The sequence below is a fragment of the Diceros bicornis genome, chromosome 29 (genome assembly GCF_020826845.1).
Source record: "Diceros bicornis minor isolate mBicDic1 chromosome 29, mDicBic1.mat.cur, whole genome shotgun sequence".
NCBI lineage: Eukaryota > Metazoa > Chordata > Mammalia > Perissodactyla > Rhinocerotidae > Diceros > Diceros bicornis.
In genome coordinates, this window is record NC_080768.1 from 21,223,175 (window position 1) to 21,358,603 (window position 135,429).

The 135,429-nt window shown below is 38.8% G+C and overlaps 1 protein-coding gene across 6 annotated transcripts; it reads right to left on the reverse strand.

Annotated features, from left to right (window-relative positions):
* Positions 1–4,824: 4,824 nt before the first annotated feature.
* Positions 4,825–69,938, reverse strand: SLC7A2 (solute carrier family 7 member 2). Of its 6 annotated transcripts, none has more exons than XR_009216024.1 (12): positions 27,090–27,541; positions 26,458–26,613; positions 22,846–23,011; positions 21,293–21,426; positions 20,094–20,316; positions 18,116–18,255; positions 14,792–14,894; positions 13,210–13,415; positions 11,972–12,138; positions 11,085–11,193; positions 8,649–8,898; positions 4,825–7,642 (listed from the first exon to the last, which is right to left on the reverse strand). XR_009216024.1 is itself a non-coding variant. In XM_058525080.1 (12 exons), the coding sequence occupies exons 2-12, from the start codon at positions 27,463–27,465 to the stop codon at positions 8,702–8,704; spliced, it is 1,977 nt and encodes a 658-aa protein (XP_058381063.1). In that variant the 5' UTR covers positions 27,466–27,480; positions 69,863–69,938; the 3' UTR covers positions 4,825–8,701. The 6 variants fall into 6 exon arrangements, 5 of the variants coding, with proteins under 5 accessions (XP_058381063.1, XP_058381060.1, XP_058381062.1 ...); XM_058525080.1 differs by adding an exon at positions 69,863–69,938 and having other exon boundaries at positions 4,825–8,898; positions 27,090–27,480; XM_058525077.1 differs by adding an exon at positions 69,340–69,585 and having other exon boundaries at positions 4,825–8,898; positions 27,090–27,480.
* Positions 69,939–135,429: the final 65,491 nt, after the last annotated feature.

The following is a 135,429-nucleotide window of genomic DNA, read 5'->3' on the forward strand; positions in this document are numbered from 1 at the left end:
AAGAGAGAGGCCTCAAAAGAAACCAACCCTGCCAACACCTTAATCTCAGACTTCCAGCCTCCAGAACTGTGGGAAAATATACTTCTGTTGTTTAAGCCACACAGCCTGTGGTACTTCATTATGGTAGCCCTAGAGAACTCATATAATCTGTTAGGATGAGAGCAACAGTTACAAGAAATATAGGAGCTTTCCAAGACATGTAGCTGCTTAATCACAAGGCTTATTATCCTTGAATGAGATAATCTCAAGATGATTCTGAATTTGAAAAATAAAACTGCCAAAATTGTATTTTTTATGGATCGCATTTCACTATAAAAACCCATTCGCTTTGTCTCTAAGACAAAGTAAGAAAGAATTTTATTAGCATCTGTTTGCGTTGGTCTTTTCCATTCTTTCTCCAACAATTACTGTAATATTGGCCAGTTACAATAAGCATTGTCTTACAGCTCTAAGTCAAATACAACTTGAAGCCTGATTTCCTAAGGCATGATTAATTTTTGTGTGTTTGTATCTGGTCACCTTAAAGGACCCTCTTGTTAGTCCAAATGGGTTTCAGTTGATCTCTTGAGTTTTTAGATAAATGATCATATTACCTGCAACACCCACTTTTTCTTTCTATATCAGCTGTTGCCTGTCTGTTCCCTCCACCTCACTCTTACGCTAGCTTTTAGTGTTTATAATCCACTGACCTCCACCCCTGTGAAGCACAGAGTGGTTCAGGGATGGAACACATCAGGGAGTCCAGGCCTCCCGTGAATCATCCCTACTTCCTGATGTGGGAAGAGAGGAGGCTTAAAACACAGAAACAGCCTTTTAAAAATAGTATCCAGGGAACCACTCTCACACCTAGGAGGGCGCAGCATTATCTGAGCGACTGTGTGTTATCACCTTCCTCTGAAGGGCAAGGGCAGCATCCCCTAGCATTGGCTTAACAGACGGAGAGTTGGAGAGAAAGAGGAGAGTAGCAGAAGAAAGAAGAAAAATCAGCAATGGAAGAGCGGGAGAAGCGCGTGTGCTCCTGGGGTGGGAAGCAGGCTGCACTTGTAGACTTGTCTATAAGAGCGTATTTCTTTCAATTTTCTTTAAAAGCACAAGTTGGAGTACAATATGTGTGTGATAGATGATGAGAAGCAGTATCAGCAATCCATTCAGGCTACCAAAGGCTAAAGTGAAATTTCAGTGCTTCCATTATGATTTTCTTGTTTGTGAATTACTGTATATGTAGCATTTTCATTATAAATCTTATTTAATGGTAGTTTTCTACCATTACTTACTATGGTAAGTCTACCATAGTCTGGAAAAATCTCCCTACCCCTCTACTCCCTCTACCTTTTTCCCCCCCTTCAAAGTGGTGAATAGCATCAGAAATTTGTTAGGTAAGCCAAAAAAAAAAAGAAAGAGAAAATCAGCCAATATTTTCAACATCCCCTCCCCATCCCCGATATAAGGACATTTCACTTCTCTAACTAGTCCTCATTAGCTATAGAAATACAATCAAGATGAATTTTTTTTAAATTAACGTTTCAAGGCTTTAGCAGGAGCTAACTTTAGTGCTTTTAAATATAGCACTGAGAATCTCATTCTAGTAGAAGTGCCATACATTTTTGATGCTCCCAAAGCCCCTCGTCAAGAGACATCATAGGATAAGGAAGGATCCCAGAACTTGGTCTACTTAAAACAGACTGGGCAAAAGAAATTACTTTCTTAGCTCCAGGATATAGCGTGCTGTGAAGATGTAGTACCCATTCATTAGTTACAAGAGCCTCTAAACGGCTAGGGGAAGAGGGACAACTCCAAGCTAAAATGTCAAGGACTTAATACCTCCATCCGCTCTTTCCTTTGCTTTTTCTTTGCTTAATGGTGCCCCTCTTTCTACTTCAGCTATCCTGGGCCTATTGGCTTTCTCTTGCTTACTTGCTCAAAATGCTCACTTTTTGAAAAGCGTATTCTATCATTTACAACTTGGTGTCAATTTAAGCCAATATTTCATTTTCAAGAACATTGGCATTTTAAGTCTGATTTCTACCAGGGCAGTGAAACCGTTGGCCCTTGCTTGAAGAAATATCAGGCCTCGGCAGATGGGGGAAGATTCTGGAGACCTGGAGATTCAGCCATGGGGAAACCCCAGAAACCTGAATCTTGACAATGCTGTAGTACTTGTGGGTTAAGGGACCCAGAGCCCAGAACTGAACTTGCTCCCTATCGTAGAGATATGAGCCCACCCTGAACTGTATCGTACTCCTGGGTAGTGCAGTCAGTCTTGTGTTTTCCTCTTCATGTTGACTGCTCCGGTCTTAGCAGAGAGTAATAAGGATTCTTTACTCAGGGTTTATGACATCTGAAATCTCTGGTACTGAAAGTATTTAAGAGTTGGCTACGAATCTTTTACTAGAAAGCTTCAAGTATGGAAATCAGTATTGACCTGAGTTTCTTTCTGGATAGTTTAACCCACACTTTGACCTACTTTAAAAGACAAGTTGAGATAGTGCAATAATGAGTTAGTTTTGTATATCTTTGAGAACTTTTTTAAATATATTTTATGAGATGAAATGAATCACTCTTTCCACTCGGACAGATGGGGACTTAGCACAATCTCTCAGCAATCTATGGGCATTGAGCTCTTAGCCTGAAAAGGCGGCCTATCTGTGGCCTTCTTTAAAAAACACTAAGGAGATGGTGTTCCTATCTCCAGGAGTTCCTGGCTGGACCCACAGCCCAGACATAGCTCATGGGGAATCACTTCCTTTATGTGATCCCAGGTAGCAGAGCAGAGGTGGGCATCAAAACCTAGTAACAATCCTAATTAGGCCAACAATTAGATAAATTAGGTTTCAGGCTTCTACTTGGCAAAAACTTTGCTATTTTAGCTTGATTTTCAATGCTGGCTAAATTGATATTAAAGTTTTTTTAATTCAACGTGGTGTTCCTTCCAATTTACCAGAATCAATAGGAACTAAGTATATATGTAGACATTTCAAAATTAAACAAGCTAATTCAGGAGATTTGCAATTTGAGGTAACTTCAAACTGTCAGAAGTTTGCCTCCTCCCTCCCTTTAGAGGAGGTAAAAAGGTTTTACCTTTAGAGGGTAAAAAGGGTTGACGTTGGTGAATATTCACTATACTGTAAAAAAATTTCTGTTAGTTATACACAGCTGACTACCAATTATTAAGGCTATAATTTGGTCAGGAGAACACTGAGGAGCTTCTTACAGATAAAAGCAAGGTCAAAGAGACTGGTCCATTAAATGGCAGTCAACTGCCACTTCAAAGTGGTAGGATCTCAGACGCGTGGTCCTGGGGTGGCATGCTTTAGGAGCAACTGACATTTTTTGGAATGTGCCATGAGGACTGAGGATACGTGAAGATATCTCTTTTATCTTATAGGATTTGGTATTCATAGGGTAGTCCCTAGGCTGCCAGGTGAGTATTCTTAACAATATAATTGTTTCATTTTAGATCATACAATATTTCTCAGTTTTAAAGTTTCCCAAATAAAAAAGCAGTTTAAATTAGATAAGTGTGAAATGTATGCTTTTGGTATGTGTGATACAAATGCATACTACATTATGACAAGTCATATTAAAATTTATTTAAAAAATACATGGTCACATTAGAAAGCATATTTTACAGTAGTAAAGCAGCAATGGTTTTTATTTATTACAACTGCTAAAAAATAATCCAACTTCATACATAAAAAGGAACACAGACTATCATTCAAAACATTTAAATTCAAAATTACCTACTAAACAAAAAATCTTTACATTCGCACAAGTGCAATGTATCTGTTGGTTTTTACAGACAGAATTTCCGTAGGGTTTTGGGCCCTGTCAACAGTTTCTATAAAGTACAATGACAACAAAATAAAGCAATAAAACAATTGGGCACCCCTAGTGGACTCGTGCCTATCAAGCAGGCACGAGTCTATGACGGCTGAGAAACCTGCCCTGTTGGCAATACAAGGCTCTTTACCACCTGAGCCTTGACCCCTGTACTTTCCACCCCACTACTGTCAGTGCCCACCCAGGGACTGCAGCAGGCTAGACCCTGTGGCGCCAGTTCTAAGCAGCAGCCATCCTTTTCATGAGTCATAGAGGTTCCTTGGTCCTTCTCATTTACCTTGATGTACTCATGAGATATTCAGAACAGAAATTAAGGACCCCAAACTACCTTACTTTCATGTGAAGTCTTTCACTTCATACCCTATCCTGTCATCCCAAGACCACCCCCCAACAGGGGCAGCTACAGATGCTCACACTTTGCAGGCTGCCTGACCCTGGAACCAGCCCCGCGTCCTGATTATGAGCCCCATGGGGCCCCAGTGGTCAGTGAAGGCTCTTGAAGGCCAGAGATTGTGGCAGCGGCTTCAGCCATGGTGAACGTGGCTAAGTATAGTGCTCCCCGCAAACAGGGTTGCCAACTGGATTGAGCCATAACAAAACGCATTTGAAATCAGTAAGACTAAACTGTGTACATATAAACCATAATGAATGTTACAAAAACCAACAACCACAACAATAACAGAACAGGCTTCTCAAAATCCAGAAACCACAAAGCCATTTAAAAATGTTTAAATATAATTATACAAGGAGAAAAAAAGAATCTCAACTAAACAACAAAGTCAAGTAGCCTTACTTTCAAATCTACATGACTAAAAATGGCCTGCGCTAGCATTATTTACTGCATGAACTTTGGTACTTTTCCCCTTGATATTTTAGGACGTGTTAGAGAACATAAGTAGAACATGTACAAAGAAGGCACTATTTTGGCACTAACAAAAAGAACAGCTCGTTCCCCACCACCACCACCACCACCCGCCCCCCCCCGGCAAAAATTCACACTAATCATGTGGATTTTAATACTCCATGATGTATGCTTTAAACACAATCCCTTAAAATTCTGTGGAAATTGTATTTTTGGTGTTAACTAATAGTCACTTGAAGCACATCAGGAAAATCAGGCAGAGAACATCGTGGGCAACATCACAGGAAGGGAGAGTTGGAATCTTGGCACAATTTTATCGTGTGGTTTGTCATCTCAGAATAGGCCCTGATTTAAGAGGAAAGAAGGTAAGACTACTCTGCTCCCTCTGGCATTATCAGTACCGGAGGGCGATGACTTTCCCTTACTCTCTCAGCTAAGCATTCAAATAAGTTTAGAAAATAATTTGGTAAATACAGATTCTAATTCAAAATATTTTAGCAACTATCTGCAAATACCCAGGACTTAGAAAATATTTTGGCTAATATTTAAAATAAAAAAGTTAAAAAAAATCTTTTATTCTGAAAAATTTAAAGAAGAGAGGCTCTTGTCTTTTAAAGGATGATAATTCTGAAACGGATATTTTCCATCAACTATGGCTGATAACAGTAAAGTTTTATACATATCAACATTAATTTTTCTTTAATGTATATAGTCCCAATGACATTTTGGTCTTAGTTTTCTTGATGTTCATCTCTGGGGAAAATATGACTAAGCAAGCATCTGTATTTCAGTATATATCAAAAGCTCTAATATAAGTTTTCTCATAGATAGTTTTTATACTTGAATTTGCATACCTACCGTGTTAAATGTAGGCCAGGCATGGCCTTTACATGGTCATTCACAAAGCATCTTCTCTCTTTTTTAATAGCATAAAATAAAGGTGCTATTGTAAGTTTCTCACTGAAAATGTTAAGAGAACAAATCTAGTGTAAAAAAGAAAACTAATTTACGCTGTTTTTACTCAAACATAACTAAGAGAATATGTACATGTATTTTTTAATTTCTGGAGAGGACTTTGCATAAGTGTGATTGATTACTAGTCAAATCTATACAAAACACTTTGGTAATCCTAGGAAAGTAAAAACAACATTTTGTTCAAAAGGTTATGAATTCAAATATAGGAACAGGGGGGTGGTAAAAGAGCTGATGGTACTGGCTTTTCCTAATAAACACATACCAAGACAGAGATGTCAGAAAAATGTGCCACAGAAACAAGTAAACAGAAATACCCTAATGTCCGCCACCCCTCCTCCATTTCAGATTATAAAGCACCTGTGATGATGTACTAGAGTCTAGTGATTTTGTATTAGAAACATTATAAATATACCTTTCTTTAAGAATCTATCTATAGAAAATATTATACATATAAAATTTTATATTTCAAAATAGCTTAAAACCTAAAAATTTTGTATGAGCATACCTATCAATATAAAACATTATTTTTTCTCCACATCAGTTGGTTTTTTTAATCCACACAACAGTATCATTTCTAAAGCCCCTCATAAACCCAACTGACTTATACACTGATATTTGAAATACATACACATACATATATATATATATACACTCATACATACGAATGCACATTTGAGTCTTCACAGGAAAAAAAGCATGGTTACTGACAAAGCATCTTTTCATAGATATTTGTGTTTGCAAAGTGTTTCAAAGTGGAAAAATAATTTTTAACTAAATTCTGCTCCTAATTAGTGGGCATGATAATTTTAGCTGCCTATCACGTTCTAAACAAATTTTTTGATTCTGTTACAGTAAAAGATTTAAATATTCATGTATGAAATTTCTCATGTTCCCTGCACGAAGGGCCTATTCTATTTGATTACAGAATAAAAGGGGTTCTCGGTGTGCAGCTACAACAGCAAAGATTTATGATTATGCCTACGGTCCTTATGAAAATACATAATAATGACCTCTTGCTTATCCAACTCTACCTCTCCAGTAAAGCATGCAGCTTGAAAGAGATTTGGGGCTTCAGATTTTACCGTATGCACCCTGGCAATCATGGAATGTCAGTACTGAGTTCTATGTCAGGTATGCTCCAACACTAGCAGCCAGAAACCCAGGCTTTCTACCTGTTTATTTGATATTTAATCACAAGAAACTCTTGGTTAGACAAACAACAGCCACTTGCTTTTTAATGGCATCCATAAAACAACTGATCTCTTGGAAGACCTGTCAGAAAACAAATGTTTTCCTTGCCTTTGGATTAAGCTGGTCAACTGGTCTGCTTGATAATATTTATCCTGGAAATGTCACCCATATATATGTGTTTAGCCTCCAGCCTCAGCTAGTGAACCATTTAATTATTTGTAAGAAAAATAATTCATGAGAAGCAAAACACACTGCAGATAAATAGTCCACTATTAGAGAACCCTATAAAATATAGTAATTAGAGACTCTTACATACAAAAACAAATTATTTACTCATATAAAGGTTACTGTGTTTACATAGCTTTAATTGAATTTGGTTAATTTTTTAGACTTAAGTTTTAAATAATCGTGTATTTAACCAAAATATTTCATTCCCCCACCATTGATGGGCTATTGTAGAATACTGGAGCTTGTATTAATAGCTTCAGCATGGTCACTTAAAAATAAATGAAATAAAAAATGGGGGAAGAAAAACATTCCTAAATGTTTCCAAAAGAAACATCGGAGGCAAATTAGATCCAAACCCTTAAATTGGGCCCAATGCCCCTTAATATCTGAATAGGCACTTTAAAATCAGAATGGCAGAATTTTCTCTTCTTGTATCCCTTCATTTTTTCCTCTTTTGCATGGAGTAAAGACAGAATTTGCCTTGGTAGCCCCTCATATCTAGGACAAGACAAAATAATAGTAGAAACAAAGGAGTGGATTCTGTTCCTGACAAGGTTCAAAAAAAAAAAAAGAACTGTGATTAGTTATTAAGTAATGGAAAAAGTATGAATCATTCTACCAATGGTGTGATCTGGAAAATTCTATTGGCTTATTTTAAGTGACTTTTAAAACAAGGATTCTTGGGGTCTACTTACCCAGGCCTGTCTAACTCTGATCTTCACACATATCCTCCTCATTGCCACGGACATGAGCTTTCTGGCCATGGGGACCACCTTCACTTGCTAGCATAGAGTCCCAAGGGGGATCCCCTTACCTCTTTCAAGCCCCTGATTGGGCTCATCAGATGTATCATTCACAGCAGGTGAGGGCTGCATATTTAAGGATCACCGCTCTCAGGGAGGACAGGAGTTCAGAGGGGTGCCATCTGTGATGCAGAATGCCACTCCTACCCTGGGTAGTATGGCAGACGCAAACACTCCTATTGGCTCAAGTTTTAGCCAACTTTCATCCTCATAGAAGAAAAATCAGTACTAAACCCACTGCTGGCATTTCTAAGTTACAGAAAAGGCTCATTTCTTATCCCCTCCTCTTACTCCTGACCAATCACAGACACCAAGATGGGTAACTGCATTTCTAGCAGGTTCTAAATTGACATTAATGAAGCCTCATAAGGAAAAGCAACAGGTATTTCCCCAACCTCACTGGGCATATACAAAACACCTTTCTATTTGGTGATAACCTCCATTTCAGTATGTGCAGTACACGCCACCAATTAATGACAACACCGGAACAATGTAATGCAGTAACAGTACAACATCAACAACTTTGAACATTCACATTCCCCAACAAATACATACACACACACACACACACACTCCCACTATTTTGGGGCTATTCATCACTGAGGAGAGGGCTCAGGAGGTTTCCCCGGGGACATAATTCACCATCTGAGGAGGTGCTGTCCAGGTAAGCAAGCATAAATTACGGTGAACGATGTCTGCAGTGAACCCATGACAAGCGAGCATGATGATGACACCCCATCATGGCTTACTCTATGTAGGATGTGTATGTTACGACTGTGGACCAGCCTTCTTCCTGTAGACGTTAGCATTCACTCGTCTTTTCATGGAATATGAAAGGTAAACTGAGGTTTCTCTGGTGATGGTCATTTGCTTGAATGGCAGATTTTTCTTCTGTTGCTGCATTAATGTTGTCTGAATATGTATCCTCCTCATCTTCTTCATCCCTCGAGTTACCCTCCAGACTGTGTCTAATGCCATAAGCAAAGTAAATCAGGAAACCTTGTAGAGGAAAAAAAAAAATCAATGTTTTAGGTGTGTCAGAAAATGACTGCTTGAATGTGGAATATTTAATGTAGAACTTAATAGGGCTTTTTGCCTTCTTTTTCTGCGCTATGTTAGAAGAATGGAATGCAAGTACAGGATACCCCACAGAAGGATACCTCCTTGATAAATGGTTTCCCAGTAGCATATGCTTCTTCATTTTTAACACCCAATCTTTACAGAATGTATCTTTCTCTCAATAATCATTTTGCAGACAATGTGTACGCAGAAAAAAATTATATTTATTTTCTCAAAACTCAATACTACACTTTAAACAAATGAATATGCGGAATAAAGTCTCAAATTACACCCCAAATACAAGTGGCGGATTATCAGAGCCACAGTCTGATATTTTGGAAAGCATGCCCTGTGTTAACAAAGGGGACCTGGGTATGCCCTACACAGGTTACTGTCACCAGGGAGAGGCCAAATAACTCTGTACAAAGCAACTGTTTATTAACAGCCATGCTGATTGGGGATTAGAAGGAAATGTTTTCAGTATCCTCACAAGATAGTTTATTACTTATATGTAGGCATTTTACTGTGTTTTAATTATATTTTAAAAAATTGGTTGAGAGTCTTGAGTTCATGTGAAATGCATTATAATTTTCCCATTTAAAATAATGGGAAGTAGGCTAGCAATCAGCATTTTGGCATGTCCAATTATTAGGAATGATCCTATTTCCTCTCATTTTCTCAGAGGTTTGAAGATCCAGCCCTCCCGGTCCTCAAATAAAGGTCCTTTCATCATCACCATTTTACAAAGAAACTGAGACACAAAAACAGGGAGGTAAATTGGCCTAGATCACACAGCTAGTAAACGGTAGGGGTGGATTCAAACACAGAAAGGCTGGCTCTGTAGTTCATGTTCTTAACCAAGATCAAGTACATTAAGCCACAGTGAGCTACAATTTGAGGAAAGAAGCGTGGCTTGTGGAAAGGCAGGAAGCATAGAGAAGCTCTCTACCAGAACAGAAAAAGATTCCCTGGGCTCAGGGTAGCAGAGTGAGTTCTACAGTCCTTGTGCCCTGGGGAGCTGGGCTCAGCTTCCTGGTAGCAGCTGGGAGGTGGCAGGACCCCAAAGGAACATGTGTGGTACATCCCTGAGGGTGGAGCCAACAGGCAGCTGATTCCTGTCAGGATCCTGGCCCTGAAGCAACAGAATCACCTACTGGAAATAGCCGCAGGGACAGAAAGAAAGAACAACCTAGTGTAACCTGTGTGGGTGGATACACTTTGACCCAAGGCACCACACACCAATTCCTTGGCACAGTGTAAGATCCCCAAAATATGGGCAAAACTCTAGTGTGGGTGTGGGGGGATGGGCAAAACTGACTGAGGTTAAATCTCCCATCAGCTCAAGTGGGTTGGTTTCTTGAAATTGAAATTTAGTTAATTTATAACCAAAGCCATTTACAAACATACACAAAAGTGAATTAGATTCATTCTTATTAAGCCAATAGGAGGACTGTCAAAAAGCATAAACTCAAACTCCTCAGCCCACCCAACCCAAGGCAGATTCAGCTCTCATTTCTCACCGCTTCACCCTACAGACCTTACACCTCATATTTTTAAGACAGTCGGTACTCAGTGCTTTAGTTACAATAGACTTAAACTCTTGATTTCTAACTCAATTTTCACACAGGAAACTGAAGGGAATCATAATGAAAAACAATGTAGTACAGATATAACTAAGCTCACTCATGTTATTTAATGCTAAATTCCACCCCAAGGCTCTAATAATAAGAAATTTAGGTATCAGGAAAGAAATTTCTTGCCATTAGCTCATTCAAAAATGTCTCCAGAAATCCACTGGTACCCTGGAAAAGACCGGCTTTGGAATCAGACTCTAGGGCTGCCATTTACACATTAGATCCCTTGACTTTTGGGGGCTTCATTTTTCTCAACCATTAAGTTGGAGAAAATAGAACCTACAGGGTTTTACTGGGAGAATTGAATAAAAAAAAGTATCTGAAAACATCTGGAAAAGTAAGCAGTCAGATGTTCTAAGAATTTTGAAAGGAAGAAACTGGAAAAAGCCTTTATTTCCAAGAAGGGGGAGAAGATGCATTTCTCCAATCACAGTGCATGAAATGGGAAAGAGAGAGCCAAAGTTCAGAAAGCAAAAACATTAAAAGACCTACCCAGTGCCATCCAAATGCTAAATCTGATCCAAGTGTCTGCACTCAGCTGGACCATCAAGTAAATGTTCACCAGGATGCTGAAGGCTGGCAAAAATGGTAAGAATGGAACCTAACGGAGAAAAATATCTTCTTAAATATACCCAAATTTTAAGAGCACATTGCCCAAATTATTTCGACATGGTGGCAACTAATTTGGCATATACACTTTCACACTGTGTCAGTAACTTTATATTCTTATGAAAAGGACTGGATAAAAATCATTCTTCTAGAGAATACTAAAAGGAGCACCACATTTTACACTATATACTGCAGCCCAAAGGAACAGGGGATTTATCCAGCTGGCTAACACTTGCATCATCACCAAGATGCAATTGATTTGGGGGTTTAGTTTAGGATTTACTGGTTTAGTTCAGGTGTGAACAGGGCATTCCTCTGGAACTGTGGATACACATGGCCTCTCAGGGGGACACTTTCGGGAAGCTCCCTTCAAGCCAAACCTGCTCTTTGGGATAGGATAATTTCACTTGCACTGGAAGGGCTTATGGTAGGAATAATCTTCCTGAGAGGGTACTGAATTTCTAAAATAAAATATTCTAATTATTATTCTGATACTATAGTTTATTTGACTAGAAATTTGTTTACTATCATATATAATGATATTGTGATAGGAGCACACTCAAGTTTTTGAAAACGGGATTCAACAGCCAATGTAGGGAGAACAGTTAGGACAAAAAGGAACATCTCAAAGAACTGTAACACTCTTGTTGTTCGCTGGTTAACTGCATCCGAAGTGCTTTTTTTTTTTTTTAAAGAAATAACTCACAAAAACTAACGTACAAAAGAAAATGTGCATAATATTTGGGATCTCTAATAGTCATTACACATACCATAAAGGCTACTTTTTGCTCACTCTGGGGCTGCCTCCAAATGGTGAAAACAATGGCCACGCAGAGAACAAGAAACAGCACAAGGAGAGCGAGGCTCCACGCTTCCAGCCTGGCAATAGCCTGGACACCGTAAGTGGTCAAAACACTCAGGCCCAAAATGAGAAATGCTGCAAAGGCAAGATGTACATAAAACAAGATCAGCACACGCACTTCACTCAGATTCCTCAGTTCAAATAGTCTATTTAGATAAGATGTCAAGTTCTTTATATATCTACTTTGCCAAATACTAAGATTCTTCATTTTCATTATGGGAAGAAACGGCTGATCTCACTGATTTAAGAAACACTGCTTGCTCACTCCTGACCGTCTCCTCCTTAGACGTCAACCTCCCTCTTGGCACTGCCGTCTTGCTTTTTCTGCCCATGTGCCATCTGGGTCCTCATTTGCTACTGTCTCAGACTACATCACATGGATCCATGGGACGTTGTCAAAGTAGATATTTCCCTTTTATCAAATGGGAAATGGCAAGTCTGTCCCTGTTCAGCTGTTGTAAATACTGATTGTTAATGTAAACAAATAATATATGATCTGCATCTTTTCTCCCTATTTCAGAGGTGATATCACCCACCAACCCTATCTCTGACCATCAAGTCTTCATTACGGGTCCATTCTATGTGCTCTCAGAGAAACCTGGACTTCCTTTAGCTTGCCTCCCATAATCCTGTTCTGTAAAGCCCAAGGAGAGCCAGGACCATCTCTCTGGATATCCCAGGTGCCCAGCAGAGTTCCTGGCACGTTGATGGTGCTCAATAAATATCACTGAAAATACGAATGATTACGTAACTATGTGCGAGAAATGAGGATTTTCTACATTGCCCCCCAATCTCCTTGGGTCCCGGTTCCATTATTGGCAGGTATACTTGGCCTGATGTTTTCACACAGGGGCTCCCTGATAGCTAATGAAATGCACCAGTTTTGTACTTCTGCCATTTTCACCTTAGAGAATTTCTTCCTTTCTTCTTCAATTATCAAGGCATGATAAATTTATCCTGCTCATATAAAGATGATCTCAAGTCCTAGTAACCCATCATGTGAAAATTTCAGGGCTCAGTGTAGTAGCTAACATATTCTAGGGTACGGTGAGGGCTTTTGTCCTCTTTCACATCGTACTGGCTCCACCTACACTCATCTGCTGGGTCTTTATAACAGACTTTATAAACGTGGTGAAGAGGACTTACCAAGGAATCCGACCAGAAAGCTCACGAGAGAAGCCGACTGTTGTGTAGGCAGAACCGAGGGGCTGAAGACGGTCTGCAGGATGAAGCTCCGTCTTTGCAGCATGGTGACCTGGGGCTCGCTTTTAGAGGCAGCACTGGCACATGGTCTCAGAGCTTCTTTCTCAGTAGAATATTTGGGCTGCTCATAAGATAAGCCAGGCTGGTACCTATCCCCAAATAAACGTCAGTGTCTTTATTCTCAGAGACATTTGGCCCCAAGGAAATGATCACCTAAAACTCTAAGTGAGACATCTTACACTTAGATCACAGCTTGTGCAGAAAATTGTCACTTCTCGTGACTCCAGCCCCAGAGCATGCTGAGCCAGGCCACAAACCTGCTCAGTAAGACATCTGTGGCAATTCTGAGCTTCCTCTGATAGCCACTTCATTAGAAAGTCAGGTATGAGAGGCAGGAGAGAGTTACATTCTGAAGTGAGGCAATTGTGACAATAGGATGATTACTCTGAAAATATCTATGTCCAAAGGAAACGTGGTTCACAAAAACAGCACAGAAACTCTGGTTTTCTACAGCTACAGAGTAACATACAGTCTTCAGTTTGGCATCCAGAGGCCTCATCACACTCTGTCTGTCTGGCCTCCTCTCCCTCAACTTTCCTACGTGAATCCTCTAGTTTAACCTGGCCCAGCTCCTCCAGCCATTCCGTCACCTCCCAACCCCATGTGTGCCATTCTCCTTTATTATTTTATCCTCTTCCTCTACATCCTGCATCAAGATATCAGCCTGCGTCACCTCTTAGTATCCGGCCCAGCCTCCCCAGTGTGGTCTCTTTTCCCTCTGAGCAGCCTTTACTTAAATTTAAGAGTAACAGTTGGCCTAAAGAAGAAATATGCTCACTGAGAAAAAATACACAAAAGTATACAGGAGAAAATTAAAACCAACCACAATACCACTGCTCAGTGTTAATCACTGCTAGCATTTTGGCACAATTTCAGCCAAGCATCAATGCATGCATGTATATATGCAAAAAAATGATTTTTTCGTGTAAATTTACGTTATTATTTAAATAAATTCAGATGCTACATAGAGCTTTGCATCCTGAAACTGATACATTTCTCTATATAAATACCACTTTATTTGCTGTAGAAGAGTCCACTAAATAAACGTATCCTTATTTATTTAACTATTCTATTGACGTTCAGATTAGTTCAGTTTTTCACTATTGTAAATTACCCTTTCCATGAACATCCTCTACATATATGTGTGTGTACCTCTTTGATGAAATCTTCGGTATAAAATCTTAGCAGTTGAATTATTGGGACAAAAAGCATATTTATACATTATGAAAACTTACCATTCACATAGATTAGGCCAACCTGTCATTAATTACCAATTGTATTTGATTCTTTGCTAAGGACCAAGTATGTTTATCACACTTTATATGGATGTTTTTATGTCCATGGCCTCTCAGCCCTGTGAGACTGCTAACTCCTTGAAAGCAAGGATGGTGAGTCCTAACTTTCTTTATTCCCTGGGCCCCACATGACACATACTCTTCAGAACCACCTGGCAAGGACAACTCACCTGAGGATGAGAACACAGGCAGCGACCAGAGAATAGGCCAGAAGAGTGCCGATGGACATCATGTCCACGAGTGCCTTCAGGTCAAAAAGAAATGCCATCACAGCTATTGAAAAAAGAAAAGAACAGTGAAGAAAACGGCCTATGAGACAATTCCATACACTCGATGACTTTCAAGTCAGGGACAACTGACTGACTTTTTGTTTTAGTACCAATGCTAAGTCAAACGAAGTATAGAAAATATATGTCTCACAGCTAATAAGATATTCTTTAGGTCATATAAACAGCTAGTAAAACTTCAAAACCCCTCAGCTATCTATTAAGTACAAAAAACATCTACTTTGATTACCTAAAAAATATTTAGTTGACAGAATGAAAATGTTATCTAACAGAATACTCTCCTTTGATGTTTCAGAAGAAAAACATGGCTAAGAAATATTGGCTGACTCCTTTTTTTTTTTTTTATAATTTTATTTATTTTATTTATTTTTCCCTCAAAGCCCCAGTATAGTTGTATGTCGTAGTTGCACATCCTTCCAGTTGCTGTATGTGGGACGCGGCCTCAGCATGGCCAGAGAAGCAGTGTGTCAGTGCATGCCCAGGATGCGAACCCGGGCCGCCCGCAGCGGAGTGCGCGCACTTAACTGCTAAGCCACGGGGCCGGCCCTGGCTAGCTCCTTTTTTAAAACCGTAAAAAATTCTAACAGAAGAACTTTCATTATAGATGTAATATAATCATTTTTGATTTCCATCTGTACTTTGAGTCATATAATACACAAAATAAAATAATTTCCAATTAAATTATGTTTCTGATATAGGCTAAACTCTACTCTGATTAAAACCACACACTCCAGGAAGACTGACTAGATTTGAGAGCTCAATCTATGGTCCTGTACCCAAATCCCAATAATATTAAGAGACAAAATATACTTTACATATTGAATAGTCAACTTGCACTTAGCAATTGTTTTCTCCATTGAAACATCAAAATAGTGATAATATTAATTTGAATTTACCACATAGTTGTCTCTATCTGAGGAGATAACAGCACATTCCACTTATATGGTGTTCTAGACCTCTCTGTAAGCTTTATATCTTTATATCTCATAATCTTATGAGTCAGGGGAAATTATTTAGGTTCAGTTACATAAAATGGCCAGTATTTGTTTTTGACCAAAAAAGGAGCAATTTCACATGGTTTGACTTAATAGGATTATTATCCTCTTTTAGAGATGGGCTAACTTAGCAAGGTTACAACTATTAGGTAGAAGCAGAGTTCCACCTAAACTAACATCCCTATGCGTCTTCTACAAGCCACACTGTTTCTTTAAATACACCTCACGCCTCACTTTGAAAACTCTCCATTGCTAATATACTGACATATTATATTATTGAAATTCCAATATGTTTTGTAAGAACCACAGATACCTGAAATAAGGTAGCCAACACAGAAGAAAACGATTAATTATCCATACCAGCAATCTAATCTAAGTTAAAACCAAGCAAAGTAAGGTGTGGCAGTGCAAAATAACAAAAATATAATATTTTAGAGCATATTTAAAAAGCCCTCTGTTACAATTGTCTTCTTTTAATTATTAATTTCAATATCTTATTATGCTGCCAAATTAAATTCTTCCTGAAGGAAGAAGAATAATTTTTTAAAAATTCTGAATACAAAAAGTAGAGTATTACTGGGTAAGATTTTACTGGAAAAAGTAAAAGATTTTATGGAATAAATAAAATGTGTGTGAGCCTCTGTCAAGAGTCACACACTATCTTTAATAGCATAATAATGCAATGTCTAATAATCAAACGGACTTCAGATCATCTTGTGCAACCTTCATTTTACAGGGGCAGAGACCTAAGCACTGAGAAAATAAGTGACTTGACCTTCCAATGTATGTCTAATAAAATGCCACATTTATTAGAAAACATTTACAAAATGAATTTGTTTAGGCAACTACTTTCTGACTGAAAAAATTCCATTTCATACATAAATAAGCATAACATTCTTTAATCGAATTTTGCAATAATTCAGAGCCTCAACAAAATGATCATTTTTGCTTTGAATTTCTACTACCAAGATTGTTTACTGTTTTGTCGAGAAAGCCTGCTGAAGTCTTTTCCTTGCTTCCTAACAAGACCATTGAGGCCATTCTCTCGATCTGCAGAATCACTTTGAAAATTTCTGGATGGAATAAGAATCTGGCCAAAGGCTTTTTACATGGATATTAGGATATGCCAAAAAGTAGGCATCTGGAGTTTTTTAATACGACTTAACTGCCAAAACTGTTGAAAGGGAAAAATAGATTCCTAATGAGGTTTAAGAGGATAAAGGTGTTAGTAACTCTTAGAGAGCCACAATGGCCCAGGAAGTGGGGATACCCACCACACTGAGGGCAATGAGTACAACAGTCAATATAAATTATCTTTGACATTTCTTATACTTAATTAAGAATGAGTAAACATTAGCTTTTCAAAAATCCTATGGTCCTTTGGCAATATTCAACTTAAATCCTAAATAAAAAAGAAAATATTAAAACATTATTTTTAATTAATATTTCAAAAGTTAAGTAATCTTTAATTAAAATTTTATGTGTCAATAATATAATTTTATGTGCTAGTTCATCAATCTGAAAAGCATTTGATACCTGACATATGGTGAAAAACCATTACAACCCTTTGCATATTTGTTAGAAGCCCAAAATGTTAAAATAATGAAATAGTAAAAAATCCCAAAGGGTCAGTTAAGAATGAATTTCAGTAGACCACAGCCACCACAATTTTAAGATGTAATCCCAATGCTCATACCTTAATTTATCAGTGATTTTGTTCTTAACTTACATGCACAGCAAGCAGGCCCTCGTTATAAGTCCATGCATGCACATAAAACGTTCAAGTCCAATGTTGAAGAAGCCTATGTTTGTAAAGCTTACCAGAAATGACCCCTGCAGTCAACGTGGCAGCAACTGGTGACTGCCTCTTACTCACTCTGGCAAGAAATCTAAACAGTAAACCATCCCGGGCCATGGCAAACAGAATTCGGGGTAAAGGAAACATAGAGCCCAGAAGACTAGAACAGAAAAATTCATAATCCACATGTGAGTTATTACAAGTATTATTCTAGACAGGTATATACAGGCAAAGACTGGACACACTAAAGTGTAGAACCTATGCCAAAAAAATTCAAAATAGGAAACATTCACAAAAAAGTTATTGACCTTCATGTAAATCAAAACAGAAAACCACCTAACTTTCCATTTTTTTTTCAGACTCCTTGATGAAAAAAGATCCCCCTTTTCTTAATAAAAGTCAACTCTCTCTCACCTGCCACCGCACCCGATGATAAAGTAGCAATTATTGGTGTCTTCGTTTTGGAATTGATTTGAGCTAGACATTTGAAAAGCAACCCATCCTCCGCCATAGCATAGATTACACGAGGCATTGGGAAAATGGATCCAAGAAGACTGAATAAAAAGCAAACACATGCAGTATGGCAAACACATTCATGCAAGATTACATCCCAGAACTAAAATTAAGTAATTATATAAAACTCAGCATCACAGCTGTGATTACTAAGTCTTGTTATTTTTCAAATGTATTATGATTGGGCACTTAAAAATATTTGGCAATGTTTACCATTGCGCTACTTATTATTCTGCTGCAGATATTTGCCCAGCACAATGATCAGACTAAAAACAATACTGCAAGTAACTTGTACATGATTATTACTGAATTAAAACTAAGTAATTAAGACTTAACAAAAAACCAAAACCAATCATATCATTAAGACATTTTTAGTGGCAATAACTTAGAAAATAAAATTCCTAAACTGATATGTAATTAGAGATTAAGTAATTTGATTTCATAGTATAGTGACTTCATTTACTCAATAATTATGTATTTTTTATATTTATTTTACCACTATTTTTCCTGATATAGCCTAATCTTTGGTCTAATTAGTAATAATTCCCAGCATTGTAAGAAAATTTAGAGAGAGGTAAAAAAGAACAACTCACTGTAAATTTAGTACATAGAAGTAGCCACAATTAAAAGTTAGTAACACTGAAGTTTAAGAAAATGATTTTTGCTTTAGATGTTTTGAATTACTTGTGTGTATACTGACTGCACCATTCCATACATAACTTAGTTGTGAAAAGGAACCATTTAAGAGAAAATAGGTAAAACTTTTATTTTAAAAAATCCATCTTCTTTATCTTTCAATAAAGCTGGGTTGAGTCTGGCCATAGATGAATCTTCCTCCATCTCTTCTAAGACCCTGGTGGCATGGTATCTTCACAGTTCAGATTTTTAAAACAATTTGAAACTATTCAGGATAAACCTCAACACTAGCAGATGGCTGAGAAACCAATGGGGGTAACTTCTAACTGCTGCTTAATATTATCTTGAATAGAAAATGAAAGTGATTTTGAGGGGAAAAAAAGCTAAGTTGAGGAATTATATAAAAAGATTTCTTTTTCCAACTTCAGACTTTTAGAAAACTATTTTCACTTCAAAAAATCAGTAATCAGGCAAAGAGATTAATTTTCTCTCTGTAAGAATGTTCTACTGTATAGCATGACATAAAACTAGAATGAAATATCTTATGATCAGGTTAATTTGAGATATGAGTAGCTCAGGAAATCTGAGAAATAAATTCTAAAGTACTAAAACAGGACAGCTATTGAAAATCCGCACACACGAGATTCAACTACCCTTTTTTTCACACAGATATTATATGAATTTCCACCAGTAATCTGAGAATGATAATTTCTATTTCTAGACCAAGTTCACTCCAATCAGTGTTAAGAGAAAAAGTGTCAGTGTTTCACAATAAAAAGCACATTATATTTAACAGTGCCACAGCCTATAGCTTCTGCTCACACAGACTTGATATTACTTTAAAAGACAGCAGAAAATGTCGAGTCTGCACCTAAGGTTTCAATTGTCTACAACTGATGCCAAAGCCAGCAGGGAAATATACGCATCCTAAAGTTTTATAATATATCTATATGAATATGTGTGACACTTATATATGCGTATGTGTGTACCAATGCCATATGTATTTCTCCTGAAGCTTGGACCACGATCATCTTGAAAAACTGATTCAACTGATAAGGGAAAAAGATTTGATCACTTAAGATTTTTATATAGTAATTCTGGGCAAACTATTCAGAAAATATATGGTTGCATAATACATTTCTCCTATTCATATTGTTTTTAAAACATACAAAAGCAATTCTTTAGGCACTGACTAACTTGGCTGTAACCCAAACGGCCCCTGCCCAGAGGGGATGTGATGTACCTTGCTGACAAAGCACAGAGGGAGCCCGCTGCAACGACATATTTGGCAGGACCCCATCCAACATATTCAAATGCTACAGGAAGGGGGCTTTTCTCATCGAGGAGGTAGTATGGCATCATAAGTGTTAAAGCTGCAGAGACCCCAAAATAGGCCATAAAGCAAACAAGCAAAGAAGTCACAATTCCAATAGGAATAGCTCTCTGAGGATTCCGGACTTCTTCACCTAAGGAAATATAAGCAAAAGGTTTGCATGTTTAACAAAACATTAATAAGGAAGGCATTAACTCTTCTCCTCCTCCACAGTAATTCTCCTCTGCTTTTGTCCCTCCTGTTTTCTTAGCTTGATCCACCTACTCTACAAAAAATCTTCTCTCTTCTTGAGGGTACTTTGCTATTACATAAAAATCCAATTTCAGAAAGAAAAACCATGATATACCAGCACTATTAAATGTTTAGGGATAGTCTTAATCCATTTGGAAAAAGATTCATCCACAGAGATTAAATGACTGTCATGACTTCTGTAGGCCCTTAAATATAAAGGCTTCAGATAAACTTCTACCCAACACATCTATTTATATTAAACTCTAGTTTTAATTAAAAAATAGTATACTTTGGATCCTTCTCATAAGATTTGGCCTTTGAAGCACCCAAAACATGATCAATTGTAAGTCCGTGCAATAACAGGAACCCAGAGGAGGGACTTAGAGAGTCATTCCGGCACGATTACTTTGTTGTATAGCATAAAGAGAAAAGAATTACCACAATATATTTTGTCCTACTAAGGAAGAGACCATTTAAGAGCATGATCATTATTTGTTACTCATTATGACAGCATTTCCAGATAGAAGGTTAAGGATAGCAATTAGGACTAACATTTATACAGCATTTGACAGCTTACAAAGTATTTTTCACGTTTATTCTTTCAAAGAATTTTTTCATATGTATATCTTAGGTAATCTTCATAACATCTGAGGGGTAAGCCCTGTCTCCCAATTTTACCAATATGGAAACCAAGGCTCAGAGAGTTTCGTGAAGTTTCTTTTTATCATATACAGCAGGTGTCACAGCTGGGTCTGGAACTAGCCCTTATCACCACAAATCCCACTCTCTTTCCTTGACCCTCTGCTGCCACCCATCGGTACTCATGTGGTATAAGGAACACCTTTTCCTTCTACATAGAGCCAAGACTCTGCTCTTACCAGTTGTTGCAATGCAGTCAAATCCCACAAAGGCATAAAAGCAGGTTGCAGCCCCAGCCAAAGTTCCTGCAAAGCCATAAGGCATAAAGCCACCAGCCCCATAGATACTTGTTCCATTTTCAGAAGGCGGCTCTCTAAGGAGAAGAACAAACATCGGAAAGTCTTTTTCATAGGAAACTGCTTCTTCTGGTGGTTTGTCTCAAGCTACATCCTTGGAAGGCTATTGTGCTCACAGCTGATGTATACAAAACTAAAAGTAAACCGATTCTCTCACCCTGTCCTAGAGAATATGGTGGTATCCTCAACAATGGCACCCTTTCAGGTTACCAACACTCAACTGGAGGCTGACCTTCAGGCTGCATAAGCAGGAGGCCCAGACCCATGCTGGCTGGAACTCACAGCCAGGCAGGATTTTGAGAGCAGAGACTCCAAATATGGGCCACGATCTGAAATAAAGACAAGAAACTTCCTCTTCTCATGGACAGTTGGGCAGACCGCAGATTTTAAAAATTTACCATGAAGACATTTGAAAAGGTGAAATAAAATTCTCTCAGCTTGATTAATAATATTGAAGTTGAATATTTTATTACATGTTAAAAATTGTAGGGGGCTAGCCCAGTGGCGTAGTGGTTAAGTTCGTGCGCTCTGCTTTGGCAGCCCAGGGTTCGTGGGTTCGGATCCTGGGCGCGGAAATATGCACTGCTCATCAAGCCATGCTGTGGAGGCGTCCCACATACAAACTAGAGGAAGATGGACACAGATGTTAGCTCAGGGCTAATCTTCCTCAGCAAAAAGAGGAAGATTGGTAACGGATGTTAACTCAGGGCCAATCTTCTTCACTAAAAAAAGAAAAAATTTTTAAAAAACCAGAGGATACTAATTTTTTTGCCTCATCAGAATGACTACAAACAACATATGTAAAGGAAAACATAGATGTACCTTGCTCCATGTAATAGATATTTTTGTAATCTTATTTTATACACACATAGGAATATTATGCTTAAATCAATCTTAGGATGAAACCTTTTATATGTAATTGTTATTAATTTAGTCTTTGAGACTATCAGGTTTAAAGTGAAATGCATAGACAATTTTGCTTATGCAACCAACAACATTCTCCAAAAAAACAAGGCCTGAAATTGACTACAAGGCTGAAAGAATTGCAACGAAACCAAATGGTGTTCCCAAAGGGAGAATTAAGGGATGCATGACTCAAAAATATTCACTGTTATTTAGAGGTGGCAAACATTTGGGAGAAAAAAACCATTCGTCCAAGGATTAGGATCTCCCCTGCTCTTCCTCTAAACCTGGAGGAGAGCTTGAGGTTGAGAACCAGCAGCTGTATGGCTTCAAACAGTGAGCATACCTATGCATTTATGTTTGGGGGGAGCCTGGGGAGAAGAGTTTTGGAATAAAACAGCCCCTCAGAAAGATCTCACAAGTAAAATGTTTGAGAACCATTGTTCTAGAGGAAAATATAACATCAGACAAAAGCAGGCAAATTAAACAAACAAACAAACAGAACAAGAGGGGAAAAAACCCAAACATTTTACCTGGCATTTGCTGATACATTTTTAAGAAACTCTTCACTAATCTTCCAGTTTGCCACATTTCCTTTCACAAACCCAGCAACCATCACAAAGAGAAGGACTAGAACATTAACAGCCGTGAAGATTTTATTCACCCAAGCAGACTCTTTTACTCCAAAAGATAAAAGACCTATGGAAAAATAAAGGGTATTTGCTTTACGAAAGGCAACGGCATTTTGAGGCAGTTACAAGCTTTAGGATATTATTTCACCGGCATTCATATATTTAACACACATTTATCCCTTTCTATTGCGAGTTCTTACTCACTCGCCTGACTATGAAAGAATGTCTTCTGAATAGAACCGACTTTTTTTCAGAAGGCAAATTGTGCTCATAGCCAGGAGACACCACACTCTCCAAGAAATAAATAAATCTAGTAACTGGCTATTATTACCAGTGGGTAGGTAGAGGTAAAGTAACACTTTTAATGAAATGCTATTCTGAAAAACCATTTCAAGGTTAATGGCTGCAAAATTTGAAAGTAAAAGCTCAATCATATGTCAGACTCATATTTACTAAATATAACGTACATATAACTGTCATGCCAAAAAGATACTTTGTTAAATTGATTCTCATTTTAACAGTTTTATTTTATATTCTGATTGTAAAAGTAATCAATTTCTTAGTCAAGCAATTTGAAGATACAGAAAAAATATGAAGGAAATAAAGGTCAAGTGTAATCTCCACTCCAGAATTCTGTGCGTGCGTGCGTGCACACACACATTTCCATGTCAACAAATACATAACCTCATTTTTAATAGCCATAAACTCTTCCATGATATGGAGACACTATTTTAATCCCTTATTTATAGACAATCAGGTCACTCTTAGTTTCTTACAACTATAAACAGTACTGACATAATCAACCCTTTATAAATATCATTGTACACTTTCTAATTATTTCTCTACAATAATTTTCTATAAGGTAATACTGTATCAAGGGTATGCACTTTTATACAAGGCTTTTGGTTCATATTGTCAAAATATTCTCCAGAAAGTTTGGCCCAATTTAAAATGCCCATTTTTCCTATTAGGCTATTCTTGTTCATATTAATTTATAAGACTTGTTTCTATAATAAATGCTATAAGCTCTCTGTCACGTATCGCATGCTTTTCCTAGTTTATCACTTACTTTTAATCTTAGTGTTGATTTTATATATATAAGAAAGTTTTAGAATATACATTTTTCCTTTTTAGTTTCTACCTTTTGCTCTCATGCTAAATTTTCCCTAATTGTAACTCAAAAACACTCACCTTTGTTTCCTTCTAGTACTTTTATGATTATATTTATGATCATATTTATATCTTTAATCCATCTGGTATAAGATACGAATTATGGACCAAAGAAAGTTTACATTTTACTATTGGGGAAATGGCTGATAAGATGATGGAAATGATGCTAGGATTACGCCACATATTTACTTGCTTCTTCCCCATATCTACACGACCCGTGACCAAATAAGCAAAATTATCCAAATAGAGATGAGAGAAGCTGAATTTCATTCTTCAGAATGAAGAATTATACAATAATATAACTATATTGATGATATAAAGGAAAACTGTATGGTCAATACAATTACTGACTCTGTAACTGTCTGTCAGATTAGGAACCACTATACAAATTGGAAATATACACTATATACTATACTGCTAGACATTTCAGAAAATAACAAAGCCACTGTCACATTTTATAAAAGTTTCCCAATACCCTACGTGCACTATTCTGAGATCCCCATCTCCCACCAGAAGATTAGAGACTAATGAATATTTCGTCTAAATACCACATACACTTCCCCTATCGTTAACAACAGTGTCAGTTGACAAGATTTAGAATAGGAGGTTTTGATCTTCAAAGATTCTAAGAACAAAGTTATCATGTGAGCTTAGCCTATATTTAAAGTAAAGACACGGTGGTCAATGAACACACGACAAATGATGCAAGCCAAGGCCTGAATCTGGCCATGGAATTTAATGATTCTAACTGTGTCATGGCTACATGCTTCTCATCGTTTAGAGATCAAAGCTGAATATTTTAAGTTCACTGAAACCATCCCTAAATAAAATATGATGTAACTAATGTAATGTTAGCTATGCTGTTTAGAAACCAAAAAAAAAACAAACAAAATCTATCACCTGTTGAAAAACAATGGATGCAATTTTTCTTGACATTAGAAGCAAAAGGCCAAATATTTTAGACCTATAAATTTTGCTCATGTTCCTATCCCTAAAATTACATAAAACATTTAATTAACAACTAACATTTTTAAGAGTAAAGCTATTTTTTAAAATTATATAATTTTACAAGTAAAAATTTCATTAGAGAAGGATATTTCTGTCACATCTTTGCAACCAAAGGAGAAAGTAGCTAGAGATAAAGTTGGACAGGAATGCAAGGGGCAGATTATCCAGGGTATATCAAGTAGGAAGTGGGAACAAACAGGGATTTTCTTCTTAGCATAATCTTTGATGGGTTTAAGCAGGAGGGCAGACAGGAATGACAATCAAAATAGAAAGTGTTCAAATAATTAAAACAAATATAGGGAACAGCAGGGATTTCCTATGCCTATAGAATAAAACTGCCTGCCATTTAAGTGCTTACTACGTACCAAGCAAGAAGCCTGTACAAGGTAGACATTGATATCCCCATTTTATGGATGAGCAAACTGAGTCATGGAAAGATTAAGCCACTCAATGTTCCAAAGATAGTCAGTGGCAGAGTAGGACTGAAAACTTGGTCGCTCTGACTCTAATTCCTGTGCTTTCCTAAACAACTATGCTACAATACTAACAAAAATAGGAAAACTCTAGTATCAAGTATGTTTGTCTACAGAATGTCTACATTAAAAAATGACAGGTGGTTTGAATATGCTTTCTTTTCAACCAGATGCCTACATTATATAGATGAAAGCATAAATAGAGAGAGAATTTCTTCTAGAAATAGTAAGCTTGCAAATATCCTTAGTTGTATTGAACAAGATATAGTGCCAAAAATCACACATTCTTATTGAAACTGCATCAACATTCCTGCAAATCTCCAACTAGCATTATGAAACCGATGTGCCTCATCCTATTATTTAGTGCCTTCCAGATGCCACTGACTCAGAAGTGCTGTTTCGGGGCCAGCCCTGTGGCCTAGCGGTTAAGTGCGAGCGCTCCGCTGCTGGCGTCCCCGGTTCGGACCCCGGGCGTGCACCAACGCACCGCTTCTCCAGCCATGCTGAGGCCGCGTCCCACATACAGCAACTAGAAGGGTGTGCAGCTATGACATACAACTATCGACTGGGGCTTTGGGGAAGATAAATAAATAAATAAATAAAATTATTAAAAAAAAAAAAAAAAAGAAGTGCTGTTTCTACCATTCCATACTATTTAGATTTATTTTTTGAAACATACCTACCACATAAGATAAAATGTGATTCTAGCCAGTGATGAGGCCCACAGATCTCCAATAGTAACCTAACTGTATAAATACGCTGCTCAGTCTTGGGCACTCAGGCCCCAAATTCAGTGGTAACCTATTTTCCTTGGACAATCAGTCTGGCTCATCTTAGGGAGACGTATCATTGGTTTTCTCACCTGACAGAAGTAATATAAGGCATACAGCAAAAAAGTCAGGATACTCCGCAAGGCCGGAATAATTCATCTTGAAGTATGTCCTGAAAAACTGACCAATCTGTTTGCTAAGAAGTTCATCAAAAGTGCCACTCCATGCTCTTGCAACACTGGACGTACCTTCCCAAACACAGAACATTCAGAGAATACAAGGTCACTGGGAGAAAATGAACATAACATCATTTGCTACTCTATTCTAGGATGAACATGGGTTAGTTCAGACAGAACTGAAAATTTTAATCACACATAAAATTATCTTGATAATTTTATAATTATACAACAGTAATCAAATGCTCAAGTCCATAATTGTGGAATCAGGGAACTTTACTGGCATTAAAGAACTACAGTTTTTTAAAAAACAGGTTTTCAAACCTGCTAAGAGGCATATTCAGAGATAAAGCAGAATCACCGAATTGTGCAATCAGAAGGAGACATTTTCGAGATGAGAAAAATGAGACATAACAGGGATCAAGTGATTCACTCAAGACCAGACAGTCGCTAACTAACGCGGACCTACAACAGAACCCCAAGGCCTCCGACTTAAGAATGCTACTTCTACTATTCTACACAATTTGATTGATGTTTTTGAAACATACCTATCACATAGGATAAAATGAGATTCCAGCCTGTGATGAAGGCCCACAGCTCTCCAACAGTAACGTACGTGTACAAATACGCGGAGCCAGTCTTGGGAACTCGGGCCCCAAATTCAGCGTAGCAAAGGCCTGCCATCACGGAGGCCAGGGCAGCGATGAGGAAGGAAACCACGATGCTGGGGCCTGAATCCGCTTTGGCAACCTCTCCAGCGAGAACGTAAACCCCAGCACCAAGAGTGCTGCCAACCCCCAAGGCAATGAGGTCCATGACGGACAAGCAGCGGCATAATTTGGAATCTTCCAGACTGTCCAGAGTGACGATTTTTCTCCGGATCAGACATCGGGCAAAAGACAGAGCGGCTCTACAGGGAATCATTCTGAAGAGGGTGACCTGTGGAAGAGAAAGAAGGGAGGAGGTTAGGAGCTGCTCTGGAATCATCATCCGCCCAGTTAGTGACTCAGCTTCTCAGCACAATGGTGGCCCTGTATTCTTTGTTTTAACTTGTCACTAGGGGTGTGGCCCAGAGCAATCAGAAGGAGGCTTTAATAAGCCAAAGCTATGAATTTCTTAGAGTTACATGCCCTTTTATAAGGGACTGAGACAAATGGCTTATTTGGAGAGCAAAGAACTAGGAGCCCTGGGTGATTAACAAGATCTGCCATTTTTGTTGCTACCATTTTCAAAGATAATGTTGATAGAAATATACACCAGGAGATGGCTCATTTGTCCTCACTACAAGGAAGGGGGTAAACTGCCTCATCTTTTCGGTTCTCTGTATTTCTTTTCTTCGATCATTCATTCAACTCATATTTCTTAGGCCTTATTACGTGCCAGGGACTGTGTTAAGAATGTGTCTAGAAGGGTGTGGTACATAGATAAGTTCTCTAGCTTTAGGGAACTAGCAGTCCAGCTATTGTCTAAAAGCAGGTAAATATGCTGTCATTACATATTCAGTTTTATCAGCTTTATCAAATATGTGTGAGTTTCTCTGTTTTCATTTCATTCTGTTTCATTTTAAGGTGGAGGCATTTGCACATTTTGGAATAAAAAAACTCCCCCCAAAACATGCTTGGATTTTTCTAACTAAAAACTGCTATTCGACTATGTTTTAAGTATGAACTTGTAGTAAAACATACATGCTTATTTATATTTACTTGAGATTTCTAAATAAATAAATAAACCCAAAGTCCATGCCAAGTATGATGTGTTCTTTTGTAAATGGAATGAATAATGTAGACAGAAACTGTCTCTCTCGCCATATCCTACAGGCTCAAACAACCTAACACTGAAAAAAATGACCAGGTTATAAAACAAAGTATGGATTTTAGTTTTATGTTAGTAAGGAAAAAAATACATATATTGCATAAGTCTGAAGCAAAATATTAACAGCACTGATCTTTGAGAGGTGGGCTAATTTTTACTCCTACGTATTTCATTAAATTGTATTATATTGCTAATATGTATTTCTAATTATCTCCAATGAATATCTACAACATATGTGCAAAAAAGATAAAAATTAGAGAGCCTACATGGCCTTGTCTACAGAAACATGTAACTCAGCAGACCAGGAAATAACTAAGGAATAGGGAATATAATAGTGTATGCAGCTTATCAGTCAATAAAATTAAATGTATTTAACTTTTAGAAGTTCAGACTCATGTTTGTCACTTCTACTGCACAGTGGTCTACACACCTTGGATGCCATCCTCTCAATCTCATTATATTCATTATCAATAACCTAAACTCATGAGATGACAGCTTGGCATCTTCTCTGAAGAACTTAGCGCTTTCTATCCTATAAAATAAACCCTTCAACATTTTTCTCAACCTTAATCTCTATAAAACAAAATTATTATTAAAAATTATTTTTTTAAAAAATAAATAAGATAAATTTTCTATACTAAATCTAAATGGCTTGTTGCACATAAGGGGAAGAGACATTGCTGGGATATCAATATCCAGTTTCACACTGAACCTAGTAGATAAAGCTAACTCACTGAACATTATTCACCCATCAATATAAAATGCAAGTCCTTGATATTGAAAGCAGCCCATTTGAAGAATATAGAGAAAAATCCTAAAGAAAAATGAAAATGAGCGAAAAGTTCCTGTACAGTAAAAATAAAATTTCACACATCAGTATCTTCCGCGTCACCTGACAGAGTGCCAAGCATGGCACTTCACAAATATTTGTTGAAAAATTTGCAAATACAGATGACATCTCCAATTTTGCCAATATTCTGGCTTCCAAAGTAAAAACCTATCAATACTTCTATAAATCATACGTGTATCAATTTCTACCCCTAAGTAACACTTAAATAGCTATTTCTCATATAACACATCCAGAAGATAAGGTAGGGAAGTGTTCTGCTTAAAAGAGAATCAAGAGGTAAAAAGTTGAAGTTATACAAAAGCCAAATGAGGTGGCGGGAGGGGAATTGAGGCTATTTACTAAATGCTGACTTTCCGTAACATTTAAGTGTTTTTATACAAACAGAAACGTGCAAAGATCAAGAATTAGGGACCAATGCCAACTGAAAAATGCTCAAAAATGAAGATCCACTGAATTTTAGTAATGATTTAAGATCATGTGAAAACAGGACATGTTGTATACAACTTTAGAAAACAATTGACACAAAATAAGGCGCACCTGTTGGTCATTTAACTAAAACCCTCTCTTGATCAAGTAGTTGATTAACTTCAATTTTTATGAAAAAAGACAAATTCTATAACTATTGCATATTTAAGAGAAGGGATCTTGAAGGAAGCTAGGGAAACTAAAGAAATTTTGGAGAGTGATAAGATTGTGGGTGAGCTTTTATCTTTTTCATAATGCTTTTTTCTGGTAAATATGGTGATGATGTTGTTTGTGAAATTTCTTAAAAAAAAAAAAAAAAACAGCATAAGGGAAATAAAAAACAGCATGAAAGGGAATAAGCAAGCCAACCAATAAACAACCTGGTTTGAAAATGTTAAAATAGTAACAGCTTTTGTTATTAACAGTTACCCAAAATGAATAAATGAGTGACCATCATCTCATCAATATAAAAGTGAATTTAATTCACTCCAGATTACATACGAAGCAGAACTGTTTACAGAAATATCTAGCTTTAATCAGATAAGATCTGATTGTTACTGCTTCTGCCTATTAAAAATGGAAAGTATTTTTTGTTCAGTTTTTCTCTGTTGCCCTGAGGAAATAAGACAGAGCTGCCATTGGTCAAGCGTTCATTTGCTTCTGAATAACAGAAAACCATACGTCAGAAACTTTTCTCAGAACCCACAGGTTACGCAATGTCCTTTGCAAACAGTCTCAACTACGCACACCTGATAAAATACTGATTGCAGAAGCCATGACACAAAACCGATTTTGTAGAAATATAATGGGATGGGAGAAAAACAATGTAAAAATATACTGGGTCAATTTAATGAATCATTATTAAACAAATACTTATTAAGTCCTAGCAGGTGTATCCTACAGTATTTAGTCAATAAAGAAAAAAGAATACCGTGCTTTTGTAAAATATGTTTTTGTGCAGACAGACTAATACATGAAAGCAGATTGGCAACAGGGGAACGAGAAAAAAATAAGATATTTGTGTCTAATATGAGTGATATAATTTTATATTTACATTTTTTTGTTATAACTTTTTTAAAAGATATGCTTCTTGTGTGAAATGGTTATGACAACCTTATTCTCATTTCTACAAGGTTCTTTCATTGCTGGAAAAAAATCCACTCATACTTCTGTGTGTGTTGACTCAGGTCGGTATCCACGGTCCGTGCCTGGGCTCTGCCCTGCTGCTCGTCAACAAACAACTATGCAGGGAGAATATGCAGGGATTTTGAAGGTGATTCTATTGGCCTGGAGAGCACAGAATGTTTTTCCAAGAGCAGACAATGGTCCACACCATCATACCCACTGTCAGCTATTGCTACTGTGACCAGGGACTGGTATTTAATATGAAACCTACATACGTGGACAATGGTCTTTGGGAAGAGGTCTATGGAACACTCATACTCATGGCTTTAGCCTTAGAATATAAAAGCTCTAATCAACATTCCTATGAGGTCATAAATGATTCTAGTGATACCAGAAACAGATACATATCTTTCTTCAACAAACAATTATTTTACTAATCCCCAAGACAGGGGCCTCTCTCTTAAGGAGGAAAAACATGCACATATTAGCTTAGATCTGAAAATGTAATTAGCCAAGGGAGAGCTGGAAGAGATGGGCAATGCTCTCTGCTCTGCAGCAGAAAATTTCTGAACGACTTTAATGACCCTGATGATAGAGTTGGACCTTCCTCAGCCCCCTCGCCCCCAACCCTGAGTACAAAAATTTCAAGACACCTAAATCCTTGATGGAGCCCCTATTAATTCTTGCCAAAAAGCTAAATTCTTTCCTCAGCAACTTGCAATTACCTCCTCCTCAAATTTCTTCAATCCAGGTTGTAAACTCAACAGTACAGAATTTCAGGTGAAGTAAATCCCCAGCCCTGATGATATGACAACACCACAGAGCAGATTTCCTTTCAATAACCACAGAAATCTTCCAAAATCTGCTAATTACAGTCAAAAGTCGGTCCTGGATTTTCACTTTGGTTCAAAAGTCTAATTTAGCATTGAGTTGCATAGAAATGAAGCTTTCCCTTCCTCCCCTAAGTAAAGACTACAATTTCAAACTTCATTCTCTGTATCAGGATCACAGGCCCTGACAATAAATCTTCTAGGAGAAAGCTGTGGCAAGTCAGTAGGACACACACCCCAGCAAATCCTCAACAAACTAGCTCATCCGAATTATAACCAAATTTTCCTTCCTCGTTCGAGTTGCTAATTTCGCGGTGAGACATCTGCACTTTCCATTTTTAGACTGACAGGGAAAAAGGAATTAAACCATATAGGACTGGGATCTTTGCCCCACTGTGTGTGTGTGTGTTTTCTCTTGTTTTTTTCTCTGAACTAGACCATTTGTTTTTGCAATCCCCAAACTCAACATCAACTACATTTCTACAACTTGAAAGTTCAAAAACATGTTTTCAAATTATATTACAGGTTAAATAATTTAGTAAAAGGGTGGAAAAGATATGGATATAATACCATGAAATTATTGACTTTTCTCTCATTCTTTTTACTTACTTTTAAGAGATTAATTTCTCAAAAAAAATACATCAAAAGTATAACACAGGCTAAAAGATAATCAGAAATGGTAACTATTCACCTTGGATGGTAAAAAACAAACAACAACAAACCTTTGTATTCAAACCTAAAACCTTTATTTTTCTGGAAAACAAAAATACTTTTTCATATACATTTCACTTATATTTAGTCCAAAATTTACCTTTTCTCCAAATCAAATTTTCTGAACAATATCTTCCTCGAAAGTTTTCTCCAGATAGGTGAGTGCAAATGTAGAAATAAGTAAAAATTAAAGACACACTGAGGCCACTACAAAGTCATGATCATTGTAGCAATGTTTATATTTTCTTTCCTTTTCTATCAACTTGTTATTACCAGGAAGTGAGAATAAAAATGGATTATTTCAAAATTTCTAATACAGAATCCAAACATAGACAAGCATCTTTCCTAAGGACATCCCAGGAACAGCTGAAAGAGAATTCTGGAAAGTATGTACAGGCAGCTGATGCTTCAAAACACGTGAATCCATTTAGCTTTAGTAAAGGCCTAGCTGTCTCATTCAAACAGATGCAGAACAAGAAAAAAAAATTGTGTCCAACTTTCGTTTATAGGGTTGGTGACCCTAAACCAAGTAGTTCTTAAGGAAGTAAAAAAGAAATGAAAAGAAGACAGCAGAGCCCTCAGCACCTCGGTAACCAGAGTGTCTGCCCAGTCAGCACCCCACTTGCACGGTCAAGGATCTCGGTGGCAAGCTTGGGCACCAGGCAGACGTCTGTTCCCAGTAGATCTTACCATACTTCGGCTAATAAATCACTCCGAATGCCAGAGGGTACCAACTGTTCCCTCTCCCCAGGCAGCTACCAAAGGAAACGTCCTCTGCTAGGACCAGTCACCCTATACATGCCATTTGGAACATCAGGAGATACCCTGTCCAAAGTTATTTCACACCCGTCACTACTCTATATGTGCCATACTAATAAAAATGGCTAACATTGATTGAGTGAATACCACGCACCAGGTAAAGATCTAAGCCCTTTTCGTTTCCCCTTTCATGAATCTTCACAATATCCCCACTAGATCAGGACTATTGTGAATCTCAGAGTACAGATGAGGAAGCTGAGGTGTAGAAAGGCTAGCCAATATCACAGTTAGCATGTGGAACCAGGGCTAAACCCAGCAGGGTGACTCTGGAGCCTTTATTCACAGGCGCTATGCTCTACTGCCGCCTGGCCAGAGAGCCCAGTCATTGCCCACTGCCCACACCTCCTTTGAAGAGAGTCTGCTCTCCCCATAGCACTGTCCTCCACCCCCAAGCCGCAGGTAACTGGATCAGAGATAAACACTTGACTCAAGATTAAATATCCAAAGGCTAGGTACGCTCATTCAATTTTCTTGAAATCTGAATAACAAGACAGAATAGGTCAGATGATCCAGTGCTCAGGCTGAAGTCATGCAGACTGGGGGCCAGGTTGACACCGTGCAGAAAACAAGAGGTTGGCAGCAGAAGCAGACCATGGCCATTCAGGACAGCAGAGATGAGAGACCCCGCCATCCCGGCAGTGAGAATTGGAGCAGGCAGCATGGGTCAACTTTTCTCCTCTGGAGGCCCTGCAGTCCTTGCTGATGTTGGGTGTGCAAGAGTCCCCTGCATCCTTTCAAGAAACCTCCTGTTCACTTAAGCTATGTTGATGGTCTCTTTTCCTTGAAACCGGAGGCGCCTGATGAAAGTCAAGATGATATCGCTAGGGCCTGCTCCACCAGGCTCCTCTCCCAATTTCAACCCTTCAAATATTCTGCTACCTCCTACCATTTCTGGTGGGTTTCCTGATAATTCCTCTTCTTTCCAAGAGTAGGTGTCCTGATGGACTATCTTGAATTTGTTTAGATGTTCTTCCAATAAGGTACTCATAGAGTTGAACATGCATTAGGCCTGTCCTTTATACACACCCACAGACATATATACTCTCTACCTGGGAGAGGTAGCTTTGAATAAGGCAGAGAAAATCTTTTCTTCTCAGACACACATACATCTAATCTGGGCTCTTGGTATCCCTATTTCTCCAGTGCCCACTACTGACTGAGGAGTACCCTCTACCTACCCAAGGTCCCAGGAACAGCAAACAAGGGCTCTGTAGTACTTACTAAAGATGTTTAAAACATTTTTTTTCACCAATGAATTGTAGTAGTAAATCAGGAGTAGAGCAATTATTCACCTAATGAAGTGAGGGAGAGCAAAGGAAGCACTGGAAATTTTTATCATAATGGAGAAGGTTAAGAGTTTCCTGAGTTAGAGAAGTCTCTCAATACCGTTGCCTTAAGATTTTAATGTTAGTAGGTTATTTTTTCTTTAAAAAATGCAAATTTCTTACAAGTACTTTCACTCTTTTATTAGCTCCACAAACACTTCAGTGCACACTCCTGGGCACTGAAACAACCATAACAAGGCTGCCATAATCTCTCCTCTCACGGCACTTCCAGTCGAGTGGTGGCACAGACAACAGCCAGTTCAATATTGTAAAGCAAATGCTTGTGCATAAGCGACATGGGGGGCCCACAGGACAGGCTCCTAATTCAGACTCTGACTGGGGTTCAGGTGGTCAGAGAAGCTTTCCTGGAGAAAGCTATGTCTAATCTGAGACCTAAAGGCTGAATTGGATTGAACCATCTGAATGTGCAGCAGGAAGGAGGCTGAGAGGGTAGTGGTAGGAATTATGAGTGTTCTGAGCAGAAGGAATGGCAAGTGCTAAGGAGCATAAAGTAGTTCCACACACACAGGGCTTAGGGGATGGGGGAAACGCTACAGGAAAGTAGGGGTAAGCAGAGGGGCCCCTAGGCCATGCAAAGAGCTTGAACTTGACCCTGAGGGCACTGGACAATCATTGAAGGATTTTAGGCCAGATATACAATTTGAGAACTATTGTTCTGATTGTATTATAGGGAAGGGAGAAAGATCAAGACTGGAGTTAAGGAGAAAGGTAAACACCTCACTGGAATAATCTAGGCCCAAGGGACTGTGACCTGTTCTAGGGTAAAGGCAGCGGAGGGGACTCCAGAGCTGGTTAGGAGGTGAGGGATATAGAAGTTGGTGACTGTGTGGATTTGGGACCCATGGCTGCTGGATGATTTGTGTGCCCTTCATTTAAACAAGGAATAAGAGAGAAGGAGGTTCTTTCTGACTACTCTGATTTTAAGTTACATGTGGGACTGCCAGGTAGTCTCAACAAAACTCAGGCGAGCACAGAAGACAGGAGATCTGAGAATTATCAGCACAGAAATGATACTTAAATGGACAGTATCACCCAGGGAGAGACTGTACATGAGAAAGGAAGGGAACAAAACACCAAAGATACACACATTTAAGGAATGAGAAGAAGAAATAGAGGAGCTGAGAAGGAGAGGCAAGAGTGGTAGAAGAAACCGGAAGTTCTGAGCCAAAAGGGGAGTGAGCTTTTCAGGAAGAAAGGAGTGGGCATTAGAATCAGACAGCACTTGAAATGAAGGAAAAAAGTAGTGATATTGGGATTTCACTAAATCCCAAGGAAGTCTTTGGCAACCTGACAGGAGAGGTGGCTTGGCGGGGGTGTAAGCTGGGTTGCGGTGGGCTGAGAAATGATGAGAGGTGAGAAAAAGACAGCAACAAGTTCAGGTGGCTAAATGACATGAGGGGTCCACGGGGTCGAGGGAGGGCTTTTTATAAAGAAAGAACTTAACGTGTTTAGACACTGATGGGCAAGTGCCAGGGGAGAGAGAGGGGGAGAGAGAGAGAGAGAGAGAGAGAGAGAGACGCTGAAAATACAGAAGGGAGAATGGATATCACAAGGTTCTCTTGAGATGTGGATCTAGAGCTGGGTTGAAGAGTTGGAATCAGGAAGAAGGAGAGATGTCACATCCACACTATGAGGGCAAGAAGGAGGACAGGGTGAGACGGGGCAGACAAATTTGTAGGCTAAGTGATAGATTCCTGAGCTCTTATGCTATCTGAAAGACTAGAATAAAATTCTAACTTTATATGGCATACGGTTTACAGATAATAAAAAAAATGGATGAACAAATAATGTCAGAATGACTTCAGTATAACCTCATAGAAGGAAGGCTTTGCCTTGTTTTTGTTTTTACACTTAAAACTTGCACTCCCATTCTAAACACAAAAAAATACACACATGGTAACTTTAAATATATGCTTCTGGAATACAGTTAACATTTCCACGTCAAGCTCTTTGAACCGTCAGAAAACTACACACAGGAATATCTGGCATGTCGTTTTCATGGAACAAGATATTCTAGATGAAAGGGCTTTCTAGATACTGACGTTTAAATCTCTAAATCTTTGACTAGTGTTGATCAAATCTTGCCACAATTCAGTGAACTTCCTAAGTGTTCCTGAATTTTCTGGTAGCTATTTGCTGTGGTAACAGTCACCCAAGCTGCTCATCTTTATAACAAGGTGATTCATTCAGTATGAATGTTCTCAAGAAATTGTTTAAAAAGACAAACAGAACTGTTTTAAAAACAAACAAATACTCACTATTACCTTAATTCCAGTTTTAATGCACTGTCCACACAAATTAGATCCCACCCAAGGATGCCAAGGAAATCCAGATGACCTGGACAAACCCAGGCTCCTGTTGACAGATAGCCGTTGCTCCAGAGTTTTCTTCCTTATTTCTGGATTAGTAGCTGAATTTCAGATTCAAGATGCTGGAAGTATGTTCATGGACTAGGAGATGTGTTAAAGGACAAGAAAGCTCTTTTTGTCTGAAGGCAAAGAACTGAGAAATACTTTAGAACGTTCTGATTTCCTCTAATCATTTTCTTTCCAACAGAGCCAAGTACTCCTCTGAATTCACCACCCCGCACCCTCCCCCAAAGCCACCTAATTTAATTGTTAGAACTCAACCACTCTTGTTTCAATGCTAGGCAAAATTCCTTCCATCAAACTGTAGTGGAAAAGGAATTCAATGAGAATTCACATTCGTTTTTAGTTCAAGAAATTAAATGGATACTATGCCGAGTGTAATTATGGTTTATGGTTTTGCTGGAAAGTCGTTTCTTGAAAAATGGTCGTTTTTGAAACTATTTTCAATTTTGAAAAGCACATTCTGATTTGGTACTTCTTAAAATACAGAAACAAGTACAGAGATTTTTATCATTAGCATCTTGGCAGATTGTTGAAACACTGCTATTGGCTGAGAGAGGTTTGGAAGTTCATGTTGGCTTCAAATAAATCTGAATAAAACATTACTATTGAGTGCTCAGAGAAAGTAATTAAAACAGTGCCAGTTCGTCATCATCATGATTCAGAGCCTCTAAGATTTAAGAATAGAATATGCAAATTAAGAAGAATTTTAAAAATTAAAATAACTTGAAATGACGAGGTCCTTAAAACTGAAGTCCGACATCTTGTCACACATTTATAGTCTACTAATTATTAATATGCCTAACTATAAACAATTTCTCCAACTCAAGTTTTCACCAGACTTTTTCTTAATTTTTATAATATTGCATAGACTGAATTCAACCTATCAATTGTTTAATGAACCGTCAATTTCTCTAAAATATCAAGCCTTAGAAATTTCAAAAAGGAAAAAGGAAATGGTCTAAATGCAATTTCTAAACAATATTCCAGGGGGCAGGGGGAAACAGGCAGAGGGAGAAAGATAAGTACAACTGGCCATTACCATATAGTATGCTTGTGGGTAAGGGAATCCCAGGATACTACCAGGACACAAAGGCGGACACCCTGTTCACACTCAGGCTGGGGTTGGGGTCTGCAGGAAGGTCTTCCTGGGGGGGAGCCATGACTAATCTGATTCCCTATCCATTCTTCCACTCCAGAATTCATTAAAAAAAAAAAGACGGAATACTGCTTAACTAGTCCTTAGAGCAAAGAATACAAATAAGAAAACCAACTTTGAATTTTTCTAATAACAAAGCAATATCCATAATCTTTAAAACTCATTTGAAATTTTGATAATTCATATAATCAGCCACTTCTTAAAATCAATTATTTAAAAGTTCAACTTATCCTCTTTCTTACTTTATTTAAAAAAATTCCTTTCTCGGAAAAAGACCCTGAATTTTGTATAAATATTTAATAACAACTGAAGTTATTTCCCTAACAAATAGTAACAAATCCTTAAAATAATCATATTAATCTGCAAAATCTTAATCAGAAGTTCTTGGAAACATCGATTTTGATTTTTAATTTTGAATAGCAATAGCTTAAGTTACTATACAATTCAAAATTCAAATTATCTCATAATCTTCTAAAAACTCTACTTGGTAATCATTGATTGATTAAGAGTTTTCTAAACAAATAAAGTATTTAAATAATGTGTGAAGAGTGGGCTCTACAAGGAATACAATTTATAAAAAAGTACAAAGCATGGTAAGACCTACTATTTAAGCAGAAATTTAAATTATATGGACACATATATCTTCTACTCGCAGAGTTGCTCAAATCTCTTTTTAAAAATAATTATATTTAATCTTTTTGTTACTCCAAAATAAAACTATAACTTGGCCTTCTCTAAAACCTCCATAATGACTCTGAATTACAATACAGCAACGGTGCACCTGTAGTATTAAAATAAGAATATAACAAGAAGAAAGATAAATAAACTCCCTTCCTCTTCAGACTCCTGCTGCTGCTCTGCAAAGAGCTGTTTCATCTGACCTTCAGAGTATTCAGCACTGACACGCAGAGAGAGAAATATCTATCTTAGGCTCTGAATTGCAGCTACGTCCAGGAAACTAGCGCTGTTATTTCCTAGCCCTGACTTTAAAAGATGCCTGGGAGAGGAAGCAACTATTGGAAACCATGCTGTGCAGAGATCTGTAAACAAATTCTTTTGTTCAGAGTTTAGTGTTGGTAATTTAATAATGCTTGTAAATGTTTATAAATATCAGTATACTCCTAAGTAACAGAGAATTATGAAATTCACAGAATTTTAGTGCTTTGAATTACTTAGTTACAGTGTATCTAATCTGTGCCTCTGCCAACTGCTCTGACAACTCGAACACTTCAGTGTGGGTTTCAAAACCACCCCTCTGCCGTCTGGCCTCAGCCTACCTTCCTGGCCTTCTATTCTGCTATCCTCCGCATGAATATTGTAGTCTGATTTGTCCGCCGACTACCCCTAGAGCACTGGCCTTCCTGCCCACACACAGGTGAGAAGAGTTATTGGCCTGTGTGTTTCTGGTCACCTCCTTGTCGTCTACGGAGAGTTTGCTTCCCAGGCATTCTGAGCTCCTGCAGAGGCAGCAGGAAGGTTCTTTCTGGCCTTCTCTGTCAGCCCCTGAGCTTTTCTTTGGACTCAAAGAAGAAAAATAAGAACACAATACACCTAGAATAGTTAAAGCCAAGAGGCCAGGCTGGTTTATATAACAAAGGGCCAGGGGGCAGGGGAAAAGCTGTGGCCCAGAGAAAATCCACCCGGCAGAGAGAAGTGGGGAGGAGAGGACAGGGGCGTTTTGAGAAAGGCTGGTGTGGATCTCCTTGGATCTCCTTCACGAGATACAGGTGAAGGTCGAAACTCCTTTTAAATATACTTTTGGCAGCCGGTAGGTGTTTCTTTGAATATGACTCTGCACCCCCGCCCCACCCCCCTGGCCCCCGGAAGAGATTGGGTCCCACGGCACTTGGTTGGATTAACACTTTTGCTCATATGCACTATGCATCCTCCCGCTCCCTCCCCACTGCCAGTGAAGGTAAAATTGTTTGTTTGGCATAAAACAGAATGTACACATTTACATGCCATCACTTCTAAAGAGGATTTATTTGGCTTAACATACATGACTGGCAATTGATCTCTGGAAACAAGTTTGATAGAACAAGCCGAGTAAGGGCAACTGAGAGAACATCAGGACAAGGAAAGAGAGTGTCGTGTGGAAGATCTGAGGTTAAGGATGCTTACTGTACTTACAGCAGAGTGTCAGGAAAGACAAATGCGTCTACATAATTCTGCAAAGATTTTTTTAAATTGAGATATAACTAACATTTAACATTGTATTACAAAGATTTTTAAACGAATTCAGTTATTTAATAATCCCCCAGTGACATTTAATTTTAAAGCCTTTTTAATGCTCTTAATTTTTCATTATAAACTACAAGTAAATGTATTTTAGAAATCTTAATATCACATTTGAAACCCTAGTGGATACTTCTCACAGGGGACCTTAGAGGAAATCATCCCCCACCTCACCTTCACTGCAGAGTCTCTTTCCTCTCTGACAGGTGGCCACCCTCCACGGGCAAGGAGAGGCCTAATTCTCAAGGCAGCCTGTTCTCTCCTTGTGTGGCTCTCATTGGTAGAAGACCTTTTCTTTCGTGGAGCCCTCCTCTAACTCCTACCCATAGCCCTAATTCTGCCCTAAGAACAAATACAGAAACGCCTTCTCATTCAAATAATCCCAAATGGTTATCATCTCAAAACTTCTCTCAGATACATACACTAACTCAAAGTACAACCACCACACTTTGAAAGACACGCGCTTCAAATGACACTCCCAACAAGACAAAGCATTCCAAAGGTGGTCCAGCAAGTAGAGAGTCTACTTTGCTTATTATCTTCCTCCATTCTATATACTTTCATTAATCTTTTTGTTTTGTTTTAATAGCCACCTCCACACAGTGTACAAAGCTCTGCTGGGTCTGGCTTCTCGCTATCTCCTTAGCCCGTCTTCTGCCTCCTCCTCATACCCTTGAGCTACAATGGAGTCCTTTCTCAGAACTCCAAGCCTCTTACTGCCTCCGAGCTTTCTGCGCAGTTGTTTCTTCTTCCTGGAAAGTTACTCCGTCTCCTTTTCGCCTGGATAGTTCCCAGTCATCCTTGACACCCTCCTCCAAGCTAAATTAGGTCACCCTACTACTTGTTCTCACAGCATTCTCTACTTTTATGGCACTTTTTCTTTATCATAATTATAGGCACCTACATAGATGAACATGTTTTACTCCTTGGCATGGGTTGAACTGTGCTCTCCAAAAAGATATGTTGAAGTCCTAAACTCTGGTACCCTGGTTGGTGACCTTATTTGGAAACAGGCTCTTTGCAGGCGTTATCAAATTAAGATGAGGTCAGTAGGCTGAGACCTAATCCAATATGACTGGTGTCCTTATAAGAAGAGGAAAATGCCATGTGAAGACCAGACACACAGGGAGAATGCCATGTGATGACAGACGCAGAAATTGGAGTGATGCAGCTACAAGCCAAGAAACACCCAAGATTGATGGCCACCACCAGAAGCTAAAAGAGGCAAGGATGGATTCTCCCCTACAGGTTTCAGAGGGAGCATGGCCCTGCTGCCACCTTGATTTTGGACTTCGAGTTTCCAGAACTGTGAGACAATAAATTTTTTTATTTTAAGCCACTCAGTTTGTGGTACTTTTTTATGGCAACCCTAGGAAACGAATATACTCCTTTAGACTAAAAGTTTCTTAAAAGCAAGGTCTATATTTTATTCACTTGTTGCATTCCTAGTGTATTCACAGTGATTGAAATATAGACTGGAGGGCAGTAAACATTTGTTCAGTGAATGAATGATACATATTTGTAGTCAACTAAAACCCTCAGGTCTTTTTTCTCAAAGGAATCTATCAAGACTGGTCTTCTTGATTCCATTTTGTTTCACTGATTATTTTAAAACCTAAATTCAGAATTTTAAATTTCATATTATTTGGGATTATGAGAAATACAAGTCCCTCAATCAATGTATTAAGCATCCTACCTATCTTTATGTTACTGAAAATTTAATAAGCATGTCTTCTATCTTAATCCAAGTAAATGATAAAAACTGTTAAACCTGACAGGGCCAAGGATAGAGTACCATGGCATGCCACCAAGAAAGTCCCTCCAAGCTGGTATTGACCCATTAATCAACACTCTGGGTATATCATGCAACCAACTAGAAATCCACATTTCTCTCCAGCTTATCCCAAGGTTATTACAACACAGGGTGTTAAATGCTTTGCTGAAATCCTAACATATTACATATAAACTTCTCAAATCCACCAAATAACCATGTAAAAAGAGGGTGAGTTTGTCAGGCATAACTTGCTCTTGGTGAACTCATGATGCCTTTCAGGAATCAGTCACTTTCTTTTCCAACTACATACCACACAAATTGCTAGAATTTTGCTGGTAAACTGTGTCCAGCTCCCTCATCTGTGGTTTCCAGGATCTACACTGGCCTCCATTTTGAAAAGAAAGGTAACTGCCTCTTTCCTTTCTTCTACTCTCTTTTCTTCTACTTCAGGACATCTCCAACATTACAGAGGTCACTCCACACTCGTATCTATAAATTATTTTAATATCGTGAGATGTAATTCATCCAGGCATGAAACTGTGAACCAGTTTAAAGCAGCTGGGTTCTCCTCACCTATTTGGGCTTCAGGTTTCCTTTCAGTTATTTGTTCCATCCTCCTAGTCAGACAGCCACCCTTCTCGAGACAAAAGCAATACAGGGATTTCGCAGCTCTGCCTTCTCTCGGTCACCTATTGCTACCACACCAGGTTCCCCCTTTCTTGTTCACCTTCCTGGCAAATATTTCATGAAGATTCAACTCAAACATTCCTTTGCTATTTTTCACAGATTCATACCATTCACTTGATTCTTCCATCTTTTAAGGCTGAGCCCCTCAAATGAATTCCCGTGGCGGCCACAACGAACCCTTCTGGGATCTGCTCTTCTTCTTCCTCACTCTGAGCATCCATCAGCTGATTAGGATTTTGACTGACTTGTCTTTTCTCCTTTCCAAACAGTATTACCTTTTAGGGTTACATACAGTCCATGAAGTAACATCCATATCTTCTCTGAGTATTTAAAAATCTGCTCTTTTAAAATCTAGGGTACACGGAATAGGTCTGCTAGCTGGTCATTAGGGAATGTTCTAAGGCACTAGCAAATGATTTCCTATCACCAAGAGACAAACATTTTTATGGCTATCACCAAAAAGTGTAGCTTGTGCAAATTCTTTGAACCTCCTAAACTCTCACTACTCGGCCTCTCTATGTTATTGATCTTATGTCAACAAAGACCAAGTTTGTTTAAGAATCTTTCACAGGAAGGTTTCAACAAATCCCGCTTGCGGGAATGTCCTTGTTTGCAGGCAGCAGAACGTTTCATCATTTACAGCTCTGGCACCGTGGAGTTGCTTAATGTGCTCTGAGCGCGAGCTCACAGGCGCCCAATCGCTTAACCAAGCATGTAGAACTCTACTGTGATAATTTGAAGGTAAATGGCTCATTGTGGAATTAAAATCCAGGCAAACAAATCTTTCCAGACTATCACTTGTGCCTCCCTCAGGACTTACCACGCCCACAGTTCACACATCCAAACCCCTATCTGTGTAGCATCCTTTTTCCAGGACATCTTTCTGTGGGTGTAAAGATAATTAATTGAGGAATCAGATGAAAATGCAACAAATACTAATAATTACAACTACGATTTTTGGCCTTTTTCTGGTTTCCTATTCTAGAGCTTATTGTTTTTTTAAAGAATTCTAAACACTTCCTTTTTCTTCAAATAGAGAAATACTCATAACCAAAATATTCTTTCTAATGGGGCAGACCAAGAGCCTAGCACATCTAAGATACCCAGCGAAGGATATTATTCAATTGAAAAAGTCAAGGCAAATTTCTCTGGTGGGCTGAAAGGATAACTTTAACAACACAAATGTAGGGAAAATATGTGGAAAAATACTACCACATCAGATTAGCAGGGATAGAGTCTAGCTGTGAGTCACCCTTGACTCTTGTCCGATCAATAATTTTTGGTAATTTCTCCACTTCCAAAAGTTAAAGTGCTATCACTATACACAGCAAGTAAGCACAGGGAAACCAGTCATGTATGCTAACAGTTTGTTCCTGGTGGCATATTGTGGCTCTGTATTTTTCCCCACTAAAACAAGCTAGAAAAAAATCAGAGTTAGACATGAAACTTACAACTATGTACAAAAATACTTAAACCAATTATTTTACTCATTCCTGGGGTGGAGGTTGAAGGGGGAGGGGGTAGCAAAATTGCTTTTCGTTCGCCCCTTTACAATGGCAACAACAACAAAATAACAATTATTCCCATCCTTCCAGGCATCAAACAGAAATTTAAGATGGCCCTTATGCAAAAGTAAACATCTTTCAAAAATTCTAATGAGAATCAAGTGTAATTATAATATTACCATCCACATTCATTTGATCCTATAGCTAAGTGATAAAAGCAGACTCCTAAAATTAGCAACCCAGTGTGGGAAGAGCCTGGGGTTTTAGAGGCAGGCAGGTGGGTGTTCACTTGTGAGCCCTCATTTTCTCACTGGTAAAATGAAGGTATCATTCTCATAAGGTTGTTATGAAGGTCAAATGAGATGATACATGTGAAGTGCCCACTACAGAACAGGCACTCAATGGATGGTAGGGCTGTTGTTAATTTACAATATAAACCAAAGATGTGTGTTTTGACACTCACATCTTGGAACACCAAAAGTAATTCATTTATAAAAACTATTTACTTGGGCCGGCCCCATGCCTTAGCAGTTAAGTGCGCACGCTCTGCTGCTGGCGGCCCAGGTTCGGATCCCGGGCACACACCAACGCACCGCTTCTCCAGCCATGCTGGGACTGTGTCCCACATACAGCAACTAGAAGGATGTGCAACTATGACATGCAACTATCTGCTGGGGCTTTGGGGGAAAAAAAAAAGGAGGAGGATTGGCAATAGATGTTAGCTCAGAGCAGGTCTTCCTCAGCAAAAAGAGGAGGATTAGCATGAATGTTAGCTCAGGCTGATCTTCAAAAACAAAAACCATTTACTTTTATTTGTAGATTTGCAGATCCACAGAAATTAAGATTTAGAATGAAGTGGATTGCCAGTCCAGTACTCTAAACTTAAAGGAGAAAACTGAGGCCAGGGACTTTATCCGGGCACACAGACAGCTAAGGAGACTGGCTCAGAACCCAGGTCTCCCAATTCTACCCTGTGCTCCACTGATGATACCATGTGGCTAATCACGCTGAATCCTGTCTCCAACTACTCATGACCATAGTAGGTTCCTTGCGATGCTCTAAGAGGAAGAGATCTACTTCCTAACTAGGTGACCGATGCTGCACCTCTGCTCAGTGGTTCTCCCACTCACTTCCTGAAGGCACTTTAGGGGAAGCCCAGTAAGACCAAAGGGGCAGGCTCCCCTTCCATCCTTGCCCCCTTCCCACTCCTCTACTCCAAGAGATTTTGTATAAACAAGTCGTTTCCTCTTTATCCAAATTTTAGAAGTAGAGGCATTTAAAGGAGAGGAGAAAAATCCTTGATTTTGTGTTTAAGAAACAAAAATTCTCTTTCTTAACATAAAATTCCCTTATCCTCAAACATGAGCATACTGACATTAGAGTCTCTTGAAGGCTCTGCGACAGTCTTTTAAATGTCAGGAGGCTTGAGAAATTAGAGGCTAAATCTTACAAATATATGTAACTGTTAAATCTTGTAGGTATAAGAATATCTTTCCCATATCATAATTGTTTATTTAAACTATAAAGTATACCTACACCATTAATTCTTAGCAAGTACATGAGGATTTCTGTTTCCTAAATATAGTCGGCTGTATACTCTGAAGAGCTTTCCTACAAAAACACAGCTAAATCCTAGATAAATGACAACATAATACGGTAGAGCTCAGCTGAAAATAATGGACATTCCCCAAGGCAAAGAGATAGTGACAGACAGACACACACAGACACACATGGACACATACACATACACACATACAGAAAGAAAGAGACAGACAGACAGAGACAGAGAGGATAAACACAAATGAGTGAGAGGAAAGGACAGCAGATGGTAAGTTAACATGAAGGGAAAATGTCTATGTATGTACAAAGCCTCAGGCCCTCCTCAAGACGAGAGAGCTGAAACCAAGACTGTGCCGGGGCAGGACAAAGGGGCTACTGTAGTCCAGGTCAGTAGCAGTTGCATGCAAATAGTCTCTTAGCTTATTTGTGTATACAAATGCAAGTCCTCTCCAGAGGAAAGCCTACCGTATTTAGGCCTTCAGAATTCCCACTGATTAAATTCAAGATGAGTTCACAATCAAAAACTCCTAAACACACACAATAAAATAAACCATTACATGTAAGAGCCAATGGAAGCAACCAACAGATTTAAACCCTCTAAGACTTTAGATATCGAAAATACCAGACAAGTACAGACAAGCATACGGAATAACTATGTAGGAAAAGTTTAAAGAAATAAAAGATGAAATTTTAAAAATGAATCAAAACAAGAGATGACCAAAATAACCAGGCAGATTTTTAAAAAGAACTAAATAGAACTTATAGAAATGATAAATATAATCAAAGAAATTAAAAACTCAGTGTATGAGTTAAACAACATTTTAGTAAAGAGAGAATTCAGAAACTAAAATGCAATCCAGTAATTACACATAAGTTGTATTTCATGAATTTTACGGTTTTTGTATTATTAGGGAGGAAAGCTGAGGGACTTTTTAAAAGTATGCATGGTAAAACTTCGGAGGTATGCACTTAAAGAATAGAAATAGAGTGCATATCATTCAAATAAGTGGAGGAAACAAATGGAATAAAAATAAGTAAAATGCAAAAATTGCAAGAAATGAGAAAAAATATAAAACAAATTAAGATGATAGAAACATGTCTAAAAGATCTAGAATTATAGTAAATATGATTGACTAACTTTCCAGTTAAAAGTCAAAGAGTATCAGACTGGATTTTAGTCTCTAAGGCCCCAGGTATAGCCTGGATCATTTCCCTCCTCTTGCCTAAGAGGTTGCGTCGCTGCAGCCACTAAAGACACTAGTGTTCAGTCTCAGCAATATTCTGTAGCCTCAGTTCAAAGAACTTCCCAAATACAACTTCCTGAGCGTGGCCACCGGGTGATATCTCCCTAGGGAAGCTGCTTGACAGAAAACTTTAAACTGGGAAACAAAAGCATTAAGAAACTCTTCTTCACATTTGGCTTTGATTTCTTCCTTTTACAAGTGGCTGCATGTGAGCACTGCCTCATTCTGGGCATGGACACAAGTAAAGAGTTGGGCTTTCTTCAAGGCTTTGCCTTGGATTTTCCTCCTTAGCCAAGCATATCCAAGCACCCCATGCTAATGAAAGACTTGCTGTCAGAAAGCTGAAAAGAGGCCACAGCAGTGCTGCTTCTTCCAGTGAAGAGTCCCTCTCTGGGGCTACTGGCACCACCTCTGTGCTGGGTCCCGCCATGGCTGTCTTCACAGCGAGGTCTGGCCCAGGAGCAGGACTCCAGAGGCACTCGATGATGGCAGGCAGAATTCAGTGTGGATAAGACAGCAGAACTCCCTCAGTGTAACTCCTTAACCAAGTTTACACAAACAAACAGGACAGAAACTATGCCTAAAATTAAATATCAAGGAACTATCAAAATCCAAACTAATCTGATGCAAATTCTTCCAATCCTACACTGTCCCCTTGCCATCAATCACAAAAAACAAACATAGGTCATTTATAAGCTTTTTGTGTGTGGGAAAAACACAGTTTTTCCAAATTTTGGCCTGAATTTTTATGAGGATTTCCCTGCATTTTTGTGAAATATAAACATTTCCTTGACCTCCCTCTATCAAAATATACACTTTCATATTTTAAATGTATTTTTCCTAGAAGGCAAGCATCTTAAAAAGTCTCAAGGACTACAAAAAGACCAATAGGAAAAAAAATGTAGTTACTTTGCATATAATTAGCCTAATCAATAATATCAACAAATCAGTGAGAGTAAATATCCTTATGGTACTATGTGTTTTCTTTCAAAATCAAATTATATCTAAAAAATGCTAAGCCTGAAATAGGTTTACAGAAGGTCATTTCAGTAACATTTATTTTAGCTTGAGGTTAAATAGTTAAGTAACTTTAAAGCAAGTAACAGAATTGATTTGCTCTTAAGATACTTTTAAAAATTTTTATATAGCAGTTCTGTGGTCACAAATCAATACTGAAGTATAAAAGAAACTAACATGCTACTCTATTTTATTTTATTTTGAGGAAGATTAGTCCTGAGCTAACATCTGTTGCGAATCCCCTTTTTTTGCTGAGGAAGATTGGCCCTGGGCTAACATCTGTGCCCATCTTCTACTTTATATAGGACGCCACCACAGCACGGCTTGATGAGCGGTGCGTAGGTCCCCGCTCAGGATCTGAACCTGTGAACCCCGGGCCGCCAAAGCAGAGCACCCGAACTTAACCACTACACCACCAGGCCATCCCCACATGCTACTCTATTTTAAAAGATATCCTCTTTCTTGAAGACTTGGAAATTAGCAAATACGAAAATACTAACACTATTGCTCATGGGGATTTCTAATATGCCCAATTACTGCAATGTAAAATTTCCATGAACACTATCCACATTACTGTAACCTCAGTTCATCCCACGTTCCTCACTTCACAGGAGCTGTTACTCCTTGCTGCAATTCAGACACCTCACTGCCAACCAAAATACAAACTCCTCACCTCATTCAAAGCCCCAACTATGACCCAATCTGTATGTCTAGCCTTATCTCCCTTAGGATTAAATCAGTTAATACAAGTGCTTAAAACAGTGCCTGGCACAAAGTAGGTACTCAATAAATGTGAGCTATTAGTACTATTCCTCTCTTTTCCCCTCCCCCCAAATTCCCTTACATTCCCCTTTACTTGGGTCAAAGAAAACTGTGTGCTATTTTGCAAACAGGTCCCATACTCTTGAGAGTCCTCTGCTCATGCTGTTTCCCCATCAAGAATGTCTTCTTAACCACATCTCTACTTGTAGATATCCTTTCACTCTTCTATCAAGGTCCTTTCCAAATCCTACCTTCTCTGTGAAACTTCCTCTTGATCCCCTCAAGTACAAGTGCTCCCTCTTTGGAGAGTCTATGATATCCTGCTGACACCTCCCCAGATGGCATTCGTCACCTGTGCCCTGGACTGGAGCACCATGTCTATTTGGCTTATCACCCCCATCCCCAACATACACGCATTTGATAACCCGGAGGGCAGAAACTGTGCTCTATGTGTCTTCATATAACCCCTTTGGAACTTACCATACACTCTTGAATTGAAAAAGATACTAAAATATTTTTCATTTTTTTAACCATTTTCACATTTTTTAAACAATTTCTGTGTTCAAAGTACTAACTTTTTCATTAAAGAATTAAAGGAGATATATATATATAAAATATACACATATGTATTATTTATTATAGCCAAAAATATCTTCTCATGAACCCCTAACCTTGATATGACTCTGCTTTGAAATACATTTTGATGGAACGTATGCCACAATAAGAAACTTTCTATCTTTGAAGATTCTTTCCTAAAACACATATGCTATTTGTTACACATAACCTATGTTTTAAGATTTAAAACACATCTGTCACTTATCAAAGTCTCAAAATTCTAAAATCATTGCCAAATAGCATTCAAAACTAAATATAATATAGCTTTAATATACGTGTTTCACTATAATAATCACTAATAGTTCCTTCTTACAGAAAACTCTTCTTTTCCCCAATTCATTATCAAGGAATACGATGTTTCAATCTATCAACTGTTCTACTGGTAGACAGTGATGCTGGATCCATTACCAGCTTTCCTAGAAGAAGCAGGGTGCTCTTCTTGGGTCAGTCCAGAAGGCTTTATGAAGACGAGATGGTAGAGAATATTTTAAGCAATCAGAAAGTGTAAGCTTGGCAAACTGAATGTTAACATTTGTTTTAGGAACCTAGCCACCCTTGCTCAGAAGACCTGGAGAAACTCACATCTTCTTTATATAAGCGACCTTGAAGTGAATGCAGGGGACCAAGTGCAGTAGCAGAGGAAAAAGTAAGAGAAATAGCCTGAAGCATTTGAACCAAAGATTAGGGAACCACAAGGCAACAAGCACTTACTTATAAGGCAGGGTCAGAGGCCAAAGCAGAGCCTATTAACTCTACATGCTCACTGCAGGCTGACCTGGAGGGCAGAGCTGGAAGGAACAGGATTCAGGGACAGGCAACTTGCAGTTATCCTGGGAAGAGAAAATGGCAGCAGGAATATAAAAGAGAGAGACTTTCATTGATATTGCTTAAAGAGAATTCAATCATCAATTGCAAATGTAAGAAGAGTTCTGGTAAGCTCCTGCAATGAGAGCTGTTCACAAAATGTACACAAATATTCACCACTATGAATTTTACTGCTGCAACTATTACTGAGAGCTAACATTTATCAAAGGCATACTAGGTTTTAGGAGCTAAGCTAAGTGCATTACATATATTGACCCAACTAAATTACCCAATAACCCTATGAGGTAGGTACTATTACTATCTCTAGTTTACAGAAGAGAAAACAAAAGCTTAGAGAGGTTAAATATTAGCTAGTACATATCAAAGTCAGGGCACAAAATCAAGTCTGTCTGACTCTCCATTAGAAGATATAATATGGGCATTAGCCTTTAGAAGCAATGTCACGAAGTCTTGCAAAGTCTTTTTTGCTAATGGTTGTATTTTGTTACAGCCATTGCAGTTTTTGATTGGTCTGCCCCATCTAAAGAGACAAGTATGAAGTTTACATTTCTTTCAGACTCAGCTTTCCACAGTGAGCACTGGATTGAGGAAACAGTGCTCTGAGGAGCAAAGTGTTAACGACCACATCCCAGAAAGCAAAGCACAGGCAGTTCTCTGCCAATAAATAGTCCAGTTATGGAGTACACATTCTAAACTGAGAAGAAATACTATCCAGAGCGAGCTTTAAGGAAAGAAATTTGTCGCCACAGCTTGGTTAAAAGCCAGTGTTAGCTAATAATTACATCATCTAACTCAATATAGCACGCCGAAGAGAAACTCAGAATTGATGGAGATGCAGGATACTGTTCCTGTAGTTTTGATGTTATGAGAAAGAAAAAGAGAGAGAGAGGGAGGAAAGGAGGGAGGGAGGGAAGGAAGGAAGGAAGGAAGGAAGGAAGGAAGGAAGGAAGGAAGGAAGGAAGGAAGGAAGGATTTGAGACTATCATCTGGGACGAAAAAACAATTCAAAGTGGATTCCATTTTTAAGTAAGACCATTTTACCACCGGCTTGGGGATATGAAAATAAAAAGTAATAATTGGGGTCATTCATTGCTCTCTCATACAATATTTTATTTAATCCTCACAACCACCTCAGGGAAAATGTCCCATCTTCAGCTGACGACACTGATGCTTAGAGATGTTAAGTAACTTGCTTAAAATCACAGAGCTCGATTTGATCCTAAGGTTGTGTGGCTCCAAAGTCCATACCCCACCCCCATCTATGCCACACAACCTAGGAGCAAGGGGAAATGCAGAATTCTAGCTATTCCCAGGCTCTTGGTGGCCCACCTAACACCCAGCTGATGAAAGATAATTTAAAGGTCACCATCAAGATGTTACCAAAAATATATTTGGAAGACTTTAGAATTTTCAAACCTCCTCTCCAATAGATTTTAACCTTTCAAACTCATGAACCACACTATTGTAAGACTGAAAGTGTGATAGTTATTAAAATATAAGCAATGGAGAAAAAATTTTAAGGACTAAGGAAAATAACTAGTCCTTTTAGTTATTTTCCAAAAAATAACTAAATTTTATATTTGTATTAAAAATTCTAACATACATTAAAACTCATTCCTTCTAGCTACAAAAACCTCCAATGATTTGAGCAGGCTTCCTGCAATAAAAAGCTGAAGACTTTTACTGCTTTTACTAAAACATATAACATCTTCTGAAACACTGTCTTTTCATTTCACAATGAATGTGAAAATCTAGTTCATTCCTTAACCATCTGTTGGGTTCTCAAATATCTAATATTCTCAATTCTTCCTAAATTTCTGACTTCAAAACATATTTCAGAACAAATAAAGTCTTTTGGTCTTGCAAATCACATCTTCTGTGTTTTCATTTTGCTTAGATTTTATTTCAAATGTCCTCTGATAATATCAGGGACCTTTCTCTTCTACTACCAAAGTTTTTCTGTGGCCTCGTTTTGTGCCTGGAAATAAATCGGCACAATTCAGTTGAAGTTAACATTATTTTCTTAATCCACAGAAAGAATCTGTTTGAAGGGATGAAAAGGGAGAAACAAGAGAGATACTAGACATATATTTGACACATCATCTGCAGTTTCCATATAGAATTCCCACCTTTACTCCTTAACAGCACAGAGCCTGCTATTCTAACTCTACAGTCCCCTGTTTCAAACTCCTCTTGGGTGTTGGTTGTGGGGCAGGGGCCTGAGCCCCAGTGTAAACCCTCAGAAGGTAAGCTTCACGAGGGCAGGGATGTCATTTGACTGCTTCGTTCACTAGTATATCCCCACTACGTAGAGAGTGTCTGGCACATAGCAGCCACTCAAATATCTCCTGAATGGATGGATGTTTGGCTGTAGCCACCAACTTTTTCTTAAATGCTGACCAAGCAAGTCCAGTAAAGAGTGACCAGGATAGGGTGAGGGGTCTGGAAACCATGTCATCTCTTGAAGAGCAATTAAAAGAAACTGCAGGTGCTGAGGTACAATGAACAGGGATGTAGCTGGGCCCAGGGAGGGAACCCTGCTCTGACTCCAGCCAGTAAGCACTGCGAGTTACCAGCCACATGCCCAGGCAAGTCACTGGAGTCTCAGTCTTCTCAACTTTGAAATAGAACTGCTATAAGGATTAAGCGAACAAGACAAGCATCTAGCAAATAGGAAACAGCTTTAGAAACATAAGTTGGTAGTATTTCTATATTTCACTGTTTTTTACTCTTGGGGAGAAAAAAAGACTTAGAGAAGAGATGATAACTTTCTTCAAATACATGAATAAGATTGTGTAAGAAGACAATGACTCTATCCAGATTATACTACAAGACAAAACTCCAAATAAAGGATATAGTATAAAAAGAGTAAAATACTGACCCAATAAAATTCAGACCTCCCTCATAAAGAGTGTTCCTACCCATAAGAAGCCGCCTACTAATAAAAGTTCAGATTTCTGGGGCTGGCCCGGTGGTGTAGTGGTTAAGTGCGCACGCTCCGCTTCAGTGGCCTGAGGTTCACAGGTTTGGATCACAGGAGCACACCGATGCACCGCTTGTCAAGCCATGCTGTGGCGGCTTCCCATATAAAGTAGAGGAAGATGGATACGGATGTTAGCTCAGGGCTAATCTTCCTCACGCTCACACACAAAAGTTCAGATTTCTGGCATTATTTTAAACAGAGAACAGGTGATTCAGAATGATTCAGAAATTTGCAGAACCAAGTTTAATTAGAAGGGTTTTAGCTAAGGTATGTGCCAACTCAGATTCTATGATTTAATGATATAATTTCTTTTTTGTGGCTGAAAAACTAAGTTTTTCATGATTCTCTGAATACGTATAAACCACTGTCAGATTATAGGTGGACGGTTTACACCAAAGTCCATATTGCCAAAAACCTCTCACCCCACTTAATATCCTCACCTTCCAAAAAAGTAGCAGTCACAGAAGTTCACAGTGACTAGAAAAGTATGTCCTCATAATATTGATGACTTCAGAAAAGTGTCAAGGGGTATTACATCATTTCACATCCACTATTCAGATCACACAAATATTGATTTGGTAAACCTTTCTTAAGTTTAAAGTTTCACTTGATGCAACAAGTTTATTTTGGTGTTAACAACTGTAATTCCTCTTTCTCTCCCCTTTTCCCTGTACTTCTGTAAGGAATATTTAATTCAGACTAGCAGGTAACACCTTTAATGAAAGCTCTACCAATATACCTACATAAAACAATTTTCTACAAGACCAGAAAAGTAAAGTTCTATCAGTTACCCACTTAGCCCAGACAAAGACAAAACCAAATACTGGGAATATTCAGATCACACATGAACAGATTTGTATCTTTCTCATTTCAGTAAAATTTATCAGAGTCTCCATTGTCTTTATCCTCATTACTGTTATACTTCCAAGACTTAAGGTAGTTGTGATCCATGAATTTGAAAAAGCAGAATCTGCTTGGAGATGAGGCTTTAACTGATCATTTTTACAAGACAACATTTTTGGCTGAATGAAACGACGGTGAAGCCAGCCTATGAGATGAATATGGGATCTAAGAAGCAGGGAACGGCCATTCCACCAAGCAAGATTGAGTTTTGCTCCCACTCAGAGTAGCTTTAAGAGAAGAGAGAAACCTGGAAAACTTAAAATTTTTAATCATTCCAGAAACAGATAGCTGGTGGGGGGGGGGGTCAACTCTCATCAACAGCTGCTACATATTTCCCAATCTCTTCCTTTCTATGTGTACTTTTAAGATGGGAAAATATATTTGGGATTGCTTTATATACCAGTGTGTTCTGATATATTTAGGATAAAAATATGGGTTTTCTAGAATGCAGTCTCCTTCCACTTCTACTCTTTTCATGATGTCAGGGACTCTGCTGGGTTCTTTATCTACAGGGCTTATCAGTCACTCCTCCCAACTCCCAAAGTAGGTTTTGGGGCACACAGTATTTTTAGAATTCATTGTTCTCTGGTTCCCCACAGTTCCCCACCATTCCTTACTATTTTGCACTGACCTGTTTCATTCATTCGTATTACATGCCTGGACCCAGGGAACTGGGACCAAACCAGTTGGAGACTCTGTGAGGTCAAGAAAGCCTTACAGGGGCCCGCCCAGTGGCTTATGGGTTAAGTTCATGTGCTCCGCCTCAGCGGCCTGGGGTTCACCAGTTCAGATCCTGGGCGCGGACCCACACATCGCTCATCACACCACGCTGAGGCGGCGTCCCACATAGAAGAACCAGAAGGACCTACAACTAGGATATACAACTATGTATTGGGGCTTTGGGGAGAAAAAAAAGAGGAAGATTGGCAACAGATGTTAGCTCAGGGCCAATCGTCCTCAAAAAAAAAAAAAAAAGCCTTAAGAATGTGCACAGGTGCTTCTGCTTCCAAGCAATCCTATAAGGGTGGAGCATGGATCCTTGTAGGAAAGAATCAAGACTATTATATGTCTTTGATATTCACATGATATTTGTGGGCTGAGATAAGCCTAGGACTTTCTTTTTTGACCTATGCTATTATATAGATGTATATAAAAGGCAACTAGTCCTGAGAATAAAGTGAAAAAATTTTAAATCCTAGAAAATAACCAGGCAAGGTTTTAAACTTCTTTTTGTGTGCATGAACGTAGGGAGCCTTATTTTGTATTTTGGTTTTAGAGCAAGTTTGTAACTATAAAAATGCTTTAAAACCCATTAGGATGGAAATTAAAAAAAAAAAAAAACAGAAAATAATGTGTTGGTGAGAATGTGGAGAAATTAGAAGCCTAGTGCACTGTTGGCAGGAATGTAAAATAGTGCAGCCACTACCAAAAACAGTATGGTAATTCCTCAAAAAATTAAAAATAAAATTACCACATGACCCAGCAATTCTACTTCTGGGTATATATCCAAAAGAATTGAAAGCAGGGACTCAAACAGATATTTGCACACCCATGTTCACAGCAGCATTATTCACAATAGCCAAAAGGTAGAAGCAATGCAAGTGTCCTTCCACAGATGAAAAGATAAAAAAAATGTGGTATACACATACAATGGAATATTATTTAGCCTTAAAAATGAAGGAAATTCTCACACATTACAATACGGATGAACCTTGAAGATATTATGCTAAGTGAAATAAACTAGTCAAAAAAGACAAATACTATATGATTCCACTTACATGAGGTATCTAGAATAGTCAAATTCATAGAATGGCAATTGCTTGGGGTTGGGAGGAGAGGGAAATGGGGAGTTGTTTAATGGGTATAGAGTTTTAGTTTTACAAGAAGAAAAAGTTCTAGAGATTGGTTGTACAACAATATGAATTAACACTACTGAAATGTAGGCTTAAAAATGGTTAATCTGAGGGGCCAGCCCAGTGGTGTAGTGGTTAAATTCTCGTGCTCTGCTTTGGCAGCTCAGGGTTCTTGGGTTCGAATCCCAGGTGTGGACCTACACACCGCTCATCAAGCCATGCTATGGCAGCATCCCACACACAAAATAGAGGAAGACTGGCATGGATATTAGCTCAGGGACAATCTTCCTCAAGCAAAACTAGGAGGATTGGCAGCAGATGTTAGCTCAGGACCAATCTTCCTCACCAAAAAAAAAAAAAAAAGGTTAATATGGTAAACTTTATGTTATGTGTATTTTAGTACAATTAAAAATTTTTAAATAGAAAAAAACACTGTAAGTGTTAAGAAATGCTATATATACTTTACTTCAGAAAGATCTGGCATTCTATTTTTTAATGATAGATATTGGATTGTATGTCTGTAGAACTTAGAAAAAAATTCATATCATTTGTTATTCTGTTCTGGGTACAGAAACATCAATAAGTCTGACCTAGAATATAAGTTCCAGGAGCTCAAAGAATATGTCCTTTTTTTCAAATTAGTGTCTATATTAAGTACACAGAAAAGTTCTGAACAGAAAAGTGGGCATTCCATAAGTACTGAGTGGCCATATGTTCAAAAAAAAAACAAAAAGTGAAATTATAAAATTTAAAGTTTATCTTTGGGCCAATGAGTCAAAAATTTCATTTACTTGAAGAATAGCAAAGCTGTGAAATCATTGCTTCCATATGTCACAGTTTGCCAAGAGGTGGCTTACAAAAGAACATCAACTTCGGTGGCCCTCGTATGGGTTCCAACTCTCTAAATTCTAACTTCTAGAGTCTAAGTTGTAAACGGGAAATTTTTTCAAAGGAGAAAGCTGTTGTTTAGGCTTTGTAAAGCCCCGCATTTAGTGCCTTGTAGCAGTAAGTCTTTATAAAATGGTTATTATCCTTGAAAAAGCTGGTCTAAAATATATTCTGCCAGTAAATGTTTTTTAAGTGTAATAATTCTTTTAATAAACACATAATGTTTAATGCTTTAGAGACAGATTATAATATTTGAATACAAATCTAATTTATTGAATTCTATCCTGTGAATAATTTTACAATAACAAATGTAATAACAGGATTTCGAAAAGCACTAACTCTATTAGTCTAATCAAATCAACTGAGCCCTTCGTAGCTCCATTCAAAAGCTACTCAGCAAAGCAATGACTAAATGCGGTAACTAATAGAGAGGCTGACATCTCGAGAAAACACAACACTGGCCCTTTTCTAGAGTGACTACAAAGTGCCTTCCACGCCAAGTTAACGTGATGCCAGAAAGGGCTGAGAATGCAGATTTTTCTAAAATGTTACAGAATTACGTGCCCTATATTCATTGTTTGTTTTGTTTATACACTCTGAAAAGGTTGCCAATTATCCTCAAGTTCGCATTGAGAGTCAGGATTGAGGGAAAGGGAGTGCAGGAAGAGAATGAGAGGAGGACAGCAAGGACACTGCTCTTGTGCCACAAAGTAGATGCTGACGTGAGGTTTCCCCAACACTAGCGTGCTCCCGAAAGCCTTTCCCAAGTGCATGTCGTGAGGATCTTCAAGGCTGACCTTATCCAAAGGAGAAAATACAACCTATGTGCCAAGAACAGCAGATAGTTAAGGGAGACATCCAGAGTGTGGTCCACAAAAGATCTCAGCCTTGGCAGCTGGGTGTCTGGTGAATGCTGGGCTCAGGTTTAACTAGAGTTAGCTCATTCACGCTTCCAACTAGAAGAAGAAAAATGAAAAAGAGAAGAGGAGGAAGAGGAAGGAAGAGGAAAGAGGAGGGGCAGGGGGAGGAGGAAGGAGGAGAAGAAAACCTGAAGCCTGCTGTAAATGCTCCTTCAATTATAAACTGAACTATCTTAAACAGCCACCAGCTACCACTGCCCCCAGCACCATCCCAGCTACATATGAGGGTCTCTAACATTGGTGAGTGACATCATACCTGGTGTGGTCAGAAGAGATGTCAAGAAGCTCTTGGTGGGAAAACCTAGGGAATAATAGACGAGAATGGGCTACTGTCTAGTTTTCTTCTGGAGCAAGAAAGGAGCTTAAGGGATCTTCTGATGCTCTAAGCTTCTCTTTTCCTAAGCACTAAAATAAACAGTTAAGCAAAAAATCAACATTGAGTATTGGGGATTAAGAAATTAAGGAGAAAATGCTGACTGTTTTCTACAGTTACAGATACTCTCAACATTTTATTGCTTTTAAATATGGAAATACTGTCATTTATGTTACCAGTGAGGAAATTTTGACTTTTCTGCAGATATGTCTGCTCATGTACGATCTCCAGCTCATGCTTACATAACACACACACCTATGAGGAATGATCAGGTATGGTTCTGCTTGAAACGAAATGCATAGGCTTCTTCTTCTGAGCCTAGAATCTAATGATTTATTACAACTAGCAATGCTGTACATGTCTTTAAAGACATGGAAAATTCAATTCAGGAAATATTTTCAGTAGAAGTTCTGTCAAAGTGAACACTAGAGAAAAATTACTTTCTCTGCCTTAAAACATTATTCTACATACATCATTTTGTCGGGGGCAAAGAAAAAGAATAAAGATTCCTTCATTCTTTGTTCCTCCTTTTATTTCATTCAATAGAAATTATATTTAGTTCAATAAAATGAGCACTTTTCTTCCAATTCTTGAAAAGAGCTTGAATTCTGATTCATGCATACGAATTTACAAGTGAAATTATATAGTTCAATTTTACTGATTCCCCTAGTCTAATATGTAACGCATTAAAATTATACATGATGAAGTAAAGGCCCATTCTTAAAACAGAAGTCTTTCAATTACCTTTGGTACCAACATCTACAGCTGGTGTCTGCACTCATCACTAGTCCATTTCCCTCCACTTCAATGTATCATCCTGCCTGCCTTATGCCACCATCACTTCCACCTTTCACCACCACACACAAGAGTTAACCAACAACTATGAACAGGCTGGTGATGGTCAATGAACAGAAAGTCAAATATTAGATAGCAACCATAATGAATACTTTCAAAATTGAGATTAATGATGTGGGTTCTCAAGGCTGTAAGATTTAAAATCCTTATAAAAATTAATTTACCACTATTTCAATGTAATTCAATGACATAAACAGTGCCTTCAGTTTTCAAAGTCACTGGAACAATTCATCAGTTTTAGAATTAGTCAGGACATACAACATACCTAGTGTTAGCAATGCAGTAAGAATAGAAAAATACTCTAAATCATTTACAAGAATAACTTCTAAAGTGACAATGCCAGGTTGTTTGTCCTTCACATTTTTTTTGTATTCTGTAGCAAAAAAAGACCAGAATAATGTAAATATGCTATTCATTATTCAGAAAGTTCATGATCCATCTCAGTGAGATAAAATGCACTACCAACACAAATTTTATGCAAAGTCTGCTCTTTTTTTGTTTGGTTCACTGAACTAAGTGCAAACCATCTGTTACCTATGATAATCTGAAAAAGTAAAAATTCTAACAGCATTTTTTTAAGATAGAAAAATAGCACTCCAAACAGCACTTACTTATTTAAAAGCATCACTTAGGCAGTTTAAATCCTAATGTCTTTAGATGGCTTAGAACCCATATTTAAAGTCTTTTTATTTTTAGGTTAAGATCACATTTTTCCATTTTTTTGGTAAAAGCATGACATTTAAAAAAATAGTTCACATCATAAGAATGTCACTATACTAAAATGTCTTATTCAAATGTTAATTTCCAAGAAATTTTTAAATCTAAAAACTTTTGAGTTAAAATTGTATTTTGATCCCCACTTATAAAATTCCTACCACATAAGTAGTGTATTCTAGTGATTATGATTTGTTTTCACCAAAGCAGACTGGCCTGATATTAATCAGTGCTTTTGCTAAGCCAAAATGCTTGAAGTCTTCACTCTGCCCCTAGCTGTCTGACCTCAGATGAATTACATTTCTTAAGATGTTTCTTAACCTATAAAAAGAGCTCTAAAATGTCATTCTCAGGAGCTTAGTTCCCTTCCAAATCTGTATAGCAGTGTGCTTGGCATAAAAATAGTGCCAGGAACTCAGAAACTGTCCAGGGCCAGGGAGGCTGGAGATGAACACCTCCAAAGCTTCAGAAATTGCCCACAAGACAGTTTTCAATGTTTTTATTGAGTTTAGAGTTTGGAATACAAAACCAGGTATCACAACAGTGTCTCACAAGTTTTATGGTGGTAGAAGCAAATTTCCAGGATACTGAGCCTTATTCATGTGTTGTCATCTACTGAAAAAGTGATTTTGTTTTTTGGTGAGGAAGATCAGCCCTGAGCTAACATCCATGCCAATCCTCCTCTCTTTGCTGAGGAAGACCGGCTCTGAGCTAACATCTATTGCCAATCCTCCTCCTTTTTTCTCCCCAAAGCCCCAGTAGGTAGTTGTATGTCATAGCTGCACACCCCTCTAGTTGCTGTATGTGGGATGCCGCCTCAGCATGGCTGGAGAAGCAGTCTGTCAGTGCGTGCCCAGGACCCGAACCTGGGCCGCCAGTAGCGGAGCTGGAGCACTTAACCGCTAAGCCACGGGGCCGGCCCCAGTGATTTTGTTTTACAAGTGAAATTCTCATTTTCAGGAGAGATTAAAACAGGCACCAGCCCAGGATATGTTTTCAAAGCTCTAGTACTACAAATTTTATCAACACTCACTATGGTTTCTCAATGGCATGTAACTGTGCTTCGTGCTATTTTCTATGTGAGTACTACATACACAAGTCCTACTCCACCTACACAATCACTATGTCACAAATGCAATGCACTGAAGAGGACTTTTTGCAAAACATTACAAATCTTAACCACTTATAAAGCAAGTTTTGCAAAAGATAAAATTCTTCCCTTTGCCTGTTATTCATTAGGCACATTATTAAGCAAATATGACAAGTAAAAGGAAAGGGTTTCAGTCAGCTATTTTACACTAAAAACTGACAAGCCTCTGTGGTGATGCTTATGTTGCTCTTTAGTCAGACTTCTTTATTTCTATTAAACTGCACGTTTATTAAATTCCAGAGATTTCTACAAGATGATCCACATCAGACTGACACTGAGCCATAAGACTGGATTTCTGTCACTCGAGCCATAAGACTGGATTTCTAACGTCACTCTAAAGATGCTCCAAAATTTTTGTGTGTGTGAGAGGAAGATCAGCCCTGTGCTACCATCTGCCAATCCTCCTCTTTTTGCTGAGGAAGACTGGCCCTGGGCTAACATCCATGCCCATCTTCCTCCACTTTATATGGGACGCCGCCATAGCATGGCTTGACAGGTGGTGCGTCAGTGAATGCCCGGGATCCGAACTGGTGAACCCTGGGCCACTGCAGCAGAGAGTGCACACTTAACCACTTGCGCCACCAGGCCAGCCCCAAAAATGCTCCAATTTTAAATGAAGAGGGCATTGACTATTCTTATCCATTTTTTTTTTCTTCCCAATTGTACATAATTTACAACTATCCAATTAAAATAATCTCAGCTAAATTTAGAATCAAATTTATTTCCATAGGTAGACAGAGAAATCTGTGAATTTGAGAACTTGGAGGAAAGAAAGGAGGCCAGGCTGGAGACAACTGAAGTCCAAAGTGTTCCTTTGAGGGCAGGGAACTGCTTCCACCATGGCACAAATGAGAACAGGCATCATTGTGTTATTGTCATAGCTCTTTAATTCAGAGCCACCCACGGCCACACCTACCTCTGAGCCAGTTCTCAGCTCCTCCTTGGAGACCACGAGCAGTCTTACATCAGTGAAAGGAAAGGATGTATGACCAAGAAGGACCCATCCTGCCCGAAAGGGTTCTCTCCCAAGATATTTTCCCAGGAGCTGAAATGGCTTCTGAACTGCAGGATTCTTATCCTGGGCTCCTGAAACCCTAGGTGCATATTAGTTCAAATTCTTGAACTCCCAGAAGTCTTACACAAAATTATTGGGGCGGGGGCATTTTACACGCATACATGTGGCTCTTCTTTCTTCCACTGAAGTATAAATGTAATCAGAATAGAAGGAATATTAAAAGCAGCAGTAGATCCTTCTCCGTTTACCAAAGAACTGTAAGTACCATGAGTTCAAATACAGTTGATCAAAATTGTATGAAACTTGTCCTGAAGCCTTTCATTAGAAGAGACAGTAAATCAAAGTAATGTTTTCTTTTCCAATCTGAATCTCTTTAGTTCTCCTGCTTGATTCACTTATCTAATCTTTTAAGAGTTGCACAGGTAAATTTCAGAGACTGCTCAAACAGCATGGCCCTCAAGTTGTAAACATCAACATGGTTTTACTAAAAAGAATATGACCTTTTACTTCTCCTCCAAATATGTTAATGTAAATTCATTATATAGATTAAAAAGCCAAAGAGAGGAGGATTTGGTAGGAAAGCAACTGAATACCATGAAGCTCCATAGAGACTAAACTGTGATCCACAGGAGCATCTCATTCACCACTTGGCACATCCTCACTTGGCAGAGCAGGTGCTCCAGACTCACTCCAAGCTGAGACTCACTCAAAAACTCAGCAGTGCCATTTTATTTCAAGGTGATGAAAAAAATGAACTCTCAGTAGGTTTTAGACTTAGATAAAGTTTGTTACTCCTTCATAAAAGTCCAGATCAATGCAAAATGTCAAACACAAAAATTGAAACAGCAATTTCACTTTGTTTGATTAATCATGGCCAATTTGACTTCATTTTCTTGCATAGGCTGCCTTGGGACAAAGGGAAATTCCTAATGTGGCCCAGACACTCTAGAACGTTAATGAGCCCTCAGGATGGAGAGTCAAAGGTCACTCCACACTCCTTCGAGGTGTCACAAAAATGTCTCCCAAACAATTGCTCAAATTACAACAGAATCAAAGAAACCACTTAAAACTTGTTGCTGGAGTCAAATACAAATATAAAATTGTGTTATTTAATATGATCATTAAGGCAGATAAAAGGTCTATATAGAATAGCCTGAATTTTTTGAATACACGCTTTTCCCAGAGGAATTCATATCCAAGTTGATACAAACTATCAAGAAATGCTCATTTGAATTTTTATGAGGACAAGTACCTAAGCAAGTTGCAAACATCCTGTGGACTTGAGCTCCATGCAAAAATAATAAGTACCCTCCGCTTTGAAGAGACCAGGAACATTACAGAAGTGAGTATGAAGTGAATTTCAGGAGGAAAAAACATCACTATCTAAAGAAAGCTGTCGTTCTGAAGGAAAGGGGAAAATTTCATTCAATACAGATGTTCTCTACTTGAAGGAAAAACACAAAGAAGACATTTGTAAAAATTTTATTTACTAATTTATTTAGGGGAAATTTATTTAAAATTTTACTTAGCCATATATTATTTTAAAATAATCATACAATGAATATCCATCTAACACCCAACCCAAGAATCTAAAATGAATGGTATTTATTGGCCATACATGAACTAATAATGACATGACGACAGTGTATTGCAAATGAAGAATTATGACTAATGGAATTTTGAGCATCTGAGTTTCATTAAACAAAAACCTTGTGATTTCTGCCTAGGAGAAATGGACTCACCCCAAGATTCCTTTAAATAAAGATTCGCCTAGTAGACTGAAGATGTAACTCAATTTCCTGTCCCCCTACTTCCACCACCTCTCAGGAACAATTATCCGATTTTTTAAAAAAAGGTATATTCACAAGAACCTGAAACCTGGTAGGTGAAGCAATGGTACCCAGCTCCACGTCTTCACGGAAACAAACCTTTCTTGTACAATAGAAGAGCTATGTCAGACAGGAATTGAAGACTACAGCAAATATATATTTCCGGTTACATAATTTCTTTTAAAACATTTTGTTCATCTACTAGGCCAACGGTAGGATACCAAACTGAACGTGTTTCCTTCTAACAAAAGAACTCTTTCTTCTCCAACATGGAATAGACAAATATCTCTTCAGCTATCAGCAGTCTTTTATCAGTCCTTTGTCCACTCCTAGCTGAAAGCCAAGACTGGAACCAACACCAAGCTAAGGATGGGGACTGCTTTCCTGGTCTTCAGAGGCACTCCTGTGGGAGAAGCAATACTGGGAGGGAAGGCTGAAGGCCTCTTGTAATCTTTCCATTCTGGACAAGGTCATTTATGGGTTTTAAACTCATTAAGTTTGTATAAATGTACCAAGCTTGTCTAAAGTAACAACTCAACTGTCAGAGTGAGAAATTAAGATAATCTCATGTTCTTAATTTGACTGCACTTTTGGAATGACTTTATTCTTCAAGATTTCCATCGAAAATATAATCTTAATGTGTTTTAACTTTCCTCTAAGACCTTTCAGAATAATTTGAATTTCCAGTTAAACATCACAGTTTTCTAGAGGCCGGAGTAATCAATAATAGACAATTTTGCCAAATTATGAATAAGTATTATTGCTCTCCCAAACGCAAATTTTGGTGAATAACCACTCAGCCAGTACTCAAGTCCAAGTGACCCAAGTTTTACCAAAGAGCAAGTAGAGGAGGAGGAAGAACAGTGGTTTTAACAGCAAAATAATAATAGTAACCGTGATGGTGATGGTAACACCTATAACTGATGGAGCATTTAGTTAAATAAGCGTTAAATAACACAATACTCATTTTAAAAAAAGAAAAGGTTAGAATGGATTGTCATCTCTCCTCCTGAACTTTCAGCTCTTTATGTCACTCAAATGGCAGCTTTATCATTCTCTTCCCATTGTATGTGTAGTTGTTAACACTCCTTCACTGGGTGGTCAACGCCCAGAATAGGAACCAAGTTATTTATTCTTTGCTTCTCTAAAGACTCTGTATCTGGGCCATAGATATATACAACACATATTCATCCAAAATAGATTAACTGCTGATCATGGAAACTCCAAAGAGAATATCTCATAGGATATTCTTAGAATCAAAGTTACAAAAGTCATATTTCCTACTCCAAGGGAATTCCAATGTATCAAAACAGTATTCGGTAATTTGGTTGCACATACAATTGATAAGTACTATAAATTTTGCATATTAGTGTGGTAAATTTTGCATATTAGTTTCACAAAAATCAAATCCAGTTGTTTCCACCAAATGGATACCTTCTTGTAGAAACCAAATAGCATGAATAGGGGGCAGGGAGGACAATAACCCACATGCTTTGGGAAAATACACTTTGCATGTGTTACCAAGATGACTTCCCACCCCCACCACTCAAATATATTTCAAGTTCTAGAGATTTTAGTGTGATTTTTAAAAGTAGAAATTGAACTGCATTCTAAAAATCTGCCCCGAGTTCACATTAGGAGTAAACAAATAAGGCTGAAGATGCAAAGAGACCCCATTTTCCTTATGGTTCAATACACAATAACTTAATTCCACTAGTGACTATCATCATCATCATCATTTACCAAGATGATGGCTAGATCCATAGAGCCAAGGCAAGAAAAGACCCTAACCAACCAACCTTCATCTTCTAATCAGGATCAAGGTATCAACTCACATAACATCTTTCAGTCTACACAGGAGTAGAATAAATAAAAAGTGAGCTTTAAGGTTTATTACTTGACTTTTGGAAGAGACAAGCATCCGTTTTTAAGTGGAACAGATCCACTTATCTTAAAATCTGACCAAAAAAAAAAAAAAAAAGATGGGCAAAAGTCAAAGTATAAAATGACAGCATCTTAATTACAGCATCATTCAGCAGCCTGGTGACATCAAGCTTTATTGATTGTGACCAGCAGGTCTCCATTGGAAGGAAGTGGGCTTTGCTGGTGTAAACAACATCGTGTTAGGTATAATTGTATGAAAACTTAGGGAGCTTTGATGAAGCCAGAGTGGGTTAGGGAAAGAAAAGAATTTTCCCCACAACTGTGAGAAAAACTAGCAGGAATCAACAAGGGACATAAAAATTCTTTGTTGTGTATTGTTCACAAAATATTCCAAAAATGAATACAACATACTCATGGCTCTTTTTTTTTTAACTCCTGGAAAAAAGGTTATGAAATGTTCTCACGTCATCCACCTCATTGCCGAATCTCAAATTAGTCTCAATTTCTGAAGAAAGGTGCTGGTATGTAGCACTAGAATGGGTGTGCAGGTGTGGGTTTTAGTCTTCATTTTTTAATTTTTTTTTTTTTTTTTTGCAGAGAGAAAGCATAAAATTAAATATATGACATTTGCAGCACTAAGTCGTTACATGGGACACTCCAGAGTGATGATTTAATCTTGGATGTAAGAAACTCCAAGATTTTCAACAAAGTATCGTGACCACACATCTAGAAAAACAAAGAACCACAGACTTCTCTGAAGAGAGATATCCAAGGTAAAAGTCTAAACAAGAACAGAAGAGATGTGACCCACACATTCAAATCCAGCCTTTTAAACAAAACCACATTAACTCAAATCTTAAGTCAATACTAATCCTACTTACCAATGAGAAGGTTAGCTAACGGCAGCAGAGGCCATTCTCAGAAATATTTTAGGTTGAGGAGGGTCCATAAGCACGTGAAAAACAATATTATACTGCTTGCTTCCAGAGATTAACAGACAGCTATGTTTACTAAGTTGGACAAGAAAAATTAATAGGTAAATCATGCTCTGATTATCTTAATTAAGCTAGTTAGAGCTTGATCAATTAGTTAGAGCCTAGTGGAAATCAACCCCCAGTTGTTGGTTTGCTTTTGTCAATGGCATCAATAACAGTTCCACAGCCACAGACCACACTTCTAAAATAATGGCAAGAAAAGCAAGTAAAAGAAGACACGAGTCCTGGCAAATTTGTTACTACCAGGAAAACAAACACGCCAAAGCACCTGTGCTTTTGATGACGGAATAGTAAGTAACATCATTTTCATAGATTAGAGAGTGTGTTCATTACTTGCTTTCTGGTGTACACAGTACTGAAGTCAACTGTTTATAGGTGTTACTTTATATAAAATCACAACAAAACAAAACACTACTCTTAAAATCCATCAATGAAGGATTTCCAAAATGCAAAAATAATTGTAGGCTCCCTTCAAAATTGGAACTACACATTACTTTTGGTCGTTCAATGCGTGGTACAGAGTAGGGACTCAGTCATTTTCAATGAAGGAATATACATTTGAAAACAAACAAAACACCCTTTCTCAAACTACTGAAATCAGTGGCATTCACTCAACAATAAAGACATACTCAGTATTTGTTATGTACCAGATATTGTGTTAGGCAGTAGAATGAAAAGTTATTCAAACGGAAGACAATGAAGAGAACAATTTCATTAGTATTTTTTTTTTGATCATGGCTACATCCATATGATTTTGAATATTCAGATTAAAGGTGCAGAAGTGAGTTAACCACTTAAATGTTCAAAACCACTTAGACAAGTGGTATCATGTAATTGAAATCTTAGTTAACTGAGGTTTTCAGTATTCAGTTGGATGACAAAACATTCAAATGAGGCAGACAGTACTAAACCTGTGACCATTTAGAAATATATTCAACTGAAAATTCTGCTTTGTTCTAAATGTCTGACATCAGTAAGCAGTCTATAAGAAGCCAGTCCTTAAAAATCAATGTGTTCGTATCATGCTTGGGGAAACAATAAAACAAATAGCAACCTAAGGGTTTTTTCAAGATTCTGTTCTGCAAGTTGGTCTCGAAGGATACCAAAATAAAACCAGCAGATGGCTCTGAACACTTAAAAAAAAAATACATATACACATAGATATGGATATATGGAGCAACAGGCAAATATAACAAAACAGAAGGAAAGACAGAAACTAGGCTAAATAGAGAAGTTACCAAAGGAAAACTATGACGGAAGGCCTATTTGAAAAAGTAGGACCAAAAAGAGAAGGAATGGCCACAGATAAGGGCTCCAGGTCTGGCCAGAAGAGCCAGAACAATGATAACTTAAGCAAGGATGCATGAAAAGAGAACAAAAGTGGGCCACAGAGAATGGAGACTAGGCACTCCTACTCCACAAAGGTGAGGTTTGTAATGGAAAGAAACATGAACTTTAAAATTCTTCAGAGACATATGTTCCAATGACAAAAATATATGAGAATATAAGATGAAAATCTCCAGAGCATTCTCAGACTTTTTAAACTCCAACAGCTACCATGTCTCCCCGCCCAGCCTCTATTCTCCTTTATAGACTCCTGACTCTAAATCCAGTGACAATGATTAGAGACCTTGGAATCTAAAGGACTTTGCTGATGTGCTAAAGGGGCCAAAGATTCTGCAAACTGAATCCCTGCAGATACAATGCAGAGTTTTACTCTGGTCTTCAAGGCCCTGGCACACCCTAAAAGATTAAAATGGTTTAAGGTAAATGACATTCCCTAATCAAGGCACTGTGTGGAAAGCAAATGAGGGGCAAGGGAGGAAATTTGAAGAATCCTAATAAATAATATCCCAGAGTCAATCCAGAATAGCCAACTAGCACCTTTTTAGTAAAGGAAGAAATAAAAAATGCATATGTTCTTCTGCACTGAGCAATCATTTCATGTGAAGCTTTAGTACAATTAAAAAAGAATTTAATATTACAAATAGGAAAAAGCAACCACAAGAAAGTATATAATTAGAATATTCTTACCCTGTACATCCCCTAGAAAAAGAATATAGACACAACGGTTTGCAATTTTCTAAGGAGATAATTATTAATGCTAAGGGGGAAAAGAGGCTACAGAGTTTTTAGACTGGCTGGGGCAAGGACGAAAAAGTATCAAGTCAGAGACCACATACACTGTAACTTCATATCCCAGCCCCCCCCCCGCCCCCCCCCCCCCCGCAAGATTCAGAGAGCTCTATTTGAATAAAATCTGATGATATCCCTTCATTAAAAGGATGAGAGTTTCTGTACAAATGACTAGATAAACCTTATTACCAGCCCTAAATGAGACACCTAAACGGTTTTTTTTGGCAGTTCTGCATAAATATTTGAAAGTTTGAATAGGCTGAAATTTTGGTACTATTTCCGCCTCAAAAGACTTTATATGACTCTGTGGGCGTATTTTTTTAAAACATCTTTAAGATACAATCTCGGAACACGTTACTCCATGGATTGAACATACGCGTAAATAGAAGGTGGCAAGTTCTCTGCAGGAAGCGGTATCTGGGGTGCTGGGCTTCGTGACTCCCTAAGCGTCAAGAATGGCATTTCAAGTTCAAGGCTGAACGCTGTATGAAATGGGCTTAAAAGAGCATAGCCCATCTCAAACGGGTTTAAAACTGCACTGTATTTTACTTTAAAATACCCCAAACAGACGTCACGACGGGCCATTTTACCTGTCCTACCAGTCCCGGGCAGGTCTAGGATGTGAAAAAGCTTCCAGAGCTCCAAGACGTGTTCTGTACTTAAACCAAGAACCTCAAAGGAGCCGAAGGCGACTTCGGGGACTCCTCAGTGTGCAGACGGGAGGAGGCCCGGCTGCCCTCCCGGGGAGCGGTGCCCAGAGCCCCCTGGGACAAGAGTGGCTAAAAAGGTCCCCCGGGGAGTCGCCGTGCCAGGCCGTCTCCCAGCCTCCGCGACCCGCGCGCCCGCCGCGGAGCCCGACGCCTCGGGGCAGAGGCGACAGCACGGGGCCGCACGGGGCGAGACGCAGCCCGGAGGACGAGGGTCCGGGCGGCAGCCCCCTCCCGCAGGCTCGGGACTCGGGGGCTCAGAGTCGCCGGGGCGCGGCCTCCGGACAGCTGCGCGCAGCTGGACGCGGCGCCCGGCGCCCCCGCCCCAGCCCCTCCGCAGCGGCCCCGGCGCCCAGGCCGCCCCTCGCCTGCGCCCCTCCGCGCGGCCGGGGACTTGGCAACTTACTGGGGCAGCGCTGGGGCCGCGCCGAGGGGGCGGTGGCGGGCGAGCGGCTGGAGCGTGTCGGGGCCCGCGGCTCGGGGAAGCTGGAGGAGCGGCCGCCGTCTCTGGTCCGCGGGGAGACGAGCGTCCCGGCCGCCGCGCTGCAGAAGGCGGGCTGGGCACGTGGGCGCCCCTCTGGGTAGCCGCGCAGGGGGCGGGGCGCGGGGCACGGTGGCCCCGCCCCTCCGCTCCCCGCGCTCGTCGCCCCCCACCCGAGCCCGCCTCCCGCCCGCCCATCAGGACCGCGCTGGCCAATCCTCGGGGCGTTGGCGCCCGGTCCGTGCGCTGCCAGGACCGCGGGCACATGTGGGCGTGCGCTCGCCTAGGGCTTGGCCCCGGGGCGCCCGCGGGCGGCCAGCTCCGGGGACGACGGCCTGGGAAGCCGGGCTCTGCAGGAGGGAACACTGGGCGGTCCGTGAATTCTTGCTTTCCCCGGAGGAGGACCCAACCTCAGGGGCATTTCCGAAGCTGCTTCTAAGCAGAGTTCTTCCAAGTGGGGTTTTTGTTCCGCGTTTACTTTTCCTTCTGAGCAGACTTTATACATAAGAAAATAATGGTAATAAAATATGATAATGATAACTAGAAGCCCAGATGGGTGTGCTTTGCTAAATAGTACTACATCACGTATAAAAATCACAAGAGTTTATAAAAATGTGCAGTTGCTATTTTGAAAATTCCAGTAGTGTGAATAGGTGGTCATGATTATTAGGGAGTGGGCTGTAAGAAAATGACGTTTGCTGTTTCCAAGAGAGCAAAAGCAGAAGTTACACAATCAAGGTTTCTCATACTGTGCTATTGTTTGCTTTAGGAGTCTCTGATAAGATTAAAGTCACAATGTGAAACTCTGTTAATTTTAATCCAAAAGGAGGCAAAACATTGAACTGAATAGAACAGTGAGTGTATATTATTATTTTTTTGATAGACAGGTCTACTTTATTTTGTTTAATATTGTGGTAAACATCTCCTTATTCATCTGCTAGTAATACTATTAACTTTGGCAAAGTGCCAGATTCATACTGATGCATTACACATATTTTTAATGTGATGTTCTAAAATCATTCTGAACTTCTTTAGGACGTGTTTCCCAAGAGAATCTGATTAAAGATTTGGGAAGGGCGGGCCGGTGGTGCAGGCAGTTAAGTGCACGGCTCTGATGGGGCCTCTGGGGTTCGCGGATTAGGATCCCGGGAGCGCACCAAGGCACTGCTTGGCAAGCCATGCTGTGGCAGCGTCCCACATAAAGTAGAGGAAGATGGGCACGGATGTTAGCCCAGGGCCAGTCTTCCTCAGCAAATAAAAGAGGATGATTGGCAGATGTTAGCACAGGGCTAATCTCCTCACAAAAAAGGAAAAAAAAAAAAAAAGATTTAATGCTTCACTCCAGAAAATGGTACATGCAGAGAATCTCAGAGACTATTTCGGAAGTTCCTCCACCTCATGAAGCCATCTATAGACCCCATTAAAGAAATGGAAGTCTAAATAGCAACGTGGCTGCAGGATATTATCTGTTCCAGGAAATGTCCTAAGTAATAGAGACTCTGTCAATATAAACTTATTTTTACAGTATAAAAGAGATCCCTTATGCAAATAATCATTAATGATGTTGAGGGAAATGATATGTGTTGACTCTGACACCAGATTCACCCAGCCTGCAGGGCCAGGAGGCATTGCACAAGGGTGACAAGACTCAAGATTCAAGAGATTTTGTCTAATTTCTAAGGGTGAGAGATCTGATTGAAAATTTTTTCACCTAGTTTAAAAAAAAATAGAGGTTGCTATTTTTAAATTTAAGAGATTATTCCCTCACTTTCTTTTGTGTGTGTGTGAGGAAGATCAGCCCTGAGCTAACTTCTGCTGCCAATCCTCCTCTTTTTGCTGAGGAAGATTGGCCCTGGGCTAACATCCGTGCCCATCTTCCTCCACTTTATATGTGGGATGCTGCCACAGCATGGCTTGATGAGCGGTGCGTATTCATAGGTCCGTGCCTAGGATCCAAACCTGCAAACCCCAGGCCACCGAAGTGGAGCTGGCAAACTTAACCACTACGCCACTGGGCTGACCCCTCCCCCACATATGTTTATTTAAACACTCTGAAGGGACAGTCTGTTTAGGTTGCAGCACAATGATTTGGGATAAACTAATCCATTTGACATTTAGAAACTGCCAATTTGGTATTCTGACTAATGTTTGAGTTTATCTAGTAATCTGATCATCTGATTTGGTTGAGACAAGAACACATTGTGTCCATGTGTGTGAATAATAAAAGCTATTTCATCTCTAAGCGAAAATGAATAAGTCTTTTCTAACAAGCATGATGTTTGATGAATATCTTGACACGCTAGAGTCTTTGACTTATATAATTCTTTTCCTGTTTGAAATTATTGATTAACCGTGAATCCCATATCTCATTTTTGGTTATTTCTCAACTTTTAAAATGTGTTTAGAAGTAGAAAGAATAGAATGTCCATAGATCTAGTATGAGTCTCTAAGATGGACTATGAGAGACAAGGGAAATTAGAATAGAACATTAACAAAATATTTGAAATGGATTATGCTATTTTGACTTCATATTCATATGCGTTTCCTTTTGTGTTACTCTATTCCTGCTACTCAGAATGGAATTTGCATCTTCTTCCTAGTTGAGTAATGCTTTCACCCACCATCTTCTACCTCACCCTGTCTGGAGTACTGCAGTCACCTTTCACTTTCAGCTGTCAAGCTTCCTCCTTAGGAATGAAACAGAAAATCCAACTTAGTCATTTTCAGCAGAATGAGTAGTCTAGGTGGTTGTCTTCCAAAGATTTCAGAAACATTTGTGCATGTCTGAACTCCTAAAGTTTTATGAAATTGCAGGGAATTTCAAGGGACTTTTGTAGCTGAATAAATTCCACACCCTGTACTCCTGCGCTTGCCAAATACAACCCACAGTAAATCTCACGTCCATGAAGAAGGGATTTACTTTAACTACCAAGACTGAATGAGATGATTCTTATTAGTTCTAATTTTGACTCCAGTATCCCCAAGCTATTTCAGCAAACACAAAGCTAAAATCCCCCAATTTTTTTCAAATGCTTGGATCTGGGATATTGATGCTTGTGATATAATAGAATCAGCTTGAGAGAGAAAAAGGATTGGATCAGAGTTCAGGCCACTAGGCTTTTGAGGGCTTTCAGACAACTGTTGTTCTCCACAACCCTTTCAAAAATGTGTAAAAAATTAAAGGCAACTTTTCACTGGGCACACTCCATATTTGCCCATCCCTAAGGTAAGCAATAAAATATTGAAAAAATGGTTGGCAAAAAATACTAGTCCTTATAATGACAAATTATCTTTTAAATTTGTCGTTTTTTGCTTATCTTTTAACTAAGACCAAATAATGGTTTTGCAATGGGTTTCAGTCCTGCACTGCTCTCCCTGTGAATTTCCCTGCATCCTGTCACTTGGCTTGTTTCTTTACATTGGCCATTAATCAAGCATCGCCCAGAACTCCACCCGCTCTGTGTTGGGTTGTTTCCTTCTGCCAGGATTCCTACTGGGACTGTATCTGCTGGAAAAAGGCAGCTTTCTCAATCCAAACATCTTCAGTCAGCCTGCTGCTCCAAGGATTGAAAACTGGGGGTTTAGAAGAGAGCTCAGCTAATGTAAATCTTTCTCTTTTTTCCTTCAGCCTTGGCAGATTCTCATTGCTCCAGGATTGCTTCCTGACCATGTCCCCTGGACTTTTCTCAGTTCTGGTCAGCCTCAAGTTCTCTCCTGCTTTCTATCCTTTTCTGTTTTGAAATTGTCTTCCCCCTTGGCTTCCATAATCTCTTCGTTTTCCTCCTACCGTCCTTATAACTTTTTGTCCTGCTTGCTAACGATGGAACTCTTAAGATTAAATTCTTCAATCATTCTTATCTCCATTCACCTTCATAATCCTAGTTGTTATCCATTCCTAAGGCTCAACCAACCAACTTGATGGCATCAATCCCAAAGCTACTTTGCCATTACTTTCATCCTTGCTCCAAATTGTGTCTCTGGTGAGAAGAACTTGCCAGCACCTGAAATTATATGGTTGAAAACAAATCCATCTCTTTCTTAGCCTGGTATCTCTCTCCAACTTCCTTACTATTCTCCTGGTACTCGAGGCTTAATACCTTAAGTTATTATTTGCTCTTTTCTCTCCTTTCCTTTTTTATGTTCCATCAGTTACAAAGTTCTGCTACTGTTCCTTCACTTATTCTTTATCACAGAAACACCCTTTTCTCTTGATTCTATGAGTTTACTTCCCTAATCTCTATCCTCCTCATGTTAAGGCAAATCATCGAAGTCTTCTAAAAAACTCGTGATATCTTCTCATTGATTATAGAATCAAACTAAACTCCTATCATGCAAAGTCTCCATCTACCGCTTCAGTACATTTTCTCAGTTTATCATTTAGTCCTGTGCTATCCAATATGGTAGCCACTAGCCACATGTGGCTCTTGAGCACTTGATTTGTGGCTAGGTAGAATTGAGATGTGCTGAAGAGTAAAATACGCAATGAATTTCAAAGATTGAGTACAATTAAAATCATGTAAAAATACTTCATTAATTTTTTCACATTCATTACATGTTGAAATAATGCTTGGGATATATTGGGCTAAGTAATATATATTAGAATTATTTTCACCTGTTTCTTTTGACTTCAACATGACTGCTAGAAAATTTTAAATTACAAATGTGGCCCACCTTCTGTTTCTATTGGACGGCACTGCTTTAGACAATCAACAAGTCTGTTCTGGGCTAGGCACTATGCAACAGATCGCAAGCAATTTTAAAAAAGGAAAGAATAATCCAGCCTCAGCCTACCCCTCACAACGCAGCTGGGGAGATAAGACATTTAAAGTTAGTTATTGATACAACCAGAAAGCAGACACCAAATGACTGAAGAAGATTAGCCCTGTGGAAGCTTAAAGAGGAGAGGTAGGTGGTCAGAGATGCCTTTTCCGAAGAAGTAGAATTTCAAAAGATCCTTGAAGGATAGATAGTATTTCTTTTCTGCAGCTGTGGAAGACAGAGAAAGGCATTCTGGGACAGAGGAGGTGGGAAAGCACTGAGCAGGCTTGGGGCAAAATGTATAGATCAGTTTGTCTGGAGTGAGTGCCATGCCCTCATAGGGACTGGGGTCTACACATCTCCTGTGCTTCTATACACTCAATCACCTCCAGACTGACTTCTTGCCTGCTTTTCATCCATCTCTGTCCCATTGCTGTCTTCTAGACTTCACCATACTCAGGACCTGAAGCTAGACAATAAAGGTACATGCATGTTGCCAGCCAGATCGTTGTCCTGCTTCTGACCAAGTTTCCAGAAAGCATGCTTCAAATGTATGCTCCTGGACAATGGCACTGCATGGTGCTTTTACTGAGGAAACATTCTCCTGAACTGGGTAAACCCTTGAATGGGCAGTCCAACCCACGTAAAAAACAGAACTCAGTGTTTATTTAAATTGCTACCTACCAAGGTTGACCAACCATTCTGATTTGCCCAGTTTTAGCACTAGAAGTCCCATGCCCCAGGAAACCCTTCGGTCCCACAGAAATTGAGATAGTTGGTTTACCTTACCTACTCTGCCATGTTCTGGGCTCTGACCTTGTTTTTCATTTCTAGTCACTGGCCTCCTGCTAATTTGATTTCTATGACAAAATGACAGACAGTATAATTATGTTTAAAAGGAATGTGGCCACCACAGTACTGACTTGACAACGTTTTTTCTTAGCCTTGGTTTCATGATGTCCTGGGCGATGGTGGGGGGCGGGTCACAATTGTTCATAGTAAATTCGTTCATCTTCCATTTTAAAAATATGTCACTGGATACTGTCAGGAGGAAGGGTGTCATACACTCAGTCAAATAAAAGAGGAAGACTTCAGTTCCAAAAAGTGGGAATAGAAGTCCTACGTGCAAGTAGACTTATGTTTTCATTGGAACCTAATCGTCTCTGTCAGTTCTCTGTCACCTCCTCCTGAGACCCCTCCCTGGCCCCTTTGAAGCTGTGCTTTTCTTGTAAATCACAGTCTCATTCTCAAGGGCTGTTAGCTAAGGGGCAGCATCAAAATGAAGTGAAAACCCCTAGATGAGAAATTCAGAGAAGCCGGTTAACCTGGCAGTAGAAGGGTTACATGATTAAGAAGCCACCAAGTTCCAGAGGAATGAAGCCATGATGGTGAAAGGATGGGTGGTAGCTTTGAACTGTTAAGATATTGAACTAAAACCTTTCAGATCATATCATCTACACCACAGATTGGTAAAGCTAGCTATAGTTGAATCACCCTCCCAAAAGTTCTAGCACAAGTCTGAAAAAAATACCTAAATTCCAATTTCCATTTAGCAACAACTTCTTGCACAGTGCCGTGAATTCCAAGTTGCAAAACTTGGGTCTCAAAATACTCTTGTGGAAAACGTTACGGTCTAGCACCTTCCAGGCTTCTCTGTAGCCTCATCAAAAAATTAAATTCTTTGAGATCAAACAATGAAAAGTAAATTAACCTCTGGTGTTGGAGGGAAGGGAGAGAGACGGTTGGTTCTTGCTCAGCGTGACTTTGATGTCTTTACTGTCTGGCTTAGGCTCACAAGATCCAACCCTTACAAAGCTTTATGAGTTGTTAATGTGTGCTCAAGACCTCAGGGAATGAGTGCTTCAGAGAGTGTATTTTAAAAGTTCCCACCTGTTTTTCTTTTATATTTGGATGGGCATGAATTGATGCCTCTCAGCAAATTAAGCAGTCTTTTTTTTTTTTCTTCTGTGTACTACACAGACAGGCAAAGTCTGTTTTAACGATGAGCAGTCTGGTCCACCTCGCTTCTTCATAACAAGTCAACGCTGGCTTACTCAGTCATGGGGAGAACATCTGGGGTTCTTGCTCAATTACTCAGAAGCCACAGAATCTGCTGGAACTCATGTGGCTTATTCCCCAGTCTTGAATCTCAAATCAGACCACACTGTTCAGGACAACTGTGCATTTTCTCCAGAAGCTTCAGAGGAAACTTGCCCTTTTGTGCTTTTCCATAGAACTGAAGAGAGAGCTCTTATAGCCAGGCTAAACCTGAGTTTAGCCTGGCCTAATCTGGAAGGCACTCCAGTTCTGCTTAGGTTTTCAATGTGATTTTTCCAAAAATTTAATTCTGAGGAAGAGATCATGAAATAAAAAGATATGATTGTTTACAGATGTGCAGTAAAAAGTTCAAATTAATCCTACCAGTTGCTAACTTAACTAAATGTATGATTTTGAGCAAAAAGTGGTCAATTGCACTTTCTTTCTTGTGAAATGGGGATAATAATACTTCTCCAACAGATTGTGAGAGATACGCAAGTAAGCAAAAAGACAAGTACAAGTTAAATCGCTAACCAAGGTTTTGCATCAGTTCATATTCTCATCAGTCTCAAATTCAGTTCCAAATACAATTTAAAGTTAAAAATCTAACTCTTAATTGTCAGGTTATAGATGTAAATCGTGTAATATAGCATTATCTTTAACATCACATTGAAACAAATAAACTAAGGTTTTAAAAAACTGACCCTTTTAAAACATATTGGTTTGTCCAAGTGGTCCTTCAACAACAGTTCCACCTTTGGTGGAACCAAAGATGGAACCATAGGTCAGCAGAAGTGATTGCCAGAGTGTGACCCGTGATCCACTAATTGGCCAAAAGGACTTTAGCATGCTAGTCATGCTGCTTCCCCTTCTTCTGGCGCTGTGTCAACCTTCTTTCTAGCTTTCTTAGTTCAGGGAACCTTAGTGCAAATAATAACTGGCAGAAGAAAAATATCAGAGGGGAGAAAAATCTTGAAATTACAACTTTTTTTGTGTGTGTGAGGAAGACCAGCCCTGAGCTAACATCCATGCTAATCCTCCTCTTTTTGCTGAGGAAGACTGGCTCTGAGCTAACATCTATTGCCAATCGTCCTGCTTTTTTTCCCCAAAGCCCCAGTAGATAGTTGTATGTCACAGTTGCACATCCTTCTAGTTGCTGTACGTGGGACGCGGCCTCAGCATGGCCGGAGAAGCGGTGCGTCGGTGCATGCCCGGGATCCAAACCCGGGCCACCAGTAGCAGAGCGCATGCACTTAACCACTAAGCCACGGGGCCAGCCCAACAACATTTTAACTTTAAATTCTCAATCATGTCACAGCCTATTTAGGTATGTGATGATTATTAAAAGTATACAAAAATATGCTCACATTTGTTATTAAATGCATCTAAGGATGGGTCTCAGGAAAATCTACCAGGCCCCCTGTTCTAAGGCTGAAATCTCAGCTCCCAGTGAGGCCCGTAGGTAACACCAAAATTTGAATCTAGTTGGGTATCAGACAATAGCAAGGTGGGGGAGGGAGGCTATGGAATTGAGAAAGCATTCAGTTACGAAAATTGAACACCACTGAGCCAGATAGGCACTACACAAAGGCTGAATTAGGCCTCAGGGCTGCAAATTTTCAACATCTGCTCTAAAGGTTGTTCAGGTAATCATGCAGTCAATTGAAATCATATATTAAAACTATTTTTTAAACCCCATTCGCTACAGGCTTAGTGGATATTTAATTTTCTGTACCATTCTAGTGTGGTATTCCCTTTAAGGTACTGTTTTACAGTCTTGTGCCACATAATGACGTTTTGGTCAATGATGGACCACATATACAACAGTCATCACGTAAGATTAGTAACTGTATGGCCTAAGTATGTAGTAGGCTATACCATCTGGTTTGTGTATGTACACTGTATGATGTTCGAACAATGAAGAAATTGCCTAACAACGCATTTCTCAGAATATATCCTTGTCGTTAAGCCACACACGACAGTATTTGTTGTTTTTTAAACAAATACAAAGTTTAGTATAAATTTCTTTCAAAAAGTTACATAAGCATATTTCCCATGAGAAACTCTACTTGTTGGTGTGGGAAACTATACAAAGGAATTTATTAGCAATAAGATTGTGCATGATCATCAGAACAGCAAAGTAATCTTTTTTAACTGAGTGCATATTCTAATCCTCCTGTATGAATTATGTGAATAAAATCTTTGAAGTATTGTTGAGGAAGTCATCTTGGCTAAATTGAATCTGACAGTGCCCCTTTATCTAGTTCCAATGTGATTAGACTTTGAGGCGCATATAGAATCATAGAGAATACTTGTTTAAAATATGATTCAATGAGTACATTTCAGCATTGGATAAAGCAACTCAGGACAATGAAAACTGCATTGAATAAAAGTAGCTTCAACAACCACAGTTTAACATTTCCTTTTGGGGGGGAGAGGATTGAATTGATAGGTTGTTTCACATCATTTTATATTTAAGAAAGTTTGGCAGTAATATCTAAGGGGGTAGACATTCATTTTACAATTGTATGTTGTAGACCTGTAAGGTCTAGCCGGTTGTGCCCTGCGTGATCCCAGTCATGTGGAACACAATGTGAAAGGCATCCCTGGGTTACACAGAGTACAATGTACACAGCCTTTAAAGCAGCATCACTGAGGATTCAAGGGTTAAATAAGCTGTTCCACATAGATACAATTCTCAAAGAACAGAAATTTGTCCATTTAATTACCCATATTTAAAAAGCCTATGTTTACGTATATATTTGTAAATAAGCATTTAAAATGGATATTTAAAATTAGTCTACAGTTTCCCAGACCCTTAAAGAGACTGTGCAGAAGAAATTTTCTTGTACCTTTGGGTCATGATTATGAACATGCAAATAATTAGAACACTGTTTTGTAATGTATATGAATAACTCCAGTGGTTATTCAAGTGTGCATGGCTAGCGACAACTTGAATGGTGTTCTTAACGTGTTATTGACATGCATTTAAAGCAAAGACAATTTTCAAGGACCCTACGTTAGTTTGGGTTTTCCTGGAAACAAACACTGAGACAGGGATTTGAATGCAAGAAATTTATTTGGGAGGAATAAGGGAATAGGGAATTAAGACGAGGAAGGGAAAGAAGCTGATAAAAGTGTGTATCAAGAGAAGTACCACGTTCATGAGTGGAGCTTAAGCCTTTGGGAAACCATGTGGATGATGTGTCTCAGAATCATCTCACTGAGCAAGAGGGAAATGGGGTATTTATACATCAATTCCATCAACTTTGAACCAGGGCTTCTCCTGAGGGCTGTTAACTCCCCCAGAGCATGGGCAAACACACTTTAATGGCCAGAGAAAGCCTCTACAAAGGGATGCAGGACGTGGTCTTCCCTGTCCTCATTATGTAGTAGCAACACTATATCCTCATATTAACCAGGGCTTCTTTCTTTGCTGATTGATCATCTGGAATAAGAAGCTGAAAATGACAAGGGAGAAAGTGCAACTTAAGGTTCATTGGAACTCTTACTCTGTCCTTTATAAAAGGATCCCTCTCCCTCCCAGAAACCAGGACCTTTGGCCCAGCATAGGCAAAGGTTGTGGGGATGGGAAGCACAAATTCCTCAAGTCATTCCCTTACCCATATACAGTCATGTGTCGCTTAACAATGGGGAGTATGTTCTGAGAAATGTATCGTTAGGCGATTTCGTCATGTGAACATCCTAGAGTACATGTACACAAACCTAGATAGTATAGCCTACTACACACTTAGGCTGTGTGGTACCAATCTTACGGGACCGCCATGGTATATGCGGTCCAGTGTTGACCAAAACCTCATTATGTGGCGCCTGACTGTATTTTAAATATGGACACTGTGGCAGGCTAACTTGTTAAATTAAATTAAAATGGGGTATGACGGGGACAACAGCCCCTGCATCCTACCATTCTGCCCAAGATGCAGTATTGCTCTTGATTTATTAAAATGGCTGATGGGGGCCTTTTCAGGGAACTTCCATTTGGCCTTTCTTAATATACGACTTAGTCTGCAGATCAAATAACCAGTGTGAGGCAAGGTTTTGCCAGTTCAAATTATAGTCATTTTGATTATGCCCTTGGGCAACACAGAAATTTCTACTTGGTGGTTCCATAGATCCACCGGACCTATTGTGAGATGGACTTGGACCAGGACTCCAGACTCCATTTATCATCTAGCCTCTGTACACCCCCACTCTAAAAGTGGGTCGTGATGTCGGCTTCGGTCCACTGGCATGAGTGTCCTGCATCTAACAAGTACAGCTTAACTCAGCTGAGGAATTGTAGGAAACAGTGTAGAGCATGTGCCTCAAAGTTATCTCACCCACAGGGAGAGGGAGCCAAGGGATTTGCACACCAACTCCCCTCAGTCACAGGTTGAGCGCTGCTCCCAGGAGGGTTAATTCTCAGCATATCTGGCCTGCCATGTGCTCAGGCACAGCAGGCTCTGGCGGCAAGAATTCAGTGCCTTAACTGCATGCATTGGCAGTGAAGTTGGCACTCTGTGCAGAACTGCAACAGCAACAGCCCAGGACACTGACGTTACTGCTCCTTCTGTAGCTTTTTATTTCTATTTGTTTGACTTTATTTTATTGGATTTCTTACACAGCTCATGAACATAAGACTAATTATTAACTCCTTTGTTCAAGGACTTAAACAAACCTAGAAAGTTTGTCTAAGTAGTCTTAGAAAACTACCCAAATTGTAAATTAAAAGCAAAGAACCAATAAAATTCAAATTAACAACATTAATTCAATATGAGAGATGATATTTTGCTAAAACTAAAATGCCACGTGGAATACGAACATGATACTGACTGCTAAGATTTTTGAATCAGTCTTTTATTTCATACGAGGATTCAACTTTTTCAACCATTTTTCTCTTTTTTTTTTAACTACTCAAGGACTTGCATTTTTATAGTGATCTATAAAATCATTTGCCTTCATTTGGCTTGAGTGCGTTATTTATATAGTAAGCCATTCTCTTTTCTTTTATTCTTAAGATCCAGCAATTAAGGTAATATTATAATGTAAATGTAAATGCAAACTCTGGAAGGGAAATGTAATAAAAACATTGTATGCTCACAGTGAATATATGAGAATGTAGTAAAAACATTACATTACATAGAGAAACACAACATTGTTTCTCAAATTGGACAACTTACAGGCTCCAGTTTGAGAAACTGCTGCGCTGAATTGGTAGTGAGTATTGTATCCATTTTGAGAATGTAGAACTAATGCAGGCCAGTGTGGAAATCATGGTTACAGGATAGAACATGAACGATACAAACCTTGACAATATAAAAATATAATATAATATAATATAATGAATCAAAACCAGGATGTGAGGCTGTGGAAATTCAAATGTCTAAGTGTAAGTGCTAATTTTATCATTTTTCATAATGAGGTCTTAAACTATCTGTAGATATCTAAAGGCATTTAAATATTAATAAATAAGTAATAATAAATGAGTAATAAGGTATCGAAAGTTTCCAAGAATATCATAATAATATTATAATGTTGAATATTATTCCAACCTAAAGATTTTAAATTTTTATGAATTTTCGAGAGATTTTTAAGAAATGTATTTTGCAATAAAGGAATATTAATCTCAAATTTATCAATTCTGTCAGTTTTTCTTCGGTTGAATTACAGTAAAAGTATACTGAATATTGTTAATTTAAAAATAACAGGTATAGGGGCTGGCCCAGTGGCATAGTGGTTAAGTTCGCACCCTCCAATTCGGCAGCCCCAGGGTTCGCAGGTTTGGATTCTGGGTGTGGACCTACACACCACTTGTTAAGCCATGCTGTAGTGGCGTCCCACAAACAAAATAGAAGAGGATTGGCACAGATGTTAGCTCAGGGCCAGTCTTCCTCAAGCAAAAAGAGGAAGATCAGCAATGGATGTTAGCTCAGGGCCCATCTTTGTCACCAAAAAATAAAAAATTAAATTAAATAAAAAGAAAATAACATATATGCCATGATCCCAGTTTTAAAAAACTTTCTTTCCTCTCTTTCTTCCTTCCTTCCTTTTTTCTTTCAGCAGAGATAGATGACTGGAATTATATTTACTTGTGACTATTTAATTTTCACTATTGTTATTTCCAGGTGATGAGAATTTGGGGGGACTTTTAATTTTCTTCTTTAGATCTTTCTTGAATTTTTATAATTAACACATGTTTTTACAAAATAAAGTCAGAAAAAGTATTGGAAAATATGTACTGTAATTAAACTTAATTTCTATTGTTTTTCCTTAATTACCTCATGGCTTCTGTATTGATCTAAAGATCAAGACATACTTTTAAACCAATCCAAATTATAAGCCAACCTGATTTCTAGAGGCTAGGTGGTCCAGGCACAGTTTTATATTTATTTTTTAACAATTCCTTTTAGCTTTGGGATTTTAGTTTACTGAGATGATTCTCTCTTTAGCCCAAAGAGATAGGAAAATTTCCTCTTTATTCTTTATCTTTTTATGGTCAAAATCCATCACTCCTCTGTGGTTGAACCCATGGTTTCAGTCCCTGAAATAATGGCCATGGTTAGAGCTTATAGAATTAACAAACCAGAGTGAATGAGACCTTGTGTTGTGATGATTACTCCAGAAGCCACAGGAAACTGAGAGGTTAATTCCCCATATAGTTCTTGAAATGGAACTGGATGAAAATAAAAACAATACAAAGAAAAAAGGAACTTTTGGGGGAAATAGGACCTCAAACCTCAGACACAAATGTTCTCCACCCCACGGACAATTAAGTACCTTTGAAGTTTAAAGTCCTTGCTAATAAATGGGCAGCAAGGGTCAAGAATCTTCCAACTCACCAATACCTAAAAAGCCCATATAACTAGAATACTATTTTAATCAAAATCTAATACTTGCCTCAGCCAAAACTACAATTCCCCTGCTGCTTCAACTGACAGTGCTTAGGTTAAATTCAGCTACGGAAATTCACATGTCAGAGCTTAATAGACTCATGTCTATTTAAAACAGTCATATGCCTGGAGTTTCCAGGTGCTGCAGCTGTGCCAGGGTAACAGGTATTAAGTGGGATTTTTCCTGTTGTCTCAGAATTGCTGTTAAGGTCCAAGCCTGAGGGAAAGAGGTGCTGAGTATCCTACATTCTAAGTTCAGAGACACCCACAGTTGGGACCTGCACCTCTCTACCAGAGAGAAAAGGTCTGGGTGAGCTTTGGGAGAACGTGATATTAACAGAAAGAAGTTATTCCCATTCTTTTCTAAAGCCAAGGATGAGAATGCCCCCAAGAAAGTCATTTCTAAAGATTAGAAGGAGAGATTAGCATTTAATTTTGCTGTTGGACGTATATCTGGTCAACAGATTTGATGGCTTGTCTGGTTGCTGGCATAAGAGAATAGAGGAGGGATGTTGGTGTGGGACTGTCATGTTCTGCAGGGGCTAAAATTCTACCAGAATCCTTGCTGAGTTCTTAGAGAGTATAGTACTTGGTCCTACTTGTGACCACTAACCAGAGAACTGGCCTTGCAGGGTAGATTGGGGCATTACCAGAACCATGGCACTGTTGGGGACGAAGAGGTGGACACATCAGAGCAACGTGATATGGAGTTATCAGCTGATCAGCAGTTGTGACCAACTCTTGAAAGGGGCTACCAATGACTAAGGAAGGTGCTCCAGAATGACATCTCTTCAACTATATACACCAAGACAATGAGCTAGAGCAGCAATTAAAAGTCATCTAGAGAAAAGGACTACGATGTTGCAGAATTCAGTAACGACACATCTGTCCCTCCTGCTGATTCTCCAGAGGGGGAATGGTGCGAAGTCCATTTCTCTCTGCTCCATAAACTGTCTGGTCTATGTGGGAGGGAAGAGAAGTGACTAGCTTTGAACTTGATCTGAGATTGAAGTTTTAAAATGAACTAGACTGGGTCTTCTGGCCAAGATGAAGTCACAGGGGTCAGATTTCTCTTCTCTCTTGAAACTACTAAAAAAAGAGAAAAAAAAAAAGCTAGACAAAATATACGAAATAACGTTTTTCAAGACATGCAAATAAGCACATGAAAAGATGCTCACATTGTTAGTCATTGGGGAAGTGCACATTAAAACCAAAATGAGATACCACTACACTCCTATTAGAATGACTAAAATTACAAAGATTGACTATAGCACGTGTTGGCAAGGACTTGGAGGAACTGGAACTCTCATCCACTTTTTTTTATAATTTTATTTATTTATTTTCCCCCAAAGCCCCAGTGGATAGTTGTATGTCATAGTTGCACATCCTTCTAGTTGCTGTATGTGGGACGCGGCCTCAGCATGGCCGGAGAAGCGGTGCCTCGGTGCGCACCCAGGATCCGAACCCAGGTCGCCAGCAGCGGAGCGCACGCACTTAACCGCTAAGCCACGGGGCCGGCCCTCTCATCCACTTTTGATAGGATTGTACAACGACTTTGGAAAACAGTTTGGCAGTTTCTTAAAACTTTAAGCCTACATGTAGCGTGTGACCCAGCCATTCCACTGCTAGATATTTATCCAAAAGAAACAAAAGCCTATGCCCATACAAAAACTTGTACGCAAACTTTCACAGCAGGTTTATTTGTAATAACCCCAAACTGGAAACAACTCAAATGTCCATCACCAAGTGAATGGATATACAAATTGTGGTATAATCATATAATTGAATACAATGCAACAAGAAAAAGAAATAAACTATTGATACAACAGCATGGATAAATCCCCAAATATTTATGCTGAGTGAAAGAAGCCAGACAAAAAAAATGACTGCATGTTGTATAAGGGAAGGAGGAAGTGAGAAGGGGTAGGAGTGAAGGAACGCAAGGAGCAGGAGGAAACTTTGGGGAGCGATGGATGTGTTTGTCCCCTTGATTGTGGTGAGAGTTTCACAGATGTTTATATGTGTCAGACCTTAATGAAGTGTATATTTTAAACATGTGCAGTTCATTGTATGCCAATAATACCTCAATAAAGCTGATAAAAAATAAAGAACTGGACTGAGGCTATAAAAACTGAAACAAGACTGATCTAATAATCAAAGTTATTGAAAAATTATAGATTTGGACTGAGAGAGAGTTGAGTCACTCCTCAGGCAGAAATGGGGCAGGTTAACAAACACAGCTGGGGGGATTGTTATTCTGTATATTTCTAGAGAGTTGAGACTTTGCAATATATTAGTCACAGAACCAGCCATTCACTTGCAGTCACCAAATGCAACAGCCAACTCAAGAACCTCATTATCCCATGATGTCTGGATAACCCAGTGTTAGTTCTGCTAGTGCATTTTTGAGGTCTCCTGACCAATGCATCACGTGCTTGGGCTTGAGAATTAATCTCCTTTCTCTTCCCTCTGACTTCTGAGACGATCGAGAAATAGACAGAGAAATCGGCGTTAAAATATCAGCTTTGATTTATTATAACCGGATTGGTGCATACAGCTTGGACCTAAGGTCCTACGCTTTCCGTTATGATTTGGACTTATCCTCCTGGCACTTGGACAGCTGCAGTCCCTTGCTGCCTCTTCTTCCCACCTCTCCCCACCCCCAAGGCAGGGACAAGTGTAGTAGATTCACATGAAGAAGGAGGGGCGGAGGGAGAAAGATTCTGTCTGTTCAGGTACTGAATATGTCACTGGGATGAGCTACTTCAGCAAATGTTTGGAATTATAGGAGTTTTTTGTCATTAGAAGCATCAAGCTGATCAAGATTAGGAGGCATATTTTTTAATCACTGACTGTAAATAAATCTGTGGATTAGACTTCAGTTGCTATTTTTTTTATTTGCTGCACACATTGCTAGTATCAACTGTAATCTCAGTACATTTTTTTTCAATTGATATCTAGTTCAGAAAATAGTCTTTAACTGAACTGTATATTCTCCTATGGCAAAGCTGTCAATCACATGTCCCTCACATGTCTGTCAAGAACTCCACATCCGTTGTTTGCTTACCTGTAAAGCGAAATATGATAGATACGAAGACACGCATGGGAGTTGCTCTTTCATTTTGAAACACATTGATACAAAAGTGTTGCATCATTTGCTCTTTTAATTTAGGTATATTCGATTCCATGCACAGAGAGAAAGTGAGAGAGAGAAACAATTCAAATAGTAGAGTTCCACCGACTCTTCTACTCGATATGCTTGTGCCCCAAATTAAGCATGAGATAGAGGCTGTGAGTCTTTTCTTCATTCCTTAGCTGCTCTCAAATCCCGTGTGTCTCTCACCCCACTGCACCAACTACGACTCTGTGGTTTAAAGGTACATATATTTTGCACAACATGGTCCTAAACGCAATCCATGTAACTCATCCAGTGTCAACCAAAAAAGTGGTGATCTGTTCCAACGTTGGAGGAAAAACTGACCTTGTTGTAATAAGTAAGAGATAGTTTGTCTCTTATGTGGAGACTTTTGGCACCCCAACACTACTATCTTAAGAGATTTTCAAGGGGAATTCTTTCTTTTGCCTTCTATGGTTCCTATTTAACCTAACACCTGGATAAGATACAGTGCCTTTGTAATATTTTCCATCACCAGTGTCATTTGAGTAAAGAGATTTTTTGTGTGTGTGAGGAAGATCAGCCCTGAGCCAACATCCATGCCAGTCCTCCTCTTCTTGCTGAAGAAGACCGGCTCTGAGCTAACATCTATTGCCAATCCTCTTCCTTTATTTTTTCCCTTTTTCTCCCCAAAGCCCCAGTAGATAGTTGTATGTCATAGCTGCACATCCTTCTAGTTGCTGTATGTGGGACGCAGCCTCAGCATGGCCAGAGAAGAAGTGCGTCAGTGGGCGCCTGGGGTCCGAACCCGGGCCTCCAGTAGCCTAGCGCAAGTACTTAACTGCTAAGCCGTGGGGCCAGCTCCTGAGTAAACAGATTTTGGGAGGAGCTAATTCTGTTTTCTCTCTGAGCATAATATTTGCCTTCAACCTTGTAGCTGGTTTGCCAAGCTTGTTGACGTATCTGTGAAGCTTACCTATACTTTTCTCCCTGAGCACAATGTTGAATATCTGTATTTTGTTCTCTTCTCCATCTTTAGCAACAAAACTAAACTAAACCAAACTAAAATTTTATACTAGAAGGTATTATTTTGTGCTTATTCTGGAAATAGGTTTATCAGAGTCATCATTGCATTTCCTCTTTTAATGATATGAAAGCTTCCACGGCTACCTGCCACTCTTTGACAAAGTTTTAGAATAAACAGTGTCCTGGGGACTAGGGATGACAGGATTGCTAGTCTAATAAAAAAAGTTTTCAGGTATCCTTCTTATTTACTTCTCTTTTGTACCTGCTTATGCAAAATCATCTTTCAAATTCATTTGTCCCCACACATACTGGTTTATATTCTGTATTCATGCTGCTGGGTTGTGTTCTCTATTTATTTACACTTATGACTTTACTTGGAATTAGACATTTAAAATATTATTTTATTCTTTAATAAATCATTCTTAGGCAGTCAATCCATTTTTATGATTGATTATAGAAAGAAATATAATCATCGAAGAAGAAAAACCTTTACACACATGTTTCTCTGGCCCATACTCTCCCATTGAACTTCACTGGTGATAAAACAAATGAAATCTGCAACACTTTCAACACTCTTACAAGTACGTGCCTATGTGAGCAGGTAAGCGGCTATTTCCAAGCTTGGGTTAGACAACTTCTTAAGATTATTGTTATGCTACGGTTCTACTATTACCTCCAAGAAAATGAGGCAAGTGGCATCCCAAGGTGTCACAGGACAGTGGAGAACCTGGGATTTGTATTCTTGCTGTTGTGTTCATCCCGTCCATTGGTAAACCACGCTGTTATCGTAGAACCGTTGAAGGCTAGAGCTGAAGTGGGTTTCTGGCATGACCCAGTGCAGCTATTTCATTCTGCACAAAAGGAAACAGAGACCTGAGTAATTTAAATGTCTTTCTCCAAGGCCGTAACACTAGTTAGTAGTAGAGCTAGGGGAAAAACCCAAACTGGGTGTCATGATTTTTCTACTACTATTTTGCTTCTCAAAGCAAGTCCATGACATTGCCTGTATGTAATGTAGGAAAGTTCTCTGGAATTTCCCGTCAACTGGATGTAAGAATGTAAATGTCAGGAGAGATACACCACTAACGCATCAGTGCTCTCGTAATGAAGGTGGTAGGTGTCCTGTGAGTCAAGGTTGGGGCAGTTGGCAGGAGGGTAGATCCTGCCTCAAACACACTCCACCACTAGACAAATACAGGATTTCAATACTTAGGACAACTTGTCCTTTAACCTTGTAATTTCAAACAGAGATGTGAATGGAAATATAGGTAGGCCGAGAGACAGCAAGACAATGAGTAGGCACTTGTCAAAACCATTTGTCAACTAGAGGAAATGTATCACAAGCCTGTACAAATACAAAAGACAAAGTACATGGGGTACATTATAAGAAAAGACAAATTTTCTAACATTGTTTTTTCCATCTCTAACATAGTGCTTAATTTTTCTCCCAAGAGATGAAAAAGATGTCTTCATAACAGTTAGGAGAGGTTAGGTTATGTCTCTATGGTGAGGTGAGGTTAAAAGAGAATATTATACAAAAGGCAAAGCTTTAAACAGAACTTAGGGGAAAATGAAGTAAGGCTAAATTGTTTGATCATCTGTCCCATCTGGCAGCCTTGTGATTAGTGATGTCAGGGAACGTGGAGAGGGTGTGTGGAGGGGGTGAGAGGAGGACGTGTGTGGAGGGGGTGTGTGGAGGAAGTGTGTGAAGGGGGTGTGTGGAGGGGTGGAGCTGGAGAGCTGCAATGATTGCTTTCTATCTGATGTTGACGTAGGTGTCAAAAACAAGCTGACAAGCTTGATGTGTTGGGCAATTCTTGTGATAACTTAGTTCAAGCTTCTGCTCTTAGGCAAACACCTAAGTGAAAAACAGACGTGTCCCCTAGCTGGAATGCCCAGAGACTAAGCGGGGTTTGCTCTGTGTACTGTACGTACACTTCATCTGAGCAGATGGCCAGGATGGGATGGTACAGGGTGACATAGGCTTTCTTACTCAGAGATCCACTGAAGACAAGTTCTCTGCTTTATACCATTAACTGTAGTTTGATGTGATCCTGAAAATAAATGTTGGCTAATATTAAATAACGTTGTTAGGGAAATATCTAAGGGGTTAAACAACTTTCCTTAAATTAAATCTTAATAGTGGTAACCTGACTTTGTGAGTGCAAAGGGGAATGCGACGACACGTCTGCAGAAGTTTGAATATAAAAATTATGTTTAATCTGCTGTGACCATAGAGTTAGCTATACAAATCACTTCAAGAACATTGTGTTTTTACACTTCTCTGAAAAAAAAAAAGGAGACCTTTCTAAAAATAATAGAGGATATATACATAGGCAATTGTTTTTCCTTTCGAGTACAAATAAAATTTTATTTAATAAAAAAATGAAAGGTAATGCAATGCATTTATGAAGCACAGCTGATATATGTCTGGCACTTAAAAATTAAACTTTGTGAAAGGAATAATGAGTTACTGGCACTTTGAGGTTTTTTTTTTTCCAGTAAATGTGAGGCCTTATAATGCTTTGAAAATTCTTTTAAAGCAATTCCATTGATCATCATCCAGTTCATAGAGAAATATGGGGCTTTTTAAACACCAGACAAGCAAATAAAACTTACACAGTCTACTTTCCAAGAGCTTTCAATTGAAAATACTAATCAAATCAAGGTGTAGAAAACATTCAGATATGAAACTACAGCCAACCTAGGGATAATATGTCAAGATCCACGTTCTTGAACCTCCTTGTTTCAAACACAATAGTTGATTTTGTATAAATAAAATTATATTCTCCCATCTGCTCACTAGCCCCTAAAGAAAACAGATATAGTCAACTTCACTTCCATTTAAATTAGTAAATCTGAACATGGGATTTTTTGTTAGTTTCATGTATTCAATAGAAAATCATAAGCAATGCATAAGCAAAGGTCATTCATAAAGCCAGATGTCTAAAATAAGGGATATCTTCAAACGAGACATCAAAATAGGGAAAAGTAAAATTCAACACTGTGCCAAGTTTTTACCAGAATTCATTAAGGATGCAAATGAAAAGCATTTCATTGGTTTGGTTGAGAGAAATACTGTCCCAAGCTTTTCCCAGAACATGTTTTGACAACCACCGTTCCACTTGATTTTTAGGCTCATGTGTATTACAAAGCAAATGAAATCCATATGTTTCTGATTTACTTACACTCAACTCATCAAAATGTAGTTGTAGGAGCTTCTTGAAGTCTGAGCGGCTTCTAAACCATACTTTATCCTTATGAAATAGGACTCAAAGACAGAATTGGATTGTACTTAACCATAGAATTATTTTTAAACTATCTGAGGAATTTCACTGAACTCATGTGGCTTAACACATATTATTATGCTATCTCTTGGAAATAGTCAAGCAGTACAAAATGTTTAGCCAAATAAATCCTCACTATCCCTTCTGCCCATTGCCTTTTTGTTTCCATTGTTTTTCAAGGGAAACAGAAGGAATTTGGCCTGCAAAGAGAACTCTGTTCTCTCTTCCAGGAACATAATCTAGTCAATTATTTTTCTCTCTAATTCTACATGTAAACGATAATGCTTGTCAGCTATGGAGTAAAGTAATTCTTATTCCTAGTTGTTGGTTGGACTTTTATTCAGGGAATTTTAGTCAGCATTTGATTATCGTTTACAATTACTTAAAGTGTTAGCTCGATGAAGGCAGCGACTGTGTTCTTCAACTTTGCATTCCCACATCTGCCACAATACCTGGCACAAAAGACTATTAGTTAAAGGAATGAATATGGCTGGTCTTGTTGAGGTGACTGGTACGCTGCCCTTTGCTCTTTGTTCAACAATATAGCACAAGTGGCCCTACGATCAGTTTATTTTAAGTAGACCTGCTTGGGGTTAATATAGAGATGTAACAGTAAATCTGATATTGGATTTGCAGAAGATTTTAAATATTTTAACTGCTCAGATCATTATATCATCAAAAATTCTTCAGACAGGGGGCTGGCCTGGTGGCATTGTGGTTGAGTTCACATGCTCCACTTCGGCAGCCAGGGGTTCGAAGGTTTGGATCTCAGGCGCAGACCTACGCACTGCTCATGAAGCCATGCTGTGGTGGCGTCCCACATACAAAATAGAGGAAGATGGGCACAGATGTTAGCTCAGGGTTAATCTTCTTCAGCAAAAAGAGGAAGATTGGCAATGGATGTTAGCTCAGGGCCGGTCTTCCTCACTGAAAAAAAAAAATTCTTCAGGCAGCCTTTCAAAATCTGCTGTATTATAACCCAAATGGGATTCGAGAGAGTCACCAAATAAAAAATCCACTGGACACCTTTACTATGGCATCAGTAACATTCCATGCTACCCACTGAGAGAAGTTCTTCTCTAAACAGTGCTTCTAGGGCTGGGGGTTTCTCTGTCACTTCTTCACCCACCTGGTGGTGGCTGGAGTTCAGCCCTAACACAGCCAGCAGTCCCCTGGTAATGTGGACCTTTTAGGCAAAGACTTCATAAAATATATAGTTACTAGTTTGGTCTGTTTTCTCCATTAAGCTTATTCCTCAGATGACCCCATAATTATTTTCCAGTCACTTCTAAAGGAGATTTTGTCATTAATTTCTCTCTTCCCATCAGGGCTTGAGGTGGCAGTGAGATACAGAAAAAACAAAGTATTTAGGGTTAAACAGAACTGAGTTCCAAAATGAACAGTGTAACTTTGGGTAAATGGCTCAACCTCTCTGAACTTCCACTGGGTTATTTCAATGCAGCTATCATAGCTAGCTCAAGGATTGTAATAAGAATTAAATAAGAAAACATACACAGCGCCTAGCACATAATTGATTCTCATGAATACTAGTTTTTTTGTCTCTACTCTGAGAGTCTGAAGAATATTGCATCTACCTATACCCTCACATTTATTATTTCAGTGCGCACTCATTAGGTACAGCTATGAGCCAGGCAGAATGCTAGGTAACTGGACACTAGAGTGAAGAAAAGGGACACGACTATGTCCTCCCGGGGTTTGAATCATGTGAAAGAGACACATTAAACGATATCACAAATGAAGATGTATTTACAAATTACAACATTCTGGGAAGGAAAAGCAGAGGACTGTAAACACTTACTGCCGGACATCCATCTCCTGGTCACCGACTTGTTTCCAGGCAAATATCAGGATTCATAACACTTGAGGAATGTTCATGGTCCTATTTTCAGTTACATTGATGCTTTCAAATCATATTCGATTTTTACAATGTTGGGAGGGATCAATACGTGTGTTTATCAGACATATGAAAACCCACACAAAAGAGTATGGGTTCTATGTTAAAGCATTAATATCAAGAGAGAATAACTTTATCATTAATGTTTGTTCATTATAAACTGCAAAATTATTAATAGATTTGCATCTAGAAGACTGTGTGATGCATCTGCTTATACTAGGGATATGCTATTGGCAAGATTTTTATTGCCAACGTAGAACACATAGTAACCATCATATTTTGTTGCCCAGGAAAAGGAGTGCTCTTTACTTCTTTTTTCAATTTTATTGAGGTGTACTTTATATATAAAAACTTGCACATATTTAATGTATACATTTTGATGAGTTTGGATATATGCAGATATTTGGGACACCAGCACTACAATCAAGATAATAAACACAGCCATCACCTCCAAAAGATTTCTTGTGTCTCCTTGCTTTTTTTTTTTCTTGGTAAGAACACTTAGCAAGAGATCTACCCTCTTAAATTTTTAAGTGCACAACACCATACTGTTAACTATAGGCACTGTGTTGTACAGCAGATCTCTAGAATTTATTCATCTTATATAACTGAAACTTTATACCCATTGAACAACTTCCCATTTACCCCTCCCCTCATCCCCTGGCAACCACCATTCTATTCTCTGCTTCTATGAGTTTGACTATTTAGATACCTCCTATAAGTGGCATTATACAGTATTTGTCCTCCTGTGACTGACTTATTTTACCTAGCTTAATGTCCTCCACGTTGATGCAAATGGTAGAATTGCCTTCCTTTTTAAGGCTCAGTAAGATTCCATTGTATGAATATACCACCTTTTCTTTATCTAATCATCTGTTGATGGATATTTGAGTTTTTCCATATCCTCGCTGTTGTAAATAACGCTGCAATGAACATGGGGATGTAGATATCTCTTTGAGATAGTGATTTCATCTCTTTAGGATATATAGTCAAAAGTGGGCTTGCGGGATCACATGGTACTTCTATTTTTAATTTTTTGAGGACCCTCTATACTGTTTTCCACAGTGGCTGCACCATTTTACATTCCCACCAACAGTGTTACAAGGATTCTTTTCAATTTTGTTGATTGTGATTTAGAATTCAGAGACAATGTAATGAGTGATGGTTAGGGGCCCCAACCAGCTCGTATGGCACAGATTACCCATAGAATAGCTGAATCATGACTGTTAGTGGTAGTGCTAAACTGAGTTCTGGGCCACGTGAAATAGAAAGCAGGAGGCAGAGAATATCCTGCCCCTGATATAGGGCTGATCCAAGGCCAAATTCAAAAACAGGCAAGTGTGACCAGTGCATTTTCCAGCTTGCCCTCTCCACCCCTCCCACCAAGCTCCCAGAGCCATGGTGTTATCCAAAAGCTATGCGCTTGAGCCTGCTCAAAGGAATACATGTTCTAAAAATTGGGGGATGGGGGATTCTATTTGTTTATTTTGAGTTAAAAAAATAAAATTATATTTAAGAAGCATAGAAAATACAGAAAAGCAGAAAGTCCCAAATTTTCATCATAACAACAGATATATTATTCTTATAGTTTCCATTCCCTCTTTTTTGCATAAATGTAATGCATCTATTTGACATCCTGATTCCGTCCTTTTTATTAACTAATATTCATTTCTCCTTTCACTACTTTGTATTTTTAACCATCACATTTAATGACAGCTGGTTTTTCGCTGCATAGATGTATGTCTTGGTGTCATTGATTCTTCCACTTCTCCTGGAAAATTAAATTGCATCCAATATTTTTTGTTACTACAAACAACATCATGAAAAATTTCTCCTTGCATATTGTTCTTTCTTATTTAGGATGATCTCCTTAGAGGTCTCAAAAGGGAGACTTATAGGTAACATTTTTGGAAAAAATGTGTGCCAAGTTGTTTCCCAAAAAGACTATCTCTTTAAACTGCCCTCAAAAAGGTGTGAGAGCACGAGCTACAGTTACTTCTTGCCCATCTTGCCTATTACCTTGTCTTTTCAAACTTTTTATTTTGAAATATTTGTAGATTAAAAGGAATCTGCAAGGAAATGAACAGAGACGTCTTGCTCAACCTTCACCCAACTTCCAACGTTAACATCTTGAATAAATATAGCGAGTTCTTATATAATATCCAAACCAGGAAATTGATATTGCTACAGTAGACAGAGCTTATTTAGATTTCACCAATTAAATGTGCAATTATTTGTGTGTTTGTGTGTGTGTGTAGCTCTATGCAATTTTATCACGTGTGTAGCTTCATGTAGCCACCACCACAATCAAGATAATTTACTGTCACCACAAAACTCCTTCTACCCCTTTATAGCTGCATCCATTTTTCCTCCCCCATCCCTAACCCCTGGTCACTTCTAATCTGTTTACTATGACTATAATTATATTATTTCCCAAACGTTATATGAATGAAATCTTACAATATGTATCCTTTTGAGACTAGTTTCTTCCCCACTCTGCATAATTTCCTTGAAGTTCATCCAAGTTGTTACAAGTATTAATAGTTTGTATCTTTTATTTGCTGAGTAGTACAGTATGTATGTACCAAAGTTTGTTTAACCATTCACTCCGTGAAGGACATTTGGTTAATTTCCAACTTTTCACTATTATGAATAAAGCTGCTACAAACATTTATGTACAAGTCTCTTCATGCAAATAAGTTTTCATTCTTGGGAATAAATGCTGAAGAGAGCAATTGCTGAGTTGCAGGGTATTTGCATGATTAGTTTTATGAAACATTGTCAAACTGTTTTCCAAAGTGGTGTGGCATTTAACTTTTCCATCAGCAATGTGTGAGTGATCCAGTTTGTCTGCATCCTTGCCAGCATTTTGTGTTATCACTGTTTTTTTATTTTAGCCTTTCTGATAGTTGTGCAGTGATATCTCATTATGGTTTTAATTTGCATTTCTCTATTGGGTAATAATATTGCACATCTTTTCATGAGCTTATTTGCTGTCTGTATATCCTCTTTGGTGAAATGTCTAGTCATGTCTTTTTGGATTTTTTTAAGGTTCAGTTTTGAGAGTTCTTTATATATTCTAGATACAAGTCCTTTGTTGGACATGTGATTTGCAAATATTTTCTCCCAGTTGGTAATTTTTTTAACAGTCTTTCACAGAGGAAAAGTTTTTAATTTTGATGAGATCTAACTTATCAATTTTCCTTTTATGAATTATGCATTTATTGTCAAGTCCAGAACCCTTTGATTAGTTCTCATTCCCAAAGATTGTCTCCTATTTTTTTCTAGAAGTTTTATAGTTCTACATCTTACCTTTAACTCCATGATTCATATTGAGTTAAATTTTGTATAAATATGAGGTTTAGATTATAGTTCTTTTTTTTTGGTCTATGGATATCCAAATGTTCCAGCACCATTTATCGAAAAGGCTATATCTCCGCCATTGAATTGTTTTTGCTCCTTTGCCAAAAATAAATTGAATCTATATTTGTGTGGATCTATTTCTGGATCTCTATTTTGTTGCACTGATCTATGTGTCTCTTTCTCTGCCAGTACCACAGTCTTCGTCACTGTAGCTATGCAGTAGGTATTAATCTTGGAAAGAGTGATTCCTCCCAATGTATTCTTCTTTCTCAAAATTGTTTTGGCTATTCCTGGCTTTTCTATATATATATAAATTTTAGAACAAGCTTGTTTATGTCACAAGAAACCTTGCTGAGATTTTGATAGGAATTGTGTTAAACCTAAAGATCAATTTAAAGAGAATCGATACCTTTATTATGTCGAGTCTTCCAACGTGGTATGTCCTTCCAAGTATTGTAGTAATCTCTGATTTCTTTAATCAGCATTTTGTAATTTTCATTATCTAGATCTAGTACATATTTTGTTAGATTTATTTCTAAGTATTTCATTTTCTTTGGAACAATTGTAAATCGTATTAAATTTTTTAGTTTGGTTTCCACTTGTTCATTGTCATATATAGAAATTTAATTAATTTCTGTGTGTTGATTTGTATCACGTGACCCTACTAAACTCACATTTAAGTTCTAGGAATTTTTTGTAGATTCCTTGGTATTTTCTATGTAGACTATTCCATCGTATGCAAATAGAGACAGTTTCATTTCTTCCTTCTTAATCTGCGTGCCTTTTATTTCTCTTATTTGCCTTATTATCATGGCTAGGACTTCCAGTACAATGTTGAATAACAATGGTAAGAGTGTACATCCTTGCCTTGTTCCTGATCTTATAGGGAAAACAACCAGTGTTTCATCATTAAGTGTGATGTTAGCTGTAGTTTTTTTGCAGATCCTCTTTATGAGGTTGAGGAAGTTTCCCTCTACTGTCATTGTACTGAGAGTTTTTATCAGAAATCAATGTTGAGTTTTGTCAAGTGCTTTTTTAGCATCAATTGCTGTGATCATAGGATTTTTCTTCTTTAGCCTCTTGATATATTGGGTTACATTGATTGATTTTCAAGTATCAAACCAACTCTATATACCTGGAATTAATTCCACTTAATCATGGTATATTATTCTTTTTATACATTGTTGGGTTACTAAATTTTTGTTGAGGATTTTTGCATCTAAGTTCATGAGAACCATTGATCTCTAGCTTTTGTGTGTGTGTGTTTCTTTGCCTGGTTTGGGTATCAGGATACTAACGGTCTTGTAAAAGGAATTTGAAAGTATTCCCTCCTCTTGCTGAAAGAGATTGTATAAAATTGGTGTTAATGATTTGAAGGTTTGGTAAAATTTTCCAGTGAAAACATCTGGGCCTGTATAGTTCTTTCGCAGGAGCTTTAAAATTACAAATCTGATTTCTTGAATACTTATAGGAATATTCAGGTAATCTATTTCTTCTTGTCTGAATTTTGGTAGCTTGTGGAGTGCTGGAAAGGGGGCAAGGAGAAAGTATTTGAGTAAAGGCAATATTACCACAGTGGTCGGCAAACTATACCTGAAAGTCAGCCCCAAGCTAAAAACACTCCCTAACACATATCACTTGTTACTTTTCTCTAATAGAGCTTCCAAACTCACAGACTTTCTAAAGGATACATTTTTTGTTTATTGCTTGTTTTTTTTTTCTGACAGCACATATGACTAGTTTAGAATGGGTAACTGTGGCAGGAGCTATTAGTCTATATGTGTAGTTTGGAGTCAGTATCCATTTTTATAATTATACTGTGTGCTGATACAGGTTTGCTACCAGTTTTGTAGCAGCACTGACTCGAAGGTACATATAAACTGAGTCATGCACAGACACTGGATGGTGACAGAATACCCAAGCATCTGCCACACAATGAGCTGAAGTGGAGCAACCTGAAATGCCTTAGAAACAAATAAATGTCTTAAAAACCAATGCTAGGAAATACGCTCTTTATTTTCAATTTAAGAATATTGATTACACAGAGAAGGAAAAAAGGCTAAAATTTATTTCTCAGAGAAACCGATCTAAATGTTAACAAAACTGTTGTTAATTATCGGGAGGAGCAAGTCTCCATTCCATTTCCTCCTTTCAGCAGTGTCAGAGCATTGTGGCCAAGAGTTTCTTAGCACCACGCCCTTGGAACCATGGTTGAGGCTTTCCCAATGTCTCCAGCCTCCATGGCATCCGTATTCTATAAACAGAGTTTAGTCATTCAAACCTTTGGCTTTTTAATCAAATAGTTGGCAAGGTTGCTATTTCCTGCTCACAAAGAATTCTGTCTCTTTGAAAAGCACACCTGTTGACTTAGAATGGTCTTTTCATGTTGGGTTTTCATGTTTATCACTTTTTAACAAATATTCTCAGCATGGGTATCCCCCTTCAGAAATAGATCTAAACATCTACATTCGTGAGCAATCAATTTTGTTAAGTCTGCTAGAAGAACACAAAACCTGAGGATGTCAACCAAATCCCCAGGCCTGGTTATGAGTGGTCATTAGACCATCAAATAATCAAAGACCCTAGCTGGTCAAAAATACCAGCCAGGAACATCCAAAAGTTATCCTGACTCATATTACAACCATCTACCCATTACTAATCCACTTCTTGGCCAGAATACCTTTAAGAATAGAATCCAACTTTCATAGGTTACCATGAGGAATTTTTTTTTTCTCAGTTTTAGAAGAATAAGAAAAAAAGACAATGAAGAGTATTGTAACTCCAAACTACACACCTTGTAGGATTTTGATCTTATAAAATTGCACATTATATGGATTTGGTCACCATATGAAAATTACCAGACTCCTAAAGCATGTATATTATTCACATTTCAGCTGTTATGTTTAAGATATTTAAGAAATAAGAATGTTTAAACCATAGATATAACATTTTATTCAGACAATCTTTTGTTCTTTCCTGAACAGATTATTTTGTTATTATTTTCTAAAATAAAAGTGAAACTAGTGAGACACATGTCCTTTAATTTTATGAAAAAATTTTATCAGATAAGCTTATGACAACTAAAGCATTCAAAATATGTAGGAGTGATGACATGAAAAAGTTGAATTCACTTCATCTGTAATCTTTCAGAGTATGACAACTGGAAAGAGGCATTGTAGATGTAAACCCCATAATTATAGCTAAGTCTAAAACTGCAAGGAAATGTTCCCAATTTCTTCTTCCATGAAAACATGTAGCTTATTTCAGATTATCCTTCTTGCCTGCATTTTGAACTTCCTGAACATTTTTCAAGTCTGCAATTCTGTCCATATGATTATGCCTCTGTATTCCATTCTGTGAAGCCATAAGAGTGGAAAGATGCCTCTGATTTCCTTAGGTGAGAGAACACAGCAAGAACAAAGGTTGTGCCAGTGTTTTATCATCCCTGAATCAGTGCTTTCCAAATTTCTCTGAGGATAAGAACAACCAAGCCACTTGTTAAAAAGACTAATTCCCAATCCGTGCCTTTGAAGAGTCTAATTCAATAGACTTAGGGTGGGCTTCAGGGATCTCTCATTTGAATAAGTTACTAGGAACTTGTTATCAGCAGGGCGCTTTGGGAAACATTGAATTAAAGTGGGTCTGAGCCAGCCCTGACCTGATTGCCTAGTGGTTAAAGTTCAGCATGCTCCAGTTCAATGGCCCAGGTTCACTTCCCAATCAAGGAACCGCACCACTCGTCTGTCAGTTGCCATGCTGTGGCAGCGGCTCACATAGAAGAACTAGAAGAACCTACAACTAGAATATACAACTATATACTGGGGCTTTGGGGAGGGAAAAAAGAAAAAAGGATGGAGAGAGGCAGATTGGCAACAGATGTTAGCTCAGGGAGAATCTTTCCCAGCAAAAAAAAAAAAAGTAAGAGTTAAAAAAAAAGTCTTTTTTTTATTGATGTTTTAATAGTTTATAACATTGTGAAACTTTGGGTTGTACATTTTTGTTTGTCCATCACCATATTTATGTCTCCCTTCACCCTTTGTCCCTACCCCCTACCCCCATTGCCCCTGGTAACCACAATACAGTTTTCTCTGTCCATGTGTTGGTTTATATTCCACATATGAGTGATATCATACAGTGTTTGTCTTTCTCTTTCTGGCTTATTTCACTTAACATAATACCCTCCAGGCCCATCCATGTTGCTGCAAATGGGACGATTTTGTCTTTTTTTATGGCTGAGTAGTATTCCATTGTATATATATACCACATTTTCTTGATTCAGTCGTCAATCGAGGGACACTTAGGTTGCTTCCACTTCTTGGCTATAGTGAATAATGCTGCAATGAACATAGGGGTGCATAAGCCTCTTTGGATTGTTGATTTCAGGTTCGTTGGATAGAGTCCCAGTAGTGGGATGGCTGGATCATAGGGTATTTCTAGTTTTAATTCTTTGAGGAATCTCCATACCGTTTTCCATAGAGGCTGCACCGGTTTGCATTCCCACCAGCTGTGTATGAGGGTTCCTGTTTCTCAACATCCTCTCCAACATGTGTTGTTTTTTGTCTTGGTGATTATAGCCATTTTAATGGGTGTGAGGTGATAGCTTAGTGTTGTTTTGATTTGCATTTCCCTGAAGATTAGCGATGTTGAACATCTTTTCATGTGCCTATTGGCCATCTGTATATCTTCTTTGGAGAAGTGTCTGTTCATTTCCTCTGCCCATTTTTTGATCGGGTTGTTTGTTTTTTTTTTTTGGTGTTCAGTAAGTCATTACTTTTTAAAAAAAGGGAATTAAAGTAGGTTTTTGCACATTGCATTTCAGGGAACACCTTTACAGAATCAGGGCCACTGAGGGAAGCTGTGAAAATTGTGCTCTGCCCAGCCAGGTAGGCGGGAGCTGGAGCTGAAATCCCACTGGTCCTGCTGGCTGGGAAGTGCTCATTGGCAGGAGTGTGGGACCTGGGGAAAGAGAGCTTTTTAAATTAGTTCACCCAGAGGAGGTGCCTTTTTCTAATTGGCACCACATTGCACACGTGCTAGCTCTTGGCCCTAATCAGAATGGCCTAGAGTGCTGGATATTTATACAGATTCCTGTATTCTCACCCCAGATCTATTGAAAGAGACTCTCTGGATTAGGTACCACTGTGACTCTTAATATATACAAAAGTTGGAACCACAAACAGCTTAGATCCAAACCCAAAGAGCAATCTCTTTGATAGATGTGGCTCTGAATTTTTTAATTCCTAATCTTTGAGGACGAATATCAGAAGTTGCAGGTCTCACGAGCAGAAATTAGAAAGGGATCTGGCACTCCAGTGCTCATTTAATAGGACAGCCTGAAAAACCAAACTTCATACGTCCTCGATTCTTTGGGCCCAAAGGCATTCTACCAATTCCTGATACCTCCGGATCTGGAGCCTACTTGTAATAAACACTACACACCCAAACCGTGACTCTCACTGCTGCAGCTCAACCAGCACCACCCGACCCACGTTGCTACGTTAACCCAGCACCTGTGTCTCCCTCATTTTCCTCTTAGTTTCCACACTTTACTGGAGTCTATTCCTCATGTTCCAATTGTACTGCAACTCATTTCAAAGTTTGTCTCTATTCTCTATACGTTTTGCAAAGTCCCTGAATCCGATCTCCTATATTTCATCTTATTCCTGCTGCATTGCTTTCCAATCATTGATTCCCTCTGCAGCCCTTTCTCCTCACTTTATTCACTCCTCGCCACCTGATTGGCTGTGCTCAGCCTCCAGAAACCTCAGCACCAGGGACTTTCCCTCAGGACACGCTGGTTTCCTTCCTGTGGGAAAGAACAAACAGCTCCTTTGGATACCCACTATCGGTTAAGCTGTGCAGGGGTTACTCAGGCTCAGATATCTGGGAACACATGTTATTGAATTTTTTTTTATTTACTTTTTTATTTAGTTCTGTGACTTGGCTGTTATTGCACTATTTTGATCCAACACATTTCACAAGGTGGTCTCTGATTTAAAGCCTAGTGAAATGAGACACAGGAGAAAGGGCAAAATTGAGAATCACCACAAAACTTAGGCAACTTCCCCTGTACTTATTTATCTTATAACTAGAAGTTTGTGCCTTTTGACCCCCTGTGCCCAATTCCCCCACCTCCCACACCTGGCACTCTGAACAATCTGATCTCCTCATCTATGAGTTGCTTTTTTTTTTTTTTTTCCGAGATTCCACATATAAGTGAGATGATATAGTATTTGTCTTTCTCTGTCTGACTTATTTCACTTAGCATAATGCCCTCAGTGTCCATCTATAGTTAACACTGCTATATGGTATATTTGAAAGTTGCTAAGAGAGTAGATCCTAAAAGTTCTCATAACAAGCCAAAAAAAATTTTTTGTAACTATATGAGGTGATGGATGCTAACTAAACTTATTGTGGTAATCATTTTGCAAAATATATATGTCATTATGCTGTACACATTAAACTTATACCATGTTGTATGTCAATTATATCTCAATAAGATGAAAAAAAAAAAATAAGCAACTTCACTTCATATTTGCCTGTAAACCTTACATAGTGATTTAAACACTGCATCTCTCTTTCTGAAAATATTTTCTAATCTCAGAATTTCTTTTTGAACCTACATTTGAGTTTTTCTCCTGATCCCTGCCTTCCAAAGTAACGAATCCCTAGAAGTGCTAGTAAGTCTACCTGCTTTGAGACACAGTGAGGGATGGCCTTCCTATTCTCAGATTCCTTCCCTGTGTTATCCGTGACGGCTGCTGCTTCTGCTAGTGATAACCAGGCTCCTCCCGTTCCGGAGTCCAGGCGATTCTATTAGACACGTCTGGAAAGGAAGACATTTCACTTCCTAAAGGGACTGGTCTTTAATGTGCTTTTGCCCAGCCTCGTATAACAGGAGTCAAAAATAACATAGTAGGAGATCAAAAAAAAATCTTTAATATTTTTAAATAGCTTTCAAAGGGGTAAAACAACCTCAATTTTTGGGAAATCATTGGTTGAGGGTCAAAAAACAGCTACAATCCACTGATTCTTCCTAAAAGCTATTATCTTGTCACAAAGATTGGATCTAGATATGACTTGTTATTAGTCTGTAATCATTAGAAAATGACCATTTCTGAAAATAAAAGGATATATATTTCATTATTAAACGTTATTAATGAGGTGCACCATTTTCTTTGGTGCACAAAGTGAGGTTTTAGTCTTATAAAGCTATTCTTTTTCCTCTAGATTTTGTCCCCAGAAAACTGGGTTATGGATGGATGACGAAGCCATAGAATTTCCTGATTTCCCACGATACTTAACTGGGCTTGAGTCATCACTGCTGACTCTACTAAACAGTGTCAAACGTCTTGTGATGCAGATGTTCCAAAAAGCTTTGCTCATTGATGCCCTTTCAGTGGCTTAGAGTATGGAAATCAATGAATGAAAACAAACTCTTAGATTTAAAGCGAATCTCCTCTTGGAATAGAACAGCAGATGAGGTTCTACACATGGTTAAGTGACCAACTCATGTGATGGGAATGACATGCCAGTTCAGGTGGTAACTTTACAGAGGAGAGGAAGCTTAGGCCACATCCAGTCCCAGTGTGTCACCGTCATCAAACGAAGGGGACAGACTTATGCAAATTGCCAGATGCTGTTCTATCTCCAGGCATTGTCTTCTCGTCTGCTTGCCTTCCGTTGTATTTAAAGCTACCCAGGGAACACTTCCAGTTGAAAAAGATTTATCTTTCATTTGCAAAACTGAAATAAAAAAGCCTTTCTCTGACTCAGATAATTCGGAAAACATTTAATTGCTATTTCACATTGTAGTAGCTGGGGTTAAGGGAGGGGGAGCAGCGGAAGGCTGGGGAGCCGATGTGGATTATATACACCCTGGCTCCCGGTGTTTTCACTCAGCCCTGGAGTTCTGTCTTGGAGAGAAAGTAAATCAATGCTCTAATCTTTTTTTTTTATAATTTTTAAAAAAAATTTTTTCCCCCAAAGCCCCAGTAGATAGTTGTATGTCATAGATGCATATCCTTCTTGTTGCCGTATGTGGGTGCAGCCTCAGCATGGCCGGAGAAGCAGTGCGTCGGTGCACGCCCAGGATCCGAACCCGGGCTGCCAGCAGTAGAGAGCGCGCACTTAACCACTGATGGTGCTCAGGGCAAGCTGCCCCAGGAAGCACCACTCTGGTATGCGGATTATTTCGAGCTGAAGACAATAAGGACATTTGACCTGCCCCACTAACTCCCTAAAGAATCTGACATGGTGGCTCATTCCTGGAACAGATCTTCTATCATGATGGCTGTAATGATAATGTAAAATAGATGTTACAATAGCAAAGGCACCAAGCCTCTTTTATCAAGAACTCTGTCTCTCCCTGACCACATTATCTATAGATGACCCCGAAAAGAATTGTCCTCCTGCCCTCTGAAGTCCCAGGCCACTACCCACCCCCAACACGCTCCTCGCCTTTAGCTGCAATACTTAAGCAAGCAGCTTAGACAGAGGGATGAGTTGCTCATTTCTGAGTTTCTCCCATGTATACATGTTATTAAACTTGGTATTATTTTCTCCTGCTAACCTGTCTTGTTGATCATTTGGCCAGCCAGAAGAACCTTAAGGAAAAAGGGCAGAGGGAGATTCTCCCTCTTCCCCCTACACCACCAAGCCATGGGGCCGGGCCGTCAATGCTCTAATATTAAAAGCAATTCCCCAAAGAGCTGGATTCATAGCAACATAATATTTGAAAACTAGGTTTTGCATTTTGAAAGCTCTAGAAAGTGATCTGGCGCCTTTCTTTGTTCAAAGGAGAAAACGAGGAGATAGACGGGATGGTTTTGGTTAAGGGTTTTGCCAGCGTAACGGGTGGTTTGGGTTTTTCCTCTCTAAGTCCACAGTATAAAGACATCAGCTCAAGTCTTAGCGGGTGGGGAGGGGGGAGGGGTGAAATAACGGCAAGTCAGTGCTTAGTGTCAGGGTTCAGATAACAATTCAAAGTTTATAATAAGCTCATAAACATCTGGAATCTACCAACTAGCCTGGCTTAGTCACAAGAAAGGCTCTCATGAGATTTTTCAGTTACTTCCTGCTTTAATCAGGACATATATGTATAAATATCTTTTCCCAGTGTGTCTCCACCTTGGTTTCCAGGTGAAATGGGATGTGTGGGTATGAATGGGATGCAGAATGAGAAAATATACTTCACATATTATTATTAGTTGATAATTTCCATATCTTCTATCATAGGTATTTGTAGTGAACAAGATCTATCTAGTAATTTGTTTAAAATGTAATTTCAATAGAGCTCTCTCTCCCTATCCATATATATGTTTGTACATATATACATATGTGTGTATATACACAGACATATACATGTATATGCAATATACATACACACACATTTATTTATTACTTCTTTATTTATGAAAAATAAGGAAGAGGGCAAAACATTCTGGTGTCCAGAGATGTGGATATACAAATGCTACAATCTTTTTTATGGCTCAAGGTAAAAAAGTCTGGTAGCACTCAATGTGAGAAGACATGCTTTTACCTTTAGTAAAACTCTCTATAGGAAATTATAAGGCGAATTTTAAAGACTTTTTCTGTATATCTAAAAAACAAATACACCAACTGGCTTAATGGAGGAAAAAATAGATAAGAATAACATTTAGAATTTCTGTTATTTTTCTCCAGGGAGCAACTACAGTACTTAGTACTGTAAAGAATTACAAATACTAATATTTTCAGTTTACAGGAAAAGTTTGAAAGAAAAGTTTAAAGAAGTTTCAAAGCCTAACTTCTGAGCCCTGAGCCTTTGCCAATACACATTTATTTTTGGCTCTATGTATGCTTACAGAGTTTGCTTATACCAAGCTTTATGTAGGCTTTGATTTGTATCCAAAAGATTTGTCCAACACCCCTAATGAGCTCCCCTTTAAGACAGGTTAGTGGCCTTTCCATAGGGGCTAAAATGTTTGCATCAGTTTGGCTCATTTTAAACAAACGTATAAAACCAATGGCAATGAAGAGAATACACAAGAACCCAGTGCTGGGGCCTCGGGTCACAGCAGGAATGATTCATCAGTAAGGCAGTCAGAGTTCCCAGAGTAAATCATTTCCATTTTACCACTGAACCGGAAGATAAGGATAGAGCTGACTTTTAAAAAATCAAATTTTAACATTTTGACATCTTATAGTTGGTAATATCTTGGAAATAAATAAATAAATACATTATCGTACTGTATCGTATGTATATTTATTTATTTGATTATGTTACCGACTCACGTGACGTGGCGGGATGGTTATATAAATATATATGTAATGATCTTAAACTCTATCCTTCCTAGTTCCTAAAATACTTGGTGAGAGATCTTACAAGTGAAGGAAAACTCCTGTGGGCCAAGCATGAGGATAAGAGATTACAAAAACTCAATTATGAAGCCTAATCATACCTAGTTAATAAAAGACAAAGAAATTTCTTACAAAAAGGCAAAAATAAGCAAACTCTAATTTTATTTTATTTTAAATTTGCTGAGTCCGGTGATTAAATTTTTCTAAGGTGAAGTCTGAATGACCCTGTACTCCTTGACTTGAATGAATAGTGGCTTGTGGTTAATAATTTATTCAACAAATATATCAAAGAAGCTTGAAAACAAGCAACCATGCTCATTTAATTTATTATCCAAAAGATGTGGGGCTCAGAATTATCATTCAAGTAGTGTTTCAATTTAGATAAGAAACAGATCTGAGAATGTGCGACCAATTTATTGGGAGAGAGGAGAACTGCAGGCAAGTTCCGGCCAATCATTCAATCAGTGATTAATTATCTTTTTATGTGGCAAGTATTGCACCAGGCAATGGATAGATAAAAATGAAGCGCTGAAGGTGAGTCACTCATGGTCCAGTGAGTGTCTGAATACGTGACAGATTAGTATAATAAACCGTGACAGCTGCCATGATAGAGGTATCAACCAGGGACGCTAGGAAGACACAGGGGTCAGAAGATAGCACTTGTCTCAGAGAACTGAGAAAGGCTCCATAGACGAGGTGACCTTTGAGTTGGGTCTTGAAGGATGAGTAGCCATGTTCTTGATGATGGAGGAGCTGGTCATTCCAGGCAAGAGGAACTGCCTGTGCCAAGATACGGAGTCCTAAAACTGCCAGATCTTTTAGACAAGCTAAATGTTGCTGGAGTGTAGTTAGCTTGTAGGCGAGTACAAGGGTAAGATATGGGCTATGTGGGGAGATTCTTCCATTAATTTCCAGCATTACCCTTGTCTGTTCATTTAGTTTATAAAATTAGACTAAATGATCTCTAAGTTTCCAAATTTTATGATCCTATGAAAGGAAAAAAATCTGGTCCTAGTTGAAAGAAAAGAATTCTTTGGGGTGAACAAGGGTGTGGGATTGTTTCCACGCAAGTGAAGATTTGCAGCTGCCTCACATAAGCTACAGGAACAGTAAAAAAAAAGAAAAAAAAGGGCTTTTTTTCTATTCTTAGTATGCTTTGACATGTGCCTCTGGTGCTATTTGGAAAGAAGATGACAATTTTTCCTGCAATAATAGATACATTTCTTTCCATTTTCTTTTATTTGACTCCCTCGGCAAATGGAAAGTTTTTGTCTTGTTCTCACTCTTAGACAGAAAGCATGTATTTTAAAACCAGGCAATCTACTTCTAGGAACCAATTTGTTGTTGTTTATAGATAGGCACATATGCAGGAAACTTAGGGTCCAAGTTCTGGGTGGAACTGCCTTGTATCAAGGTTCTCTGCAGACTTCAGAAACCAAACTGAATCTCGAGTTATTGGGATGAGAGGAACGACCTATAAAACTGATATGTTTCTCAAAGGACACTATCAACAAAATGAAAAGGCAACCCACTGAATGAGAGAAGATATTTTCAAATGATGTGTCTGATAAGGGGTTAATATCCAAAATATATAAAGAATTAATACAACTCAATATCAAAAAAACCCCAAACAATCCAATTAAAAAGTGGGCAGAGGACCTGGAAAGACATTTTTCCAAAGAAGATATACAGATGGCCGACAGGTGCATGAAAAGATGCTCAACATCACTAATCATCAGGGAAATGCAAATCAAAACCACAACGAGATATCACCTCACGCCTGTTAAAATGGCTATTATCAAAAAGGCAAGAAATAACAAGTGTTGGTGAGGATGTGGAGAAAAGGGAACCCTCACACACTGTTGGTGGGAATGCAAATTGGCGTAGGCATTATGGAAAACAGTACAAGGGTTCCTCAAAAAATTAAAAATAGAACTACCATACGATTCAGTAATTCCACTTCTGGATGTTTATCTGAAGAAAAAAACCCCACTAATTTGAAAAGATATATGCACCCCTATGTTCATTGCAGCATTATTCACAATAGCTAAGATACGGAAGCAACATAAGTGGTATTCATAGATGAATGAATAAAGAAGATACGGTATATACATACAATGGAATATTACTCAGCCATAAAAAAGAATGAAATCTTGCCATTTGTGACCAAGTGAACGCACCTAGGGGACATTATGATAAGTGAAATAAATTAGACAGAGAAAGACAAATATTGTATGATTTCACTTATATGTGGAACCTAAAAAACAAAACAAAACAAACAAAACAAAACGGAAACAAACACAGATACAAAGAACAAATTGGTGGTCACCAGAGGTGAGGGGGGCAGGGGATGGGAGAAATAGGTGAAGGAGATTAAGAGGTACAAACTTTCAGTTATAAAATAAATAAGCAATGGGGATGCAGTCTACAGCAAGGGGAATATAGTCAATAGCACTGTAATAACTTTGTATGGTGACAGATGGTTACTAATACAGTATTGTATGTCAACTACACTTTAATAAAAAATTAATTAATTAATTAATCAATTAATAAAAACAATCTGATATGCCGCTAATGAATGAAAGAGAAATAAACAGAAAATTATTCCCCACGCAGCACATAATCTCAATTAAAAATGTAGAAGTCAACAAAATAAAAAATAAAGTGTCTTCTAAAACACAAAAACGCTTGGGATTTTTTTTAACACATCATATTGAAAATTACTATGAGCACCCATATTTATGTGGAAAAAATGAATTTATTGACTATTTAAATAATTGAAATTTAACTCATAAACACTGGGCTTACAGCTAAACTTTAAACTCTAGGAATGGGCCGGCCCAGTGGCTTAGCGGTTAAGTGCGCGCGCTCCGCTGCTAGTGGCCCAGGTTCGGATCCTGGGCGCCCACCTAGGCACTGCTTCTCCGGCCATGCTGAGGCCGTGTCCCACATACAGCAACTAGAAGGATGTACAGCTACGACATACAACTATCTACTGGGGCTTTGGGGGGGAAAAATAAATAAATAAAATCTTTAAAAAAATAAATAAATAAACTCTAGGAAAAGATAATTACTTTTCCAAATGATATTTCTTTAAAGTGTAGTTTTAAAAGTAGTTAAAGAAAATCAGAACAAAGCAATTATCTGATTTCTTTTAAACTTAAATTTTAGCTAATTTCTTTCCTTTTGGTCTCCAAAGTCCTAAAGAGTACTTGAGACATTTTGCTTCTTTGAGATCAATAATTAAAAACTACTGATTGCTCTGACATAAGCAACTTCACCCCAAGACACTTGTACTCTATCTTTAATGGAAAAACAGGCTCTCAGATAGGCCATCTTTGCGTTTTCCTGTTCTCATGCTTTTTCATAGCAGCCCTCCCCCACACCTTCATCCACCCAAAGCTTACCCACCCTTTAAGATGGAATTCAAACCATCTCCCATGTAAAATGTGCACTTGATCATCTCTACTTGAAAAATTGATTTCTGCTCAAAAATTCTTCACTACCTGTTCCCCATCACTTGACTGGCAATTAATCCCTGCTAGCTCTCTCATTATTATCCTGAACTCTCGTATTGCCGACTCTCAGTATGAGCAGGTGTTTGTGTCTACTCTCTTCAAAAAGGTCATTGCTCCTTGAGGACAGAAAACTTTTTCTCTTGGCGCCTGTACGGAGTTTAGTTCAGTAAATATTTGGTGATTTGAATAATTGGTTAATTCAACAAACATTTACCAGGCAGCTAGCTACAGTGTGAAATAAACGGACAGAGACCCTGTGTTTTTTTCCACGTTTGTCATGAAGGCTGACAGTAAACCCAAAGTCAATTAAATGTAAAAATCTTCAGTCCTTGTAAACGAGTTGCTTATTTCTATAAGTTAATAACTTGAGAATTTTTTTTTTTTTTTTTTTTGTGAGGAGATCAGCCCTGTGCTAACATCCGCCAATCCTCCTCTTTTTTTGCTGAGGAAGACGGCCCTGGGCTAACATCTGTGCCCATCTTCCTCCACTTTATATGGGACGCCGCCACAGCATGGCTTGCCAAGCAGTGCGTCGGTGCGCGCCCGGGATCCGAACCAGCGAACCCCAGGCCGCCGCAGCGGAGCGCGCGCACCTAACCGCTTGCGCCACCAGGCCGGCCCCAATAATTTGAGAATTTTTATTTGGCAAAAAGAAGAGGGAGAAGAAGGAGGAGGGGAAATTGAAATATTTGTAGGGCTTTAAAAAATCTAAATGTTTATATTCTTTTCCACCTCTTTAACAGTGTTACTATTTATGTCGCAGATTTATGGCTAACGGTGTGATGACAAAAGGGACATATGCTATTGCTCTGAACTCAGGACCCAGGGACCTCCCATGGCTCTCTTGAACCAGATGTGAGCCTCTGTCTGAAAAAGCCCAGAGATCTATGTGATGTCAATATGTCAGTATCCCCAATAATATGATGACCTTATCAATAACCTGGTAGAAAGGACAGGGCATGGGAATTTGAATTAGATATTCTGATTTTGAATCCAGCTGTATTGCTTAGTGTTGGCCTGCAACCTCAGGAGTTCCCCGGGTTAAATTCAAAAATGACGCCTGTACATGGAGGGCAAGGAGAGACCGAAGAAAGAGGCTGACCACTCCAGATCGATAGGTGGTAGGTTTAATAAGCAAAGGAACTCACGTATGAGGCTTGTCTTGGGTGGCCGCAAGATGAGTGGATCTCTGCACCTGGCCACTAGAATCTTAAAAGTTTATAGAGAGCCCTTAACCGGGTTCAGTCACGTATACCATCCAGATGGTCTCAACAACACATTCTTCCTTCAAGGCTGTGTCCTTGAAGTAGCTCCTAGTGAGGGAACAGTGAGCAGAACATACATTCCAAAGATAGGGGAGGGGATAAGGAGCCTCCAATTGCCTGGGTCCAGCTTAAGGATCAATTGCCAGTCACATCTTCTTGAGGACCTCCTCCAACACTTAATTAAGTTACCCAGCTTCAATTCTCCTTGGAAAACTGAAGATAATTATTATCATGACAATTATAATAATGTTTGTCTTCACAGTGTTGGGGTAGAAAATAAAGGAGATAAGTGTAGGTGAAAAGGTATTTACAAACTATAATGTGCTTTTAGTTATGATTACAGATGTCATGTTGGCCCATCAATCCCCCACAATTCATTCAGCAAATATTAATTCATATTACGGGCCAATAACCATATATTATCCTGTTATATATATTAGGATTTTGAAACTCAACTACTCATGGCAATCAAATGACAATATTACCCCATAATTTTGTTTTGCCCCTTTTAGATGAGTTTTTTTTTTTTTAAGCTGTGTGGAGGGGAGCTCTGGCTCTTTCATTTCCCCATATTTTAAGTAACATTGCAAAGATTTTTAATCATGGACTTAGGTTCCTTAAAATTGTTTTCAAACATCAGCATAAAATATATTGCAAATAAACTCATTATAAAACAGAGGAAATTTACTACATATTTTTCAAATAAGAGTTTTTAATGCCTGTAAGTTATACTATAAGAGATTAAGGTATCAGACCAGCCAATTCAAACCTCATAATAAAAAGGATATACTTCAGGTGTACATCATTATATATAATGACATATATGATGTAACCTGAAATTATATAATGTATTTCTATTATAATTTATGAATATTTATAATACATATAATATGATATATAATATATAAGGTTATAAACCAATGTTACATCAATAAAAAATAAATTTAAAAAAAGGATATATTTATCTGGTAATGAAAGGCTAGAAACAAAAAGAACTGTGACTAAACACTATATTCAATTTGGTAAATTTTTTCCTCACAGAAGTGGAAATTAGCAATTCTGAAAGACTTTGACGTGTGTGCTAGGGTTGAACAAATGGGAGCCAGATTTCTCATGGTCAAATAAGAAGTTAAAAATAAGTAAGGGGGGAGGAGCCCAGTGGCACAGTGGTTAAGTGTGCATGCTCCGCTTCGGTGGCCTGGGGTTCACAGGTTCGGATCCCGGGTGTGCACTGATGCACTGCTTCTCAAGCCATGCTGTGGTGGCGTCCCATATAAAGTGGAGGAAGATGGCCATGGATGTTAGCCCAGGGTCAGTCTTCCTCAGCAAAAAAGAGGAGGATTGGCAGTGGATGTTAGCTCAGGGCTAGTCTTCCTCACAAAAAATAAAAAATAAAAAAATAAGTAAGAGGCAGGGCAGACCCAGTGGCATAGTGGTTAAGTTCACATGCTCCGCTTCAGCGGCCCAGGGTTCATGGGTTCAGATCCCAGGCATGGACCTATGCACGACTAATCAAGCCACGTTGTGGCAGGCATCCCACATATCAAGTGGAGGAAGATGGGCACAGATGTTAGCCCAGGGCCAATCTTCCTCAGCAAAAAGAGGAGGATTAGCAATGGATATTAGCTCAGGGCTGATCTTCCTCACCAAAAACATAAATAAGTAATAGGAGAAATTAGAATGAACCCTGTGGTTCTGGATTAGAGTCAGAGATATCAGTATGAACTCCTGTTAATTTTAATATATATGCAAATAGATAGAACTAGAAATAACTTTAGATATGTGTATGCATGAATTAGTAGACATACATATATTGGCTCAGCATCGGTAACACCCCGATAGCATTAAGCACACTCAGTGCCCAGATTTTGGTTTCTAAATATCATTCTCCAAGAAAAGGAAGCAGGGCTCCTTGAAGAAATGGCTGCTAGCACTGGGGAAGGGAAAACACAAGATGAGCCTGGAGCATCCTGTAGTGCCAGAAACTAAGGAAATGCTAAGGAAGAAGAACAGGAAGAAGAGGAGGAAGAGGAAGGAGTATCAAAGGATATAGGAGCCAACCTGAAAGAGCTCCCTATGGACAAAGCTGGAACAATTTGAGCAACCAAATAAATAATGACAGTATTGGATTATAATAGGTATCAACAAGTCCATACTAGTATAAATAAATGATTAAATAAACGAATGAATGAATGAGAAGGGACAAATCTTCCTTACATAGGAATGCCAAATAATATATGTAGATACTCCCTCCTCTAGAAAGTAGAGTTTAATTCCTCTGCCCTTCAGTGTGGGCTGGATTTAGCAACACCTTTCCAAAAAACAGAGAATGCAAAGGGAAAATAATAACTTTACAGAGGAGAAACTTGGTAGACAAGTTACCAAGCGATCAAGGTTAACCTCACCATGTGGATGTCACCCCCCCATGATATGATGTGAGGAGAACAGCACCTCACCTCTGTGGTGTTCTTACCAAAAACACGTAATCCTAGTGTGATCATGAAGAAGAAGAAAAAAACGTGGAACTAACACAAATTTAAAGAACTTGTACAAAATATGTGATCTATAGTCTTCAAAATTGTCAAGGTCACGAAAAACAGGAAAAAATTGTTATAAACAAGAGGAGAAACTAAGGAGACATGACAACTAAATGTAATTTGGTATTCTGAAACAAAAAAAAAGATATTTTGAAAAAAAGTGAAATCCAAATAAACTGTGTAGTTTAGTTAATAGTATTATTTCTTAAAATGTACCACGATTATGTTACATGTTAACAATGGAGAAACTGGGTGAAGGGTAAGTGTACTATCTTTGCAACTTTTCTGTAAATCTAAAATAATGCCAAAATAAAAAGTTTTTTTTTTTTAATTTTTCATGTTTGGCAATAAAAAGGAATGAGGTACTGATACATGCTACAATCTGGACAAACCTTGAAAACGTTATGTCGAGTGAAAAAAGCCAGTCACAAAAGGCTGGATGTGTGTATATATGTGTGATTCCATTTATATGAAGCGTGCAGAACAGGCAAATTCATAGAGACAGAAAGTAGACTAGTGGCTGAGGGGAGAGCGGGAAGGGGAGTTACTGCTGATGAGTAAGGGTTTTTTTGGGGAAGGGGATGAAAATGTTCTAAAATTGATTGCAGTGATCATTACACAACTCTGTGAATATACTAAAAACCATTGAATTGTACACTTTAAATCGATGAATTGTATGGCATGTGAATTATACCTCATTAAAGATTTTATTTAAAAAAAAAATCTCTAGGGCAGGCTTCATCTGTGACTGGATGTTGAGGTTCAAACATCATTAGATTCAGTTTTTCTCCACTTCCATGTTCTGCCTTCCTCTTTGTCGGTGACTCCCTCCGGCTCCACACGGACCCTCCAAGTTCACAATTCGCTCGTTTCCAGCAGTCCTGGTGACAAGAGCCGTCTTCCTCTCCACAGTCCCTACAAAAATCTCATTTCACTTCGTTGGTTCTGATTGGATGATGAGAAAGTTCCTAAACCAAACTCCCCCGTGTTTGTGTGACAGGACAGGAATGCAGGAGGTGGATGGGTTTGGGCGGTGTTGATAGTTACTCAGAAAAACAAACAAATCGTTGTTCTGTCACCAGGACAAATGTGAGCGGATGCCAAGTAACAAAGTAACATATAGCTGCTATAACTTTCTTGCTCACTATATAGAAGCTGATAGAAACTAATCCTTGGGGCTGGCCTGGTGGCCCAAGCGGTTAAGCGCACGCCCTCCGATGCGGCGGCCCGTGGTTCGCCTGCTCAGATCCCGGTCCCGCACTGATGCACCGCTTGTCAAGCCATGCTGTGGCGGTGTCCCATATAAAGTGGAGGAAGATGGGCACGGATGTTAGCCCAGGGCCAGTCTTCCTCAGCAAAAAGAGAGGAGGATTGGCAGATGTTAGCTCAGGGCTGATCTTCCTCACAAAAAAAAAAAAAAGAAAAGAAATTAATCCTTAACTTAATGAAATTAATGGATTTCTCTTAAAAAAGAAAAGAATTATAGAAGTTGATAGAAACTAATCTTTAACTTAATGCAATTAATGGGTTTCCTTTAAAAAAGAAAAGAACCATCTATGCTGTCTTTTCTAAAGTTTTCTCTTAGTATTCACCAAAAAATATAACAGAAATAAGAAAAAATTGTGGCAGTTTTGAGATGCTCTCAAATACAGAACACAAAAGTATTGGTGCTTTTTCTTTGTAGTAATTTAATTAGTTTATTAAACTTCACCAGACAGGGCAACATTACATACCACCAACTAAAACGCAAACTGTTTCAGGACAGGTAAAAACTGTTCAATACCATAGCCATCAGCCCCGTGTCACTATTCAATTACAAATAAAATTAAGTAAAACTTAAAATTCAGTAACATTCACATTTATCACGTTTTAAGTGTTCAGTGGTCACGTGTTGCCAACAAGTTGGACAATGCAGATGAAGAATATTCCCATTGTGGCAGGACATTCTAGTGTGCAGCAATTGTTTAAACTATTATATTTATTTCTAGCATTTTAGCACAGACCAGATTTTTGAAAACATCTCACATTAAGACAATTAGACAGGTAAAAGCAAATTCTGAGAGGGGTACAAAGAAAGCTCACGATTCTTTACTTTTCTCTCCCTCATATCTAGTGGGCTCTCAGTTTTATGAGGCTGGCTGGATGCTCCTTAGTGGCTATTGTTAACTGTCCCATCCTAGTGTGACATTGAGTCCTTCATGGCTAGACCTCCGTATCTCTCTCCAGCAAGCAGTCAGTATTCAGTCAGCTCCCTCTCCACTGGAGTAGAACGTTCCCTCTCAACATCATCTTGATCACTGGCCTGGCACTGCTCACTGCGGGCAGCCCTATTATGCATGTCTGATTGGAGCCAAAGTAATTTGCTCCTGGTCACTCCTGCTGGGACCACAGATACACAGTGGTCCTTCCCACTGCCACCGTGGCCAGCACAACTCTCGCATTGAATCTTTATTTTGATTGAGGTACAATTGACATATAACATTGTATAAGTTTGAGGTATACAATGCGTTGATTTGATACATTTATATACTGAGTGATTACCACTGTAGCATTAGTAACACCTCTATCACTTGACATAATTATCATTTCTTCTTTGTGGTAAGAACAATAAAGATCTAGTCTCTCAGCAACTTTGAAGTTTATAATACAGTATTGTTGACTATAACACATTGAATCTTTCATTGAAATTGGCAGAAACACAAAATTCAGGCCCAGAGCATAAGCTTGGATCACTTTGGTCCCCTTTGCCCTTCTCAGCTTCTCAGGGGACAGAGAATGCCAGGGATCCCTGTACTATGGCCTTGTCTTTCCCCAGAACAGGACTTTATGGTTGCCGTTCCACAAGTTAGAAAGAAGAGCCAAGCAAACACACACTTTGGCAAATAGTACTGCTCACTCTGTGCGTGGCCAGGTGAGGGCCAGCTGAGGAGAGCAGTCAATCCCAAGAAGACTTGGAGAAAGGACTGCTGAGGCACATTTCTATTGTCGGCCTTGTGCCTATACTTCCCCCATCCCAACAGTCCAAGCTGCCAGTCCCATGTTCTCCTACATCGGCTTTTCCTTAGGATTCCAACCTCTCCGGCACACACAAATCTCCTGAGTCCCTAGAGACAAGGCCTTTGCACACTTCACCTATAGCACTCGACATAGCATCAGGTTACACTGAACAACATTAGATCATTTGTTCTCACAAATTTGCCTTTTAGAGATCTTGCTGTACAGTGTTACTTTTTCAGCTATACCATCCAAATGTATAAATGTTCTTATAAAACGACTGCTTGAGGTACTTCCAAAAATAACTTAAATTTTTTATTTTAAAACATAGGATATAAAAATAATTCAGATTTTCCTTAATTGAATAAATTAAAATCATTAAAAAGGTTTTTGTATGACAGCTTTACGGAGGTGTAATTGACATGCAATACTGCCATGTTTCAAATATATGATTTGATAGGTTTTAATATATATGAAACCTACCCCACAATCAAGATAATGAATCACCACCAAAAAATACCTTGTCGTCCATTACTCTGTTCTCCTCTATCTCCTCCAACTAACCCCCAACCCCAACAAATCCCCTGGCAACCACTGATCTGCTTTCTGTCATTATCAATTAGTCTGTATTTTCTAGAATTTTGTATTAATAGAATTATACAGTATGCACTCTTTGTGTGTGTGAGGGGGGGAAGTCAGCTTCTTTCATTCACCATAAGTATTTTGACATTCATCCATCTTGCATGAGATAATATTGCATTTTTTAAGTTGTTGAGTAGTATGAATTGCATGGATATACCACAATTTGTATATCTATTCACCTGGTAATGAACATTTGGGTTGTTTCCAGTTTTTGGTTGTTACTAGTAAATCAGCATTCATGTGAAGGTCTTTGTATAGATGTATGCTTTTGTTTCTTTTGGATAAATACCTAGGAGTGGAATGGCTGAATCAAACTTAGTGTATATATTTAACTATTTAGGAAATTGCTGAACTATTTTCCAAGCTATCTGGGCCATTTTCCATTCCCATCAGCAGTGTATGAGAGTTCCAATTGCTCAACATCTTTGCCAACACGTGGTATGGTTAATCTTTTTCATTTTAGCCATTCTTATAGGCACAAGGTGATTTCTTATATTTTAATTTACATTTCCCTATTGAACTAATCATGTTGAACGTATTTTCATGTGCTTATTTGCCTTTCATATATTTTCTTTGGTGAAGTGCCTGTCCAAATTTTTTTGTCCATTTTTAATTAAAAGATCCTTTTTTTCCAGCTTTATTGAAATATAATTGACAGATTGTGTAAATTTAAGGTGTTCAGTGTGATGAGTTATACACGTATATATTGTGAAATGTTTACAACAATAAGCTTAGTTAACACCTCCTTCACTTCACATAATTACCATTTTGTTGTTGTTGTTATGGTGAGAACATTAAAGCTCTACTCTCATAGCAACTTTCAAGTATGCAATACAGTATTGTTAACTATAGTCACCATGCCTTAGATCCCGAGAACTTATTCATCTTATAACCAGAAGTTTGTATCCTTTGACCAACATCTCCCCATTTCCTCCACCCCTCAGCTCCTGGCAACTACTCTCTGTTTATATGAGTTCAATGTTTTTGATTCCACATACAAGTGAGATCATACAGTATTTGTTTTTCTCTTTCCAACTTATTTCACTTAGCATGATGCCCTCAAGGTCCATCCATGTTGCTGTAAATGGCGGGATTTCCTTTTTGATGGCTGAATAATATTCCATCGGATGTGTATACCGCATTTTCTTTATCCATTCACCCGTTGATGGATATTTAGGTTGTTTCCATGTTTTGTTTGCCCATTTTTTTTTAATTGTTGGTTTGTTTTCATATTACTGAATTTTATTTTTTTTTGGTGAGGAAAATTAGCCCTGAGCTAACATCTGTTGCCAATCCTCCTCTTTTTGCTGAGGAAGATCGGCCCTGGGCTAACATCCATGCCCATCTTCCTCCACTTTATGTGTGGGACGCCTGCCACAGCATGGCTTGTAAGTGGTGCATAGGTCTGTGCTTGGGATCCGAAACTGCGAACCCCGGGCCACCAAAGTGGAGTGTGTGAACTTAACCACTATGCCACTGGGCCAGCCCCCCATATTACTGAGTTTTGAGAGTAGTATTTTATATACAAGTCCTGGATACAAGCCCTTTATCAGATACGTGAGTTGTAAATATTTCCCTCCAGTCAGTGGCTTGTCTTTTCACTCTCCTAAGATGTCTTTCAAAAAGCAGAAGTTTCTTGATTTTGATAAAGCCCAATTTCTGATGTTTTTTAATGGATTGTACTTTTGGTGTTACATGTAGGAAAACTTTGCTTAGCCCAAAAGATTTTCTCCTATGTTTTCTTCTAGAAGTTTTATAGTTTTAGGTTTTACATTTAGATTTATGATCCATTTTGAGTTGAATGGTGTGAAGTATGGATCACAGTTTATTTTTTGCATGTGGATATCCAATTTTTCTAGCACCATTTGTTGAAAACTATCCTTTCTCCAGTGAACTGCTTTTGTACTTTTGTTGAAAATCAATGACCATACATGTGTGGGTCTATTTCTGGACTCTGTATTTTGTTTAGTTACTCTATTTGTCTATTCTTAAGCCAATACTACATTTTCTTGATTACTCTAGTTTTATAATTTTGAAGTGAGATACTGTAAGTCCTCCAAACTGGTTCTTATTTTTCAAAATTGTTTTGGCTATTCCGAGTCCTTTGCATTTCCATATGAATTATAAAATCAGTTTGTCAATTATACAAAAACAGCCTGCTAGAATTTTGAGTGGGATTGCACTAAATCTATAAATAAATTTAGTGAGCAATATCATAATAATATTGAGTCCACCAATCCATGAAGATGGTATATTTCTTCATTGATTTAGGTTTTCTTTAATTTCTCTTGGCAATGTTTGTAGTTTGCAGTGTACAAAGTTTGCAAATTTTTTTGTTAGATTTATCCCTATATCACATTTTTAATGTTATTATAAATGATATTATTTTTAATTTCTAATTATTAGTTGCTAGCATATAGAAATATAATTGAATTTTGTTTTGATCTTGTAACCTGTATGCTTGCTAAGCTTACCTGTTAGGTTTCATAGTTGTTTTGTAGATTCCACAGGATTTTCTGTGTATAGAAATGTTGGTTGCAAATAAAGACAGGTTTACTTCTTCCTTTTCAATCTGGGTATCTTTAAATCCTTGGCCTTGCCTTATTGCAATGGCTAGAACCTCTAGTACAATGTTGAATAACACTGGTGAGATTGGCCATCCCTGACTTGCTTCTGACCTTAGGGAGAAAGCTTTCAGTCGCTCATCATTGAGAATGATGTTAGCCACAGTTTTTTGTAGATGCCCTTTATCAGAGGGAGGAAGTTCTCTTCTGTTCCTAGTTTGCTGAGAGTCTTTTTTTTTAAACCAGCAATGGATGTTGAACTTTGTCAAATGATTTTTCTGCATCTATTGAGATGATAATATGGGGTTTTTGTTTAGTCTGATAGTATGGTGAATTACATTGATTTTTGATTGTTAAACCAACCTGCATACATGGGATAGACTTTTTAAAACACAGAAGTTCATCAAGGTGGATTTGAGTTGAATCCACTTTACTGCTGAGTTATTGTAACACAGTTTATTAACTCATGAAAGATTAGTAATTTTTCTAGCTATGACTGTTTTCAATAAATCTCAAAAATTAACTTTTTAGAGTGAAATAATCTTAAAATAGATAAAATGATAATTGGTTTGCCAAGGTTAAATGCAATGTGTTCTTTTCTTCAGTCTTTTTAGAAATGAGAAAATATCTGAAGAGTCTGCTTTTCCTGAGCTGTTAGACATTTCCAAATCCCAGTCTAGGGCAAAGTATCTCTTGTGGTTCCACCTGTTTACACAACTCTCTTTTCCCTCCTCTGTTTTGTGAGAACATTGGTTGGGAACCACTGTAAATCAACACCCGTTGGGAGTCATTTTCCTCAAAGAAGGTTGCAAGAGCACTGCTTTGGGTGACCCTGGTGGTCCACAGTGGGGGACATAAAAGGATTAAGCAATAATACCACCCATTACTTACAGCTCCCAGAGAGATGGACAGGAAATGTTCACGATCAAATTTCAGTTTAAACTCAGGGCAGGAAATGGCTACTCTCATCAAAGAGGAATTAAAAGATTCCCTCAGGCCTCAGAAGGCAGTGAGTCTGATTGTACTACTGAGAAAGTTGCCAAAGTGAACAAGCAGATAATGAGCTCTCGAGTTGGAGAGGCAGAGCCAATCAGCCATCAGCCGATTCATTAACCAGTAAATCAGGCGAAGCAGACTGGAAGGAGTTCAAGCCTTCAGAAGAAATGGAATGATCAAGACTTAATCCTCAAGGATGTTAAGCAAGTACATAGTAAAGGCTAGGAATTTTTGCAATACAGTGGCTGATAGTGCAGGATCTGGAGACAGTGAGACCAGAGTATGAGTACAGCCTGCACAATTTCTGACCTATGTCTCCTTCCATTTTCTTTCTGAGCCTCTATCAGTTTTCTTATTTATGTTATTGTGAGGTGAAGTACATAAGGCAACTAGCACACCACTGGTACACAGTTGTAAAAGGAGAAAGATGCCACTCATAATTCTAAGCGACTTCTAAGGACAGATTCTGTTCAATGGAAAGGTGCTGTGTGTTGCCGGAAGACTTAACCGGTAGGTATATGATGAGTGTAGGAGCTAGGCAGTGCTGACTTGCTCTGCATGTTACAGAAGCAGAATTTGGAGTTCCCAAGGCAATCTTCGCAGAAAATGAGCGGAGAAGTGCGTGTGAGTAGAGAAAGCCAGAGAGAAGAAGAAAGGCTGGGTGAAGGGCCAGTGAGAAACCCCAAGGGTTGAGTACAACCCCACTTTAACAGCAGGAATGACAGATGTTTTGAGTGAAAATTTCATATACCTTACCCATATATTGCACAGGTATGCAAAATTGGAACTTTCTTCACTTCTCTATAACTGAACTAAATTTTGAGTCTCCCTATTTTACTGGGTAGTAACAAAAGTAATCTTCCAATTCAAGGTTAGCTCCGATACTTAGGGTTTGAAACTCTGTAGATGATGGTTATCTTCTCAATCATTTCCTTTTCTCCCTCAACCCTTTCCTCCTTTCTACCCAGGAGGTGACATATGTTCCAGAATGAAGGGAATTTAACTATCATCGCCCATGTCAGAGGAAGAGGATGCTTGGTCCTCAATTATCTTGTGTCCATCTCTGACAGCCACTGAGCTGCAACTTATCCTACCAGCCTCTGGATGCATGTGTTGAAATGACCACTGTCCTCCTGATAATCCTCCTGATTATCTGTTCGATGCAGGCCACCTGGGTCCTGCTCACTGGGGCATAGATCCCAGCTTCCTCCATGTCCACTGAACTGGGTGCCGTTCCCACCCCACTCTCAGGGGCACAGTAACTTCCTGCTGCTGTCCCCGTAACACCCTGGGGGCCCATGAGACTGCCCTTGGGCCAGATGTCTGGGCATCTCTCTCTGATTTTGCTGGTGCCAAGATGGATAAAGAGCTCCTCTAAGAGACTCGTAGTCTTCCCAGGGTGTGCTCTAAGAAGGAAGGCCCAGGTCTTTCCTGCCTTGGGTCCCCTCAACCCGTCTTGGCTTTCCAGTTACCTTCCCCACCTGGACTTGGCCTAGGCGGGGAGTGGGGCTAGGGTCCAGAAACACTCACAAACTCACTCTCTTGCTCTTTGAAGCTCTTTCCTCCAGCCAAGAAAAGTCTTTTATCCTCTTCTTGTGTGGCTGGAAATGGGCTCTTCATCTTTCTCCTCCCCATATATTGTTTCAGGGTAAACTTTATGTCTTCTTCCTTCAGGCTTTGGCAGTTGATAATTAAAGCTAAGTATTTGGAATTCAGAAAACTTTTTTTTCTTCAAGGGTTGTGGCTCTTAGCTCAACTCTCTGCTACTCAAAGTCTTTTTGGTTCTTGTTTATATCTGACCTCTTCAGAGTACATGAAAGATGCTACAGCTGCTTGAGTAGTGGGAGGAAAGATAATGATAAAAGGAAATGCAAGGAAAGGGAACTTCAATTAACATTTCAAATACTATTCACCTCATTGATACATGTTTTCAGATTGGTAGTACTGTGTTGGGTAATGTGGCATAAGCAATCCTAAAAATCCTCGGTATTGTCTATATATTCTCAAATATTTGGTTGGAGTTGTTTTAGGTAGAAATAGAGAAAAAAGATGATGTACCATGGAAGAGTGGCAACAAGACTAGAGCTGGTGTTGACTTTCTTTCTCATCAAAAAATCTGCAGAAATTTGGGCTTTCATGGGGCATGGACTGTGGATTCAAGCTAATTTTATCTCAGAGAGCGAGTATATCCCAGCTGACATCTGGGTTAAAGAGGAAATGGTCAATAAATGTTAGCTAATTATAGTAGTAGTAGAAATAGAAATTGTGGTGGTAGAAATGTTCTTGAAGAAGCAGATATCACAGTGCCAACTGGCTGGGGAAAGAACACGAGTCAAGGCCAGCACTTGTAGGTATCCCGTTAGCAACACTCGTTTAGAGTCCCAGGGGATAGAAACTGAGATCGACATCCTAATTCACCTTGTGTCTCCTCTACATCATCATCTATGACATAAAATGATGCTTCAGAGGACCTCAAAATGGTAATTGATCAATGTCTGGTTACTGACCTTGCAAGCACGTGATGTTTCTGGGCATCTGTTTATTTGAGTTGCTATGACTGAGTACTTTGGGGTTGTCTGAAAGAGGATAGGATAAGTGTTATTAGTCAAGGTTCTCCAGAGAAACAGAACCAATAGGAGATATAGATAGATACATATATAGACATAGGAGATATTACGAGATATATATATATAATTATGTAATTCTATTATCCTATATACTTCCTATATATTCCATTATCCTATATCTTATTATCCCACTAAGATATCCTATTATCCTCTATAGATTCTATATATCTATCCAATATCTATATTTCTCTATCTATATTTAGATCAAGCTCTAGATTGATTTAAGGAATTGGTGATTGTGAGGACTGGTAAGTCCAAAATCTGCAGGGCAGGCCAACAGGCAGTAAATTCCAGCAGGAGTTGATGTTGCAGTCTTGAGTCCAAAGGCAGGCTGGAGGCAGAATTCCTTCCTCTTCAGGGACCTTTTCTTTTCTCTTAACGTCTTCAATTGATTGGATGGGGCCCACTCCCCTTATGGAGGGTAATCTGCTTTACTCCAAGTCAGCTCATTTAAATGTTGATCATGTCTGAAAAAATACCTTCACAGCAACATCTAGACGCGTGTTTGACCCAACAACTGGGCACCTTAGCCTAGTCAAGCTGACACATAAAGTTAACCACCAAAATAAGTGGTTTTGCTTTTATTTTCTTTAAGGACAAGGACAGTGGAAGGCGTCACTGACATGTTGTTTGCTCCCTGTCTGGTTAATCAGACAGGTTTGAGGACCAGTGGAAAGATGGGTGAGACCCAAACTAAAGGAGCTTCATAAGAAATTCTGTGGACTCTGGGCTCAAGCAGGGCTGCTGTGCAGCGCAGACAAATGTGACCCAGAGTTGAAAAGAGGGGCATCCTCCCTACTCCTGTGGGAAACCCAGCATGGCTCTGGCCCTTCAAAATGGTCAGCCCAGAAATGTCAGGAAACAACTCCCTTGGCATGGATGTTAACATTCTCATTGAAGGCTCCAGTAGCAGTAGCAGTGATGAGGTATCCCCCAGGTGGGTTTTCATAAGACATGGGCTGGAGTGGGGCTTGAAGACAACAGGTGTTCCTTGGCATAGCTGAGCAAGCCTCTAGGAATACCTAGACATACGTGAGAGGAGCATTTCTGGAGACAGGAATTTCTGTTTGAGCAAGTGGAGACAATGAGCCAATGGAAGCCACAACCACAGGCTAGAAAGACCCAGAGACTTCTGGGTTATACTCTGGTTATTTTACAGACTGTGAATTCAATTAGTCTCAATAAAGTTTTTGTGGATTTCATAAGAATTCTCACAGGTATTGTTATCTATATCTATCTACAAACTGTTTGAACTCTACTTAATTATTAAAGTCAAGAGTCCAGGGCTCAGAGTGAGCAAAACCAGCTCTGTTCAAGGTAGACTGTATAGATGTACAGATGAGTGTTAACTTTGCACAAAATCTGGTCTTCGGTCAAACTGATGAAGTTGTCTGAAGGTCAGCCGGCTTAGTTTAATCAACTTAAAACAGTAAGCTATCTAGTTTGATGGAAAAGAGCACAAGATACAGGGTAAGATAACCATGAATTCAAATTCTGGTACCATCTTGACACCTTTGTGACTTGTATTAGTTATTTAGTGTTTAAGTCTTAGTTTCTTCCTCTCCTTACAGGTCTGTTTTGAGCTCCGGCATAGAGTAAGGAGCTCAACAAATAGTAGTTGTTAATGTTGTTATTGTCTACTTCACCTACCACCATTTCCATTTTTTCCCTTAAACTTTAGCCGATATCAATGAAAGCAAGTGTTAAATATCTACTGTGGTTCTTAACCTGGGTGGGCCTTTGGACCTGGGGGCATTGGTAAATGTTGTTGGGGGTCTCTGTGCGGATGTCACAATGACTGGGGCAAGAGATCAAGGACAATAAATACTCTGCAATTTGTGGGTCAGTCTTGCACTATGAATTAATTGTCCCACTCCAGATACCTTTGGTGCTCATGAATGAGAAATGCTGTGTTTTCATTTCTGCCTATTTTGACCTAGAAAAGAGAAATGAAATGGAAGAGGAACTTGCTCTGGAGAAGGCTTTGTGAGGGCTTACATGTGACAGGCACTGTTTTAATTGCTTTGAATTCACTGCTCCTTGATTCCTCACAACAGCCCAGTTATTAATTCCCGTTTCTCAAGTGAGGAAACTGAGGCACAGAAAGGTTCAGCACCTCCCAGGCTTATATCACTGGTAAATGGGAGAGCCTGAATTCAAGCCCAGGTAGTCTGGCTCCTGAGCCCCAAGCTCTTAAGCTTTACATTATCATGCCTCTGAATAAGGTGAAATAAAGCAAAACTAAATTAAACAAAAATAATTAAACAACACAAAACACTGCACCACTGGTTTCGAGTTTCCAATGATAAATGAAAATTCTTTGTTTTTTTTTAAGCTCAAAAAGATTAAAATAAGGTCATTTTCCTGGGTAGTGCCTCCCTTTACGTTATAGGAGAAACGATTTGAGGAAAGTATTAATACTCTCTGTTGCACCATATGCACTTCTCTACATTTAGGTGTGCAAGAAGTGATCCCCATCGGTGAAGTGAGCACTCTGTGTGTGTGTGTGTGTGTGTGTGTGTGTGTACACATCTATTTATATCTTCCATTTATAGAGATAAATTTACATTGAAGGATTACTCACTCTCCATAGTATTCTAATGAAAAGTTTGATATTAAATTTTTTTTTCAGACAAGTATACTTTGTTGCTTGAAGGATGCTGAAGAGGAGTGAAGGTAATACCTTGACTCACAAATAACCTACATGACTTAACAACCCACACTTTTACATATTCCACAATGATGACCCCAATTTGCAGACTTTGAACTTTTATCTACCAACTGATGAACATACATTTTAGGGCTTTCTCATGGTGACTCTGCTGGCCAGCCAACATATTATTTTAAACTATGCCGCTTTCTTGGTTTGTCCAGAAGTGTTTGTACAATAACCTAAATATTTATTGCATTTTGCCATTATTTTAAATAATTAGTAATAGAGTAATGATACTAGTGATAGAACAATTGTAGTAGATGTAAATAATTAGCCACAATCAGGTGTTTAGCTGTAGTTGCAACTCTGTACTTTAGAACTTAAGTCTGTCCAGTGTGTATTAAATTGTGAAGGAAAATTGAAAAAAAACCAAAATGTACAAAATGCTGGAAACAGATTGTTGACACTCCTGACTGATAGTTGAAGTGTTCTAACAGTGGAAATGGAAAATCTTTAAAATTAAGGATTGGGAAGTAATATTGAAAATACCCCAGAGATCCGAAGACACAGGGAAGTTCCCAGAGCCACAGCGATAGGGCTTACAGCAGCTTCCTCTTTCAAAGCACACAGAGTCAGGTGTTCAGTTTTCACTCCATAAATCTTTCAATATAGTCCATGAGCATCATCTCATTCTCCTGCTCAATCCTAGGCAATTCTTTTTTCTAGCAAGCTTCTCATGACATTAAAACAAATTGCTTTTGTTTCATGTCAATGCCACTTCAAGTACCCTGAGTGAAATAGAATTGAGATAAGAAATTACTTCAGAAAAATCATTTTTTGTCTCTATGTATTTGCTCTACTTTTTGGTGTCTGCTATTTACATTATGTACCCTACAAAGAAACGAATAATATCCATTTATACCACTCTTAGGGATTTTGTAATATTTTTCATCTTTCTAGTAAGGGAAGCTCTATTGTTCAGTCTATTTTGAGTCCATTGTCCTGCTGTGGTTTTCAGGGATCCTGGATACACAAAGGTTGATCACTAAATATAAGGTCGTGGGGAGTCGTTGTTGAGTTAATCCCTACCCCTCCCTCCTCTCCTTTGTTCTTTAATTCAAAACTTTTAAAGTTTAAACAGTATTTTCCAAAGTTGGACCAGGATACCATCAGTTAAAAAGAATAAGATCAGTTTTTCTCAATTTTCAGAAAAAGTTAATAGAGTTATCTCTATTTAACTTTTTTCTCCTATAAATTTTCTTAAAATCTTTTGTGTTTGCTGCTCCCAAGACCAAAATGAACGAACAGATTGCTAAGAAATATCACCATAAAATCCAGGAGCAGCCTGTGAAGAATGTTTTTTATTGATACATTATTGTGGTTGAGATGTTAGATTCTCAAGTGACATATATGTAATCCTATATCCTGGTGGAATATTGTTTCATAGTCTGCAAAGACCATGGAATCTAAAGAGCTTTATGACTTCCAGGTGCTCTTTAACCTAATAACCTAAAGAAGAAAGAGTTGAGATATTGGTCTTCAAGAGAAGTCACTTCTGTTGGCATCCCTATCACTTAAGGCTGCCCAGGCCACAACTACCCTGGGGCTTATGGAAGTGCCCCCTCCTGCTTCTAAAGTGGAGAGAGGAAGTCTGTTCCTCAAATGCAAGGTCAAGAGACTCTATGCATTTTGTTGTAGACATAATGTTATAAATGGGAGTTCAATACAGTCTACGTAGTAGCACAAGTAGTACCACTGTTTGCATAACCTCCTGAGGGCTAGCTCAGAAATTTGTGAAATCTGAGCACTAAACAACTTGCTTACAATGTGACTTCTGGACTATAATTCATTCATAAATTGGTGATTATCCATGGCGACTCTCTGCAAAATGGTAGAATGATCAGGAAAAAAACACTGAAAATAAGCTTGATCTGTTCTACCTGCAGATGATGGGATTCCTATTTTGTGCTGTGTTCAAGCTCTTGATGCCCTTGCAGTGGCAAGACAGTCAATAATGACTGCCAACTCCAAATGCAAGGTGGTTCTCGGCAGGTTCAATCCAGATCAAATCCTTGTGAGTTCACCATTTTGAACAAATCTAGCTCATTGCTTTTGTTTACAAAAATATTGTCTCTGCCAAAGAAGGGAAGGAAGAATTTTCTTGCAGAGCCAGCATTCAAAATTATTCATCATCTCCACAAGAAACCCTAATGTAACCCAAGAACAACACTTACATCTGTTTATTAAAAATCTCAAATTGTCCTGGCTATAAGATCCATATTCTTATGCATTTTGCCAATATTTAGCATCTGTATCTAAATAAAAAAAGAGGAGGGGGATTAAGGTAAAGTTTTATTAATTATGTAAATTCCATTTTCTCCTTCTATTACCCAAACACTGAAGATGCATTTCAGATCTTTACTAAAAGTCAAAGATCAATTAAGTAATTTTTAAAGAACATTGGCTTTAAAGCACCACAGAACATTCCTCCAAACCTGACTGAACTTCATAGAACAATCTTTGGGGTTTTTTTGGTTGTAGAAACAGCAATGCCAAAATCCTGACAACTCAGGAGGGAGTGCCCTCCTCTTTTCTTTTTCCAGCCATTGTTTTACACTTGGGATATTTGCTTTTATTGTTTCCTCATGGAAAATAAGCCTGATTTTGCCCTTGAAAAAGGATTACTTCTCAGAAAGATTATTTTTGAATTGAAATTTTAGGAAGTATACACTTCAAAGGTCTCTCAACTATTCAGTATCCAACTTATATTTTGCTTTAAAAAAACAAAGTAAAATGTATTTTCCACAAAAATGTTTGCTTTGACTCATGACACTACGACGTGATTATTGATTATGATTTTTTTAATTTGAAATGACCATTTAAAATACACGTGCTTTATAATTGTTAAAATATGCAATGTCGATATTTGTAAAATATTAAAAAAAACTTAAAGAAAATTAAAATCACCCACTACCCAGATGTAATTGTTGTATCTCTATATTTCTTTGTTCTATTTTCTCTCTCTTCACTTTCACACATACACCCTCACGTGCACACACGCATTTTGAAACACAACTCAGATCATACTGTGTATACAGTTTTGTATCTGGCTTTGGCTTAAAATTTTGTCATGAGCATTGTTCTGTGTCATTAAGTATTCTTTGAAAAAAAACTTTAAAGCTCATACAGTATTTCATATATGGCCATATCACACTTTATTTAATAATTCTATTATTTTTGATATTTGTCGTTTCTAATTCTATTATTTTTGATATTTGTTCTTTCACTATTCAAAACCTGACAGGGAGTCCTGGCTGGGCTGGAGCTGGGGCTCAGATGCTTCCAGATTGTTAGGTTAGGCAGAAGCTTGTGCCCCACGGGTCCGTTGGATTATAGCTATTTTCACAGGAGCTGAAGAGCTTCCTGAATTTACAAAAACTTGAACTCTGTACAGATATTTGCAAATGTCTGAAGAATTAGGGAGCCTGTGACGCAGGCTGGATAGGAACCTGCCCCACAAATGCACCCAACTCCACCCAAAGAGTGAGAGAAATTCATCACAACTGAAAATGGGGTGACAATGCAAAGCACATCCTGGCGCCAGGGCTTGATGACAGAGGGAGAGTGGTGGTTTGGGGTCCAATGTGCTGACTGACTTTAGAAACACATTCCATCTATGCACCCTGTGGGGGGTGGCAACATGCGTGCATTGAAAGACTGTGAACTCTGACACTTTGGTGACCCGAGGAGTTCTGCTGTGGGACAAACCCTAACTGAGCCTAATAAGAATGTCTTAACATTGATTTCACAAGAGCATCTGCAGTGGGCAGATCTCTGGCACTGGGTTGTGGTTGTGGCTTCACAATTTCACAAACATTGAGAAGAGCGTGTTTTCAGCACTGTAGGTGACAATATCCACAGTGAAAGTAACAGTGTTGATGATGGCAGTCACTAACTGCCATGGGACAAGAGTCCCAGTTCAGGATTGGCCCTGAATGAATGTGTTGCAGGCCCAGCTTGGATCACCATCATGGGAAAAGAAAAAACTCTTATGCTCTGGAATATTGAACATTCTTGGAGTGGGAAATCCTCCAAACTGAGCGTAAGTTTGGTTTTTGAATCAGAAGGAGGAGGCAGCATTCCAGGTTCCCTGACGTCAAGGGCAGCAGATTTCCAGCAGCAACAGTGGCAGGTGAAGAGGAGCAGCATATTTCAGCTCTCATTGTGTCTGCTGCAGGAGAATCCTGGCCAAGCTAGCAAGGGAGCAGGAAACCACCAGGACTGGCTTGTGCGTACACATCAGTTCCTCTGGAAATATTAGGAAGAAGAGGCCCCTATAATGAAGATGGAGGCTTAGGGCTGGTGAGATTTTAGGTATTAATATTCACGTGACTCCCTTTGTATTCATAAGTTTACAAAGACTGAAATATTTACATTTCATAAATTATGTTGTTCTCAATAGCTGTATCAAGTTGGGATCAGTATAAACCACTGTAGGTATTTGTATTAGCTTGTGTCGCCATAACAAAATACCACAGACTGGGTGGCATAAACAACAGAAATTTATTTTTCATAGTTCTGGAGGCTGGGAAGTCCAAGATCAAGGTGCAGCAGGGTTCAGTTTCTGGTGAGAGCTCTCTTCCTGGCTTGCTGTATCCTCACATGGTAGAGAGAAAGAGAGAACTCTGTTGTCTCTTCCTCTTCTTACGAGGGCACCAACTCTATTGGACTAGGGCCCCACCCTTATGACCTCATTTAACCTTTATTACCTCCTCATAGGCCCTATCTCTAAAAGATAGTCACAATTGGGGGTTAGGGCTTCAACATATGAATTTTGTGGGGACACAAACATTCAGCCCAAACAGTATATTAAGCAGACAGAATTTAATGGAAAGGATTAGGTGCTTACAAAATTAATAGAAGGGCAAGAAGATTACAAATCAAGGTATGCTACCCAAACTGTTGTGTTCAAGAGTACACTGCCATTTTGTCTATCCTAGGATGAGAGCTACTGTCATTTGTGCTGCTGCTGAACTGTCTTTCAGCATCCACAAAGCTAGTGACTAGATGTGCAGATGCTGGGTCTGGCCATTGCAATTGTATCTAAATGCATCTCTATAACTTTGCTTACCAATAGAACAGCAGCCAGAAGATGTCCTTTTCTTTAATTCCACCTTTCCAATCTTTTCCTAGTGCATCAAATTGGAAGAACCTATTCCTAACTCTAGCAGCAAAGGAATCTGGGAATATAGAAATGTAGCTTATACCTTTCCAACCTCTTTAGTAATGAAAGACATGCCGGAGGGAGGGAGGATAAATGCTGGGTGACAACTGGCCATATCTATCACAGTCCACCCCTTTAATACTCAACATCCCAGAACAATCCTTAACCTATAATACTCAATCTACAATAGCAACCACAACATACTTCTTCCTAGTTTAGTGCAACTATTACAAGCAAAACATGCTCATCATTTCCCCAAATGAATACATCTAAAACCCCATCATCCCAATATCCATCTCTGGGTGATATTCATTTCTCCTCTAGTTTAAACAAAATTCTAATTTGATGTTTTATAATCTAAATACTTAATTATAAAATTAACCACCATTAACATACCTTACATAAAATAGGAAAGGTGAGGGGATTGGTTAATATAGACATAGAGATAACAGAACAATGAAGAATATGTAGGTAGCCACTACAGTCATTGTTTCTGCAACTGGTCATGAGGCCATAGTTGATACTTATGATGTCCTTCCTTCAACTACCCATTCTGTCTTCCTTTACTCCCAGACAGCATGTAAAACTGGTTGAGGTCTTTACCAGCGAATTCCTTGATGATCTGAGCCCTTGCACATGCTTCCTGAATGGGGTTGCTGCATATTTTGGTGCTTTTTACCAATGGACAAGGCAGTGTCCCCGAGGAGGTGTCCTAGAGAATCCCTGAGTTCCAGACATACTCCTCAGTGCCTCCATTGGTAGCAGCAACCCTGTTTCCTTCTAGATAGTTAGAGTCAATCTCCATGGCTAATGAAGTTTCTCCTTTTGTTTAGTCTTTGGTTTCAAGACATGAGAAACATCACGACAATCTCAGTTTCCAATTCTATAAAACCATTGCTGTGTCACCCACTGGAAGCATTTTTACCTCAGTTATTACAACCTCTAAACCAAGGAGCTCAAAACTGCAGGGTCAGGGAGCAAAAAATATTAAATGTATGAACAGGTTTAATAGTAAAAGGTGCCATTCCCTTTTCCACCCCTTGTTTCTTGGACCCATGTCTTCTACCTATAGGAAAAAAACTACATTGGAAACTTATTCAGAGCATACACCCCATCCTGTAGACTACCATCCTACTCTTTCAAGGTGTTTCTCTCTTAGCTGTTGTTAAACAGAATCTTTAATAGGTCATTCCATAAGTCCATGAGGCCAGAAGCTTCTGAGTAAATGGATATATGGAAAGACCAGTGAATCCTGTGGACATTTGCCCATGTCTTTTCTTATTTTTATATAAAACTTTTTTGATGCAAAGAAATAATTTGTGGGATACTGTGAGAGTGAATAAGCATGAAGTAAGTCCAATGATGGGATGCTGACAGAGGTCTCATGGGCAGAAAAGACAAATCCATATTTAACATGTTTATTCTATTGAGGATAAATATTTGTCCCTTCTGTGATGGAAGGGGTTCAGTATAAGCAACCTACCTCAAGTGGCTGGCTGGTCCTCCAGTGATGGTATTGTATAGAATAGTGGGAAGGCAGGGCACTGCTGTGGGTAGATTGGGCACCCAGCATTGGTGGTAGCCAAGTCAGACTTGATGAGGGAAGGCCACATTGCTGAGTTCATATATAAACTGTAACCCTACCACCATGTCTACTCATCAGCCCACTAAGTAAGCTCTGAAGTGGCTGGGAAAGTCTCAAGTGACTGATAACAATAAAATGGATCATCTTGTCCATATAATTATTGAGAATGTCACTGTGTCACTGAAGAAGATGCCCTATGGTGAGTACTTACATGGGATACAAATATTTTCATACTCTGGGCTCATCCTGAGAGATCAATCCATAAATATTTTCATAAGTTCTCATTGCCAATCTCCAATTTTGTTCCTTCCAAGTTCCTGACATTTGAACAAACTGCTGGACGCATGCTTTAAATTGGCATAGATCTGTATGTGTGGCCATCTGTCCTTCAAGGCATGTGAAATTCCCAGAAGAACTGCACAGAGTTCTGCCCACTGGGACGACTGTCCTCCCCTCACTCCTTCGTGGCCGCTCCCGGCAGAGCCGCAATGCTGGAGCATTCCTCTTCAGGCTGGTGCAAGTGCACCGTGCAGAACCACACATAAGCGAGGCTGGCATTTTTTCTTCTTTTGTGAACTAGGTGCATTAAATGCCTCACGTGGCTTGAGGGAGAGGAACACGGGAGTCTGAGCCACCTTCTCATGTGACATACTTGGACCTTCAGGATCAGCTCTGGTGGCATCTCTTATGTCCCCCTTTCTCCTGATGCTTGAATGCTGCTAGCAGAGCTGACTTTGTGGCGTGGTGGATCAGGGACAATTCAACTCATAGGCTGCTTCTGCATCTTTTAAAAATTAGACAAAGGACCACCTCACACCCATTAGGGAGGCTACTATGAAAAAAACAACATAAAATAACACGTGTTGGAGTGGATGTGGAGAAATTGGAACCTTCGTACACTGTTGGTGAGAATGTAAAATGGTGCAGCTACTATGGAAAACAGTATGGAGGTTCCTCAAAAAATTAAAAATAGAACTACTGTATGATCCAGCAATTCCACTTCTAGGTAGATATCCAAAAGAATTGAAAGCAGATACTCAAAGGGATATATTTGTACACCCACGTTCACAGCAGCATTATTCACAATAGCCAAAAGAAGGAAGCAAGCCAAATGTCCACCAACAGATGAATGGATAAACAAAACGTGGTCTATACAAGGGAATATTCAGCCTTAAAAAGGCATGAAGGGGGCCGGCCCCGTGGCTTGGCGGTTGGGTGCGCACGCTCCGCTGCTGGCGGCCCGGGTTCGGATCCCGGGCATGCACCGACGCACCGCTTTTCTGGCCATGCTGAGGCCGCGTCCCACGTGCAGCGACTGGAAGGATGTGCAGCTATGACATACAACTAGGTACTGGGGCTTTGGGGGGAAAAATAAATAAAATCTTTAAAAAAAAAAAAGGCATGAAGTTCTGACACATGCTGCAACATGGATGAACCTTGAAGCCACCATGCTAAGTGAAATAAGCCAGACACAAAAAGACAAACATTGCATGATTTCACTTATCTGATGTACCTAGAGTTGTCAAATTCAGAGATATAGAAAGTAAAATGGTGGTTGCCAGGGGCTGGGAAATAAGGAGTTATTGTTTTATGGGTACAGAGTTTCAGTTTTGCAAGATGAAAAGAGTTCTAGAAATGGATAGTGGTGATGATTGCACAACAACATGAATAACTTAATACCACTGAATTGTACACCTAAAAATGGTTAAGATGGTAAATTTTACGTTACATGTATTTTTCCACAATTAAAAATATACGGAAACTTTTTAAAATGATCACAAAGGCACTGTGTGGCTGGTGGTGGGCCGTTCCCCGTACCCAGTTGCAATTCTTCAGTTGCAGCTTGCCAGAGGCTCCATACCACGTCCCTATCTGATGCAAACATCTTGAGCTATTTGGAGCCACTGGGGTTAAAAGGTCAGTGAGGTAGCTCTGTTTCTACTACAACTCAAACCAGCTGGAGAGCCTTTTCTTGCTCTAGGCCCCACTCAGGGCTGGTAGCTCTTGCAGCTAGCTCAGTGATAGGTCAGAGCAAGAGGCAGGAGAGGTGCCAAGTGAAGCAACCTGCCTTTCAGGCTGGAGAAGCTATTTCTATACGTCCCAGACTGCTGCGGATCCCTAGAAACTTCCCTGAGATGGCAGGACTCTGAATTTT

Bases quoted from the DNA above. Each gene is read 5' to 3' on its own strand.
- SLC7A2 (XM_058525081.1), bottom strand. From the start codon at position 27,531: ATGATGATTCCAGAGCAGCTCCTAACCTCCTCCCTTCTTTCTCTTCCA. The intron at 21,427-22,845 runs GTAAAATGTTTG...TCTTCTCCTTAG, and splicing joins AATGTATCAGCAAATGCCAG to AGAGCCGCCTTCTGAAAATG. The intron at 17,862-18,115 runs GTGAGAGAGAGT...TTTCTGTTCTAG, and splicing joins ATCATCGGGTGCGGTGGCAG to TCTTCTGGGCTCTATGTTTC.